This window comes from Pelobates fuscus, chromosome 3 (assembly GCF_036172605.1).
Source record: "Pelobates fuscus isolate aPelFus1 chromosome 3, aPelFus1.pri, whole genome shotgun sequence".
Lineage (NCBI taxonomy): Eukaryota > Metazoa > Chordata > Amphibia > Anura > Pelobatidae > Pelobates > Pelobates fuscus.
Window position 1 is genome coordinate 149626486 of NC_086319.1, and position 144179 is coordinate 149770664.

General features: G+C 43.9%; 1 protein-coding gene across 2 annotated transcripts; it reads right to left on the minus strand.

Moving 5' to 3' along the window:
• Positions 1 to 8340: 8340 nt before the first annotated feature.
• Positions 8341 to 60288, minus strand: CYSTM1 (cysteine rich transmembrane module containing 1). Of its 2 annotated transcripts, none has more exons than XM_063445288.1 (3): positions 60135 to 60288; positions 11345 to 11600; positions 8341 to 9076 (listed from the first exon to the last, which is right to left on the minus strand). In XM_063445288.1, the coding sequence occupies exons 2-3, from the start codon at positions 11583 to 11585 to the stop codon at positions 8970 to 8972; spliced, it is 348 nt and encodes a 115-aa protein (XP_063301358.1). In that variant the 5' UTR covers positions 11586 to 11600; positions 60135 to 60288; the 3' UTR covers positions 8341 to 8969. The 2 variants fall into 2 exon arrangements, with proteins under 2 accessions (XP_063301358.1, XP_063301357.1); XM_063445287.1 differs by having other exon boundaries at positions 11345 to 11603; positions 60135 to 60286.
• Between the last annotated feature and the right edge of the window lie 83891 nt (positions 60289 to 144179).

Consider the following 144179-nt stretch of genomic DNA (forward strand, 5'->3'; position numbering starts at 1 on the left):
AACTCTTCCTCTTCCTCTTCACGCTCATCTATGGCCTGATCCAGCACTCTTCGCAGGGCACGCTCCAGGAAGAAAACAAATGGTATGATGTCGCTGATGGTGCCTTCGGTGCGACTGACTAGGTTTGTCACCTCCTCAAAAGGACGCATGAGCCTACAGGCATTGCGCATGAGCGTCCAGTAACGTGGCAAAAACATTCCCAGCTCTGCAGAGGCTGTCCTAGCACCCCGGTCATACAAATAGTCCTTAACGGCTTTTTCTTGTTGGAGTATGCGGTCGAACATTAGAAGTGTTGAATCTCAATGTGTCGGTCTGTCGCTGTCAGGGACAAGGAACCAGACAGAGACGGAACTAGATGCAAACACACCTTTATTGATAAATAACAAATAAATAACAAAAGCAAAGTCCAGGAATCAAGCAGGGGTCAGTCACCAGAGCGGGTAGTCAGACAAGCCAGGGATCAGGAGCACGGAGAGCAGTGGAGTCAGGAACAAGGCCGGAGTCAGGAACCAGGAACAAACAGGAAACACAGGAACAAGGAGACTTCTGGGAAACAGGAAACCACGCAAGGGCAAGGAGGTTCTGGGCTTAGCTGCTTAAATAGGCAGAACTGATTAGCAGCAGGGTTGATTACTACTCACAGGTGAGTAACCGTGGCAACAAGCAGAAGGAGCTCATAGTAATTGCAGCTGAAAACTCAATCACTGAAAAAGAAACCCTGACAGTCGCAAATCAAGCGCCTCAATGGCATGTTTCGCCGCTGGATATCTGAAAAGTGCGCCATGGCCGTGTAGGAACGCCTGAAATGGCCACACACCTTCCTGTCCTGCTTCAGGACGTCCTATAAGACTGGATACTTATGCACAAAGCATTGTACGATCAGATTACACACATGTGCCATGCACGGCACATGTGTCAACTTGCCCAAATTCAATGCCGCCAACAAATTTCTTCCGTTGTCACAAACCACTTTGCCGATCTCCAGTTGGTGCGGAGTCAGCCACTGATCCACCTGTGCGTTCAGGGGGGACAGGTCTGGTGTGACTCTCTGCTTTCAGGCAAGTCAACCCCAAGACGGCGTGACACTGCCGTATTCGGGATGTGGAATAGTACCTGGGGAGCTGGTTGGGTGCCGTTTATGTGGACTCAGCTGAGGAGGTTATGGAAGAGGATGGAGTAGGAGGAGTAGAGGAGGTGGCAGCAGGCCTGCATGCAAGTCGTGGCGGTGTCACCAACTCCTCTGCAGAGCCACTCATTCCATGCTTGGCAGCCATCAGCAGGTTTACCCAATGCACAGTGTAGGTGATATACCTGCCCTGACCATGCTTTGCAGACCAGGTATCAGTGGTCAGATGGACCCTTGCCCCAACACTTGTGCCAGACATGCCATTACTTCCTTTTGCACAATCGAATACAGGTTAGGGATTGCCTTTTGTGCAAAGAAATTTCGTCCGGGTACCTTCCACTGCGGTGTCCCAATAGCTACAAATTTTTTGAACGCCTCAGACTCCACCAGCTTGTATGGTAAAAGCTGGCAGGCTAAGAGTTCAGACAAGCCAGCTGTCAGATGCCGGGCAAGGGGGTGACTTTGTGACATTGGCTTCTTACACTCAAACATGTCCTTGACAGACACCTGACTGTGGGCAGATGAGCAGGAACTGCTCAAGGCGAGAGACGGAGTGGCGAATGGTTGAGAGGGGGCAAGGAGGACAGCAGTGGTTGATGTGGCTGAAGATGCTGGACCAGGAGGAGGATGGCGGCTTTGAGTTTGTGTGCTGCTTGTACTCATGTGTTGATCCCATAGGTGTTTGTGATGTGCGATCATGTGCCTTCGCAAAGCAGTTGTACCTAGGTGGGTGTTGGACTTCCCACGACTCAGTTTCTTTTGGCACAGGTTGCAAATGGCATCGCTGTTGTCAGAGGCAGACACACAAAAAAATGCCACACTGCTGAGCTCTGCAATGATGGCATTCTGGCGTTGAATGGCCTGCTGTCTGGTTGACCCTGGGTGCCGATGCATGCTGTCTGACTGTGCCACTAGCTCCTTGCGACGACTTCCCCCTGCTTCCAACTCGTCTCCTCCTCCTCTTCTCTGTCTCCCCATCTGAACTTTCCCCCTGTTCTTTTTCTCTTCTAGCGGGCAACCACGTGAAATCCACGGACGCATCGTCATCATCAACCGCTTCACTTGTATCTGACAACTCAGCAAAGGAAGCAGCAGCGGGTACAACATCATCATCATCACACCGTACGTGTGTAATGCTGCCTGACTGAGACATATCCCTGTTATCTACATCCTCTGGCAATAATGGTTGCGCATCACTCATTTATTCCAACTGATGTGTAAATAACTCCTCTGACAGATCAAGTGAAGCGGCTGTGGTGCTAGTGTTGGTGGTGGCGGCAGGCGGGCGAGTGGTAACTTGAGAGGTGCCCGAAGCTAAGCTGGAGGAGGATGGTGCGTCAAGGTTCCAAGCGGAAGCTGTAGAAGATTGGGTGTCCTGTGTTAGCCAGTCAACTATGTCCTCAGAACTTTTCGAGTTCAGGGTACGTGGCCTCTGAACACTGGGCATTATTCTCGGGCCAAAGGGAATCACATCACCACGACCACGACGGCCCCTGCGGGGTGGCCTGCCTCTGCCTGTCATTTTTTTTCCGATTAGTGGTACTATGCGTGCAAGCTACTGTGACAACAGATATGAGTGGCACTGTGCACTGGCAGAAGTTGGCAGAGTAGACGCTGTAGGCCTGACACACACGCTTGCAGACAACTAACTGCTATTCAATCTATTACAGTCAAAATTGTATATTTTTTTTTAAATGTACACTACTGTTACACCAGATATGAGTTGCACTGGTGCCCTGGCAGGCCCTGAAACGCACACGCGTGAAGGAAACTGACTGCTATTATATTACAGTCAAAAAAAAAAGTTTCTTTTAAATGCAAGCTATTGTGACACCAGATATGAGTGGTGGCACTGGGCAAGTGGAAACAGTATACGCTGTGAGCCTGACACACGCTGGCAGGCAGGCAACTGCAATTAGATTACACAGGAAAAAAAAAAAAAGCAGACTGATGTTCTAGCCCTAAAAAGGTTCTTACAGCAGAGATCAGATGAGTCCTTCAGGACTGTAGTGGACACTGAATACACTAGCTTAGCTATCGATTTCCCTACTAAATCAGCAGCAGCTACACTGTCCCTCCTCTCACTAAGAATGCAGCTTCCGGTGGGGGCGGGGCCTGGCCAGCATGGCGGACGGACGTGCATGAAGTGAGCTCCCTGCATACAGCCTGCAAAGTGAGACCCACAGAGGGAATAATACCTTTGGAGGTTGCATACTGAACACTTACCTGTTCCTGAACACCAGGGAGTTTACCCGATCAAGTTTGTAGCAGCCTATGACTACGCACTGTCCTGCGGCCTATCTGCTCTGGGGGTTCTGTGGCAGGGAGAAGCAGACTATCTCCCGGCCTGGAGCTCTCATCGTGTCTGCACCTCATATCTACAGCCCCGTTTCCCCCCCTCTGGACTGGTGGGGGTTATCCCGGTCCCCACCAGGGAAAGGCTAAAGTAACCCACAAGGCTATATGGCCACTACTCATCCTGACAAAATGAGCCATCGTGTCACAGCTAAGATGGCCGCCAATCCGACAGAGCAATCAAGCCCACACTGGGAAGCTAAGTTCCATGCAGCCTTTGATGCTCTCTGTGCAGCCTTCTGGAATCGGATTGAATCACAGCAGAGGGCTTTGCTACTCACCTCACCTAGGATGGAAGAGATCTCCAGAGGTGCCCCAGCATTGTGCTCTCCTTCGGAACAGAGAGCCAGGGGGGATGGCACGCCAACCAGCCGCCCACGACTGAACAGGACCGATCCCAGAACCTCACAGGTTACTTATACTGAAGCTGGAGGGCTGGGGGGCGACCAGGCATCTTCTTCCACAGTGGACTGGGCTCGGGGAGCAAGGGTGCTGATGCGCCTCCCTGCTGACCCTCGTGGTCTGAGCGATCCGCTGGTGCACCTGGCAGGCGGTGGAAGCACTACTAAGCGGCACATGGATGCGAGTAGAGACGACCACTCTCTGAAGCATGTCAGAGGAATTGGCTAAAACATCTCTGCTGCTGAGAATCTAAAATGCCCTTGTTATGAGGTGTAGTCAGTTGTCTAGCATTTAACAGCACTCACTAAGAGGTTATTTAGTCTACTTATTTCTAGTTTTGATATTCTGATTCACACATGTTGATCTATAACTGGTGCTGTTAATCCCCTTACCCCTCTTCAGTTCAAGCATGTGTATTCAAACTTACGAACACTCTCAACATGTCTGACAATTTCACTATGCCATGCTTTTCACTTATATCAAGACAAGTTTACCTAGCATGATTGTTTTATATTTTTAAAATGTGCAGTTCCTCTTGACATTTTGTTTCATAACTCTAAGTCTGTATTCCAACGTTTTGCATTGCACTATATGTCATTGTCCCCACGTGTATGTTCACTGAACTTCAAAAATAATAAAAAAAAAAAAAAAAAAATGCAGCTTCCGAATGAATCTAAAATGGATGCTGTCCAGGAGGTGGGAGGGTCTGCTGCTGATTGGCTGGAATGTGTCTGCTGACTGTGAGGTACAGGGTCAAAGTTTACTCAATGATGACGAATAGGGGGCGGACCGAACATCGCATATGTTCGCCCGCCGTGGCGAACGCGAACAAGCTATGCTCGCCAGCGAACTATTCGGGACATCTCTAATCACGTAGTCTCATTAGAGCGAGGTGCCCAAAAGGTAGACCCTGATGTTTTAAAACTAAAGCTTCTATGATGCCTTTTCATGCTAAAGTTGTAGTTCAACATCTGGGCATCTACCTTTTTGGCACCCCTGTATTAGAGATTCTGCATTTTAGCTCAAAGTAGCAAAGTGCATTGTTAGTTTAATGTTGAGGCTGATCAGTGTATATGCTGTTGATAACCATATATATTGGCTTGGGCTGTGTGGCATACAGGTTTTAATCTAGTTTAAAAGAACATACTAAAGTTAAAAACAAACATTTGTAAACTTAATAAGGTTCCTAACCGTACTTATATTACTGCCTGATCCCTTTATTTAAAATAAATGTCACCAACTTACCTTATTTGCAGCAGCCACTCCACTTAGGATGATGTCATCAGTACTGTTTACTTTTGTCTAAGCCAGGGGTAGTCAACCTTTTTCTACCTACCGCCCACTAATGCATCTTTCTTGATGGAAAAATGTCCTTACCGCCCAGTTTTCGCGCAAGTGCGGAATATTTTTTAGAAAGGAGGGTGTTTTTAAAAATAAAATAAATGTACGGACATTTATCTTTTTATTTCTACTTTATCCAGGTTTATAATGTTTTTAACTTCATAAAGTTTAATGAGAAAACAATAAAGTAAATTGAAATTTCCTTTACTAGTGATTAATGAGGTCCCTGAGGTTGATGCTGCGAGACTAAATATTATCTGGTTTGATTTTCCTAAGGTGGATGGGGGGACTGTGAGGTGGGTAGGTGTTCTGTAAGCTGGGTAGAGGGGCTGTATGGTGGGTAGGGGGACTGTGAGTTGGTATGGGGGCTGTGAGGTGAGTAGAAGGGCCGTAAGGTTGGGGCTGTATAGTAGGTAGGGGGACTGTGAGGTGAATAGGGGGACTGTGAGGTGGGTAGGGGGGCTGTATAGTGGGTAGGGGGACTGTGAGGTGGGTAGGAGGGCTCTATAGTGGGTAGGGGGACTGTGAGGTGCGTAGGAGGGCAGTATAGTGGGTAGGGGGGCTGTATAGTGGTTAGGGAGACTGAGGTGAATAGGGGTTAGGGGGCTGTGAGGTGGGTAGGGCGGCTGTATAGTGGTTAGGGGGCAGTGAGGTGGGTTTGGCAGCTGTATAGTGGTTAGGGGGGCTGTATAGTGGTTAGGGGGCAGTGAGGTGGGTAGGGGGGCTGTATAGTGGTTAGGGGGCTGTATAGTGGGTAGGGAGACTGAAGTGAATAGGGGGGGCTGTATAGTGGGGTCTGTGAGGTGGGTAAGGGGCAGTATAGTGGGTAGGGGAGCTGTGAGGTGGGTAAGGAGGCTGTATAGTGGGTAGGGGGGCTGGGAGGTGAATAGAGGGGGCTGTATAGTGGGTAGGGGGCTGTGAGGTGAATATGGGGGCTGTATAGTGGTTAAGGGAGCTGTGAGGTGGGTAGGGGAGCTGTATAGTGGGTAGGGGGCTGTATAGTGGTTAAGGGAGCTGTGAGGTGGGTAGGGGGCTGTATAGTGAGTAGGGGCAGTGAGGTTGGTAGGGGGCTCTGAGGTGGGTAGGGGGACTGTGAGGTGGATAGGGGGCAGTATAGTAGGTAGAGGGACTGTCTGAGGTGGGGGGCGTTTGAATGGTGGGTAGGGGGGCTGTAAAAAGGTAAATTCATTTCAGTGTCCTCTTGGTCCGGTGGCAGCTCTCCAGAAACGTGTGTGGGGGTGGAGTTTGTTTGCGGGAGGCGGAGCTTCTGTTAGGAGGCAGGGCATGCGGCCAAAATTATTTTAGACTGTGCATGGAGACTGACAGGTCTCCCTGCAGCTGCTGGCACCCACGCTAGCTTCCAGCTCCTCCCTCCTCCCGGACAGACAGGCTGGTACAGTCAGAGGGGAGGATGAATCAGAATGATCATTAGGGCTGTCAGCCCAGCCACACTAGCCCAGCTACCCACTCTCTCAAACAAAGGATTTAGCAGCCGAAATCCCTACCGCCCACCTGGAATCCTGAAACACCCACTAGTGGGCGGTAGGGACCAGGTTGACGACCCATGGTCTAAGCCAATGATTTGAATATATGAGCAACAATCTCGCAGGGCAGTCTGCTAAACAGACCTTCGAAAATCTAAGTTTGTCATTGAGGAAGCGCCTCTAGTCGCCGTCAGTCTAGCAGCTACAAGAAGAGTGGTAGCAGTTTGTAGCAGATACAAAAGAGGTAGAATCTATGCACCAAAATCACTTCATGAAGATTAAGTGCTTTGGTGCTTAGAATATCCCTTCAAGGAAATATGCTTGGATGCTAGTAGTTTAATTTTAGCTAGCATATTGATGGTTTGTGTCAACATTTACATTTTTTTTTCTCCAAGTTTTCTTAAAAGACAATGAAAGACTTTTTTTTTTATTTTGAAAGCAGTTTAGAGAATCTTTCTCCACTTTATTTAGCGCTCACAGCAAAGCATCCGCAAATGCAGATTTCCTCAATGTAAAAACACTTCACATGCACACATAATACAAATATTTGTATGACCATATGAGGGGCATGGAATTATGACTGATCTTTCTGGACATATAAAGAAAGCAATTTAAAAAGAAGATGGTGCAGGATAAGGTACTTACATCATAACACTACAATAGTCTATTGTGGTTGTAGTTCCTGGATAGTCTCTTAATTGTTGCACAAAGTGTGCACACAACTTCTGCAACAAGCATAGTATAGCTAGAATATTAGGTGATGCCATTACTTCCTTTATCTTTATTTCTTGGGTTGTTCCCATGTACACCTTTCATTATTTTCAACAGTTCCACACTGTTTAACACGTATCATATAGTTATACCTGTACCAAATCCTTACAAACTTCTAATGCATTCAGCAAATGTTAAAGGAACACTATAGGGTCAGGAACACAAACATGTATTCCTGACCCTATAGTGTTTAACCCACCGTATTTACAGCGCCACGCGGGTCTGCCGGTGCTGGCTCTGCCCTCTTTGTGACATCAAAATGGACGATGTTTAGCCAATCCAATACTCGGCACTGAGGTAGGGCCAAATGCCTTTTTGGCCAATCAGGACCTCTTCATAGAGAGGCATTAAATCAATGCATCTCTATGAGGAAAATTCAGCGTCTCCATGCAGAGCAAGGGGACGCTGAACGTCAGTGCTGCTTTTTTGGCAGCACTGACCCAGGAAGCACCTCCAGTGGCCATCTAAGGAGTGGCCACTTGGAGATGTCCCAAGAGGCAATGTAAACAGTCTTTTCTCTGAAAAGGCAGTGTTTGCATGAAAAAAGCCTGAAGGGAACTATAATACTCACCAGAACAACTACATTAAGCGGTAGTTGTTCTGGTGCCTATAGTGTCCCTTTAAATTTACATTTGTAACTTTGCCTAAAATCAGTAATTATCTGCAAATTCTTTACTAAAATTAAAAATGTTTAGCGTTACTTTTTTTTCTCTTCTACTAATAATCAAAATTGACAATGTTATTCAAAGTGTCACTCCACATATGCTCCTTGCACAAGTTATGGTAAAGGAGCTCCCCTGGAGTCTACATTCTGTTCTAGCTACAAAGATCTACAATGCATTAAAATGAGGAACTTTTGGCCTTTAGTATTCCATTAACATACACTTATTTGAAAACAAAGCTTCCTTTTATTTAATTAAGGTTATAAAGTTATACAATGTTTAGACTAAAAAGACTTTTACATAGCAACCTGAATAAGAAGTCTGGGAAGGTCAGCCAATGATTCTTGGTTCTAACAGGTTGTGTCACTCTATCAACCTCCTAAATACTTGAAGTCTCTTGAACTCGTTCACTCCCAGTTTAAAAACAAAAGGAGTATGTATGGATGTTTAAGAATTCCACAAATATGCAAGGTGTGTCTAACTTGCAGTTATACATACACTAAGGTATTGTGTGCAACAACTCACTGATTTCACAGGCTATACATTTTTAGACATGGTTTATTTGCATCTGAGGAAATAAAATGCATAATGCAGATCCTTTTTAAGTTCTGATTAAAAATAATTTTGCATGCCTGATTTTTAGAAAGCGAAAGAGGAAGAAATACTTTTTATTTGAAATGCAATAATTTAAATAACACATTTTAATAGATGACATAACAGTTAATTTAAACATATAAGCAATTTAGGGAAAAAATAATCATTTGTAGATAAAAAGTAACAAGATGTGAAAAAGACAATGTATTCCCCATTTTTGGCATCCAGAAGTATTTAGGTCAACATGTCCCAAAGGCAGCAGCAACAAAGAGCAGTCCAGCAAGCTGTCAGACATGCACTTTCTCCAGAGTCATCCCTTCTTCGTTCTTCAACAACATACACTAAAAACAAACCAAAAACTGTGTCACTTCACAAGTCAAATATTACATAATATCCATTTTGTTGAACAATTATTAGGTTGAGCACATTTACCCTACAGAATAATTACGTTCCGTACGGTAAATATGCTATGCATCCAACGAGCCCATAATAAAGCTGTAAGCAGCAAAAATGGAAATGCTGCAAAAGGAATATATCTATACAGAAAGGAGGAATTATAATCAATAAACTTTGCCAGAGGATACAGGAATGCAGTAACATGTGTGACTAGGTTTAGACAACAACAGAATATGTTTTCAGTCATTATCAAGCATTGCAAAAGAAAGCCAATAGAAGTAAGACAGCACAAGTCAACACTGATGGTTAATCACATGCTCAGGTGCTTCATTGGCTCCCACACACATTTAACAGTTATCATCATCAGTTTGTTTTAAGTAGGTGCAAAGTTCAGCAATGCCCCAGATCATCATAGCAACACAGAAATTGGACCTGGAGCCAATAATGCAGCTTTCGGATTGTCAGCAATACAATGTTCTCCCACTGCCAAGAAACACAGTTTCAGAGCTAATAGTACACAGAGGCAGGTTGTCACTTTTACAGGGTCAGATACTCACACAGCATTTTTTTTTTTATATATATACATCAAGAGGTTTCTTCTAAGCTGCCATGTGCTGCTCAGACTCTGTTAAGACCAATACCTGGGTTTTTTGTTTCTGTCCCTTGGCCTGCATCTAACTAAAAAAAATGTTCCCTACCCGTCTTGTAGAAAGGAGGAGAAAGTCATGATGCGGAAACAAGGTGCAATAGATGCAGTGGTTAGAAACCCCACCACTGTGTTTTTATGTGGCTACAGCCTTCCCTAATCCTTAAGAAGACATACTACAGACAATCTTCATAGCTGCAGCTATTCAGACTCTATTAGACTCACAGGAAGTGTAGTCCCTTAAAACCCACAGTACCAAAGTTTAGCAATCACTTTAGTTTTTTTTTTACTTATTTTATTTTCTTTCAAGCTCCATTAGCCACTGACAGTCTGCTAAAGGACGACTAAAGGCACCCAGACCATTTCATCTTAATGCAATGGTCTGGAAGCAGTGACCCTGTGGTTTTAACCTTGCAATCTAAAATATTGCAACTTTGTAGATACTGCAATGTTAACACACTTCTAGTACATATGATCAAATGACTCTCCAAAACAGCATTAGATTTGGCACAGTGTGGCATTTTGCTGTGCATGCGCACTAGCCTCCCAAAATTTCCCTATGAAAAACCTTTCAAACTCTCATTGGGGGGCAGGGAATGACACCCAAATGGATACATTAAGACTAATGCTATATTGTTCCTTTAATAATTTTTTTTAACAATTTTTGATCAGTTGTTGACTTCATTTTCATATTACAATCAGCTACTCATTAAGCGGCTTGGTAATTGCAGAAAATATAATCCAGCTACTACCAAATGTTATATAAGTAATGGCTCTTTTTTTTTTTTGGTTGAGCTATAATATTCAGCTAGTCATTAGGCTGCCAGAGCATCATGTGAGGCTCAGTCCATTTCAAAGGACTTAAATCAACTATGTAAATCTAGATTAATTAAGGCTGTGGCAGACAGCTATTACTATGCCATAGAATTATGAGGAAAATCTTGTTTACCATGCCATGGGCAAGCCTACAGGAATTGGTTATGATATATACATACATACATACACCACACCTCCACCAAATAGTGTCAGCTGTAGGATTATACGCTTAACTGAAATATACAGTTTATCTAGGAGCACTTTCCAGATTGTACCATCTAAACAGCAATTATTAATAGTGCAGATTGTATTTCCTTAATAATATACTATATGATTAGTTATTTGTAGATTTTCAGCTCTATCCCAATGGTGTGTGTTATATACTGAAAGAATCTGTTACGAACTTGATTTTCCATGATACATCCATCCATCAGGCTGGTAGGTTGAGCATCATCGGAAAAACTCTAGAACAGCTGGGGTCAGTGAGAGTGTGAATGAACCAGGGCTAATTTGCCCAGCAATTTAACACAAGTTGGACATGATAAGGTAGAAATTACTGAGTAAAGTGAAAGTATGCCTGGCACACAAGGGATTATGGGAGATGGAATCATCATATTTTGTCCTTACCCCTTCAATGGACATCTCACCCTGTCAAACATTTATGGGGGGGGGGGGGGGGGGGGAGGGAATGTACAGTGACCAGGTGAAATTTTCTCTTTAAAGCTCTGGTAATTACTTCAATAAAACGTACCTGTATTTTTAGGACCATCAGCATACACTGGTGCAGGTGGGGGACCACCTTGCCAGCCATATTGAGGGTATCCTTGAGGGTATCCCTGATAGCCTGGTTGTCCTGGCTGGTATCCTACAGGTGGTGGTGGTGGATAACCAGGATACTGATTTGGAGCTGGTCCTCCTGGCTGTTGGCCATATGGTGGGTAAGGAGCAGGTGGGTTTGTATTTGCATATGGTGGAGGGTTTTCGTAATTCATGTTAAGTTAAGTATTCTACTGCAAAAAAAGAAATACACAATATAGTTATTAAACACAAAAATAGGTGCACCTATAGAAATGTATACTAAACATGTTTTTAGAACATTAGCAGTAAAATTGTAGAACCTGTGATTGTGCATGCTTGATCCCAACCGTAGAGTAACACATACATGTAACCACCATGAGTTTAAAGTGCACAGAGTGCCATATGGAGCACAAAATGTGTAAAAAAAAAAAAAAAACTCAGTAAAAATTTGCAATACTTCCCCATTAAATTCTAAGACTTTTCAATATTGTTAAAGGGTGATATTAATCACAACTACTGTAGAATAAACAAAAAGAAAAACAAACATTAATAGTGTAACCTATGTGCCTAGGCATATTAGAATCACTCACATCTGTACAGGCTCTATAATATGTGTACATGGGTGCCCCCTTCTCGAGTGGATAGCGAAGTAATGATAGATAAGGATCCTCAGCAGTGAGATTCATCAAGTAACCAATATCATTTAAGAAATATTTATATTACAAACACTATACAATAATAAAGGGCTATAACATTTAAGTGCCAAGTAAACAATGGGTTATGTGGGATTATTTTGACAGCAGGACTGTAAAGTAAATTAGTTTAGCACCTGGAAATTGAACTTTCTTAAAGGGATACTATAGTCACCAGAACAACTACAGCTTATTGTATTTGTTCTGGTGAGTATAATCATTCCCTTCAGGCTTTTTGCTGTAAACACTCTTTTCAGAGAAAATGCAGTGTTTACATTACAGCCTAGTGATAACTTCACTGGCCACTCCTCAGATGGCTACTAGTGGTGCTTCCTGGGGCAGTGGTGCACACTGTGCAGTACTGCCATTTAGAGTCTGCACCCTCTGCATGGAGACACTGAACTTTGCTCACAGAGATGCATTGATTCAATGCATCTCTATGAGAAGATGCTGTGTTTGACTTGTGCCGACTCTGCCCCTGATCTGCCTCATTGACAGTCTCAGCCAATCCTATGGGGGAGCATTGTGATTGGCTCAGACCACCACTTTTGATGTCAGCCAAGCAGGCAGATCAGGGGCAGAGGCAGCAGCTGCAGACTTGAATACAAGTAAGATTTTTCTTACTAAATTTAGATATAGATAGTGGTTTTAACACTATACACGCTTGTGTTCTTGACCCTATAGTGTTCCTTTAAGCATTGACAAAAGATTAAACGGAAACTCCAGTGCCAGGACAGTTTTCTGTGCTTTGATCCAGGAAGTGCCCTCTAGTGGCTGTCCAGTAGACAGCCACTAGAGGTGGAGTTAACCCTGCAAGGTAATTATTGCAGTTTCACTGACAATCGCTGTGATAAGTTTTACTGTTTTAAAACACTAATATTTGTGTTCAGCAAAGTCTCCAGGGTAAAACATTACACCCCCCCCCCACCTAACTATATATATTTCATATTTTTATTCATGTATATATATATATATATATATATATATATATATATATATATATATACACACACACACACACACACACACACACACAGTATATACTAGAGTATAAGCCGACCCGAATATAAGCCGAGGCCCCTAATTTTACCCCAAAAAACTGGGAAAACGTATTGACTCGAGTATAAGACTAGGGTGGGAAATGCAGCAGCTACTGGTAAATTTCTAAAATTAGATCCTAAAAAAATTATATTAATTGAATATTTATTTACAGTGTGTGTATGTGTATGAGTGCAGTGTGTGTGTATGTGTATGTGTATGTGTATGAGTGCAGTGTGCGTATGTGTATGTGTATGTGTATGAGTGCAGTGTGCGTATGTGTATGTGTATGAGTGCAGTGTGCGTATGTGTATGTGTATGAGTGCAGTGTGCGTATGTGTATGTGTATGAGTGCAGTGTGCGTATGTGTATGTGTATGAGTGCAGTGTGCGTGTATGTGTATGAGTGCAGTGTGCGTGTATGTGTATGAGTGCAGTGTGCGTGTATGTGTATGTGTGCAGTGTGCGTGTATGTGTATGAGTGCAGTGTGCGTGTATGTGTATGTGTGCAGTGTGCGTGTATGTGTATGAGTGCAGTGTGCGTGTATGTGTATGAGTGCAGTGTGCGTGTATGTGTATGAGTGCAGCGTGTATGTGTATGAGTGCAGTGTGCGTGTATGTGTATGAGTGCAGCGTGTATGTGTATGAGTGCAGCGTGTATGTGTATGAGTGCAGCGTGTGTGTGTGTATGTGTATGAGTGCAGTGTGTGTGTATGTGTGCAGCGTGTATGTGTATGAGTGCAGCGTGTATGTGTATGAGTGCAGTGTGTGTGTGTATGAGTGCAGTGTGCGTGTGTATGTGTATGTGTGCAGTGTGCGTGTATGTGTGCAGTGTGCGTGTATGTGTGCAGTGTGCGTGTATGTGTGCAGTGTGCGTGAAGGGGTGTGCGTGTATGTGTATGAGTGCAGTGTGCGTGTATGTGTATGAGTGCAGTGTGCGTGTATGTGTATGAGTGCAGTGTGCGCGTATGTGTATGAGTGCAGTGTGCGCGTATGTGTATGAGTGCAGTGTGCGCGTATGTGTATGAGTGCAGTGTGCGCGTATGTGTATGAGTGCAGTGTGCGCGTATGTGTATGAGTGCAGTGTGCGCGTATGTGTATGAGTGCAGTGTGCGCGTATGTGTATGAGTGCAGTGTGCGCGTATGTGTATGAGTGCAGTGTGCGCGTATGTGTATGAGTGCAGTGTGCGCGTATGTGTATGAGTGCAGTGTGCGCGTATGTGTATGAGTGCAGTGTGCGCGTATGTGTATGAGTGCAGTGTGCGCGTATGTGTATGAGTGCAGTGTGCGCGTATGTGTGAGTGCAGTGTGCGCGTATGTGTGAGTGCAGTGTGCGCGTATGTGTGAGTGCAGTGTGCGCGTATGTGTGAGTGCAGTGTGCGCGTATGTGTGAGTGCAGTGTGCGTGTATGTGTGAGTGCAGTGTGCGTGTATGTGTGAGTGCAGTGTGTGTGTGTGTATGTGTATGAGTGCAGTGTGTGTGTATGTGTATGAGTGCAGTGTGTGTGTATGTGTATGAGTGCAGTGTGTGTATGTGTATGAGTGCAGTGTGTGTGTATGTGTATGAGTGCAGTGTGTGTATGTGTATGAGTGCAGTGTGTGTATGTGTATGAGTGCAGTGTGTGTATGTGTATGAGTGCAGTGTGTGTATGTGTATGAGTGCAGTGTGTGTATGTGTATGAGTGCAGTGTGTGTATGTGTATGAGTGCAGTGTGTGTATGTGTATGAGTGCAGTGTGTGTATGTGTATGAGTGCAGTGTGTGTATGTGTATGAGTGCAGAGTGTGTATGTGTATGAGTGCAGTGTGTGTGTGTGTGTGTATGAGTGCAGTGTGTGTATGAGATGGAGAGCATTGGTGGGGGGTGGGCATTTTTTAATTATTATTTTAATATTTTTTTTCTTATATTTTTTTTTATATTATTATTAATATATTTTTTTTCGTCCCCCTCCCTGCTTGTTAGCTGGCCAGGGAGGGGGGCGCTCACTCCCTGGTGGTCCAGTGGATGGGCTGTAGGAGGGGGGCTGGCAGGAAGCTGTTACTTACCTTTACAGCAGCTCCTGTCAGCTCCCTTCTCTCTCCTCCGGTCCGTGCAGCTCCCAGATCAGCTCCCTCTGCAAGTCTCGCGGCCGCGCGGAGGTTACCATGGCAACGCTCTGACCCCGCGGCTTTCGCGAGACTTGCAGAGGGAGCTGATCTGGGAGCTGCACGGACCGGAGGAGAGAGAAGGGAGCTGACAGAAGCTGCTGTGAAGGTAAGTAACAGCTTCCTGCCAGCCCCCGGTCCTTGTCTGTATTATGGCAATGTAAATTGCCATAATACAGACAATTGACTCGAGTATAAGACGAGTGGGTTTTTTTCAGCACAAAAATGTGCTGAAAAACTCGTCTTATACTCTAGTATATACACATATATATATATATATATATATATATATATATATATATATATATATATATATATATATATATATATATATATATATAAGTGTAACGCGCGTCGGGCATTTTCTTTTTCAAGCGGATGATTTTAGCATAGGTCTATTGTGGTTTTCGTTTACTATTCTCATACTAGGGACTCCTTTCCCCAAATCTCCTATAGCATTGTAGTGCATTTGATAGATCTGGGCTGCTGCTTTATCTCTAATGTCACATATCCATTTTGCGATTAACCTATTTGGTGCACTTACTTATCTAATTATAGATTAGATTTACTTTGTACCTAAAGGGTTTACATCTTGCATAGTGACTTCTATTATTATTTTTGATTCAAGTATCTAGGGATCACTATTATTACATCTTCACCTTAGATAACCAGCTGCTCAATATCAGTTTGTTACATTTTCTAACCTTATACTTTTGATCATAGATCATTACTGTTTACAATTATATTTGGCAATTTTGTCGCAAAATACCCACCATAATCTTCCTGATCATTTATTTTGGATGAGTCAATATCCATATGGCCCTATTTTACTTATGTTTGTGTAGTAATTGTATCTTTCAACCATCACAACTTTGGTGGATGGATTTGTTCCATTTCTAGCCAGTGCTGTTCTTTTTAGTATTTTAATATAAACATATATATGAATATCAAAATGCAGTTAGAATAAAATTACATATATCTAATTTTTACAATTTTTTAATTTTTATTTACTTATTTATATTGTATTATATATATATATATATATATATATATATATATATATATATATATATATATATATATATATGTGTGTGTGTGATTGAATTACAAGTGTTAATATGTATATATTAATATAAAAATATACTTAGTATGATAGAGATATATACATATACACACACACAAAATATATAATTTTTTTTTTTTTTTTTTATAAACAATTTTTATTTTATAGATGCAGGGAGAATACCTGCCAGTTCAGGCAGTCCCCCTGCAGGCAGATTCACGGACGCCTATTGCAGGCATGTGACTGCTCTGTTCAAGCAATCGCATGGCCGCAGGGGCCTAATTCGCAGAAGGGGGACTGCCTGGGCTGTCAAGCAGTCCCCCCCAGACCGGGAGCAACGCCTCTCGCTGGCAGGGAACGGCGGCGAATAGGCAAGTAAATATTACCATTAAGAACGTTCAGGACCGTCATCGGTCCTTAAGGGGGTTAACATTGTTGAGAATCCTTTACAGGCAAGGACTGCTTAAAGTCTGAAATGCATGGACATCATTAAATGCTGTGTTTTCTCCGTTGTGATGCTTTGCCAGGCCTTTATTGCATAGGTCTTTGGTTGTTGTTTGTTCGTGGGTCCTACTGCCTTAAGTTTTGTCTTCAGAAAGTGAAATGCATGCTTGATTGGATTGAGATTAGGTGATTGCAGAATACTCCACTTCTTTGCCTTAAAGAAATCCTGGGTTGCTTTCGCAGTATGCCTTGGGTCATTGTCCATCTGTAAAGTGAAGCGCTGTCCAATCAACTTCACTGAACTTGGCTGAATCTAGTCACACATTAAAGTTCATCCAGCTGGTTGTCTTCTGTTACATCAGTAAACACTAGTGACCCAGGGCCATTGGAACCTGTGAAGGAGTTCCCATACTCCAACCGAGTACCTCTGCCAGGTTCGCTTCCTCGCTGCTGCAGGGGACACAAACACTTCAACCACAGCTGCCGAAGCTTGACTGGGGTTTCTCCTGAACTCTTCACCCGGCCAGCTGCAGCTCCCTTCTTCCAGGCAGATATCGTCCCTTCTCCATTGCATTGAGAATTTCTTTGACCACATGTTGTGGGTTCACAGCAACAGCTTCAAAATATGAATGCCACACCTGGAATCAACTCCAGATATTTTACCTGCTTAATTGATGAAGAAATAACAGAGGAATAGCCCACACCTGGGAAACAGCGTTGGAGTCAATTGTCCAATTACTTTGCTCCCTTGATTAAGAGAAGGCTACACATTAAAGAGCTGTAATTCCTAAACTCTTCCTACAATTGGGATGTAAATATCCTTAAATTAAAACGGAGAGACTGCACTTTAAGTTAATATTCATTATTTAACGGCAACTTGCATTTATTGTGCTAAACAGTCAAAATAACAAAACTTGTGTCAATGTCCAAATATTTCCAGTCCTAATTGTATAATAACCCCCATATTATGCAGGAGTCAAAACGGAGATTGTCACTAATTTGACCCTATCAATTCTCAGAAACCTGTTATGTAAAGGGGTTATTGATTAACATGAGAAAAGAAAAATGTTGGATTTCCAGTGATAGGACACAGAAGGTTATGAAATTCACCACAAAAAATGCTATATGTATGCGAAACAATTTTTAAATAAAATGTACTGCTGACTTTGGCATATTTTGGCAATGAATTGGCAGTGAAAAGACTCAAAATGCCAATCCAGGTTGTCTACTGTAGCAGATTGTATGCAATAATGGGTTAACGTTCCTTTGAGGTTGCCCCAAAGTTGACGTGGGATTCAGTAAATTAGTTTGTCAAGTTTTCAACCCTGAATTCTGAAACAGGCAGATCTGTAGCTTGACAGTACAACTTCCTCAAAAATGTGGTGAACTACAATTGGCAATATTGATATTAAGAGGAAGTGGCTGAACGCAGAAGGTTTTTGTTTATTGACATTGGCTTACATAAGATCACAATATTCACAGTGATGGCATGCACGTGTGTAAAAAACAAAACAAAAATAATTCCCAGGGATAAATACCCTACTTGTTTCTATAAACAGAGCCGGTGCAAGGATTTTTGCCGCCCTAAGCAAAAGAAAAATTAGCAGCCCCCCCATGTGACATCACAATGCCTCACCCATATGAACTAACGCCAGTGCTGCACACAGTGTGTGTTTACATTAAAAATCCTACAGACACAGGCTATAGACACCAGAACCACTACATTAAGCTGCAGTGGTTCTGGGGACTATAGTGTCCCTTTAATGTGAGGTAAATTAGAGATTAGTGCCACGAATAATATACAAGATGGCCTACTTACAATCAGATGAGGACAATGATGGGCTCTGGCTGCAGCCTGGCTCCACTGGTCTGGTGTAGAACAGGCTCTCTGGCGACTGTTTGTAAATGTGGTCACAAAAGTCAATGCTCTGGGGGAACGTAAATTATAAAAAGGTGGACAATAACCACCAGCATATAGAATTTTTTATTCTATATGCTGGTGGTTATTGTCCACCTTTTTATAATACATTTTTGATACCTTTTCCTAATTTTCATCGTTTTGAGTCCCTGTTTTACATTCTATTCATCGGAGTGGAAGTGGGAAAATTAAGCCACCCATCTACATCAGGGGAGGCACCTGTGAGCGCATTATACGCCTCTATCTTGTGAGTGTACATCATTCTGGCGCACCATTACCTGCATATTACTGTATTACACTATATATGTTTTTATGTTCCTTGTTTTAGATTCTGTTCAGCCGTATCCCACATTTTTTCTGTTCTTTAAATATACATTCTAACAATAGATTTGCCTACTTATAATAGGTAGGGCACCAAGGCATTCCTGGCACCATAACCTATAGGGATAGACAGGTTATCAATTTAGCCAATTATTAGAGCTGTTATTCTGCATATCTCTGATAATCGTTATCGACCTTGTAATTTACAGATGATATTACATATAAAATACTCGCCTCTGCCAGTCACTGCACTCTTCCTTCTACATTTGGAAACTCCAACCGTCAGTCAATCCTCCCTTTGAGCCCCCTCAGCTGAAGGCAGAGAGGTGAGAACATATATAATCTACTGTTATGTACTGGGCTGATTGCCTGACAGCAATCACACTCCTATCAGTAACATCCCAGCATGTACTGGCTGCCTGAGAGTGATAGGAGTAGCATTGCTATCAACAAGTACAGTTAATGCCAGATTTCTGTAGAATTGGTGTTGCCATTTCTAAATTTTAGATGTATACAATACCGGCACTGGAAAAGTGATATTGGTCGATCTCCAATGACCACTTCAGTCCACTGTAGTAGCTACGATGCTTTAAGTTAAAAAGTAGTTTCCTATTTGTACTATTCGACCAATAAACTTATTATAAATAACCAATAAGGTTTAGTTATATAACAACTATAAACTGGGTTTCTAAGCCCATGAAACAAAAAGGGGTCTTCTAAAAATGTTCCCTGCATTCAGGAGATTGATATACCGAACACCAACCACCCCCAGGCTCATTTAACTTCAAAGAAAACCACAAACTTAAGTGCTCTCTCTGTGTGGCCATCTTGTCTCCTGAAAGCAGGCAGCGGTACTTGGTCATCGAGTTTCTGGAACTCTAAGTCGGTCACTCGACCCCGTGAACACCAGTAACTTTCCATGAATGCCTGCTTCTATTCTCGACAAGCCAGGAGAGCGTTATTCGGTGGGATTGTTGGCACGAAAAAGGCGAACAAATCGCTACCTATGAGCCAGGGGAACCGTTTGACATTTTGTTCATTTTGGAACTCCCCAAAGTGACCGACCGCTAACACTTTTTCTCTGGAACTTTTTGGGTAGACACCACGTATGCGGTCGGTCAAAACTTTACCCCGGTGGCGATTTGCCTGTGTAGCGCTCAGATCCAGGCTATCCGGGGATATAATACTTGTGGGGGTTCCTATGTGTGTTGTGTATTTTGGGGTTTTATTTTATGTACCTCTAGTGCCTGGGCGATAATTAGTTTAAGCAAAGTAATTTTAAGTAATTAATACAATGGGAGCAAGATATTACTTTGCTGCAGAGGGATTTAGATAGACTGGGCACTCAAATGGCAGATGAAATTTAATGTTGAAAAATGCAAAGTTATGCACTTCGGCATAAAGAATGCACAATCAACGTATACCCTTAATTAGGGATTTACAACCCATGAAAAGGACTTGGGAATTGTTATAGACAACAAACTATGCAACAATGTGCAATGTCAATCAGTAGTGGCTAAAGCCAGTAAGGTATTGTCATGCATGAAAAAGGGCATTCATTCTCGGGATGTGTATCATTTTGCCTCTTTATAAATCACTGGTAAGACCACATATTGAATATGCTGTGCAATTTTGGACACCTGTTCTAAAGAAGGATATTATGGCACAAGAAAAAGTGCAGAGGCGGGCTACAAAATTAATAAAAGGAATGGAACATATCAGCTATGAAGAATGGTTAACACATTTAAACACAAATACAAAAAAGATAAGTCCTGCGCTCACTCCCATCACTACAGTACACATCAGCCACAATATATAGTAAAAACCAAAGAAAAGAAAATGTTACCTGCGCTCTCTCCTTAATCCCTATGTATATTTAGACAAATGGAGGTCATACATAGGGATTAAGGAGAGAGCGCAGGTAACATATTCTGTTCTTTGGTTTTTACTATATATTGGGGTTGATGTGTACTGTAGTCATTGCTGCCGGCCCAGAAGTGATGGGAGTGAGTGCAGGACTTCTCTTTTTGTATTTACTTTGTATCACACAGCCTAGTTACAATGCTGCCGCCCATCCCATGTGTTCCCTATTAAAGGTTAACAAGTATATAGGGGTGTATATAAAAAATACCCCTTTCTGTCTCATTAGAGATATCTTTGCCAGAAGCTCAAGGAAGCGGGCTGAAGGGTCAGTGTAGGACCCGCTTTAGGGGGGTCTGCCTTGACGTTGGCTGGCGGGCATTCCCTCCAATAGCCATTGGAGCAACTAAATGACCTCCATTTGTCTAAATATACACAACAAATTTAAACCTCTTTAGTTTAGACAAACGTTGCCTGAGAGGGGATATGATAACATAATACAAATATATTAGGGGCCAATACAAACCATTGTGTGGAAATCGATAAAAACCAAACAAACAAACAAAAAAAACAGACTTTATATAGGACACGAGGTCATGTGTTTAGACTGTAGGAAAGAAGATTTTGTCTAAGGCAAAGGAAAGGTTTTTTTTTTTTCTGTAAGAACAATAAGGATGTGGAATTCGCTGTCTGAAGAAGCTACTAGATGCATACTTGCAAAAACAGAATATTCAAGGATATAATCTTTCAATGTAGGGTAATAACTGATTGATCCAAATATAAATCTGACTGCCATTCTGGGGTCAAGAAGGAAGTTTTTTTTCCTAGCTTGTTGCAAAATTGGAAGTGCTTCAATCTGGGTTTTTTGCCTTCTTTTGGATTAACCGCAAAAACCAAATGTGAGGAAGGCTGAACTTAATGGACGCAAGTCTTCAGCTATGTAACAATGTAACTACACTCACTTATCTCCCAGACACAGACTCCTGGGTGTGTTTTACCATACTTTTGCTAGAGACCCCATGCTGGGGCTCTGTGTATAAAAGTGGGCCATCTGGCCATATTAAAGCATTCCTGTTGTACCCTTCATCAAGTCTCGACTGATGTTTGGGTATGCGAACGACGTAGCGCTTGATTTTTACCACGACATGCTTGGATTTCGGGAGAGTACGAACTAGCGTACTATGCGAACGGGCTATAATCACTCAAGTCTCTAGCATTTCTGGAGTATGCAAACGTACGTATCATACGAAATACAAGGGGTTCATTACAACAGGAAAGAGTACAATGTAAGTAATGAGGCGGGGAACCTCAATCAGATAGGATTTGTAATGACGGACATAGATACCTGATGTATGTGAACACAAAATGACATTTGAAGAGCCGTAATACTGAACATGGAGGATAAACACAACTAAAGTGGAGTATACTATTGCTGAAATTCTTTGAGAACCATAATGGAGAAATGCTATAGGAGAATAGTTAAATGCAATTTTCAAAATTATTTAGGATTGCCTTAAAGGCCTTTTACTTAATTGAGTTATACACCTGAATGATTCAACTAAAGGCCAGTGTAATAAGCACTGAATAGCATTGTATGTGTAGAACTGAACCTACAAGTGAAAAGGATAGAATAAAGAACAGAAATCCACAAACAAATTCAACAGTAACTCACAAATGAATTCACAAGTAAACCCCACGAATGCATTGACAAATTAACAAACCGTAATCTCCACAAAATAAATTGACAAAGTGCTGAACAGTGAAACCCATGAATTAAAAGAGAAACGAGCAGTTAACCCACGAATGGATTGTCAAACTAACGAACAGTAAAACCCACAAATGAATGGACAATAATAACGAACAGTAAACCCATGAATGAATTGGCATAGTGACTGTAATGGTATCTATTAATTAATGACTTTACATCATAAAGAAAGCATATTTAGTGTAATGCTTTGGAGGCACCACTAGGGGCAGTGTGTAGGAAGACATGTGCTTCTGGCAGTGACATCACAGGCCAGCCTACTTACACGGAATAAAAATCAGATGTAGGAGAAACTCTGTCTCTTTGCCTCTACCTGACTGAACCTAAGATGTAGTACCAACTCTGACTTAACCCCAGCCAAAGGGCTGGGGCCTTGTAAGTAATATGAATCCATTGTAACAATTAGCAATTGTAATAGCCTTTTGTATAACATTTAGCAACCTTTTGTAAGTAATATGTTGTAGTTTTGTATTGTATAATTATTGTGTTAAATTGACATTCTGCTAGCATCTGTTTATTTATTATGGTTATATTAAATATACATTTAATATTACAAGGTTTTGTGTATTTTCTATCCACATATTCGACCATAATACCATGAACTATAAAAATATTAATGTTGTTCCGTATTGCTTAATTATTATGTATTAAGAGATTAATATTCATATTTAAGTCACGACCACAACAGTGACGAATGGAAAAAACACACAAATGCATTGATAGATTAACGAACAGCAAACCCATAAAATGTCCAACATGTTTGAGATATAGAATGCAAAGCGCAAGAATACATGTTTTGAGTGAATGGACGCAATAAATATGAGAACAGTCAAGAGCCGAACAGCCACAAACAATTAAACAAAAGTATAGTATATGCATGTAAATAAGCTAAAAAACAAATGTTTGGCTTATAATTAAATTTAATTAACTAATAAATGTGAAAGAAAGGAATCCCCGCATTTTGTAGGCTCGAACGGTTATTCCTACGAGTACTTGCATCTAATGGCCATTGAAGTTACTAAATAATCTCCATTTATTTAAAATATGCATAGGGATTTGTGCTAGTGCTCAGTAAACTTTTTTATTTGCTTGTTCTTTATGTATTTGTGTGTACGTGTGCTATGGTTGTTGCTGCCGCCAAGGAGTAGTGAGAACTTTCACAATTGCCTGCATCCTTAGGGGCAAAACACAAGCTCAATATTGTATATGAGAAACTTAGACAACCAGGACCTGTTATACAAAATCAAAGCATTCCTTTCTTTCTTCCAGCAATACTTAACTGCAACACAAGTAATAACTAGTTTTAATAAAGCACATCTAAAAGGGCACTCTAAGCACAAACACTACAGCTTATCTGTACACCCAGAGCTAGTCGAAACAAAAAAAACAGTGCATTCAGAAAACATATATTATATATATATTTTTAAAATTAGCTGCATTGAAGCTGCCCATGAGCACAGTGCAGGGATGTGAAATTCATATTGCCTGATGGCTAGGATATGTAGATCCAGATGCTGGGCACACAGTTGGGCAGGGAACACAAAGCTAGGACATAGCAAAATGCAGCATAGGTGGTGAATTAATGCAGATAGCGCATGCCTATTAGGTATAATTGTGGGCTGCAGGTATATATGGCTAAAGGAAGTTCAATATTTTGATTGTGAAACAACAGAGTGTATACCTCAACCTCTGTAAACAAAGTGGAGAAGTTTGTAAGAACACCTTCCACAAAACTGTAAAAGTGTGCAGCACACAAAACAAAAAGGTTGACTCAAAAATGCCTTCATGACGGAAGCATCTGCACTGAGCTAAGAACAACCATGCAGGGCTTCGCTGTCATGGCTTTGCCCTGTCTGGCCAAAGCCATAGGACATGTATTCAAGTTATGCTTTCTGGTGTCCTTTCTGATGTGAAATGCTTCACTAGGGCAGCTTTTCTGAAATGCAGTGTGTTATGTTATTTTAGCTTAATGAAACACACACTTTAGCATCACAATTTTACACTATCAAATAGCATTTCTTCAGGGTATAAGATGACACAACTTTCTGTTCAGTGCCATGTTGTGGTCTTACCTACTAGAGAAAGCATTTAAGATTATTAACTTGTTTTTTCTAATTTCTCACTCTTTGTTTTTAGATTATGTTAACTTGCATTCTCTTGACCTTGGTAGGTTTTTCCAATTCTGTGCACGAATGTGTCCCTTGAATTTGACTTGTCTCAGTTCACTCTCACCATCAGTTTGCAGGCTGTCTCCTGCCTTTATACCTCATGTCTGGCCACTCTAAAGACCAGTAATTTGTATCCATTTGTAATGTTTAAATGTTTTACTAATTACCTCAGGGACATAACAGAAGCATTTTAAAAAGAGATTTAATCTGAAGCTGTCATTTAGCATTGGTGTCAAATTACACCTAGTGGAACCCCCCCCCCCCCCCCCCAAAATACCAGTGTACTGCAGTATGCATGATACCTTTTTTATTGGACTTACATAATATGTCAAAGACAAGCTTTCAAGAGTTCCTCTCTTCCTAGGGTCTGAATCAATATTGCTTTATTTAAAAAAATTTAAAAAAGTGGGATCGCCGGCGACCGGGTAAGTTACAAAAAACCGGAGGGCGTACCATTACGTCCTGCGGCGTTTAGAGCCGCTTTTAAAAGGACGTAATAATACGCCCTCCGGTCTTAAGGGGTTAAAATAATAATTTAAAAAATAATAAAAATGCCCACCCCCCACCAAGGCTCTGCATCACACACACACACACACTGCATCACACACACACACACACACACACACACACTGTAAATAAATATTCAATATCATTTTTTTAGGATCTAATTTTATTTAGAAATTTACCAGTAGCTGCTGCATTTCCCACCCTAGTCTTATACTCGATTCAATAAGTTTTCCCAGTTTTTTGGGGTAAAATTAGGGGCCTCGGCTTATATTCGGGTCGGCTTATACTCTAGTATATACACGGTATTTGAAATGTTAATTGTAAATATTTTTAACAACTACGAGTGCTCAGAGGAAGTAAACCGAAGCTAAAAAGGTATTCTTAATTATTCTCAAGTCAGCCTGTGCTAGTATTCTCACTTGCTCATTGTCACTTAGCAACAAAATACATTTCCAACAACAAATAATTGGTAAACAAAATTTTACACTAACAATATTAATTGAAATAAATATAAAATATTAAGAAGCATGTATGCACATTTAAGAACCTATAAACACTTTATTTACAGACTTCTACAGTACATCAAAGGAACACTCTAAGTAACATAACTAACACAGCGTGCTACAGTGGTTACGGTGCCAGGAGTGACCCGACACCCCCTAAATGTAATTAGTAAAACCAATTCAGAAAGGATAGACTTCTTGCATAGGGTCAGATCTCTGAATAAAACATTGCAGTGCAGTGCTTAACTCATTGGTTTGGAGTGATCAGCTGACTCTCTCAGCCATCAGAGAATAAGCAAATTACACCTAGTGCAGCTTAATTGTAACAAAGTTTAAAAAAGGTACAATGCAGAAAGGAGGGTGTTTGCATTGCAAGAAATTCTTGCTGCAAATATTCATTATCTCCAACAGAGTCTACATAGACAGGGAAATGACCGAGACCAGGCCAAAGCTATTCATCCAATATTTTAGCGGGAGCAGCTCCCAACACTCCCCATTTGTTTAAGGTATATGCACATCAGCCAAAGAATATTTCTAAAGAGATTTTCATACAGCAGCCCACACTCAAGCACTGTACACTAAAACATGAATTATAAGCCCTTATGCCATTTACTTAGATAATTAGATTATATCTGTGCCAGAGAAGAAACTAGTAGTGTGTTTTCTCACCGAAAGACAATCCATGGAAAAATGTACTTCCCAGAAAGAGAGTGAAGGCATTACAATCATTAAAGGAACCAGAACGGTGTGGGATAAAAAAGTAAAAAAAAAAAAAAAAAAAAAAAATATTTTATGGTTTTAAGGTGGGTGTTAGATCTAAATAGTTAAGAAATAACAAATATTTTTTTTTTTTTTGTTTTAATTCTTTATTTTTGTTAGTGCATGAAATAACAATTTGGCCTTCTGAACCACAACAGTTGCAGGAAACCATTGGATAACAGTATATAACATGTTATAAAGATAGCAGTGCACAGTTTTTAAAAAGATTGAACTATAAATGAATATAAACGAAATTGTCAGACATTTAAATGGCGAGTAATGACAATGCATAGGATAAAATGAATGTTGGCTAGATATATATATATATATCTTATAAAGTATTGACGTCATTGTAAGCCAGAATCTTTCTAAACGTTATACACATTGAAAAACATTTTCAGCTAGTATTTCTGAATATACGTCTAATTATGTTGTCACAGGTTAGGTTATATAATATGTACTCTTAATAACATCAAGTATGTAAAAAGCAATAGTATTAAGGTCGGTCATGTTAGCCTAATCATGGCTTGTAGGCAGGGGCGGGCTGGGAAGGGGGGCAGGGGGGCAAATGCCCCCCAGGCCGCCCTAAACCCAGGGGCCAGGGCTGCCCACATCCAGCAAAAAAAGGAAAATCTGAATCCCCTGCCTCTGGCTGAAGACTCAGATTTTTCAACTTACCTCACTCTTCCTGTAGCCTGCAGTCAGTGGAGTCGGTCGGCCGGCCTCTCCTGATGATGTCAGTAGGAGGGGGCGTGATTTCACTGCTCTTCTCCCAGGACCGCTGGGGAGTCTGGGAGAAGAGCAGAGGAAGCCACGCCCCCTCCTCCTGACATCATCAGGAGAGGTCGGCCGACTTAACTGGCTGCAGGCTCCAGACTTCACTGGCTGCTGCTGTATGCTGGCTGCTGCCCAAACCTCCCTGGCTTAAGGTAAGACTCAGGGAGGGGGAAATACACTTAAAGCGAACTTACCTTAGGCTTAGAACACACTGATTGGTTGGTTTAAGCCAATCAGAGTGCTCTGTGTCATTTTACACAGCGTGGGAAAATTCAAAAGAACTTTCCCACGCTGTGTAAAATGACAGATCACTGTGATTGGATGGTTTTCAAGCCATCCAATCACAGTGCTCTGTGTCATTTTACAAGCGTGGGAAAATTCCAAAGAACTTTCCCACGCTTGTAAAATGACACAGAGCACTGTGATTGGATGGCTTGAAATCCATCCTATCACAGTGCTCTGTGTCATTTTACAAGCGTGGGAAAATTCCAAAGAACTTTCCCAAGCTTGTAAAATTACACAGAGCACTGTGATTGGATGGCTTGAAAACCATCCTATCACAGTGCTCTGTGTCATTTTACAAGCGTTGGAAAGTTCTTTGGAATTTTCCCACGCTTGTAAAATGACACAGAGCACTCTGATTGGCTTAAACCAACCAATCAGTGTGTTCTAAGCCTAATTGCAGGGCGGGGCAAGGCTATATAAGCCTTGACCCGCCCTGCGGAGCTCAGTACGCGGCGTGCCCTCCATGGGTGAACATGGAGTAATTTTTTTTTTGCGCTCGTTTTTTTTTTTTTTTTTTTTTTAAAGTGCGACGGGTATGATGGATTTTTATTTGGCCTTTTTGGGGGCTGAAGAAAGAAGAATTTAGAAAAAAGAAGACGTCAAATGGTAAGTTTAATTATTTTTTTTTACAGGTTAGTTATTTTATTCCCCCCTCACTATTTTTAGGGTGAGGGGGGTAGGTAGGGGTTAGAATGTTGGGGGGGGGGGGTGACTAGGGGCTTGGGACCCCTAGTCACCTTGATGGGGGGGGGGTTCATTTAGGGCCCCCACCCACCGCGCAGGGGTGGGGGCCAGGGGGGAGGACAGTAGGTCCCCCCCCTATCTTTATTTAGGGCCCCCACCCACCGCTCAGGGGTGGGGGCCAGGGGGGAGGACAGTAGGTTCCCCCCCCCCTTATTATTTTATTAGGGCCCCCACCCACCGCGCAGGGGTGGGGGCCAGGGGGAGGACAGTAGGTCCCCCCCCATATCTTTATTTAGGGCCCCCACCCACCGCTCAGGGGTGGGGGCCAGGGGGGGGGAGGACAGTAGGTCCCCCCCCCTTATTATTTTATTAGGGCCCCCACCCACCGCGCAGGGGTGGGGGCCGGGGGGGGAGGACAGTAGGTCCCCCCCCTTATTATTTTATTAGGGCCCCCACCCACCGCGCAGGGGTGGGGGCCGGGGGGGGAGGACAGTAGGTCCCCCCCCTTATTGTTTTATTAGGGCCCCCACCCACCGCGCAGGAGTGGGGGCCGGGGGGAGGTCAGTAGGTCCCCCCCCCTTATTGTTTTATTAGGGCCCCCACCCACCGCGCAGGGGTGGGGGCCGGGGGGGAGGACAGTAGGTCCCCCCTCCTTATTATTTTATTAGTGCCCCCACCCACCGCGCAGGGGTGGGGGCCAGGGGGGAGGACAGTAGGTCCCCCCCCCCTTATTACCATTTATGTTTTTACAGTGAGCAGCCACAGGCTGCTCACTGTTTAGTGGACATGCCCCTACTCGCGGTATAGCGAGTAGGGGCATTGGGGAGATTTTAATCTCCCTTGTGCTATTATGGGGGTCATATTGACCCCCATAGAGTGAGGGGGGGACCTGGGGGGCTTATGAAGTGGTGGGGAGCACAGCTCCCCACCGCTTCTGTCTTTACATATTACAAGGAGGGAGCTGCACGTCGGTAGCTCCCTCCTTGTAATAAACTGATCGAACAAACGAACACTGATACTCAGTGTTAGTTTGTTCGTCTGATTTTTTCTATTCATTCATTCGTCTGTCTGATGAATGAATGAATAGGTGAAATTCCCGTTCGCATGTCCAGGTGTTTCACTGGGCATGTGCGGGAATCTCACAGTCTGTCTAGTGTGGGTAGAGGACGTGTCCCACAGGGACTTCACCTACCCACACAAAGATGGCGGCGCCCTGAATAAAGAAAGATCGGGGCAGAAGATACAGATTTAAAAATAGGTAATCTGGGGGGCTTAGGGGCATTTGGGGGTGACTAGGGGGGCAATTGGATGTAGTGGAGGCGGGAGGGGGGTTAAAAAAAAAACGGGATTCGGCATGACAGTGCCGCTTTAAGGTTTTTATTCCCCTCCTCAGCCCTGCCCCCCTTCCCCCCTCCTCAGCCCTACCTCCCCCCTCCTCAGCGCCTGTCCCCTCCTCAGCCCTGCCCTCTCTCTTCCCCCCTCCTCAGCCCTGCTCCCCCCTCCCCCTCCACAGCCCTACCTCCCCCCTCCTCAGCCCTGCCCCCTCTCTTCCCCCCTCCTCAGCCCCTGCCCCCCTCCTCAGCCCCTGCCCCCCTCCTCAGCCCCTGTCCCCCTCCTCAGCCCCTGTCCCCCTCCTCAGCCCCTGTCCCCCTCCTCAGCCCCTGTCCCCCTCCTCAGCCCCTGTCCCCCTCCTCAGCCCCTGTCCCCCTCCTCAGCCCCTGTCCCCCTCCTCAGCCCCTGTCCCCCTCCTCAGCCATCCCCTGTCCCTTAGTCAGGCTCTGGTCCCTTAGTAAGGCTCTGCCCCACCCTTTCCCTGCTCCTTTTTTTCCCCCTCTCAGCTCCTGCCCCCTTTCTCAGCCCCTTGCCTCCCACTACAGCCCCATAACATCCCTACTACAGCTCATCTTCCCCCAATTGCAACCCATATAACCCACACCACAACCCCTTTCCCAAATTGTAGCCATCAACCTACTTAAGCCCCTATATCCCCCCCTACATTTCCTAAACCCCCCAATTACAGTTTATACCCTCCAGTACAGCCCCTGTCCCCCCACTACAGCCCTGTCCCTTTACTCAGCCACTGTCTACTGGTTTTAAAAGTGTAAAGTTTGGGTGTATGTGTGTGTCAGTATGTCTGTGTGTGTGCACCAGTATGTCTGTGTGTGCGTGCAAGTATGTCTCTGTGTGTGCCAGTTTGTGTGTGTGTGTATGTCAGCCAGTATGCCTGTGTGTGTGTGTGTGTGTCAGTATGTCTGTCTGTCTGTCTGTCTGTCTGAGTCAGTATGCCTGTAACAGTGTGTCTTTCTGTGTGTGTCTATGTGCCTGTCAGTGAGTGTGTGCGTGTGCCTGTCAGTGAGTTTGTGTTTTTTAGTGTGCGCCAAATCAGCAAGTGTGTGTGTGCTTGTCATTGAGTGTCTGTTTGAGTGTCATTGAGTGACTGCTCCCCCCGCCCCCCCTTTGAATCACATGGGAAAGGTGTTTTTGCCTCTTGGTGCAATGGGCCACTTGACTAGATTTGCCCCCCAGGCCAAAGGCTGCCAGCCCTCCCCTGCTTGTAGGTGGGTGCAGTAGGATGCCTACAGCTATCTAATATGAGCTATAGGCCTGCTTCCACCTGGGGGATACATACATCTCTTGTGGCCATTGGTACGTTGCCTTCTTAAATTATATTGCAGATTAAGCCTATTTACAGCAAAGCAAACATAGTGTGGCGTCTAGGAGAAGCTGTCTCGTGTAGTGGTTCCTATATTTAGCAGGCCGGCTGCAGTGAGATTGTAAGGACTGCTCTGCGTGCCTATAGTTACGGGTTCAAAAATAAAATAAAAGAAAAAATTTTTTGTGTTAAGCGTTACCCTGTAGGGCACGTTATCCCACCGGTTTGGGGCTTGCCCCCGCTTTGTGGAAGGTGTAGGCAGGGATAGTGCTGATATGTCAATCCATATGCGGGGCCTAGATTGCTGCTGGGAGAGGTCTGCCACTTTCGTTCCGGTTTCTGCGAGGCTGCTGTCTCTCTCCGCCCCTCTGGTCTCTACCGCTCCCAGGCGGGTCACGATGCCGCCAATTTCACCTCGCACTCCGTCCAGGTCCTTTTTCCAGACTCCGCGGAGCTCGAGCAGGAGTCTTTTAATGTCTCCCTTGGTAGAGGGTGATGTATCTGAGTCGGAGTCTTCCCTTCGGTATACTCCGCTTGAGGTTTGTGTCATTACATGTCCCTCTTCGTCCGGGGACATGTCCGACTCACTGGAGCCTTGTGGTCTTCCAGACGCCATCTTAGGCTGCATAGTCTGTTGCGGCCTATCAAATGACTGTCTGATATCGGGCTGCCCGGCGGCCTCCGAGGGCTGTATTCTGCGATGTTTGCGCCCCATCTTTCTTTTGGGGGGTTCAGGGTCGCTAGTCTCTTGGTTGTAGTCTTGGGTTATTGGTTTTTCGTGGCTTTTTAGGGTTATTTTCGCTGTGTTTCACAGGAGCTCCCTGCACACACGTCTGCTCAGTTGCACGGCTGGCCACGCCCCCATAACAAATATTAATATGTTAAATACAGGTTTGCATTTCTAGTGTTAGAGTTTCCCTTTAAGGCGCAACTGCACATGCAAGTAAAATAAAAACCAGCAAGCAACTTCAGATATATACTACCTTATGAGGAGAAATTGTATTTCTTATTATTAAAGGCTTAGAATATCTCTTACTTCATGATAACAGCTTACACATAGATTGACACTGACAGCTAGTTTTAAATCTAGCTTGTCACACATACATGTGTTTTTTTTCCTGAGAGTGGGCAGGCACAGAGATGCAAAGTTGCAGGAGACAGACATGACTACATTCTCCTTAAAGAACTAAATAGCCTTGTGAATTCTAACAAGAAATTCTGAAAAATTTTATAACTAACTATCAGCAAATACCCGGAAGCTGCTATATTTACATTTCAAGCCAATATGTTTTGGGCAAAATAAGAAGCTGTAACAGTAACAGATAAAGGCAAGAAGTGTTATTATTTTTGACCTTGGACTTTCCTTGAGACAAATGGATAGATCAGCTAACAGTGTTATATACATTAAAAGGTATATGCACACCAGCATATACATAATTACATAAATAAGTTCATAAATATACACGTAGACTTCAAATATATAAATATAAATAAATTCGACGTGCATATTTAATAATATTTTTACATAATTAAGTAATTTTATGGATTGCAATTTGAGGGACCTAGAAAGTGATTCTGTGTTTTTAGGCGCTTATAAACATATAGAATGAGCAAATTTTAAAATAAAGCTGCTGCCACACTTTAGTAGGGACTCTCCACCCTACTTCAATCAATTGTAAACAGTACACTATTTCACAGACAAGTGTTAGACCGGGAAGCAGAGCTGACCCTGGTGTAGAAATCCTTAGTAAAGTAAATCAATACCGCTCTTAAATGGTTTAACCCCTTAAAGGAAAGAGAGCGCCCAGGGGCCTCCTGACATCATAGCATTTTCATTAAGATGAAGTTGTTATGGTGACCAGAATGTTCCTTTAATTTGCTTAAAGGAACACTATGGTGTCAGGAATACAAACATGTTGTGAAAACACTATTTACGTACCCTGCCTTATTTCCAGAATCAAGCCGATCTGTCTGTCTGTCTCCTTCTCTAATGGGTGTTTTTTTTGTTTGTTTTTTTAAATCTGGTCACCCTGGTCAGAGCCAGGGGGGGTGTGGCATGGGCTGCATAAACAGAAACAACGTGATTGCACTCCTAAATGGCAGAAAATTGAGCAGGGAAACCTGAAAGGCATGAGCTATACACTAAAACTGCTTCATTAAGCTAAAGCTTTTTAGGGGACTACTGTTCCTTTAAGGCTGAAGTAGCCAAACTGGAAGCATAGCTAGCTTAGAGAATTTGTCCAGTTTGACTATTCTGACGTCCTACGAACAGGTTCCGTTCGTCTCTCGAACAGGGATCACCCCAAGCTCCCATTTAGAATGTTTAGTTAGAACATTCACACCTCGTTAATAAGGTGTGGAAATCGCAAGAGAAGCCTCAGTGCATGCCAACCCTTGGTGCCGGCCCAGTCATTAGACGAATGCTGTCCAGGGGGAGCATTTTGCTGATTACTTCTCGTCTCGTTCAGTTCCCGAACAAGAATCTCCCCAGTGCCCTTTGGAGTGTTTGCACTAATCAATTAGAACATTGGCAACTTACAACATAAGTGTGAAACCGCAAGGAAGGTAATTAATGAATGATTCCCCTGGATGGCCGCTGTTTGCATGGATGAACGCCGATCAGGGGGAGCTTTCGTATCCCGAAAGGAGACGCTTCCCTTGCCTGGTTTCACACAGGGACTTCACGAACTGAGGAGGTTCGCACTGGACAGCGTTGTGGTGGTCCCCGAGATTGGTGGGGACATTCCTTGGGAAGTCACAGAGGCGGGAAGCTTTCCCGCACTGGGACTCCCAGGTACAGAGGCTCATGGGATAAAGACCCCTGGTCACCAAAAGGTGAGAAACCCTGAGGACGTGAGGTGGGAACAGGGGACAAAGGGACTAAGGTTCTGGTTACCCTCAGGAGGGGGAGGACCCTGTGAGGGGACATTACCCATGCAAGGGGTGGAACACACACAATGGCAAAGTATAAAGCAGAGTGTGGCCAATAAAGTGTTGTTGTACCCCTGTGTGTCGTGCAGTTACTGGGGGAAAATGGGTCTCTTAATTTATTCATAGCAGAGGTAACCAGTCGGGTTACCCACGGTCCGCAACAGTCATGCAGCCTCTAGCAGTAGTTCACTTTGAAATGCTGCACACATGGAGATTAACCCCCCTGCTACCAGAGATATAACGCATCCTCCAACATCACTGGGTGTCGTCAGCCACCCGGGAACTAGAGTCTTATCCTTGCACAAAATTGCAGAGAAGCTAATCACCCAGCTGGTAAGGAGACATGGGGAAAGGTGCAAACCGTCACTAAACAGTTTGGTCCATTACATGAAACTGGGCTAGGGTACGTCTGGCATCATAACCACTACATCAGGCTGCAATGGTTATGATGCTTGGAATAATCCTTTCATTAAAACCTAAACCCACCGGACAAATTTCTCCAAATAAGACCTCAAACTAAAAATAAAATAAAAAAATGATTTTTTTTTTTTTTTTTTTTAATTTACCTCATCCGAACTCCCTGCCAATCTTCTACAAATAATATCTCAAAGTAAGAAATACAAAACTAACATAATATAAAAATGTATATCTCAATCTAATTCTAACACTTATTCTCATCTTGATTTGAAGTGTAAACACTAATCTTAACCCAGTACTTTAAAGCAGTGTGATCACTGGGAGAGCCAATCACCATGATCTTATGCCTAATGTGTCAGGTTAGCATACACAGCAACATCAACAACAACAAAAAAAAAGGGAGGGGGGAGAAGAGAGGAGGGGGTTAGTGATGCAAATTGTGTCACCACCTAGAATCCAGGCCACCTGGCGTAGATGCATGTCAGGCTTTCAGCTAATAACAGGTTGGCCCACTGAGGCCCGACAATGCAGGAAGCACCATTTCAAAACTGTCTGCATGGTGCTACTCAGAGCCAGTGCTACCATTACAAAACCAGGCATTTGACTGGGGCATCGACCTCTTGGGGTCGACCGCCGAGGATTCCTGGTGGGCTGCTCTGCTGCAGTCTAGGGCTGGTGTGCAGCTCCTTAGCCACCCCCCAGCGCAGTCATTCATCTGCTGGGCTCCTGTCTGCCGATTATCTGCTCGGAAAGCGGGGTTTACTATAACCCCTGCACCCGAGCAGAACACACTGGTTGCTTCAAGCAGGACATGGCCTGGCATCCCAGCTGCACCTTGCTGTGAACACCAGAAACTCCGCAAATGAAGCAGCCTGTGCACTGCTCTCCTGCTCCCCCAGCAGAAACAAAGGACAACTTCCTGCAGGCTGAGCCCTTTCTTCTCCAGTCACTATACCCAGTTATGGTATATCTGGAGGCTAAAGGGAACGGATTATTGTGTGCATGGTTGTAAATTGGGGTGCATAAAGTGTGGCTATACTATAAGTTAGTGAGCGTGTGAGTGAAACTGTGTATGACTAATTGTGTGTGTGTGTGTGTGTGTGTGTGTTAGCGACAGTGTGAAAGTGACACTGTCAGAGAGAATAAGTGATTCTGTGCATGTCAGAGAGTAAGTCATTCTGTGTAGGTCAGTGAGGGTGTGTAAGTGAGCATGCTAATTTGTGTGGGACCATGTAAAGAGATCCTTGTATGTTAAAAATTTCTAATATATATTAATATAATTCTATATTAAACTGAAAAGATTATTTTACTTAAAGTTCACTGTAAAGTAAATCCCACCATTATTATAATTGAAATCCCACCAAATGAATGTATGCATTAGGCAGTACGAGTGAATGGACACACACACACACTGCTCAAAAAAATAAAGGGAACACTTAAACAACACAATATAACTCCAAGTCAAATCACACTTCTGTGAAATGAAACTGTCCACTTAGGAAGCAACACTGAGTGACAATCAATTTCACATGTTGTTGTGCAAATGGGATAGACAACAGGTGGAAATTATAGGCAATTAGCAAGACACCCCCAATAAAGGAGTGGTTCTGCAGGTGGTGACCACAGACCACTTCTCAGTTCGTCTGCTTCCTGGCTGATGTTCTGGTCACTTTTGAATGCTGGCGGTGCCTTCACTCTAGTGGTAGCATGAGACGGAGTCTACAACCCACACAAGTGGCTCAGGTAGTGCAGCTCATCCAGGATGGCACATCAATGCGAGCTGTGGCAAGAAGGCACTGTGTCTGTCAGCGTAGTGTCCAGAGCATGGAGGCGCTACCAGGAGACAGGCCAGTACATCAGGAGACGTAGAGGAGGCTGAGGGAGGGCAACAACCCAGAAGCAGGACCGCTACCTCCGCCTTTGTGCAAGGAGGAACAGGAGGAGCACTGCCAGAGCCCTGCAAAATGACCTCCAGCAGGCCACAAATGTGTATGTGTCTGCTCAAACGGTCAGAAACAGACTCCATGACAGTGGTATGAGGGCCCAACGTCCACAGGTGGGGGTTGTGCTTACAGCCCAACACCGTGCAGGACGTTTGGCAAATTCGCCACTGGCGTCCTGTGCTCTTCACAGATGAAAGCAGGTTCACACTGAGCACATGTGACAGTCTGGAGACGCAGTGGAGAACGTTCTGCTGCCTGCAACATCCTCCAGCATGACTGGTTTGGCAGTGGGTCAGTAATTGTGTGGGGTGGCATTTCTTTGGGGGGTCCGCACAGCCCTCCATGTGAGATGAGATCCTCAGACCCCTTGTGAGACCATATGCTGGTGCGGTTGGCCCTGGGTTCCTCCTAATGCTAGACCTCATGTGGGTGGAGTGTGTCAGCAGTTCCTGCAAGACGAAGGCATTGATGCTATGGACTGACCCGCCCGTTCCCCAGACCTGAATCCAATTGAGCACATCTGGGACATCATGTCTCGCTCCATCCACCAACGTCACGTTGCACCACAGACTGTCCGAGAGTTGGTAGATGCTTTAGTCCAGGTCTGGGAGAAGATCCCTCAGGAGACTATCCGCCACCTCATCAGGAGCATGCACAGGCGTTGTAGGGAGGTCATACAGGCACGGGGAGGCCACACACACTACTGGGCCTCATTTTTACTTGTTTTAAGGACATTACATCAAAGTTGGATCAGCCTGCAGTGTGTTTTTCCACTTTCATTTTGAGTGTGACTCCAAATCCAGACCTCCATGGGTTGAAAAATTTGATTTCCATTTTTTTTTATTTTTGTGTGATTTTGTTGTCAGCACATTTCAACCATGTGAAGAACAAAGTATTTAAGAAGAATATTTAATTCATTCAGATCTAGGATGTGTTATTTTTGTGTTCCCTTTTTTTGAGCAGTGTGTATATATATTTTGTATTTTATTTTATTATTTTAGGCAGTAAATGTGTATGGGTGTGGATTTATGTATTGGGCTGCATGCGTTTGGTTAAATTGTATGTTACAGGCAGTATGTATTGTGAACAAAAGCAAGGAATTGTGCTGGAGGGAATCTATATACCTCCCCAGATTTTGCAAGGTTCCTACTTTGTGTAATTAGCCCCAGGGAAATGTGATGTTAAAATTAATATTGCACTTTAAATATGTGTATATTTGGGCCCTGGAGTGGAGAACTTGGAGAGTAGGGTGGGCCAGTGCTCCACTCCACATTGTGGAAGTTGCTTGGAACCTACAGGTGAGAAGTCCAGTTCCAGAGTTTCAATCCTAATTTAACTCACCTGAAAAGGATTGTAAATTACAGGTGCTATTAAGTACTCCTCTGCCAAAGTAGGAGGGAGATTGTGTTTGATTTCTGTGAGCGGAAACAGAGAGCAGAAAAATCCTGAAACAGTAAGGTTGTTGTTTATGTTGGGAAATGGACAAGCCATCCAACCCAGTTAGCCAATTATTTTTTTTAGTTAATGCTCAGAAGAGCAAGGATTTTGTTTTATATATTTTGTTATAACCTTTTATACCTTACTGTGCATTTATTTTGGAACCACAATAAAAGAGCAAGTCCTTTTACCTCATCCAGCGTGTGAAGTGTCTCTAAAGCCTGAAAAGACTGTGTGTAACACCCCAATCCCAGGACAAGGTACCAAGGGAAAGGAGTACTTCTGTCACAGTATGCATAGATGAAGGTATTAGACAGCATCTGTATATAGATGCATATACTGGATGAGAGAGTGTTTATATTTGCCAGTTTGTTTCTTTCTTTAAAGGTCTGCTCACTAGGTCTCTCTCCTTAAAGCAAGAGGATATTCAGTGCTTCTCCAGTACTGGTACAGTCCAAAGGGCAGCTAGGTCACGAAATCCGGGGTCTCTCTTGTCCCGTAGAGAAGCAGATAAAAACAGAGGAAGGTGCAGTGCCTGGAATGTCTTTAGAGTGTGTATATACAACCATAAAATGGAGGAGAAATAGGAAACTTATAGTGAAGTACGCATTAAAAAAAAAAAAGTGAGGGTAAATAAAATTATATGCACTCACACTTTATATAAGCTTAGGTGCAGCTTAAGCGGAATAATTCCCGCCTGAGGATATGGAGTACAGACTGTATAGGTGGTTCTTGTGGATGCAGCTTCTCTAGGAGATATGTAGGAGAAATCAGAGATATACAGTCAATATGCCAGACTCTATATTATATAGCTATAAAAGATGCGCACTCATGTGTACTGGAGTCTATAGAGAGGCTCCACAGTTATGGAATCCAGCAGCAAACAGGCCCCACTAAAAAAGTACCGTATATACTCGGGTATAAGTCGACCCAAATATAAGTCGAGACCCCTAATTTTACCCCAAAAAACTGGGAAAACTTATTGACTATGGTGGGAAATGCAGCAGCTACTGGTAAATTTCTAAATAAAATTAGATCCCCCAAAATATTATATTAATTGAATATTTATTTACAGTGTGTGTATATAATGCAGTGTGTGTGTATGAATGCTGTGTGTGTGAGATGCAGAGCCTTGGTGGGGGTGGGCATTTTTATTATTTTTTTTATATTATTATTATATTTTTTGTTTTATATTATTTTATTTTTTTATATTATTATAATATTTTATTTTTTGATATTATTTAAATTTTTTATTTATATTTATTTTTGTCCCCCCTCCCTTCTTGTTAGCTGGCCAGGGAGGGGGGCTCTCATTCCCTGGTGGTCCAGTGGCATTGGCAGTTCAGTGGAGGGGGCTGGCAGAGAGCGTTTACTTACCTTTCCTGCAGCTCCTGTCAGCTCCCTTCTTTCTCCTCCGGTCCGTGCAGCTCCCTCTGCAAGTCTCGCGGTCTGAGTGCCATGCTGAGCGTGACCCCGCGGCTCTCGCGAGACTTGCAAAGGGGAGTTGACTGGCACGGAGGAGAGAGAAGGGAGCTGACAGGAGCTGCAGGAAAGGTAAGTAACAGCTCGCTGCCAGCCCCCAGCAGGACCGCTGGGCTTGTAATGAGCCCGGCGGTCCTTGTCTGTATTATGGCAATGTAAGTTGCCATAATCCAGACAGTGACTCGAGTATATGTCGAGTGGGGGGTTTTCAGCACAAAAAATGTGCTGAAAAACTTGTCTTATACTCGAGTATATGGTAGTTTTATTGATACAAAAAATAGGGTAAAAGAACTACATAAAACAATATTTAAATACACTTAACGCGTTTTGCCATACAATGGCTTTCTCCAAAGTGTTTACAGAAGGAAGGACCAGAGCTGCTTATTTAAAGCAGCTCTATTTATCCCCCACTTTATGGTTATATATATATATATATATATATATATATATATATATATATATATATATATATACACACACACTCTAAGGACATTCCAGGCGATGCACCTCCCTCTCTGTTTTCTCTCTCCTAAGATGTCTCTGTTTCCTAAACATCTCAACAGTCTCTATCCTTTCCTTAAATCTTTCCCCAGGCTGTTTCCATTCTCTAAATTTTTCACCAGTGCATCTCCTTCACTAAATATCTCTTCACTGTAATTCAGAGTTTAGTGAATAAGCCTCAGAGAATGTAATTGCATTCACGAGGGGGCTGCAACATGGATCGTTGCCTAGGGCAGCAACAATTCTTGCACCGGTTACAATTCTACTACCCTTAGCATAGTGAGTGATGTCAAATGATGCATTTGCGCTATCCTTTTTGGGGACAGGATCCCAACGTCTGGGCTGTCCCACTGAAATCAGAACAAATGGGTGGCCTAAATTTAGACATCAATATACAATATGTAGATAAGATGGCACAAAAATACAATAAATAAAATGTAATCTGATATGCAGCACCCGCTATAAACCTTGGTAGTAGGATACGAATAATAATATCTCCACTTTGTATAGAACCTAAGAGCGCTTTATGTTACATAAGAACAATTGAGGTGTTTTTCTCTAAAGCTTTGTGCACCAGCACTTTTGTTATACTAAATTTAGACATGCAGGGTCTGTGGCTGACACCCTGAGCGACCATAGTAAATGGAAGCCAATCAGCCTGTAACAGAGACTGGATATGCCTAGGGAAGCCTCAGACAGGGGATTGTTGGATTGCCATACACCACAGGCATCTAGAAACAGCCCAGTACATGCTACAATTTTCATGTACAAGTACTTCCAGAGGCCGCCAAGGCTGTCCTATGGGAAATTCCACAGATATGGTATGTTGCCATAGTGATTAGTAGCCATTTCTGGAAGTATCATCCACACTAAAGTAGCCATGTCTTGCTGATAACAGAGACTCTGTTATACTTTCAGCTGTCCAAAGGGATTTTGGTAGCAGCTATATACACTGCCTGCTATCTGTCACTAAGGGGTTAAGTGGCAATTAAAAGACAACTTATGAGGGGCTGTATGATAGGTGGATAAACTTTGTGTGCATCAATGAAGGTCTAAAATTATGTGACTATGCATAAACATATCATATTTACATTTATAGACACATGCATCTTATATTTGTTTAAACAGAAAACAGACAGCTGGTCAGGGAACAATACAATCCAATGGCTATCTTGTGATCGTGCTTCAATGAAACAGTAGGATTATTCAGGATTTGCTGCCTGACAGAGGTAATATACAAACAGCAGGAGACAGAGAAAGGCCATAGGTAAGGGGTGAAAGCAGTGTTTGAAGGGAGAAGTCTTTAAAGGTATATTGTAAAAAGAAGCAAGGCCATAATAGAAAAGGACTGGAATTACTGTTGACAATAGGCAACAATGTTGGATTAGTTTATACAAAAGGTTTTCCAGAGAGCATTTGAAACCATGACATACAAAATACAAGGTAAATGAATATAAGTATGGGAAATTATGCACTTAATTATTTTATTAAAGCAATTCAGCACAAATGTCAGGAAAAGACCACTGAAATATACTTTCGGGAGGAGAGCAACCTAGCGAGCAAACAATGTTCAATACTTAAGCAACCAAAACAGTTAACTTTTAACACATTTCATCATTACCAAGTTTATAAGAACACAAATGTGTATTCCTGATCCTACATTGTTAAAAAATAAATATATACATGTTAGCCCCTTTAAAAAACTCTTACCTAATTCCATGTCTAAGTTACTCCATTTGTCTGATTTCCATGTTGGAAGACAGGTGACCATATACGGCCCTGTAAATTCCAAAATCTTTCAAACCTTTATATAAGGGGTATTGTTATACTCTGACATAACTTAACATAAATATGGCTGTTTTATTGCAGTAGTACTCTACAAGCAGAGTTTACAAGCCAATCAAAGCACTCTAGTAAGAATTAAAAGCATGGGAAAAATATTTACAAATATTTGTATTTGTATTTGTTTTTACTTTGAAGCATCATTCTGTGCTGAACCCTTGTGGGGCAAAGTTGGACTTTAATTTTTCCGTTTACTTTTTCGTAAATCATGTGTTTCCCCTTCCACCAAGAAAATATATATATTTTTTAGGGTGAAAATTAGTGTGATAAGTGCACTCTTATTGTTTTAAGATTTGTAACTTAGGTTTATGAGAATAACCATAGGGGTCTTGAGTATTAACATAATTTTATAATTTCTTAAAGGGATAGGGCCTCAAATTAGTATACAAATGCTGCTGTCAAGAGTGGTCAGTTGCTCCAGCGATCACATGTAGCAGCTATGGGGGAAAAGGAATTCTCGTTTATTTCTATTAAAGGCTCACAAGATCTCACATGATCCTCCATATACACTGCTCAAAACAATAAAGGGAACACAAAAATAACATCCTAGATCTGCATGAATTAAATATTATTCTGAAATACTTTGTTCTTTACATAGTTGAATGTGCTGACAACAAAATCACACAAAAATAAAAAAAATGGAAATCAAATTTTTCAACCCATGGAGGTCTGGATTTGGAGTCACACTCAAAATGAAAGTGGAAAAACACACTGCAGGCTGATCCAACTTTGATGTAATGTCCTTAAAACAAGTAAAAATGAGGCCCAGTAGTGTGTGTGGCCTCCCCGTGCCTGTATGACCTCCCTACAACGCCTGTGCATGCTCCTGATGAGGTGGCGGATAGTCTCCTGAGGGATCTCCTCCCAGACCTGGACTAAAGCATCTACCAACTCCTGGACAGTCTGTGGTGCAACATGACGTTGGTGGAGTGAGCGAGACATGATGTCCCAGATGTGATCAATTGGATTCAGGTCTGGGGAACGGGCGGGCAGGTCCATAGCATCAATGCCTTCGTCTTGCAGGAACTGCTGACACACTCCAGCCACATGAGGTCTAGCATTGTCTTGCATTAGGAGGAACCTAGGGCCAACCGCACCAGCATATGGTATCACAAGGATTCTGAGGATCTCATCTCGGTACCTAATTGCAGTCAGGCTACCTCTGGCGAGCACATGGAGGGCTGTGCGGCCACCCAAAGAAATGCTACCCCACACCATTACTGACCTACTGCCAAATCGGTCATGCTGGAGGATGTTGCAGTCAGCAGAACGTTCTCCACCGCGTCTCCCGACTGTCACATGTGCTCAGTATGAACCTGCTTTCATCTGTTTAGAGCACAGGGCGCCAGTCGCGAATTTGCCAATCTTGGTGTTCTCTGGCAAATGCCAAACGTCCTGCACGGTGTTGGGCTGTAAGCACAAACCCCACCTGTGGACGTCGGGCCCTCATACCACTCTCATGGAGTCGGTTTCTGACACATGCACATTTCTGGCCTGCTGGAGGTCATTTTGCAGGGATCTGGCAGTGCTCCTCCTGTTCCTCCTTGCACAAAGGTGGAGGTAGCGGTCCTGCTGCTGGGTTGTTGCCCTCCTACGGCCTCCTCCCTGTCTCCTGGTAGCGCCTTCATGCTCTGGACACTACGCTGACAGACACAGTGCCTTCTTGCCACAGCTCGCATTGATGTGCCATCCTGGATGAGCTGCACTACCTGAGCCACTTGTGTGGGTTGTAGACTCCGTCTCATGCTACCACTAGAGTGAAAGCACCGCCAACATTCAAAAGTGACCAAAACATCAGCCAGGAAGCATAGGAACTGAGAAGTGGTCTATGGTTACCACCTGCAGAACTACTCCTTTATTGGGGGTGTCTTGCTAATTGCCTATAATTTCCACCGGTTGTCTAGCCCATTTGCACAACAACATGTGAAATTGATTGTCACTCAGTGTTGCTTCCTAAGTGGACATTTTGATTTCACAGAAGTGTGAATGACTTGGAGTTACATTGTGTTGTTTAAGTGGTCCCTTTATTTTTTTGAGCAGTGTATATCAGAGTACTGTACTGACAAGGACTTGTGGCGTCTCATCCACCAGGAGCTGAAAAATATAGGATGGCGGCACCTGCAGGGTATAGCATCAGGTAAATATATGTCCCCTGCACTGCACCCCATGGTCACAACACACCAAGCGGCAATGTCACCATTGTGGTCTTTGCAAAATATTTCTTCAGTGCAAAGATGAAACCCTGGACGGTCAGGTTTTATAGCTACATTACATAACATGTCTGTCACAATGCTGTATAATCTACAGCAGGTGTGGGGAACCTTTTATCTGCCAAGGGCCATTTGGATATTTAAAACATCATTCGCGGACCATACAAAATGATCAACGTAAAAATTTGCCTGCTGTATTTGGTCAAACATTTATTTAACTCACTTCTAATGTGATGGCTGGAACTGCTTCTCTTTGGTGTGAGGTTAGCTGGTATTGATGATATTGCTGCTCGCAGTTTGTATGTGTGTGAGGGGTGCAGTATGTGTGCGTGTTGTGAGGGGTGCTCCACCCATGCTCTTTCCCCGCCAACATCAGCCGGCAGGGGAGACCTAATGCGTATGCGCAGAAATGGCCGCGCTCACATTAGGATTTTCCTATACCGTAGGAAATAATTGAATAATGCTTTCCTATGGGGAAAATCTGACACTGGAGGTCCTCATGCATAGCTTGAAGACCTCCATCGTCAGATAACGGACCAGAGGTCTGTTTCAATTCCGGAAGTCCCTCTAGTTATTGTCTCATAGACAGCCACTAGAGGAGGAGTTAACCCTGCAAGGTAATTATTGCAGTTTCTCAGTGTGGCATGTACTAACCTCCCTCCATGCAGCCCTCCTCCTGCAGCGCGGTCCAGTCGATCCACGCGGCAGGACTTCCTAATATGGTGTGTAGGCGTGATGTCACGCTTGTTCTTAAAGTGACCACGTCATCATTGCGATCCTAATCTATTTTGATATACAGGTAAGCCTATTTAAAGGCTTGCTTTAACCCATATTCTTTGCACTATCATGGTTTCTGTTTAGATCCTTGTTTAGTGCTCCTTGTGATTTCCTGTGTTTGACTTTAGCTTTGTATTTGACTCGTGATTTCTGGTATCCTAACCCCAGCTTTGTCTTGACTGAGTATTTCTGTTATTCCTGTCCTTGATTTATCTTGACCCTGTTTCTTGTTGTATTAATTAAGCCCGTCGATTCTAAGGCTCGATAATAAGTCTTTCAAATCCACCTTTTGTCGGTTTCCCCTTTCCTGCGTGTTGGGGGAACGGCTCCTGTGACACTCAGAAACTGCAATAATTACCACTGTAGGGTTAAGGGACATGGGACATTACACCCAGACCACTTCAATTAGCTGAAGTGGTCTGGGTGCCTAAAGTGTCCCTTAACCCCTTAAGGACCAAACTTCTGGAATAAAATGGAATCATGACGTGTCACACACGTCATGTGTCCTTAAGGGGTTAAAAGGGCCTATTTTACAAAGTAAAACAGGATAGGTTTCTGACACAGGCTACATTACATTTGCTCATATAAAGCAAGTCCCATTTTTCTCAGAATGACAATGTCTATAATAGTATGATATTGAAGGGTAATGGTTTTTATTTATTTTTTTGTTCTCACCGAACCGAGTATAGATACGTTTTTAGTGAAGTGATCTAGTCAGTCACTTTCAAAGAATGAATACAGTCTAATTCTGGAATGAGACAGTATTCATAGTATGATAATATGGAAGTTTCAAATTTCACTTTATTAAATTAACTCTGACTGGAAAGACATTGGACACCCGAAACAGCAAGTAAGTGATATACCACATGTAAAGTGTTTGACAGATTACCAACAGATGGCACCTGGAGACTTCTGGCACCATAACCACTAGAGTGTACTGTAGTGGTTATGGTTCCCAGAGTGACCCTTCAGGTATCCGCTCTCTGAATTTGCACTTCACTACTCCAAAAAAGCAGAGAACTTTGCAGGGGAATGATCCAAAAACTCCAAAAACTGCTTTATTAGGCTAATTTGTTTTGCATAGAGTATCCCTTTAAAGGAATACAAAATTGCATTCCTAACACAACGGTGTCCCTATGGCACACTCCCCCATTGTAGGATTTAAAAAAAAAAAAAAAAAAATTTCACTTACCTTAACCCCTTAAGGACACATGACGTGTGTGACACGTCATGATTCCATTTTATTCCAGAAGTTTGGTCCTTAAGGGGTTAAAGGAACACTATAGTCACCTAAATTACTTTAGCTAAATAAAGCAGTTTTAGTGTATAGATCATTCCACTGCAATTTCACTGCTCAATTCACTGTCATTTAGGAGTTAAATCACTTTGTTTCTGTTTATGCAGCCCTAGCCACACCTCCCCTGGCTATGATTGACAGAGTCTGCATGAAAAAAACAAACTGGTTTCACTTTCAAACAGATGTAATTTACTTTAAGTAATTGTATCTCAATCTCTAAATTGAACTTTAATCACATACAGGAGGCTCTTGCTGGGTCTAGCAAGCTATTAACATAGCAGGGAATAAGAACATCTTAATTAAACAGAACTTGCAATAAAGAAAGCCTAAATAGGGCTCTCTTTACAGGAACTGTTTATGGAAGGCTGTGCAAGTCACATGCAGGGAGGTGTGACTAGGGTTCATAAACAAAGGGATTTAACTCCTAAATGGCAGAGGATTGAGCATTGAGGCTGCAGGGGCATGTTCTATACACAAAAACTGCTTCATTAAGCTAAAGTTGTTCAGGTGACTATAGTGTCCCTTTAATTCCATCGTTGAAGTCTATTGGAGCTAGCTCCATCTCGTCCAGCGACATCATACTGAAGGCGGACTTAAATCGCATGCGAGACATGCATAGCGCGCACATTGCTTTTACTGCAATAAAATACACATTTGTATTCAGCAAAGTCTCACATGTAAAACAGTACCCCCTATGTACAGGTTTTATGATGTTTTGGGAAGTTACAGGGTCAAATATAGCATGTTACATTTGAAATTGAAATTCACCAGATTACGTTGCCTTTGGGACTGTATAGTAGCCCAGGAATAAAATTTACACCCATAATGGCATACCATTTGCAATAGTAGACAACCCAAGGTATTGCAAATGGAGTATGTCCAGTCTTTTTTAGTAGCCATTTGGTCACAAACACTGGCCAAAGTTAGCGTTAGTATTTGTTTGTGTGTGAAAAATGCATTAAACTTCACTTTTACTGGCGATATCATTGTTGTAATACATTTTACGGTTTTGAAACACTAATATTTGTGTTCAGCGAAGTCTCCAGAGTAGAACAGTACCCCCCATGTACAGGTTTTATTGTGTCTTGGAAAGTTATAGGGTTAAATATAGTGCTAGCAAATCAAATTCCCTTTACTTTCGGCATGGGTTGTCAGGCAGGTCCCGCTAATTGTAATTAATTAAGATACCTAATTAAGTAAAAATATTAGATAAATATATATAAACTTTTTTTTAAATATTTTTATTTATATATAGGTATATATACACATGTATATAGATTTTATATATATATATATATATATATATATATATATATATATATATATATATATATATATATATTTCGTTCTAAGTGTATTTTGAGAGAGATATATATATTAAAGGACCACTCTAGGCACCCAGACCACTTCAGCTTAATGAAGTGGTCTGGGTGCCAGGTCCAGCTAGGGTTAACCCATTTTTTCATAAACATAGCAGTTTCAGAGAAACTGCTATGTTTGTGAATGGGTTAAGCCTTCCCCTATTTCCTCTAGTGGCTGTCTCACTGACAGCCGCTAGAGGCGCTTGCATGATTCTCACTGTGAAAGCATTATGAATGCTTTCCTATGTGACCGGCTGAATGCGCGCGCAGCTCTTGACGCGCGTCCGCATTCAGCCGACGGGGAGGAGAAGAGGAGGATCGGAGGAGGAGAGCTCTCCGCCCACCGCTGGAAAAAGGTAAGTTTTAAACACTTTCCCCTTTCCAGAGCCGGGCGGGAGGGGGTCCCTGAGGGTGGGGGCACCCTCAGGGCACTCTAGTGCCAGGAAAACAAGTATGTTTTCCTGGCACTAGAGTGGTCCTTTAATATCACAATACAGTTAGAACAAAATAACACATCTATATATTTTTTAATTATTTATTTTTTATTTTATTTAACGTATTTACATATTACGTGTAATTATATATATATATATATTAATAGTAAAATACACCTAGACAGTGTATGTGTGTGTGTATATATATATATATATAATCTAAGTATATACTTTTTTTTTTTTTTTTTACACTGATTTAAATGTTATTTTATTTTATTTCCAGCCAGCAGGGGGACTAACTGTCATTACAGGCAGTCCCCCTGCTGGCAATGCCTGAGCCAGCTAACCTGGCCATGTGATTGTGAGGTCCTCGCAAGGCCCCCAGGATGTCGGATGTGCCGCGGGGGGCTCCCTGGGTAAGTTAAAAAAAAAAACGGAGGGCGTACTATTACGCCCAGCGGCGTTTAGAGCCACTTAAAATAGGGCATAATAGTACGCCCCCCCTGTCTTAAAGGGTTAACCGTGCAATGTAAACATTGCAGTTTCTCTAAAATGTCAATGTTTTGCATTTAAGGGTTGAGTGACAGGAACACTGCACCCAGACCAGTTCAATGAGATGAAGTGGTCTGGGTGCCTATAGTGTCCCTTTCACAATTTGCACACCAAACTACTGCAACAATGGGTGTGCAGGAACCCTTACCATTATTACAATAATACACACACACACAAAAAAGTAGAAACAATTAATAAAATTCAAAAAAAGCTTGTTTCTTACTTACCTTAATTTACTATAGATCTAAAGACTTCAGGAAATATTGAAGAAATAACTGAGCTATTTGACACTACTACTGTTTTCAAGGGGGATGCTGAAAGGGATATGGATTTCCGTGGCATTTCCATGGCATTGGACATTTTAAATCATGGATAGTCAACCTGGTCCCTACTGCCCACTAGTGGGCGCTTTGGGATTTCAGGTGGGCGGTGGTGGGTTCTGCAGAAAACGTCCAGTGGGCCTCGATGGCCGTGGACCAAGGCCGGCAGTGGAGATCATTTAATGTCCCCTGCCAGCCCATGCAGAGCCAGCCTTGGTGAGAAAATCAAACAGTGCTGTGCTCGCAGGAGGACAGGAGAGTCAGCCTGCAGACAGAGGAGCTGCACGCTAAAGTGAACAAGTCACCACTGGACCACCAGGGCTTGCAGCATTATGTCCCCCCCTCCCTGGTAAAAGGTAAGAAGAAGGGAGGTGAAGACATTAAGATAGATTTTCACATCTCACCCACCTGCACACAGCATAGACCCTAAGCACACACACACACACACACTACACCCTTCACACACAATGCACACCTCGCGCGCGCACACACACACACGGCACCTCACACACACCGCACCTCACACACACAGAAAAAAGTGGAAGAAAAAAAAATTAGATGCATTGGAGTACTTTTTTTTTTCAAAAAAAATATTTAAAAATAAATCAAATCGCACTTGTGCTACAAAGTTAGTTACTGTGGCACTGGTGGGCGGTAAGGAAATTTTACCTTCAACACAGATACAAAAGTGGGCAGTATGTATTAAAAGGTTAACTACCCCTGGTTTAAATCTTTAAGACATGAATGACCTAACTAAATCTAAATAATACGAGCTTAAGGTTTACTTTGTTTTGTTTTTTCCTCCATGGATAAATCTCTTCACAGCCACACAGATATGTAGCTGCTGCCCAAACTCCCCCATGGGAGTAAACAATGACTTGTACAGAGAACCTATACAAGTTATATAAAAGACTACTGTAACGGATCACCTGGCACCCCGACTGGGTACCTCCGTTGACTGATGCTTCCTAGCTGATGCCGAGGACCATAAGCACCGCACACCACAACAACCGCTGTAGCTTAAGTTGAATCTCACCGTCTTCCTTCTACCCTGGACCAACCTCTGACATCCAGACTTCTCCTCCAAGAGAGCATAACAGGAACAGCTCTTAAAAGAGCCAAGTGATTAGAGGGCAGTATACAAAGTATAGCAATCCCCAGTGTGATTATAGCAGTTCCCCTCCAATCACGAGACAAGACTACGTGTTGAAGGTCAAACAGGATCAGCTTATCTGAGGGTTTATTGAACAGCTTGGTCTTTTATACATTTTTGCCCACAAGGTTACCACCCAGGTGCACCTTGTGGTGCACAGGAACAACAAGCCAGTAAAAACATAGTTTTACATTCAGTCACTTCCATACAGTGTACACAATCCCTCCCCTCTGCCTGTTATATAATTAACAAAGACCAACTCAATTAACTAAGCAGAAAAAGAAAAAAAAAAAAAAAACATTTTTACAAACCCCAAAATACAACATATCCCCACAGTCATATCCCCTGATAGCCCCGATCTGGGTGAACAAATCCAAAAATCACCCAGATCAGTTCAGGAATTTCCTGGAAGTCTTATTTTGGCCCCACCGTGCACATGGTCCCATGCCCAAAACAGTTTCATACACTCGATGACAAAATATTGCTGGACAATTTAAGATGGCCGCCGCCACATGTTTGAATCTGTTCCAGTTAAAAGTCCAAGGGGCAGAAACAGTATCACAGGGCCCATAGTCCCAGGGTAGGAGGCTGGCAAACAGGCCCCTCCAAAAACCAGTGGCGAAGTTGCTTTAGTCACAACTACTATATGATTTCTAATAAAATAGACATTTTTAAAAATGTATTTAAAACAGACCTTCCCACCCATTACAAGGTGATCAGATAGTCATGTTGTCTTGGTAAAGTGTGGTTCTTGTGCCATCCTAGTGACAGACTTGGGAACTCATAAAAAAAAAGAAAAAAGAAATTATATATATATATTTTTTTATTTTTTTTTCTCCTTTTTACAGATTGTAATATCAGTATGTAGTGGTACATACGAACTTTAGAAAAAAATCTTTCTGAACAGGAATACACTGGATTAAGCATCACAAATAATTGATTTATGATGTACTGCTATCAGATGGAAATATGTTCTTTTGTAAAACTAGTTACACAATCTAACCGAAACCATCTGGTCTCTGTTCTGCCATTAATTGTACAGATTTAAATAGAATATACAGAAGGTTATGGGTCATATACAGGGCTCCTACTAAAAACATCAGGAGACAGGATATTTTAGCCACTCCCTGACCACGGCAATAGAAGCACATACTGAAAAATAAATCAAAAAATTGAAACTCAACAGGTGATTATCTTTTCTTGAATGTATGTAATGAATATGTAGTATGGTATCCCTCTACATCACAAGATTTTTTTTTTTTTTTAAACAAATTAATTAAATAATAAGCATTAAAGCAATTTTGTGAATAGTTTCTACCTGGAGAAAACTAAACATGGAAAATTTACAATTTTTCATTATGTGTTTGATCATTCTTTGCAGAAGTAGAGAGATTGCAGGTAGGGATGTACCAAAATGAAAATTCTGGGCCGAAACCGAAAATTCAGGATGCCCTTGGCCGAAAACCGAAAATGACTTTTTTCCCCCCCAAATTATTTTAATATATAGTTTTTTTCTATACTGTTATTAATATTAGACTTTTTAATGAATCTAACATGAAAAACTACAAGCCAATAAAACACAAAACAGAACCCTTCAGGGATTTGTTTCATTCCGATAATTTAAGATAATTCCTAATTATCCTGATACAACATAATCATGATTACAAAGAAGAGGACTGTCATTCAGACAGCTGATCAGGTAAATGCAAATCAGTTGCTCTGACAGACTGAGGGGAATCAGGGTCACTCCAGCAGCTTAAAGCGGCACTGTCATGCCGAATCCCGTTTTTTTTTTAACCCCCCTCCCGCCTCCACTACATCCAATTGCCCCCCTAGTCACCCCCAAATGCCCCTAAGCCCCCCAGATTACCTATTTTTAAATCTGTATCTTCTGCCCCGATCTTTATTCAGGGCGCCGCCATCTTTGTGTGGGTAGGTGAAGTCCCTGTGGGACACGTCATCTACCCACACTAGACAGACTGTGAGATTCCCGCACATGCCCAGTGAAACACCTGGACATGTGAACGGGAATTTCATCTATTCATTCATTCATCAGACAGACGAATGAATGAATAGAAAAAATCAGACGAACAAACTAACACTGAGTATCAGTGTTCGTTTGTTCGATCAGTTTATTACAAGGAGGGAGCTACCGACGTGCAGCTCCCTCCTTGTAATATGTAAAGACAGAAGCGGTGGGGAGCTGTGCTCCCCACCACTTCATAAGCCCCCCAGGTCCCCCCCTCACTCTATGGGGGTCAATATGACCCCCATAATAGCACAAGGGAGATTAAAATCTCCCCAATGCCCCTACTCGCTATACCGCGAGTAGGGGCATGTCCACTAAACAGTGAGCAGCCTGTGGCTGCTCACTGTAAAAACATAAATGGTAATAAGGGGGGGGGACCTACTGTCCTGGCCCCCACCCCTGCGCGGTGGGTGGGGGCCCTAATAAAACAATAAGGGGGGGGGACCTACTGTCCTCCCCCCGGCCCCCACTCCTGCGTGGTGGGTGGGGGCCCTAATAAAACAATAAGGGGGGGGGACCTACTGTCCTCCCCCCCGGCCCCCACCCCTGCGTGGTGGGTGGGGGCCCTAATAAAACAATAAGGGGGGGGGACCTACTGTCCTCCCCCCGGCCCCCACCCCTGCCCGGTGGGTGGGGGCCCTAATAAAACAATAAGGGGGGGGGACCTACTGTCCTCCCCCCCTGGCCCCCACCCCTGCGCGGTGGGTGGGGGCCCTAAATAAAGATATGGGGGGGGGGACCTACTGTCCTCCCCCCTGGCCCCCACCCCTGCGCGGTGGGTGGGGGCCCTAATAAAATAATAAGGGGGGGGACCTACTGTCCTCCCCCCTGGCCCCCACCCCTGAGCGGTGGGTGGGGGCCCTAAATGAACCCCCCCATCAAGGTGACTAGGGGTCCCAAGCCCCTAGTCACCCCCCCCCCCCCACCCCAAAACATTCTAACCCCTACCTACCCCCCTCACCCTAAAAATAGTGAGGGGGGAATAAAATAACTAACCTGTAAAAAAAATAATTAAACTTACCATTTGACGTCTTCTTTTTTTCTAAATTCTTCTTTCTTCAGCCCCCAAAAAGGCCAAATAAAAATCCATCATACCCGTCGCACTTTAAAAAAAAAAAAAAAAAACGAGCGCAAAAAAAAAATTAATCCATGTTCACCCATGGAGGGCACGCCGCGTACTGAGCTCCGCAGGGCGGGTCAAGGCTTATATAGCCTTGCCCCGCCCTGCAATTAGGCTTAGAACACACTGATTGGTTGGTTTAAGCCAATCAGAGTGCTCTGTGTCATTTTACAAGCGTGGGAAAATTCCAAAGAACTTTCCCACGCTTGTAAAATGACACAGAGCACTGTGATAGGATGGCTTGAAAACCATCCAATCACAGTGATCTGTCATTGTACAAGCGTAGGAAAGTTCTTTGGAATTTTCCCACGCTTGTAAAATGACACAGAGCACTGTGATTGGATGGCTTGAAAACCATCCAATCACAGTGATCTGTCATTTTACAAGCGTGGGAAAGTTCTTTTGAATTTTCCCACGCTGTGTAAAATGACACAGAGCACTCTGATTGGCTTAAACCAACCAATCAGTGTGTTCTAAGCCTAATTGCAGGGCGGGGCAAGGCTATATAAGCCTTGATCCGCCCTGCGGAGCTCAGTACGCGGCGTGCCCTCCATGGGTGAACATGGATTAATTTTTTTTTTGCGCTCGTTTTTTTTTTTTTTTTTTTAAAGTGCGACGGGTATGATGGATTTTTATTTGGCTTTTTTGGGGGCTGAAGAAAGAAGAATTTAGAAAAAAGAAGACGTCAAATGGTAAGTTTAATTTTTTTTTTTTTACAGGTTAGTTATTTTATTCCCCCCTCACTATTTTTACGGTGAGGGGGGTAGGTAGGGGATAGAATGTTTTGGGTGGGGGGGGGTGACTAGGGGCTTGGGACCCCTAGTCACCTTGATGGGGGGGGGTTAATTTAGGGCCCCCACCCACCGCTCAGGGGTGGGGGCCAGGGGGGGGAGGACAGTAGGTCCCCCCCCTTATTATTTTATTAGGGCCCCCACCCACAGCGCAGGGGTGGGGGCCAGGGGGGGAGGACAGTAGGTCCCCCCCCTTATTATTTTATTAGGGCCCCCACCCACCGCGCAGGGGAGGGGGCCAGGGGGGGAGGACAGTAGGTCCCCCCCCTTATTATTTTACTAGGGCCCCCACCCACAGCGCAGGGGTGGGGGCCAGGGGGGGAGGACAGTAGGTCCCCCCCCCCTATTATTTTACTAGGGCCCCCACCCACCGCGCAGGGGTGGGGGCCAGGGGGGGAGGACAGTAGGTCCCCCCCCTTATTATTTTACTAGGGCCCCCACCCACCGCGCAGGGGTGGGGGCCAGGGGGGGGGGACAGTAGGTCCCCCCCCTTATTATTTTACTAGGGCCCCCACCCACCGCGCAGGGGTGGGGGCCAGGGGGAGAGGACAGTAGGTCCCCCCCCCTTATTATTTTATTAGGGCCCCCACCCACAGCGCAGGGGTGGGGGCCAGGTGGGGAGGACAGTAGGTCCCCCCCCTTATTATTTTATTAGGGCCCCCACCCACAGCGCAGGGGTGGGGGCCAGGGGGGGAGGACAGTAGGTCCCCCCCCCCTTATTATTTTATTAGGGCCCCCACCCACAGCGCAGGGGTGGGGGCCAGGGGGGAGGACAGTAGGTCCCCCCCATCTTTAACCCCCGCGCAGGGGGGGGGGGGGTTATTAGGTGTTTTTTTGGTTTTTTTTTTACAGTGAGCAGCCACAGGCTGCTCACTGCTTACTAGACATGCCCCTACTCGCGGTATAGCGAGTAGGGGCATATTATTTACTAATACTAAGTAATCTTTACTTAGTATTAGTACATTTGGCTTCAAGACCAATTCAGGTCTTTCAGCCTTTTAGTAGATAGCTCCCTAATACCGTGGGAATTAGGGAGTTATCTACTAAGCGGCTGCAAGATGCAGCCACAGCAATGAATAGGATCGGAGTTTCATTCATTAGAATGAAATTCCGATACGAACAAAGTACCGAATTGCATCCTAACACCAATGGAGAAACTCTTCTCATTCTGTTAGGATGCAATTCGGCAGTTTTGCCGGCGTTCTGTCTAAGTGACAGGACTTTCGGCAATACTGACAGGAAGCATTGTGGGAACTGGGAGGAAAGCTAGGGATCATGGGAAAATTGCTCTGACCAGCGGAAATGAAGCACACTTTGCTCCTCCGCTGGTCAGAGCTGGTCAAGCGGAGGAATCCTCCATAAGACAGAGTCCCTACTTTGTCTTATGATTTTAAAGAAAACTAAAGAAGACAGGAAGAAAAGAATAACAGATCCCGAGAGAGGGGGAGGAGAGGAAGAGATTGAGGAAAGGTAAGTTCGGCATGACAGTGCCGCTTTAACTGCTTAATGTCAATGCCAGAAACCATAAACTTAGTACAAATGGGGCCAAGTACAGAGATTGGAACATGATCATATAAACTAAGTCTCATGGCAAATCCAAACATTTGGGACTGGACTATACAGCTGGACTTAGTGCTTTGATTAAAGTAGTCAGTAACTGGTGCTCAAACATTGTAAGTTTTCATTGTAAGTAGAACAGCAGCAGCCTCAATACCTCACCCAGAATTCGTCCTTGAGAATACACATTTAGCAACCCCATCTTTTTCTATGTAAAAAGATAAAGCTTTATTTATTTATTTTTTTAAGGTGGATTGCTGTGAGTCCGGTATGATCTTGCAGGGGCAAAAGACTAAACTAAAGGTGGGCACAGAAGAAGACCAACCTTACTGGCCATAGACTGGAGATGCCCACAAGGCACTCAGTGTCTCCTCAGGCTGTCCCTATTCTGAAATCCCCAGTGATGCAAATGGCAGGCCCTAGGTCAAAACTAAACAGTGTCTCTCTCCCAATGCTTTCCCTGGTCTGCTGCTGCGGTGCAGTGATGTGAGCCTAATGTGAAGTTTCCTGCAGCCCAGCCAGTTACAGCCACTGATCCCCCTGTCCCCATACACTGCACACATACCTTGGCAGCCATGCTGTGCGGAACTCACACACACTTCCCATAGAACGTTGCCCTGGAACATCCCAGCGCTTTGTTCAGATCAGGTGCATGCCGGCTTCCGATTGGCTGCCGCAAGGCCGACCTTCACGTGCCTGTAACGTGACCACCGCCTCCTTCTGCCCTGTAAAGGAGACAGTAGAAGGCTGCTCTCCGTGGGAGGCAAGACCCGGGCTGCGCTCAGCCATGCTACAAGAAGTAACCGGCTGCAGGGGAGCGCAGTGCCTGACATTGTGCCCCTGGGCCTCCTTATGGTAGTGCCGTCCCTGGAAGGGAAGGGTGTAATTTTCGGCTGAAATTTTGGTGCATCCCTAATTGCAGGCTATTAAGTTAACCAAATAGTGACAGATTAAAGAATTGTAAAGATACAGTAAATGTGACAATGTAAATTAAAGGATCACTACACTTCCCACATGGGGAGGGGGGGAATAAATCACTGTTTAGTAGATATACCCCCAATGAATACAAGCATGTATCTTCATGCATGTATTCATTGGGGGTATATCTTAATAGAGCATGCAAAGGCTGCAGTTCTTATGAACTGCAGCCTTAGCAAGCCTTCCCCTTCTTTCCCAGAAGGGACTTGCAGTCTCTTCCCAGGAAACAAACCAATAAGCCTCGGAATTTGTGCACACAACTACATGAGCCGGCGCGTGCATGCACACACACATATACGTGTGCGCGCGCACACGTCTAGTCTGAGGTCTGGCACTAAGGAGTTGGTGAGTGGGGAGGCAGGCACACGCAAGTAGAGGGTGCCTGCCACTTCCGTTATCTCAGAATCTGCAGTGCCCCTCTCCCTCCCACCCCATGTTGCTAAAGGGGTTAAAATAGGAAAGCATTATTCAATGCTTTCCTATGGGGATTCCAGCGATGCTGGAGTTGTTCATGCATAGCGTGAGGACGTCCAGCGTCGTTTAAAACACTTTTCGTGTTCTAAGAACACGGAAGTCCCTCTGGTGGCTGTCTGATAGACAGCCACTAGAGGAGGACTTAACCCTGCAAGGTAATTATTGTAGTTTATAAAAACTGCAATAATTACACTTGCAGGGTTAAGGGTGGTGGGAGTTGGCACCCAGACCACTCCAATGGGCAGAAGTGGTCTGGGTGCCTGGAGTGTCCCTTTAACGCAGGGGTTCTCAACCCAGTCCTCAAGGACCCCCTACCAGTCCAGGATTTGGGGATTACCTGGGTGTGTCTAAGGCGTTTAGAAAAAGGGAAAACAAAACACCTTAGACTCTAAGGTGTTTTTTTTATTTTTCTAAACACCTTAGGCACACCCAGGTAATACCTAAACACTGGACTGGTAGGGGGTCCTTGAGGACAAGGTTGAGAACCCCTGCTTTAACGGAAGGAGTCTGCAAACCTCCCTGGCTGTTTGACTGACAGCCAGGTGGGTGTTCGCTAGCAAATTTATAACAGTGCTGATTTCTCATAGAAAATCACTTTTATAAACTGGGGTTAAACTAGGCTACTCCTCACCCATAAAGCACTTCAGCAAGCTGAAGTGCTTTTGCGGTGTGGAGTGGTCCTTTAACCCCTTAAGGACCAAGCTTCTGGAATAAAAGGGAATCATGACGTGTCACACACGTCATGTGTCCTTAAGGGGTTAAGACAAAATTGCTGACACAATGGGATTGCATATTCCCAAAATGCCAGCAAAACTCAACTACTACAAGTGCGTGTGGACATGATATCCACTTATGTTGAGCACTGCTCACCTCTCCACCTCCTGCAACATAAAAAAAATGCAATGTTTTACACCCCAGGATTAAAAGGACTTAAAGGGACACTCCAGGCACCCAGACCACTTCTGCTCATTGGAGTGGTCTAGGTGCCAACTCCCACTACTCCTAACCCTGCAAGTGTTATTATTGCAGTTTTTTATAAACTGCAATAATTACCTTGCAGGGTTAACTCCACCTCTAGTGGCTGTCTATTAGAGGGAACTTCCTGCTCTATAGCACAGGAAACCTGTGCTAGAGCGTCGCTGGACGTCCTCACACTGTGTGAGGACCTCCAGCGTCGCTCAAATCCCCATAGGAAAGCATTGAAATTCGTGAGGCAACTTCTATCCTAAGTGACTCGGTCCAACTTAGGCGTTCTCTGGTCTCTGTTGCCGGCTGAATTCAGGGAAGAACAATGGAGCAAATAATGACACGTGCACACAGTTTGCTTTCCAAGGATCTTCAAATGTATTATGGAATACTTGTCATATTTATACAGTATTGATTATGAACTTTGACATACAAAATATGCAATAAATGGTTACACAGGATACAGGTTTATGCTAAAAGCAGAAATAACTGATCTTGCACAAGAACTACATATGCCTCGTGGTCAATCATGCTTTATCTTGCGTGATTCTTTCCTAGCAATCAGCAGGTCAAACATAGAATTTGTTAGGTCTAAAGCATAAGTTATAAATCAAAAATAACCTGTGGTTAGTCTGGTTTTTAGCTCTTGTGTAAGTCATAAGAAAGAGATTATTTTATCTGAATTTGATAGATGAGATTATAGATGAGGTTCATTAACTCTTTCTATCCCTTTATTTCCTATGGGGAGACGTAATGCGCATGCGCGGCATTGCCGCGCATTAGGTCTCCTCGGCCGGTGGGCGGGATCAGTCTCACCCACCGGCCGACGGAAGAACAGGGAGGAGCGTCGAGGAGGAGGAGACAGCGGCGAGGGACATCGCCGCTGCCTCAGGTAAGTGACTGAAGGGGTTTTCACCTCTTCAGTACCTGGGGATTGGTGGGTGGGAGGGAGAGGGACCCTCCAGTGCCTGGAAAACGGATCGTTTTCCTGGCACTGGAGTTTCCCTTTAAATTAGACTAACTGATCTGGGTGACTATAGTGTATTTTTAAAGTCCCAATGTATGAGAGTCTTGGATAAGTACCGTAATGTGTTTCCAAAAAAATGTAATAAAACTCAAGTGGGCCTTTTTTCCCCCCAGTGTAAGGGACATCATAGAAAAGAATACCCCACACTTACTAAAAGTTCAATAGATCAGTGGTTCATTCCTGATTTATAATTTAAATTACACCGAGTGGAACTGGCTCACACAACTACATACAGTGAACTATTTACTGTATTAGTTCAGCCAAACTCATTACAATGGGACCCACTCCAACATTGGAAGAGTGATAGTAAGGGGGAATGATAGAGTGAGTCTCCACTGCAAAAAAATAAAAAAAAATTTAAGAACTACTCGAACATGAAAATTCAACTAGTTTTAGATCAGGATACAATTTGTTTTTAAAATCATAGTTTGGGTTAGGGGAAATCAGTCACTCAATACTAATACAGTCCATATTCCTCACCCCTCCACTTAAGGCTGTGCCAGTCCTCTGATAAAGGTGAAGTCACATGTCTTACCAACTGATACAGGTGTTAGCACAGCTAACATGTGATAAGAATGTCCCTATTTAAATTTCCATCACAACCATTACAAAGCATACAGCTGAACAATTACCAAAGGATCTTGGAGCCAGGGTGTGGCATAAATATGCAGCAGTGAATAAGCACAATGCTGATAAAATAAGAACATTGGTTAATTATTATAGGAAGTGCATATATTACACAAATGACTAGGTTATTCTAGGAATGTAAGTATTCTTAAAAAGCAAAAAATAAATTTTAAAAAAAAATTATATATATATATATATATATATATATATATATATATATATATATATATATATTATGAAAAATAATAAAAAAAAAATTTAAATAAAAAAACCACACACACGCACTAATACTAAGGAAAACAATACTGAACACCAATATTTCATTTTCTGGTGTAAAATGAAAAGGACATTTAAAAAAAAAAAAAAAAAAAAAACCTCAATTCACCTGCATCATTTCTTCAAGTATCAATGTCAAGCTCTACATATCATCATTTTAAGGACACAACACTCCAGAGTTCCATTACTTCCCTGATGCCAATAACTTGAAGTCTGATTGCAAGTTATATGTTGACATGAATTCTTTTTTTAAGCGATATGGCGTCATATCTGTTTTCTTAACGTAGGTACCACAAGCTATCTGCTCAGGTATCACAAAAACCCCATTCACACAGCAGGTGTATGACACAGCACCATCACTATCTCACGCAACTTCACAGGGCTCTGCCAACAGCAGCTATTAGGGTAATTAACTGCTAAGAAAAGCTCTAGCAGTGACGTCCTTACCAGCCGCGGGTCACTTACTGCCGCCCCTCCCTCCTCCAATCCCTAACCGTGCTATGACGGCACGGACTAACCTCGTACAACACCCGCTGAACGGGGAAATCACGGGGCTCCTTACTGGCACAGCGCGGCTGCTTTATACAAGTATATATTGCCCTATGTGTAACCGTGCGGCAGGTGTAGCATTTTTATATTAAGAAAATAAAGAGCGATATTTACCAAGAATAGCGGTATGTGCTGTCACGGTCCGTTCGTCATCCACGGAAACACGAAACTCAGCACTGAATGGGTTCAGCTAGTCAGCCGCCGCCGACGTCACATTCTCTCGAGATATCAGTCACCTGATACCGCAGCCTGTCCTGCCTCGCACACTGCGGGCAGGCAGGTTCTGCCTCAGACTGGGAGTAGGGGGAGGGGGTCAAATAATTATTTATATTTTTTGGTTGGTAAAAAAAATAAAATTTAAATTGTTCTGTTTATACTTCAGTTGCTGTTCCTTACTATCTCATTTTTTATAACCAGGAAAGGGATAGTGTTATTATAGTGAGAAAATGAGTATAATGTGACAGAGCATTTTACAGGTATTTTTGTGATTCCTGACTCATTGGAATATTTGTTGTATAACTTCCAAAAATTAAAGGAAATCCTAGACGTACCGGGTGTAAAAATCAAGACTAACCTATTTTGTGTTATTATTTTTTGTTGCAGTTGTATAGAAATTATTAAATGTAAAAGTGAGAAAAAAAATGTATTAGAAAAATGTTATTCCATTTTTTTTTAACAATTCATATTTCAGAGGTAACTCCAACCCTACAGCAAAACTGGGGGAGGCCTGCAGCAGCCAAAGCCAACTGGAGCACCAGGGAATCCATCAGATCTCCAGGGGATGTATTATTGCCCTCCTTCCTGCCCAGGAGTTAAGAAAGTGGGGGGTGAGGCAAATGCTCTGTTTAAAAAAAAAAGGCATCACTGGTCTGTTTGGGGAAGCTGTGTTTAACACAGCCTCCACATAAATTTGTGACCCCCTCACTCACCACCCTTCACTCTATCACAATCACTCCCTCTAACTATATCACATTCTCCCTCAACCTTGTCACACTAACCACCCTGCCACAATCACCCCCTCACCCTGCCACACTCACCCAACTCCCGCACTCACCCATTAACCGTGTCACATTCACCTACTTCACCCTTCACCTTATCACAGTCACCCCATAAAGATAGTCATGGTCGTAAACACAGTCCCTCCCACACATAAACACAACACACAAAGACCACAGGCATCCCTTCTTACACACAAAACAATCGCTGTACAATGTGCTGGCTGCCAGTAAAGCCGATGGATGGGAGCATGATGGGATTTCGTTGATCCCAGTGTGCACCGGCTGCCTGCCCTTGATAGGAGAAAAGAGGGGCACCCAACTGAGTCTTTGCCCCGGTGAAAGAATGTCTAGCTTTACCACTGCTCCAAACCTTTTTGCCAGTTGTATTTTTTAATTAATAATGCCCTATTGGGCATTATTTTTAGGTCCTCCCCATAAAAGTTAAAATAATGCTTTAAAAAAGCTAAAAATATACCTGCAATCGCACTCTGAGTCGGTGAGAGGAGGAAGAGAGTGGGGATGGAGGGATCTTCAAAAAAAAAAAATATAACAGAAGGTAGTGGAAAAGCTTATCTTTTAGGAGGGAGGGCAGACAAACGCTTCCCATTGCAGGCTCTGCCTGTAAGGGACAAGCTAATTAAGTCCAATCCTAGCATGGAAAGCAGTGTCATCGAATTAACATTTGGTTAATTTGGTTCTGGGCTGCCAAAGTCACGTGTGCTGAGAGAGTAACTAGCCTCCAGCATGAAAGTGCTAATATCGCAGTATATTCAAGGTACAAGCAGAAACACCACACTTACAGACTCCTACCACCATGACCACTTCTAAAAGCAGAAGTGGTCATGGTGGTTGTGTGGTGGAATCTCGGTAAAAATAAATTTAGTAGGCAGAGATTGTCACGTGGTATGTGCACGTGCATATACTGATGTATCGGTCGGTTGGTTGCATGTGGCAACGATACAATCAGTAGTGTACGGAGCATGTGCAGGAATACAGGATATAGAGTATTTCCCCTCCTCCATTGTGCTGGGCAAAGCCATGTGGTCAAACAGGAAGTTAGTCTTTGTTCTGTTGATTGGGTAAGAGTACGTGTGGGTGGAGCTAATTATGGGAGGAGCTATATACCTATATAAGGGACCTGCACTGTATGATCAGGACTCAGACTTTGCTGTTTTTTGGTGACATTAGTCCCTCTGAGTCCCGGTCGGTGAATCGAATAAAGATCTCTTCCTTCCTGAAGAAACCTGTGTCCATCTCTGGGTGCTCGGCTTCCGTCAGTTTCTCCGGTATCAGTTGGAGTAACCTTTTCAAAGAACAATATAGCTTTAGGAATACAAACATGTATTCCTAATGCCAACATGTTGCCATGTCTGTTTTAATGATTTGCTCCCACCTAAGACTAGAAAAAAATGTACACACCTTTACTCCCCTGGCAGGCCAGTCTTGCAGTGGCCGCCCCACTTTGTCACTTTTATAAAATAACCTTGTTACACTCCCTGACTGTCATTCAAACAATCGGTCCTGTTTAATTCCTCGTGCTAGCTTAGTGGAGCTAATTTCAAGTGCACAGCACCCAGGCGCTCTGTGAGTAGAGGTGCATTGCGGTGGTAGACTCCTCTCGCTAAGCCCCACCCTTTGTTTTAAGCTCCGCCTCCTGTCTGAAGGCCCTCAGAGCTCCTGGAAAGCTGGCTGGGCTGGAAGGTAAAGCTGGAAGGTGAGCACATACAGCAAAGGTGGGGGGGGGCTACATAAGGGGGCTACATAAGGGCACAGGAGGGGAAGGGGCTAAAGATGGCACAGAAGAATGGTTACATAAGGGCACAGGTGCGGTAGGGGCTAAATATGTCACAGGAGAGGGGTTACATTAGGGCATAGGAGGGTAGAGGGGGCTAATAGGTCACAAGAAGGGGAGGGGCCAATAAAAGGGGGTGCTACATAAGCGGATGGGGGGAGAGGGGCTAAAGAGGGCACAGGAGGGAAGGTGGCTAAAGAGGGCACGGTGAGAGGGAAAAGAGGGCACAGGAGGGAAGTGGGGCTACATAAGGGCACAGTAAGCTATGGGGCTAAGGAGTGCACAGGAAGGGAGGGGCTACATAAGGGGACAGGTGGGGCTAAAGAGGGCACAGAAGGAGAGGGGGGCTAAAGAGTGCACAGGAGGGAAGGAGGGCTACATAAAGGGACAGGAGGGGAAAGCGGCTAAAAAGGGCACAGAAGGGGAGGGGGCATAAGAGGGCACAGAAGGGGGGCAACATAAGCAGACAGGAGGGGAGAGGGGCTAAAGAAAACACAAGAGGAAAGGGGGGCTAAAGAGTGTACAGGAGGGGAGGTGGCTAAAGAGACACAAAGAGGGGCTGAGGGGAGATATAGAGACACACACAGAGGGGCTGGGGGGCACATAGAAACACACACAAAGGGGCTGGGGGGACCAAGAGCACTTGGGGAGCAAAGAGACACAGAGGGGCTGGGGAAGGGGGGAAACAGGACACACAACGGAGTTGGGGGACAAACAGATGCACAGATTGGCTGGGGAAGAAAGAGACACACAAAGGGTCTGGAAGAGATGAACAGACACAAAGAAAGGCTGGGGGTGAGACACACAGAAGGGAGGGGGTAAAAGAGACACACAAAGGGACTGGTGGTAGAAATAGATGCCAGCCACAGCAGCCTGCCAGGTGGCCACAGCAGCCAACTGGCCAAAGCAGCCTGCCAGTCACAGCAGCCATCCAGCAACAGTAGTTAAGGTGAGAAGAAACAGCTTGAGCTGGGTATCACAGAGCTTTGTTATATCACTATAATGTGAATGGGGGCCAGCATTTTAGAGAAAACCCTCTCCAGGGCCCATTAGACTCCATGAGGTCTTGAGGGGACTATTTTTAACATACTGTTTACATATTTGTGGAATGAATATTCCTGGAAACATTAAAAAAAATAGTGGGTGTTTTTTACATTTTAAAAATGTAAAACACACTGCATCCCGTGCACACACACACACACACCGAGACACACACCACATCCCCTGCACACAGACAAACCCTGCTTTCCTTGTACACACAGAGAGACACACTGCATCTCCTTCACACAGATACACCCTGCATTCATTGCACACAAAGAGGCACACTGCATTCCCTGCACAGACTCAAACACACTGTCTGCATCCCCAGCACACACTCAGACACTATTCACTACACACACTGCATAGCATAATGGATGTGGTCGTGTTTTGGTGTGCATGCTTTTGGTGAAGGGGGGGGGGGGCTTTTTATTTATTTTTTATTTTTTTATTTTTTTTACAGTGCAGCTGAGGTGGATTATTGGGCAAGCTTAATGTCAACTATAGGAGGTGTTATCAAATGTATTTTTTGGGCTGAAGTCCCTAGTCCACAGAGCAACGCCCTCGGGATGGGATAGAGCCAAAAGTGGAAGAGAATGGTGAGATAAGTTACACAGGGACATTCAAAAAAAATAAACAAACATACCGCTGAAAACAACAATGCATGCACACACAGTAACGTCCAGTGAAGGACACTCATACATACAAACATACACACACACACACACACGTCTTACAAATAGATTCTTGCATTTACAAATACATTCCATACAAATATTCAATAACTGCATCTGCACAAATTAATATTATACACAAATATTCATTTGAATTCATTTCTGTATTATAAATACATTGACTCTCTGCAAAATACACACAGTTTACACACAGTTCATACAAAAACACCACCAGCTGACAAGATTCCATTTTTAAGTTGTTTTGAAAAAGAAATGTCACTGATTAGTAATTTTGAGACAACAATGACACTGGTCAGCAATTTGGGCACAAAAATGGCTATATGGACACAAAAGTGGCACTGATAAGATTAGGACAAAAATATTTTTAAAACTAAGATGGCACTGATTAGCTATATCGGAACAGAGAGATTGTACGGATTAGCTATTTTGAGACAAAGAGGGCACTGGGAAGCTGTATGTGGACAGAGGCGACACTGGGAAGCTGGGCACAAATAGGGCACTAATAAGCGTTTTGAGGGCATAGCAGGCACTGTAGGGAGTGGGTGACATGTGACCTGGGTTTAGGGTGTGTGGTTTCCATAGAAGTTGGGTGTGGTTAGAAGTGATATGTTTGTAAAGAAGAGGAGTTAGCAATATAGCCACACCCACCAGGGGGCACCAAAAATATTCTTGCACCCAGGCATCAGTGACCCCAGGATCGGCCCTGTTCAAGTGACAGACAATGGCTCAGAATACCTGCCATGCATAGACTTCTAATTGAGCTGCATTGCAAAGTTTATGATTGGAAAGCCACAGAAAGTCTGGGCTGGGTTAGAAGGGGAGGGCTTGCAGAGGCTTCAGGCAAGAGAGGGACATGTTATCGCCAATGTCTAGCACGCCACCCCAATGTGAACACATTAGTTAGATGTTCCTCCAGAGCATCCCATGTACAGAGCACTGCTGAAGAGCTGCTGCATGTTATTGAATTGTATTGTTGTTATTGACTTTTAGAGATATGAAAAATTCATAGTTTAGCGTTGTATTAGTGAATCAGAGAATCAATGTCCTTTTGAGATGTGGCATGTTTGTGACAAAGACCTTCTTGGCACATTGTCTTGTGTTCATTCAACCTTCACCCTTTCTATTTAAAAAAAATACTGTAGCATTAGGAATACAAATATGTTTTCCTAATGCTGTAGTGTCCTAGTCATTATTTAGATGACCACAAATAGTTCCCCAAAAAGTTAAAGACGTCGTTAATGTACCTTTTTCCCAGGTTGCGCTGCCTCTTTGGATCATCAATCTCGATTGGCATTGAGAAGCTAGTGCACATCCATGGCAAAACGGTGCACCAATCAGATGGTCTTTAGGAATTGTTGTCCCAGTCCAGCCCTGGGGGGGGCCATGATCACAGTCTCACTCATTCACCATGGAGCAGGGCATGAACACCATTTCAATGCAGATAATAGCCCCTCAGGCCAAAGGTTAGAGGGGGTAAAAAGCATTATACAAGTATTATGTGCACTCAGCAACACACAACTGAGTCAGCTACCTACACACAGCAACATACATCACTCACAATTACCTAAACATCACCACACATATCACTCAATGAGCTGCATTGGGAAATCTGTGATTGAACAGCCGCAGAAAGTCAGGGCTGGTGAAGAAGGGGAGGGCTTGCAAAGACTTTAGACAAGAGATCTGAAGCTTTTGCAATATGTTTTAGGATATAACTCCAGTGCAAAAAAATGCATATTTAAATGTGTGCATGTTTTCATTGGTTTATCTACTAAACAGTGATTTTGTTGCAGGAATAGCAGGAATAAGCCGCAGAAGCCACACACAGAGAAATGGAAGCAGGTTCGTTCAGGAAGAAAAAGGTCTTTATTGTTACCGATCGGGTCTCAGATGAACTCCTGTTCTAAAAATGTGTGAGCCCAGAGCATAGTTTGCACAGGCTATTTATTAACAATAACTCCTCCTATTCCTAGCTTCACCCACACATACCCTTAGACTAATCAATGAACAGGATATTCAGGATCACCTCATATGTGCAGACCATATGACTACTTTTAAGGACAAAGGAATGTGAGTACAGTTGATGCACATGTTCAGTACATTGATGACAGTATCTTAGCTACATGTAACTAACTAACAGATACAACAAACACCTGTACTTGTATATGCCACATGGAGATTTCAGGCCTACTAAATTTTGAACCATGTTGAAATCCCATCACATTCCCCCATTTGATGCTTCTGATACAAAGTTATTCCAGATGCATCACTAATCATAATTTGCCAACACCTTTCAAGTAACCATGAGCCGGGACAGACCATGTGAGCATTCTAACTTACTTAGCTACCTCTCAACATTCATCAACCTGAGTATCAATCTCTCTCTGGGCTAGCGGTTCATATTTCCAGATGGCCATTACATGAGCAGCTGTCTTCCTTTCTATAGTGCTCTCAATAACACTACGTATAGACCTAACTACTAATGGAATCAGACAAGGCAGGAAGAGGCTTAAGAAAATAATAAATACCACTCCTCCTACCAATGCCTTAATCACACCAAGCTGCTCATACCAACTCCCAAACCAACTATTTGGATTATACCCTATAATAAGTGGGGGGATGTGATTAACAGCCAAACTGTATGCCAATGAAGTGTTATTGTGTTCTAATACAGGGATTCAAGCCCACATTCTACCCTTAGGCAATAATGGAGTCCTCTGTGAAGCACATGGCCTTTCACCAGGCAAAATCATTTGGGTTGTTGATAAACTCCTCCTCCATTCCCTTCCAATGCAATTCCCCCTTCCCCCAGGGATCCTAAGGGATTGACTAAGGGAGGTGTGTCCAGCAGAAGGAGGGGCTAACCTGTTTAAAGCCCTGTGAATAGCACATTTTTGGTATTTTTGAATTACCTCTCTTCACCGTCTCTCTCTCTCTCCCCTCTCCCCACTATACACACTCTCTCTCTCTTACTCTCAGCTGACAATCAATGGAGTGGTAACTGTGTCACGTGTCTATGCCTGTTCTACTATGTTAATTTAGTCTACTTTCCATTCAGTCAATGACTAGTTTTAGTAGCAACATGTACTAGCCTATTTCAAAAGTATATGTATTGTTTATTTGTTTAATTAGCCTCTATTAATAAATATTATTGAATTGCCGAAAGCAAGGAGTGTTGACTCTGACTTTACACTCGGTTTTTAAATTATTATTTTTAGTTATTAATGTTATTATTAATTCCAAGTTTATTCCAACTTGCGAGTTAAACGTTTATTACATACCCGTTCCAAGTCTGAGTGGGTACGTGCGCCAGTTTAACAATGTGGTTCGTAATATCAACCATTGCCTGCCCCTCATCATTTATATTCAGACAACAATTGCTGAGGTTAAACTTTCCACACACACCTCCTTCTACTGCTAGCAAATAATCAAGAGCCAGCCTATTTTGGTAAATGGTGATCTCACGTGGGTATTTTGCTTCGCCAAAAGGTTAAGGGCCTTAGCTGTCTCATTGGTTATGATCTCAACCACCGCCTGTAATCTTATAATGCAGTTGAGCATATATATGGGGGTCAGGTAACCATAAGTACCATCTTCAGCCCAGGAAGCAGGTCCATAATAATTAATAATACGTTGGGGAGACCACTCATCATCTTCCCAGTTACCTACATTCAATGATGCTCGCTTCTTTTTATGATTTACATCATAAACCTTAACTCCCAAGGTCTCTCCCGTTTCAATTGGTAACAAGAAGAAGGATGGTTTGAGCATACCTAGCACACATGCTCCCTCCCAATCTTGTGGCAACTCCGAGTATGCTTTCTTACCACAGATCCGGTATAAATTCACTGGGGCTTTCCAATTTGATGTAGCAGATCAAACCATACCTTTTTCAAATTGGTGTAATTGGCAAAAGGATTAGTAGGTTCTGAGACATTTGAAGCTGACCACCAAGTAGTATTTTTAGTATTTGCATTATAGGCCTTCTGGCCTAAACATGTTAACACGCCAGCAGGTGTATTATACAGTGGCCCTCTTCTAGCTAAACATACATGGCCTATGATAGATGTTTTTAAACGCCATTCTGTTTTTTCTCTTACACTTACTTGATGGCCAGTTTGGGAAGGCATCTGTTGTTCATTTGTCTCAGAACCAGTATACCATACTTCTCTTGCCTCCCATAACCATTGATCTACCATATTTGTGCCTCCGCATACAAAGCAGTTAGTTATATTAAGACTACCTGCAATACTCTCAGCTAAATCAATAAACACATTCTTAACATTATGGGGAACTTCTATCTTCAACACTCATCTCCTCATAAAAGGAATTAAAACCTGATGAGTCTGAGCAGCTGTTATCTCGGTTTCAGTACCTGCATATGATATGGCTCCCAGATCTGTTCCTGTACCATGTATATGAAACCCAAAAAGACTCCCAAACTTATCAATAAATTGCTGCAGATTGGAAATGTACGGGATTACACTCCATAGTCTTACAATAAGGAGTAGTGGGCAACCTTTTGATAATCATATCTTGATCTACTGTCTTTCCCCAGGTCGCCCAACCTACACATGACCAATATGGGCAGGAATTGAAGTCTCTATTTGGGCAATCAGGATTAATAGATCTAGTCCTATTTATCAATGTTCCCTGAGAGTTACTATTTCGAATTACCAACCAAATTGTACCGGGTTGGAATTGGGGATCGAAACACTTAGGCTCACCTGATATCGGTTGACACACACTATAATCAGTATCTAAGTACCTACACCTAGACACAAATCCTCTACATTCATATTGTGAGTGACAAATTAGGGTCTGAGATATCTGGTTACCTGTTTTTGTAGTCTTAATACAACTAACACAGCTTGGAACATCCTCACCTTTACCTTCCTGAAAAATTATGAAAATATTACAACACATACTAAACACATCATTCTTGTGGTCCTCATCCTACTCTTTGAGCGTGCGACGGTGAGGGCTGCAAGGATTGTTGTCCTTCTGATCCTCACAAGCTTCCCGCTTGTGAGGGCTGCAAGGATTGTTGTCCTTCTGAACCTCACTTACTTTCACAGAGGTCCCTTTGAGACACTCTGGCTTTATTATGGCCGTCAAAACACCTACTTGATGATCTCTGAAGACTTTTAATCCCGATATCCCGATATCACTTCATACTTTCCTCATGTCACGTTCAATCTGACTGGGTTATTCGCTTCAACCGGATTTTGCAAGGATTCTCAGGATCTGGAGTAGCTTGCCAGGAATCTGCTGCTGGTTTAACCCTAGAGTGATGAATCCAAGGAGTCACCTCTGCCACCTTTACAGCTGTTGGGGTAGATAAAAGAACAACATAAGGACCTCTCCACTTTGGACCCATTCCATTCTTTTATCCATACTTGGTCACCCGGATGGTATGAGTGATATGTTCACAGGTAACCTATCTTGCACCCATTTCTGTACCACGTCCATAGTTTTACCCAACTCCACAACCTGCTGCCGAGTAATTCCGTCACCTAACTGACATAAGTCCCCCCTTAGCTTACTGAGTATGGGAGGTGGACTCCAATACATCATTTCAAAGGGAGACAGACCCATTCTTCTAGTAGAAATACTACGTATTCGAAACAGAGCTATTGGCAAAAGGACATTCCACTTGAGCTGAGTTTCTTGACACATTTTAGCCAATTGAGTCTTTGGCTCGTTCTGTTCATCCTTTCTACCTTTCCAGAACTCTAAAGCCTATAAGCAGTATGGAGTTTCCACTTGATGCCAAGTACATGAGTCAGTTATTGTAAACATTGATGGACAAAAGCTGGACCATTATCAGATCCTATAGAACACGGAAGTCCATATCTGGGTATAACTTCCCGTAACAGAAACCGTACATATTCTCCTGCTTTTTCTGTACGAGTAGGACAGGCCTCTACCCAACCAGAGTAGGTACACACCGCTACCAGCAGGTAACGATACCCTCTGGATTTAGGCATCACCGTGTAATCCATTTATAAATCTGACATGGGAAGTCCTCCCATATACTGAACTCCAGGTGGTTTGACAGTGCCTTGTCTTACGTTGTTGCGAGCGCACTGAAAACATCTTCGGACAATATTTTGGGAAAGGTTGGATAGTCTTGGAATGTCAAAATGTTTGCTGAGAGATTCTTCCATACTATCTCTTCCTGAATGGGTACCACTATGGAAGTTCTGAACAATCTCTATGGCCAGAGATGCCGGAATCACTATTCTTCCATCTTTTAGCTGATACCACTTATTCTCCAAGTATTTTCCAGATTCAGTTTCCAACCACTTCTTCTCTTGGGTTGTATACACTCGAGTCCATTGAGACAAGGGTGCAGGTACAAGAGCAGTAACATAGCTCACGTGATCTTCTTGTCTTGATTCAGCAGCACATTTTGCAGCATTGTCTGCCATGCGATTTCCTCTCACCAAATCACTATCGCTTTTCAGATGTGCTCTGCCATGTATGATACCGACTTCCTTCAGTTCCCATACTGCCTCCAATAACTGAAGTAAGGTGGCTGCTCTTCTCTTTTCCTCTCGCCCCACCACTTGCCCGCTCGATCCTGTCCCATCTCACCTTATTAGATCTCTCTCACTTGTCTCGTGCCTTCCTTAACGCACATCTTCAACTGCTCTCTCTCTTCTGGCATTGTCCCTGCTGACCTTAAACATGCCACTGTAGTACCTATACTAAAAAAAAACATCCCTCGACCCGTCCACCCTCGATATCGTCCCATATCTCTGCTCCCTTTTTCCTCAAAGCTTCTGGAAAGACTTGTCTTTACCCGTCTGTCATTTCCTCAATTCCAACTCTCTCCTTGACTTCCGCCCTCTCCACTCTACTGAGACTGCACTTATCAAAGTTACTAACGACCTAATCACAGCTAAATCCAAAGGCCACTACTCCATACTAAATCTTCTTGACCTCTCAGCGGCCTTTGACACCGTTGATCATGCTCTCCTTCAAACTCTTCAATCGCTTGTTCTCTGTGACTCTGTCCTCTCGTGGTTTTCCTCTTATCTCTCCCAACGCTCATTCAGTGTCTCTTTTTCTAATGATACCTCCTCCCCTCGTCCTGTCTCAGTTGGAGTCCCCCAAGGCTTTGTCCTTGGTCCCCTTCTATTTTCTCTTTATACTGCCTCTCTTGGCAAACTTATTACCTCTTTTGGATTCCACTACCACCTGTACGCTGATGACACCCAGTTATATATCTCCTCCCCAGACCTATCCCCTGCCGTCCTGCAACGTGTTACTGATTGCCTTTCTTCCATCTCTGACTGGATGTCCTCCCGCTTTCTGAAACTAAATCTCTCTAAAACTGAGCTCCTTGTCTTTCTTCCTCCTAATACTGATCCTCCTCTTTCGCTCTCCCTTCAAGTTTGTGGTACCAACATCAGTCCATCCTTGCAAGCGTGCTGTCTTGGCGTCATACTTGGTTCTGGCCTCACCTTTGAGCCTCACATCCAGTATGTTGCCAAATCCTGTAGATTCCATCTTAAAAACATAGCCCGCGTCCACCCCTTTCTTGCACCAGATACTACCAAGGAGCTTGTCCATGCTCTAGTAATTTCCCGCATGGATTATTGTAACCCTCTCCTGATTGGTCTTCCCAAAAGCCGTACTGCACCGCTACAGTCCATAATGAACGCTGCTGTCAGACTGATTTTCCTCTCTAGTCATTTCTCTGACACCTCACCCCTCTGCCAGTCCTTACATTGGCTTCCTGTATGCTATAGGAGTCAATTCAAGGTCCTAATTCACACCTATAAAGCACTGAACAACTCTAGCCCCTCTTATATCTCCTCACAGATCCATAGGTATGTCCCTTCTCGGTCTCTCCGCTCTGCCCGTGACCACCTCTTGTCCGTTGTCTGCACCCACACGGCCAACTCACGCTTGCAGGACTTCTCGCGGGCGGCTCCCTTCCTATGGAATAGCCTGCCTACCGCCATCAGACTCTCCCCTAGTCTTGCATCTTTTAAGAAGTGCCTTAAAACCCATCTCTTTAGGAAAGCTTATGGCCTCCCAGGTTGTAATAAATGTTTAACTTCCCCACTTATTACACAGGTCCCATTGTTCTTTGACCTTCAGAGATATGGAATCATAAATACTTGACAGTTGGCTGACACAATTGCGCCTTCTTCCTTGATATCTTGTAACCTGCCCTTCCAAGAATATGGAGTAGATCATGGGTTGCTTGTTGGCACATCTCTTTAGTAACTGCGGCTATCAAGAGATCATCCACATACTGAAGCAATGCACATTCCACTGGGATGGATTTAAAGTCTTGTAAATCTTGACTCAGTGCAGATCCAAATAGGGTAGGTGAATTCTTGAATCCTTGAGGTAACCTGGTCCAAGTCACCTGACGCTTTGATCCCGTAACAGCATCTTCCCATTGAAAAGCAAAGATGCACTGACTTTCAGCAGCAAGTCGAAGGCAAAAGAAGGCATCTTTAAGATCTAGAACTGTAAAATAAGTTGCCCCACCCGGAATTAGGGCAAGCAGATTATAGGGGTTGGGTACCACCGGGTGTATATTAACTACTGCATCATTAACTGCTCTTAAATCTTGTACAGGACGATACTTATCTGATCCTGGTTTCTGAACAGGTAATAATGGAGTGTTCCAAGGGGAGGTACAGAATTTTAGGATGCCTTACTTCACAAACTTATCCAAGTAGATCTGTATGTTCTTCTTGGCCTTCTGAGGTATGTGATACTGGCGTAGGCTCACAGGGTAAGCCCCAAGCTTTAGTTCAATATGTATCGGTGGGATATTACGAGCAAGTCCAGGAGGATTATTCTCTGCCCATACTCCTGGAATGTCAAATAAAGATCCATCACTCTTAGGGTTTGCATTTGTTATTACAGAGTAGAAGCGCCATTCTTCTTCTTTTAGTACCAATACTGCTATCATGCCTGGTGATTTATTAAACTTCAGAGACGTTGATCCATTAGGTAGAAAAGTTATCTGATATTGAAGCTTTGATAATAGATCTCGTCCTAGAAGTTGAATTGGACACTCTGGCATATATAGGAACTGGTGCTTCACAAAATGTCCTCCTAAAATGCAAGTGTGACTCCTGAGAACCGGTCTAGCAGCGCTTCTCCCAGTAGCTCCTATTAAAGTTACAGTCTTTCCAGAAGGAGGAGCTACCAACTTAGTCACCACAGAATGTTCAGCACCTGTATCAATCATGAAAGGACTTCTCTTTCCCCCTATTGTTACATCGACCATAGGCTCCGCTCGGCCAAGGGGGATGGAACCCTGTCGGTATCAATAGTCTTCCATGACAGTGTCAGCCAGACCGACAAAATCTCTATCTTCCCTATCCCTAAGTCTCTGAGTAGGGGGATAATATCTTCCTTCCTGAACACCCCCTCTGCCATTTCCATTAAATTCTCCAAAACTTCCTCTTCCTTGTCCTCTAAAGCTACCACCGTAACCACCTCGCCCCCTTCTCTCATCTTGTCTACCACCTACAATATATCCCCTCTGTGGGCAGTCACTCTTCCAATGTCCTTCCTCTTTACAATAAGCACATCGCTCAACAATATCACAACGTCTCACACATGAAATTAAATCAAAAACCCACCAAAGACTATACACTTATCACTATTATTCAAACCATACAATTATCCACACTATTAATCCACATAAACTAACCGATCACATAGCATTTCAAGAATTTTGTCTCTACAGTCAGTGGTTATGGTACGGTTAGTAATAATTGTACAGTTAGATAATTATGGTGTTAGAGTTGCAATATCAATTAGTAATAGTTAAGGTGTTAAACATACAATGTCAAACAGTAGAAAAAAAGAAGAAAAAAAAACAAAAAGGGATGTCTTATATAAAGACCGCCCAGAGGGTAAATACCCAGTCCAATCTCAACAGTAGTGTAGTTTTTAAAAATAAAAAGCCTTTATTGAAATCTATTAAAAATCTGGGTTATCAGTGATGGACAGATGTCAAACAGTAATTTTAGTGTCATTAATGTAATGTCAGTGGTTATGGTATTTTGAAGTAGTTATGGTATTATGAAGTAGTTATGGTATTTTGAAGTGGTTATGGTGTCGTGCACAATTTTACACTATACACATTTTTTACAAGTCCGCTAAACGGCAGAGCTCAAGCTTTCTAGCAGGACATACATTTCACCAATTACAACGTATTTTACAACTTTTACAGCAAAACCAACTATTCTAACTGGCCAGCACCTTGAAAGCTACCTGTTACAAAATGCCTTTTGTAACTGTTCCTTTAAATGGCAAATTGCCCTGCTTCCCTGGATTATGGAGGAGCCTATTTGTCAGCCTCCTCCCCCATGACTATGGACCGGGTGTGTATGGCCCTTTAAGAACAGTCTGTGAGCATATTGGACTTTTTATGGGACTGGTGCTGGCCCTTTAAGCACATTTTTGGGACATAGAGAAAATTGGGACAATGCCCTTTTAAGACTGTGTCCCCAGACTTGTTTGGTACACTGCCCCTTTAAGCCTGTGTCCCCAGACCTGGTTAAACCCTTTGTTCCTGGCTATTTCCCACTTGGTTCAGTAAATGGGGCTTACTGAACCAAGTAACACACAGGCGGACCACCCAGAAGTGGAAGTGTGCAGGCAATTTACCTCCCAGGCTGGGAGCCTGCTGTAGGTAAATTGACGAACGCTGGGTGGCCGCCATCTTTATTCATTTAAATGCGGTCAGCGGTGTGTGCAGCCAAATTCATGGAACTAAAATCGGCTGCACATTTCCGCAAACACCGCTGACCTGTACCTTCTCCCATACTGAACTTTCAGTCCCTGTAACAGACCGTTTCAGCATAAAAGGGGAAAAATCCGTTTAGGCGATAATCCCCTTTTTGAGAGACAGGCACAGCTACTGCAGAACACCAAACTCCCGAACTGGATACAAGATAACACTCCGAACTGGAACAGCTGAACAAGAAAAGCATACAATCCGCTTACACTCCTGGCAGTCAGCTTACAATCCAATTCCCCCCAAGAACGAGACGACACTTCATTTTGAGGGTTAAACAGGAACTCTGGACTGGCTCATCCAGCCTGGCTTTTATTTCCAACTCACACATACAGGCCACACCCAGGGGGAGGCATAAAATAACCAATGACATAGATGTTACCTCCCACACATCCCCTCCCCTTAGTGTGACACATAATCCCATTATGCATACAGTGTAAAATATACTTTTACACAACTTTCATAACTTTAAAACCATACATCACATTCACATAAAAATACACATCCACAATCAATCCATTCAGGGGAACAACATATTAAAAAATGGCATGAATCCGACCAGGGGTTCAAAAGTTACTAAAAGTATATTTTGTTCCTTTCTGGCTGGCAGAAAAACATCCCCACAATGCACCCTGGTTTCCTCCCTTCTGCCCTGGAGTTAATTGGAGAAGTAATCCAATTATCCAGGACTAGAGGCAGACTCCATTAACCACATGGTTGCAAAACGACATAAAACACTTTAAAATACATAAAGTCACATTTACACATAACACACAGACGTTTCACCTATCCCCAGATAGCTGGGATCTGCACGCACAAAACTACCGAATAGCGCGCAGATCCTACTCACACAGTACAATTGCCATGGAACTAAAGTCTTTCATTATATGAATAGGCTCCATGGTATAGCTATCTGGGGTATCACATTCCCATAAAGTCTGGTCCATAGTCCAAAGGCAAGAGGCAGGCAAGCAGCCCCCTCCAAGGACACGTGGCGAGGTCGGTTTCGCCACAGTCCCATTCGGTCATTTTTTCAGCCTGAAATAGACCGACCGCACAGCCCAAATCTATGGAACTGTTTTGGGCAGGAAAATGTGCTTGCTGTCGGTCATAAAGGACTTCTGGCTAACTTTTTATCTACTGGATGGATTTGTCTGATTTTTGAGTGTTTATATTTAAAGTGCGCTGATTCTGAATATGTAATTATGAAGATTGGACGTACATTTTCAAAGTTATAGTACATGTATAAAAACTGTATTTTTTCTGCCTGTGATAATTATGGTAAGCATTGTGTACCATAATTATATCACAGGCAGAGGGGAGGATTTTGTGTGTAATTGCTGGGAGTTTTTTCTGTAATGTACGTGTGTTATTGGTTGTTCTGTAAAACACTGTGGGTGGGCCTATGTGAGAGTTCACTCACCACTAGGACCACCAGGCATAAGGTAAGAAGGGAGGGGGGATATAATCACTCACTTACTCACACACACACTGCACCCCTAACACTCACAGCACCCTCACTCACACTGCACCCCTGACACTCACAGCACAAACACACACACTGCACCCCTAACACTCACACACACACACACTGCACCCCTGACACTCACAGCACACACACACACACTGCACCCCTGACACTCACAGCACACACACACACACTGCACCCCTGACACTCACAGCACCCTCACTCACACACACACGGCACCCCTAACACTCACAGCACACACACACACACACACACACACACACACACTGCATCCCTGACACTCACAGCACCCTCACTCACACACACACTGCACCCCTCAAACTCACAGCACCCTCACACACACACACACACTGCACCCCTGACAATCACAGCACCCTCACTAGCACACACATTCACACACACACTGCACCTTTGACACTCACAGCATCCTTACATGCACACACTGCACCCTCACACACAGCTTCCTCACACGCACATAGCACCCTCACGCAAACACAGCACACACACACTACAACCCTCACACACTGCACCCCTCTCGCACACACACTGCACCCCTCCCACACACACACTACACCCCTTACACACACACAGCACCCTCACACACTGCACAATATGCTTTCCTAGCATTTTTGTCTCCTGGTATCCCAACTATGGAGATACCAGAGACAAATTTCAAGCAAACACAGTGCAAGCATGTTATTGAATTTGCTTGTGCTGTGCAGAACAAATACAGGGTCTTTTTCTCATGCTACAGCTCTTCAGCAGAGCTCTGCGCATGGTCTACCGTGCAAGAGCATTGAACCAACATGCTCACTTTGTGATGGGGCGTGCTTGTCATTGGTGCTTGTGGACTACTGCAGGGCCGGCGCTCGGATAGTGCCGCCTCTGCAAAGACCGGCATGGGATATCCTGTGATCTCCCTGCCGGCCTCGGCCCATGGCCACCGCGGCCCACCGGGCATTTGCCTGGTGTGCCCGATGGCCAGTCCGGGCCTGGGCACATGCACACAAAAACCACACACATAATCATGAGCACATGGTCACAGTCAATGTTGGGCCGTGCTTTTCATTAAATCTGGCCCCGCCCCCTTTCTAGTGGGCCACTGTAATTAAAAAATGTACGGGTCGAATTTTCTTCCCAGTCCGGCCCTGCGTGTGCCTGTAACTGTATATGATTGTGTATGTCTGTAACTATGTATATTACTGTGTGCCACTGATTGTGTGTGGTGTGAGTGATCTCTGACTCTGAGTCTAGATGTGAAAGGGGGCTTAAGATATACAAAAGAAGTAATGTGGGTTAAAAGACACAGGAAAGTGAAAGGTTTTAAGAGTCACACAAGATTGAAATGGGGGGCTAGGAGAAACATTCAAGAAGGGTCAGGAGATACACACAAAGGAATGAGTGGGTGTGAAAGCGACAGACCAAAGTTTATAATTCAGGGTGAGGTATGCCAACATAAACTTCAGTTCCGCCCCAGGTGACCAGTCATCTAGCTACACCTCTGGCATGGCCTCCCTTTCATGCTGCCCAGAAAAGGGGAATGATGTCACCAAAGGAGGATTGAGCCACAGGAAGAACTTTGCCTTAGCACTGAATCGCATCTTTCTTTTCTTTCCTCTAGCACATATTAGTCAATCCCAAAATACTGTTTATTAAAATACTGTTTTTCAATCAAAATTGACTGAAACAGCGGCATATTAAAAGGGACCCTATAGTCACCAGAACAACTACAGCTTATTGAATTTGTTCTGGTGAGTAGAATCATTACCTTCAGGCTTTTTGCTGTAAATAATGTATTTTGAGAGAAAATGCAGTGTTTACATTACAGCCTAGTGATAACTTCACTGGCCACTCCTCAGATGGCTGTTAGAGATCCTTTCTGGGTCATGGCTGCCTAAAATGCATCCAAACATTCAGTATCTCCTCCTTCTGCATGCAGTCACTGAACTTTCCTCATAGAGATTCATTGAGATGCCGATTGTCGAGGCGTGTGTTTGAATTGTGCTGGCTCTGCCCCTGATCTGCCTCTTTGTCAGTCTCCGCCAATCTTATGTGGAAGTATTGTGATTGGATCAGGCTACCACCTGCAGTGGGCAGGTCAAAAGGAAACAAGGACAAAGTAAGCAGCTGCAGACTTGAATACAAGTAAGATTTGACTATATTTAGGGAGGCATGAGGGAACCAGGGTGGCTAGATGGTGGTTTTAATCCTATAGGGTCAGGAATACATATTTTTGTGAGTTTGCCTGTATATGTGTGTGACTTTAACATATAATGATGGAAACTCCTTAATCCTCATGCAGAATAAAACATTGCATTTCTTTCATCTTCACTGACAACACATGGGGAGGTTAATAGGGAAGTGGCCGACAAAATAATCAATGCAGCAATTTTGTTGGTCTCCTGCTAATTTCACCATGTGTTGTTTGTAAATTAAATACATATAGAGTATAGATAAAGTCCCTTGGCCAGATGATATTTATCCAACGTCAGAGATTGTTTTATTAATAGGTAGTGATGTCGCGAACATAACATTTTCCGTTCGCAAACGGCGAACGCGAACTTCCGCAAATGTTCGCGAACGGGCGAACCGCCATAGGCTTCAATAGGCAGGCAAATTTTAAAACCCACAGGGACTCTTTCTGTCCACAATAGTGATGGAAAAGTTGTTTCAAGGGGACTAACACCTGGACTGTGGCATGCCGGAGGGGGATCCATGGCAAAACTCCCATGGAAAATTACATAGCTGATGCAGAGTCTGATTTTAATCCATAAAGGGCATAAATCACCTAACATTCCTAAATTGTTTGGAATAACGTGCTTTAAAACATCAGGTATGATGTTGTATCAATCAGGTAGTGTAAGGGTTACACCCGCTTCACAGTGACAGACCAAACTCCCCGTTTAACACACCGCAAACAACCGCAAACAGTCCATTTGCACAACCGCAAACTCCCCATTTGCACAAGGTTGGATACCAAGCTAGCCATGTCCTGTTCCTTGTCCTCACTGATGTCATTGAAGGTCTCTTCCTCCACCCAGCCACGTACAACACCAAGGGTCCCCGAAAGGTGACAACAAGCCCCCTGTATTTTGAGTTGCACTGGTGTGACACTGTGCCCTGGCAGGCCCTAACACGCACACGTGAGAAGGAAACTGACTTTCACAGTCAAAAAAGTTTTTTTTTTTTCTGTCATATGGTGGCAGTACCTGTGGGTTTTGCTCCTTCCTGTGGACAAGCATCTAACAAGCTTAATTAAATCAACAAAACCCCTCCCCCTTGCCCTATAAAAAGGGCTATCCGGCAAAACCAACCTCAGTTTCCTTTCTTGTCCTGAGAGGGAAGGACACAGCATCTGGAGGGTGAGACACACAGGCTGCTGGTCTGGGGGATTCCGGTCCGAGAGCTGCCCGGGCGGTTAGCTGAGAGACCATGCTACCTCCGTTATGGTTACGGAGCAAATGTATACATTGCTTTTTATGCCGAGAAGGTTCCGGCGAATACTTTCTGGAGGCGGTCTTGATGACCTGCGCACAGCGGTGGAACGCACGCCCGGGAGGTGATGCGTTCCACCAAAAGTTTCCGGTGGTGCGCGTGCGCATGCCGAAACTTTATTAAAAAAAAATAAAAAAAAAATAAAATAAAAGCCAAGTTTGAGCTCGGCTTAGACGAAGCTGTGCAGTACCCACTGACAGCATGGATGCTTGCCAGAAGTGGTACGCCGTGTCACCAACCCCGCCCAGACGGTTCAGAGGCATTTTGAGGTAAGGTAAATTAATCTTTCCTTCAAAATGTAAAATGTAAAAGTTTAGACACTTCATTTGCAAAGTGTGAAGCCACGAGGTAAGAAGAGGACGAAGATGACGATTTGCTGTGAACAGTATATGTTCCCACGATATGCTCTAGGAGGAGTTACTGTGAGCAGTATATGTACCCACTTTATGCACTATGATGAATTGCTGTGAGCAGTATAGGTACTCTCTATATGCTCTATGACGAATTGCTGTGAGCAGTATATGTACTCACTATATGCACTATGACGAATTGCTGTGAGCAGTATATGTACTCACTATATGCACTATGACGAATTGCTGTGTGCAGAAGATGTATGCAGTATATGCACTATGACGAGTTGCTGTGAACAGTATTTGTAACCACTATCTGTTCTAGGACGAGTTACTATGAGCAGTATATGTACTCGCTATATGCACTATGACGAATTGATGTGAGCAGTATATGTACTCACTATATGCACTATGACGAATTGCTGTGTGCAGAAGATGTATGCAATATATGCACTACGGCGTGTTGCTGTGAACAGTATATGTAATCACTATATGTTCTATGACGAGTTACTATGAGCAGTATATATACTCACTATATGCACTGACGAGTTGCTGTGAACAGTATATGTAACCACTATATGTTCTATGACGAGTTACTATGAACAGTATATATTCTCACTATATGCACTACGGCGAGTTGATGTGAGCAATTTATGTACTCACTATATGCTATATGACGTGTTGCTGTGAGAGTAATTGTACTCACGATATGCTCGGACGCAGGGGAGGGCTGGCAGCCTTAGGCCTGGGGGGCAAAACCAGTCAAGTGGCCCATTGCGCCACCAAATCAGTTCACCATCCATGCCCACCTTTTTCTGGTTTTATAACGGATATTGATGTTATGCTAATCAGTAGCTCTTTGCCATACCCGCTCCTTCACGGCTCTGACTTTCAATGTTGTCAGAGCACAGGCTGAGAATCTCTGAGCCTGTGCTCTGACTCACTAACTGAGCGCCGGAACCACGAGGGAGAGGATTTGATCTGACTGCACCTACTGCTGGTGCGCACCAGTGGACCACCAGCGAATCGTTTAAATTAAATATGCTGGTGTACCCAACTTGTGAGCTGTGTTGGCCGCCGGGCGCCTCTGTTGTCATGGCACCCTGCGTGACCGCACAGCTTGCCCACCCTAACGGCTGGCCCTGCTGACACACACTGATGTTACTTCTTAGACATCCCTCAATATTAATACAAAGATGAGAGTAAACACCAATAAACTGTGGAAACAGAGCTGATCCCCCCAAATTTATAAAGGTTTGCTTAGAGGATTTATTCAAGATTAAATCATGCCTCCTCCTCTCTCCCCCATGCGCTGCTCTGTAGGCTGGGAGGAAGTGAAGAGTAATCACAGTCTCCCAGCACAACGCCACCTGTGGCTGCATGGGGAACAGCTGTTTAATGTAATGCTTGCAGGACGGCCAGCTGCCGCAGAACCTCTTTGTTTCCGTCTCTGCAAAGGGCTCTAGGCACTGCTTGTTGTGAGTGTGAGCCACTGTAAATTAGGGGCAGAGGGCACTTGCACTGTGGTCAAGACGGGTCTGGGCAGGAGGAGAGTGCAGTGCAATCAGTGCACTCCCCTCCTGTGGGTCACCAGTAGACTGGTGCACCTGCCCAGGATCAGAGCCGGTGCAAGGATTTTTGCCGCCCTAGACAAAATATAAATTTGCCGCTCCCCCCCCATGTGACATCACAATTCCCCACCCATATGATCTGCCATATGAACTAACGCCAGTGCTGCACACAGTGTGTGTTTACATTAAAAAGCCTGCAGGGACCAGCTATAGACACCAGAACCACTTCATTAAGCTATAGTGTCCCTTTAATGTCAGGTAAATTATAGATTAGTGTCACTAATAATATACTAGATTGCCTACTTACAATTAGATGAGGATGATGATGGGCTGCAGTTTGGCTCCACTGGTCTGGTGTAGAACAGGACCTCTGGAGGCTGTTTGCAACTGTGGTCACAAAATTCAACGTTCTGGGAGAATTGGAAGCAGCTCCATTTTTGGGGGGCCTCTTACACAGCTCAAGGTCTGGGCCCCAGTGCCTGACGGTGAGTATGCCCATAAGGCCCACTCATAAGTCCACTTATATGTTCCACCCACCCATGAGCTCGCTCACAGGGAGTGGAGTGTGTAGGGGATGTGGTATGTGTTCTCATATGTGTGCTTATGATATGTAGTGTATAGGGATACCAGTTTGTGCAGGTGATGCAGTGTGTTTGTGTGTAGTGGAAGCAGTGTGTATTTGTGTATAAGGGATGTATTATGTGTTTCTGGTTGTGTGTGAGGGATGCATTGTGTGAATCTGTGTTTGTATGCATAAGGGATGCAAGGTGTGTGTCTGTATGTGTGTGCATTGAGTGTAAGAGATGCATTGTGTTTCTGTGTGTAAGAAAAACATTGTGTGTGTTTGCATGTGTGTCTAAGGGTTTGCATTGTATGTTTCTGTGTATGTGTGCAAATGATGCATTGTCTTTGTGTGTAAGGGTTGCATTGTGTGTGTGTGTGTGTAATGGATGCATTGTGTGTTTCTCTGTGTGTAAGTGAAGCATGTTCTGTTTCTGTGTATGTATAGGGATGCATTGTGTGTTTCTGTGTATGTATAGGGGTGCATTGTGTGTTTCTGTGTATGTATAGGGATGCATTGTGTGTGTGTGTGTGTGCGCGTAGTGTTATAGAGCTCCCTGTCTTGCCCCCTGTCCTATAGAGCTATCCCTTCTGTCCCTTAGAGCTCTCCCCTGCCCCTTAGTGGTCTCTCCTCTCCCCCACCCTCCCCTAGCGGTCTCTTCTCACACTCACCCACCCTCCCTGTGCTCTTCTCATCCCCCCTCCACCCTCCCTGTGTTCTTCTCACTCCTCCCTCTGTGTGTTCTCACCCCCCCTGTGTTCTTCTCACTCCTCCCTCTGTGTTCTTCTCACTCCTCCCTCTGTGTGTTCTCACCCCCCCTGTGTTCTTCTTACCCCCCCTCCTCCCTGTGTTCTTCTTACCCCCCTCCTCCCTGTGTTCTTCTTACTCCCCCTCCTCCCTGTGTTCTTCTTACTCCCCCCTTGTTCTTCTTACCCCCTTCTTCGTATTACTGCCCCCTTCTTTTTAACCCTCCTACTTCTTCTTACCCCCTCTTCTTCTTCTTACCCCCTCTTCTTCTTCTTACCCCCCTCTTCTTCTTCTTACCCCCTTCTTCTTACCCCCCTCTTCTTCTTACTCCCCCTCTTCTTCTTACTCCCCCCTCTTCTTCTTACTCCCCCTTCTTCTTCTTACTCCCCCTTCTTCTTCTTACCCCCCTCTTCTAATTACTCCCCACTCTTGTTCTTACTCCCCCCCTTCTTCTTCTTGCCCCCCTCTTTTTCTTATCTCCCCTCCTTACTTCCCCCTTCTTCTTACTCTCCCCCTCCCCTCTTCTTACTCTCCCCCCGCCCCTCTTCTTACTCTCCCCCCTCCCCTCTTCTTACTCTCCCCCCTCCCCTCTTCTTACTCTCCCCCCCTCCCCTCTTCTTACTCTCCCCCCCCTTTTTACTCCCCTCCCCTCTTCTTACTCTCCCCCCTCCCCTCTTCTTACTCTCCCCCCTCCCCTCTTCTTACTCTCCCCCCCTCTTTTTACTCCCCTCCCCTCCCCTCTTCTTACTCTCCCCCCTCTTCTTACTCTCCCCCCTCTTCTTACTCTCCCCCTCCCCTCTTTTTACTCTCCCCCCCTCTTTTTACTCTCCCCCCTCTTTTTACTCTCCCCCTCCCCTCTTCTTACTCTCCCCCTCCCCTCTTCTTACTCTCCCCCCCTCTTCTTACTCTCCCCCTCCTCCCCTCTTCTTACTCTCCCCCCCTCTTCTTACTCTCCCCCCTCTTCTTACTCTCCCCCTCCCCTCTTTTTACTCTCCCCCCTCTTTTTACTCTCCCCCCTCTTTTTACTCTCCCCCTCCCCTCTTCTTACTCTCCCCCCTCCCCTCTTCTTACTCTCCCCCCTCCCCTCTTCTTACTCTCCCCCCCTCCCCTCTTCTTACTCTCCCCCCCTCCCCTCTTCTTACTCTCCCCCCCCCTTTTTACTCCCCTCCCCTCTTCTTACTCTCCCCCCTCCCCTCTTCTTACTCTCCCCCCTCCCCTCTTCTTACTCTCCCCCCCTCTTTTTACTCCCCTACCCTCTTCTTACTCTCCCCCCTCTTCTTACTCTCCCCCTCCCCTCTTTTTACTCTCCCCCCCTCTTTTTACTCTCCCCCTCCCCTCTTCTTACTCCCCCCCTCCCCTCTTCTTACTCTCCCCCCCCTCTTCTTACTCTCCCCCCCCTCCCCTCTTCTTACTCTCCCCCCCTCTTTTTACTCCCCTCCCCTCTTCTTACTCTCCCCCCTCTTCTTACTCTCCCCCCTCTTCTTACTCTCCCCCCCTCTTCTTACTCTCCCCCCCTCTTCTTACTCTCCCCCCCTCTTTTTACTCTCCCCCTCCCCTCTTCTTACTCCCCCCCTCCCCTCTTCTTACTCTCCCCCCCTTCTTACTCTCCCCCCTCCCCTCTTCTTACTCTCCCCCCCTCCCCTCTTCTTACTCTCCCCCCCTCCCCTCTTCTTACTCTCCCCCCCCCCCTCTTCTTACTCTCCCCCCCCTCCCCTCTTCTTACTCTCCCCCCCTCCCCTCTTCTTACTCTCCCCCCCTCCCCTCTTCTTACTCTCCCCCCCTCCCCTCTTCTTACTCTCCCCCCCCCTCCCCTCCCCTCTTCTTACTCTCCCCCCCCCTCCCCTCCCCTCTTCTTACTCTCCCCCCCCTCCCCTCCCCTCTTCTTACTCTCCCCCCCCTCCCCTCTTTTTACTCTCCCCCCCTCCCCTCTTTTTACTCTCCCCCCCCTCCCCTCTTTTTACTCTCCCCCCCCCTCCCCTCTTTTTACTCTCCCCCCCCTCCCCTCTTTTTACTCTCCTCTCTCCCCCCTTCTTCTTACCCCCTCCCCTCTAGGTGGCCGAGCTGCACTCCGGTCCGCGGTCCCGGCCGGAGTGATAGGAAGGTGCTCAGTGTGCACCTTCCTGTCAGTCCGGCCGGGTACAGGAAACAGAAACTCCTGTTCCGCGCGGAACAGGAGTTTCTGTTTCCTGTACCCGGCCGGACTGACAGGAAGGTGCACACTCAGTGTGCACCTTCCCATCACTCCGGCCGGGACCGCGGACCGGAGTGCAGCTCGGCCACCTACAGGGGAGGGGAGGGGAGGGGAGGGGAGGGGAGGGGAGGGAGGCAAAAGCAGCTGCAGCCGCCGAGCGCTCTTTACAGAGCGCTCGGCGGCTGCATCATTTAAAGGGCCGGCCCGCCGCGGCCGGTCCTAAAATAATTTCGGGCGGCCTGGGGGGCAATTGCCTCCCTGCCCCCCGGCCCAGCCCGCCCCTGCTCGGACGAGTTCTGTGAGCAGTGTATGCACTCACTATAGGCACTATGACGAGTTGCTGTGTACAGTATATGTACCCACTATATGCTCTGTGTGTGAGTGTCTAAGATGACTCAGCCTCAGTAGGGGTACACACTATAAAGTCCTTGTATAGGGACAAGAACCTCTTTAGATGTATCCACTAGATGCTCTATGTCGTATTGTTTTGTTATCCACTCGACCTTAGTAGATGCACCCACTATATGCTCTATGCCGAGTTTGAAGTGTGGACTCCGCTTCATTAGTTGTATGCACTGTATTCGTTAGGAATGAGAACTCAACCTCCGTGCATGCTCTGTTTAGGAGTTACTTGAGGACTCAGCCTTAGTATATGCATCTACTATATACTCTGTCGAGTTGATGTGAGGTCTCAACTTCAGTAACCACTATAGGCGATTTTAGGAGGGTTCATTTCCTTTTATATACTCTAAAAAAAAAAAAAAAAACAGCCTCTATATGCCTTATGTATGAGGTACTGGGAAGTCAGGGCCTCAGTATATGTCTTCACTAGTTTCTCTAGGGATGAGTTACCAGAAGATGTATGCTCATTAGACAGTATAGTGATGGCATCTTCACAGAAGCTCATAAATCTATATCTATATCTATATCATCTCCACAGTTGCGTAACCCTGGTATAGGGCATAGGTTGTGTAGGTATGCCTTCTGTTCATACAATATTCAGTATAGGTTACTGATATCTCTGGCAATTTGGACGGTTGACGAACACACACAATGTAGGTGTTTTCAAGGTGCTGCCTGATCCAGAGATGTTTTTGTTATTAGTTTTTTCTTTTCTTTTTTTTGCTCAACACACTGCAGAACGGGATTAACCTCTGCCCCAATCGTTTCAGAAATTGCAGTTGTCTATTAAAATTCCGTTACTTGTATCAGGTGATTAGCGTGTAACCTCGGTACTGTCTAAAGAAGTACAGTTGTGTATATTAAGGCGATTATTTTAATTTTTTTGGAGATCAGACGGAGCGTAGAGAGGGAAAAATTTCTGAAACCGACGTTTCCCCAGCAATCCATATATTCTATTACAACCAACAGAACAAACACCAATCCCTCACACAGTGGTGAAATGGTGCTCAGAGGTGGAGCGCTTAAATCATTCACTTACCCCTCGGGGTTGAGGGGAGGTGTGCAATAATGATGAATGAGTCCTAAATGGTATACAAAAAGTGCAAATATAGGGTAATATTGTATAGCAAATATACTTTATAAGTCTCTAATAGGAGCGCACTCACATGGTTCAGAGCCTATGGGTGATCGGCTCTGATCTTGAAGGCAGACGTGTACTTTGAGGCGACACACACCTATCTTGCGTGGATAATAACCTCAGAAACGAAAAGAATAAGGAAAACAGGGAAGCAGAATCGACCCTGGTGTAGGGACCTTCAATAAATTCGGCAAATGCAATAAAAATACAGATAATTGCTCACCTTCTGATGAGCCTATGACTTGGCTCTCAGTATACACGTAGATATATCGATTCAGGGTGATATTAGCCCTTCTTGTCAGCAGTAAACAGAATTCCTCCGAACCAGCTTGTAGTAAAATTAAAACATTTATTTCAATAAAATATACATACATACAAATGATGCTGGTATAGGGAAATCCACCAAAACGCGTTTCGCTGATTCAATTCAGCTTTCTCAATTGGTAATTTGCTTCCTGCTGTGTGTAGTTTAAATATGTCCCGCATTCCCACTATTGGTGGGTCAAGCCGATTACTGGTCCAATCACACGCCAACACACAATATGGGGAAAACGGACTTTGCCAGAAACTAAGATGGCCACAATATGGGGAAAACGGACTTTGCCAGAAACTAAGATGGCCACTATTCACAAGAGGGCATAGGACTCTCCGCTACAATATTGAAGATCAGCCGATGAGGAGACGTCACTCGTGAGCGCCGGAAGTTTTTCTAGTTCCGGATTCGGAAGAACACAGGATTGAGGTCCCAGAAGTGCTGTCATCCACACGACGCATGGTGCGCGATGACATCACAAGGGGGACAGATTACGCACCGTCGATACCACCTGACAGGCGGGGTAACAGCGGCGTGTGATTGGACCAGTAATCGGCTTGACCCACCAATAGTGTACTTTTTGCCACCTCTGCTCGGGGGCTTGAATAGTTTTTTTTTTGTAGCTTGAAGGAGCTTTGTAATATCTCTCTTCCTAGGACTGAAGAGCTCAGTTATTCTGGTCCTCTGTTTGTTATCCTCCCATAAAAGGTGTAAGGATACAGTGATTCCTGCAACTCTTTTGTTTCATTTGACTCAGGCGAGTATGTTGGTTGGCCATTTTCTCCCGGTGGTCTTCAAGTTCCGGCTTCTCTCAGGACGCTTGGAGTATTGGCTGCCTCTGGGTCAGTAAGAACACTTGTTTTTTTTTCTAGTGGCCATCTGTTAGGCACCATCTAGGGCTTCCATTCCACATTTTCATAATGCTCTACAGGTTAGAGATTTTCTCATCCTCTGAAACTGCTTTTTAGGCGTATAAGTTGCGACCTACGGTGACATTGGACCCGCCCGAGTTAAGGATCTTGCTATATCCCACAGGTACTGCCACCATATGACAGAAAAAACAGAAATTTTTACTTACCGTAAATTCTTTTTTTCTTAATATGGTGGCAGTACAGCTTCCCTCCCTCTATATTACATTTTCTTGATTACAGTATGAGTTCTATTTGGGATTTTTCTTGCTACTTACTGAGGTTGGTTTTGCCGGATAGCCCTTTTTATAGGGCAAGGGGGAGGGGTTTTGTTGATTTAATTAAGCTTGTTAGATGCTTGTCCACAGGAAGGAGCAAAACCCACAGGTACTGCCACCATATTAAGAAAAAAAGAATTTACGGTAAGTAAAAATTTCTGTTTTTTAAATGCAAGCTATTGTGACACTAGATATGAGTGGTGGCACTGGGCAAGTGGGCACAGTATACACTGTGAGCCTGACACACACGCTGACAGGCAGGCAACTGCAATTAGATTACACAGAAAAAAAAAAAAAAAAGCAGACTGATGTTCTAGCCCTAAAAAGGGCTTTTTGGGCTGCTGTCCTTACAGCAGAGATCAGATGAGTCCTTCAGGACTGTAGTGGACACTGAATACACTAGCCTAGCTATCAATTTCCTATTAAATCAGCAGCAGCTACACTGTCCCTCCTCTCACTAAGAATGCAGCTTCTGGGGGGCGGGGTCTAGCTGTCATGGAGGAAAGAAGCGCTTTGTGTGAGCTCCCGCAATATCTCACTTTAAGCAGCTATCAACAAGCGAATTTCACCCCAGAAGGGGATGACCCAGCAATGTTGCTCCTACCTGACCGACCCGACATGCTTAATAGCGGTCAGCAACTCGACAGAGTCTTACTTACCTCCGCGTGGCAAGTGTGGCCTGGTGCTCACCGGGCGGGAGAGGCGGATGATCTCCCGATCCTGGGATGCCCAGGAGCAGCTACTTCCCGGCAGGAGCTCCGTTACCCCCTCCCCCCCCCTCGGACCGGTGGGGGTTATCCCGGTCCACCCCTGAGAGTCTGTCTGGAGCTAATGGACGCACAGAGCATAGCTACAAACCTCTAAAACGAACCAAACTACTCATCCATCCGCTATACCACTTTATCCCACCTAGAACTAGTGCCCAGTTAAAATACTTGACTCTTACTTACCCACACTCAGTCATGCCACACACATTTCACCACTACTCTCACTGAATCCCATGCTGCCTAGGTCCAACGATAAATGACTACGGGGGATAATGTATAATAAACACAGGTTACTGGCTATGGGGGGGATAATGTATAATAAACACAGGTTACTGGCTATGGGAGGGATAATGTATAATAAACACAGGTTACTGGCTATGGGAGGGATAATGTATAATAAACACAGGTTACTGGCTATGGGAGGGATAATGTATAATAAACACAGGTTACCGGCTATGGGAGGGATAATGTATAATAAATACAGGTTACTGGCTATGGGGGGATAATGTATAATAAAAACAGGTTACTGGCTATGGGGGGATAATGTATAATAAACACAGGTTACTGGCTATGGGAGGGATAATGTATAATAAACACAGGTTACTGGCTATGAGAGGGATAATGTATAATAAACACAGGTTACTGGCTATGGGGGGATAATGTATAATAAACACAGGTTACTGGCTAGGGGAGGGATAATGTATAATATACACAGGTTACTGGCTATGGGGGGGATGATGTATAATAAACACAGGTTACTGGCTATGGGGGGATGATGTATAATAAACACAGGTTACTGGCTATGGGGGGATAATGTATAATAAAAACAGGTTACTGGCTATGGGGGGGATAATGTATAATAAACACAGGTTACTGGCTATGGGGGGGATAATGTATAATAAACACAGGTTACTGGCTATGGGAGGGATAATGTATAATATACACAGGTTACTGGCTATGGGGGGGATGATGTATAATAAACACAGGTTACTGGCTATGGGGGGGATGATGTATAATAAACACAGGTTACTGGCTATGGGGGGATAATGTATAATAAACACAGGTTACTGGCTATGGAGGATAATGTATAATAAACACAAAGACAAAAAAAAAGAATAAAAAAAAAAAAAAAGAATGCAGCTTCAGAATTAATCTAAATTGTATGCTAGTATGTCTAGGAGGTGGAAGGGTCTGGGAGGGAGGGTTTGCTGCTGATTGGCTGGAATGTGTCTGCTGACTGTGAGGTACAGGGTCAAAGTTTACTCAATGATGACGAATAGGGGGCGGACCGAACATCGCATATGTTCGCCATCCGTGGCGAACGCGAACAAGCTATGTTTGCCAGGAACTATTCGCCAGCGAAGCGTTCGGGACATCACAATTAATAGGCAAACCATACTTTTGGATTTTTCAGAAAATGTAATAAAGGATTGATGAAAAACAGATGTGGTGTCACTCTAAGCTCAATAACCATAACAATCTGTTTTGTCAAACCGCTGAAAAATGGTGCCAACAGAGTCATGATTGCAACACCATGATTGCTAACAATGGACTGTAGTATTTATGGTGCATAGACTGCCTATTAAAAAGGGATCAACATCTCAAACCCAGACTTGTGAGCTTAACATCTATGGTTGTGAAATTATATGAAGGATAATTTAAGAATTTATTGCGAGGAACAATGTCATTGGTTTATAATTAACTTGGTTTTATGAAGTTTAAGTAACATCATATGTAAGTTATAGGGCTGCAATTGGATAAATGCATGAGGGGGTAAAGTCATATAGTCAACTGTAGGTTTATGACATTTCAATGAGTCAAAGAATCAGGGCGTACAGTCAAGTTCTGCCTCACCATCTAACTACTGCTTATATTTACATTGAACATTAACTTAAAGATAGAGTACTGAAAATTATTGTTAAATGAACACTCCAAGCAACATTACTATCACAGGGTGCTGAAGTGGTTATAGAGCCAGGAGTGACCAGGTGTCCCCCCCACCCCAAGTAGGCAAACCATTTTAGAAACACTAACTGCATACAATATAATCTTCAAAGAGTCAGGAGCTCTCTGTCCGAGCTAAGCCCAGCAATGTATGTTTTATCTCATTGACTGAAAGAGATCAGCTAATGCTCTCAGGCAATAAAGCTAGAGGGCTTAGTTCAGTAATGAAAGCTTCTAATCAGGGATGGGGAACGGTGTCCTGTGGAAACCCAGTATAAAATTAAGTGTTAAAAACAGCTTGAGTACAAACATTGGAGGGGCATCAGGGCACAGAAGTATTGCGGCTGCTTGCCTGGATCTCACACATCAAAGGAGGAATTTTTATTTCACCGTTTACTGTATAATTAATGTCCAATTTGAGCTCTTACAGTGCACATGCAGAACATACATCTGGGTAGGGCCGGTGCAAGGTTTTTTGCTGCCGTAGGCAAACAATATTTTGCCACCCCATACCCTTCACCAGGGCTGCCATCAGAAATTTTGGGGCCCCTGACAAAGTTCAAGGTCTGGGCCCCTAGAGCCCACTCACGAGTCTGCCCACAGGGCCGTCCTTGAATCTGCCCACAAGGATGCCGTATGTGTGTAGAGTGAATGCAGAGTCTCTGTGTGTGTGTGTGTAGTCAATGCACAGTGTGTGTTTAGTGGATGCAGTGTGTGTAAAGTGGCCAAATGTAGTTCTGAATCTGTTGTAAGTCCCAGAATGCTTTGCTAGCTGGGGATCTACAATTTGCAGGGCTGTATTTAGCACTCAGCAGTGTATGTGTGTTTGAATATAAACATGGTATTGAATGGAGCATGTGTGTATTTGAATGTTGGTGTTTGAATGCAAGCGTGCATTTGTCTGTAGTGTATACACACACACACACACAGATAGATACACACCCTGACATACATGCAAATACACAGGCACACAGTTACACATATTGGCACATAGTTACACACACATATATACTCAGGTTCACACTGACATAGATACATAGACATACAAACATATACGTCGACACATTCAGGTGCAAACTGACACACAGACACATACACACACTGATATACATACGAGATACAGGCACATGCATTGACATACATGGAAATATATAGACACGGTTACACACACACACACACACACACATACATTCACGTGCACACTGACACCCAGATACAGACACACAGAAACACGCACACAGAGATACACACTCAGGTGCAATCTGGCACCCATATATACACAGATACACACATGCACACACTAACACTCTGATACATACACACACACACACTGACATACATGTAAATATACAGACACACTGAAAGATACACACACACACACACACACTCAGGTGCACATTGACACAGATACATACAGACACACATAAACAGATACACGTACAAAACTAAATATAAATAAAATATTTGTGTAAAAATGTAGAAAAACAACAATAAAGTAATCAATTCTATGGGCAGAATAACACCAAATAAACACAGCTTTAGTTGAGAATCTCAGAAAACAAAGAAAGCGTGAGCGCTCCAGCAAAATATTATATATATATATATATAAATAAATTATGTATTGCACTAATTAACACACTTTAAAAAATAAAACGACCGAAAATGGGCCATGCACATAATAAAATATAAGACAGGCTATGCAAGATAAAAACGTACACAACATGGACAGGCAGCACCAAATAGAAAAGATATGCATTACAACAAAGTTACCAAAACGAACTAACAATCTGTTTAAACATTTAAATAGAGCCACAACTAAAACTAAAATAAATGGGGAATATCAACTAAGTAGTGAAAATGATTGTGGACAAAGAGTGTACATAAAAATCAAAAGCACAGACACTAGAAAACCATGAACATAAAAGCTGCAGCACTGCTATAAAAAAAAATCAAAGAATAAAACAATAACAAAAACATACACTCAGGTGCACACTACCAACCAGATACAAACAAACACATAGATACACACACTGATAGATACATAGATACAAACAGACACCCACACTCTCAGGTACACATAGATACAGACAGACACACACACACTCTCAGGTACACATAGATACAGACAGACACACAAACACTCAGGTACACATAGATACAGACAGACACACAAACACTCAGGTACACATAGATACAGACAGACACACAAACACTCAGGTACACATAGATACAGACAGACACACAAACACTCAGGTACACATAGATACAGACAGACACACAAACACTCAGGTACACATAGATACAGACAGACACACAAACACTCAGGTACACATAGATACAGACACACTGACACTTTTTTTTTAACCACCCTCCTGTTTCTTACCTTTAGGCTGCAGGAGGGTGGACTCTGCTGGCTGGGGCTGATGTGAGTGTGGGTCTGACTCTGTCCTCCTCTCCTCCCACCCTCATGTTTTTACCTTTAGGCTGCAGGAGGGTGGACTCTGCTGGCTGGGGCTGATGTGAGTGTGGGTCTGACTGTCCTCCTCTTCACACTTCCCAATGCTTCCTCCCACCCTCCAGTTTCTTACCTTTAGGCTGCAGGAGGGTGGACTCTGCTGGCTGGGGGCCTGGGGCTGATGTGGGTGTGGGTCTGACTGTCCTCCTCTCCTCTTCACACTCCCCGGTGCTTCCTCCCGCGCGGGTGTTAGCTGGGAGGAAGTGAGCTCACTTCCTCCCAGCACTGCCAGTGCCAGGATCCTTAAAGGGGCCCGGACTAGCTCTTAAAAATCTACGGCACTGATCGGGCCCCTTCAGAGATATGCCCATCGGGTGGCCCTAAGTGCATGGGCCACCCAATGGGCCCCCTCAGGTAGTTCTGCCACTGCCAAAACACATGTATATAGCGATAACTGCTATATATATGTATGCACATTGGGAATGGGGGGCCTGGGTGCCTGGGCCCCCCAGGACCGCCGGGCCCATGACAACAGTCATGGTTGTCACCCCCTGATGGCGGCCCTGCCCTTCACTAATGGTGTAACATCACACGAACCATGCTCACCATATACAAGTTCACACAGACAAGCTCACCACAGACAAGCTCACACTAACACACAGACAAGCTCCCATACACAAGCTCACACTGACGCACACATTCAAGGTCACCATACACAAGCTCACACTGACGCACACATTCAAGGTCACCATACACAAGCTCACACTGACGCACACATTCAAGGTCACCATACACAAGCTCACACTGACACACAGACAAGCTCACTATACACTGGCACACACACTCAAGCTCACTATGCACAAGCTCCCACTGACAGACAAGCTCACACTGACATGCATACATTCACTGACACTCACTGCAAGCTGTTTCAAGAATAATCCCCAGTTTAGAATTGACAAGATATTTGTGAGAGAATGGAGACTCCACCTGATGTTCAAAGTGCTCCAGTGAAGGGCCTATTTGAAGAGACCCTCTAGGTTCCCAGTCTGCCCCCAACCCCACTTCCTCCCTTGGTCCCTCCCTCTCATATCTCCTTACTTACAGGGCAGGGGGCAGAGCGCACTGATACTGGGCCCGTGCACTGCCTGGTGGAACTGAAATCAGATGCAGAAACATTCAGTGTGATTGCTCCAGGCGCTAGCGGCCAAACGATAGAGTTCAGCACTGTGTAAGTAATGTCAGTGCGGCGACCGCTGGTGCCCGGCTCCGATACTGAAGATTTTTTTTTTCTGGACATTTGGTAAATTTTGCGTTTCTGGGTCTACCTGGGTGCCCCAACTGCCCAGACACCATTGCAGTTGCATGGTGGCCTAGGGCGCCCCCAGGGAACTGGCGCCCTAGGCCACCGAAAAGTGGCCTGATGAAAGCACCGGCCCTGTATCTAAGACATCTACCACTGAGAGAGGTAAAGTCAAAAAGCCAAGGTTGTGCATATGCGCAGATGATAAACTGCAGAATATGTTGGCGCTATATAAAGGACAATAATAATTATAATAACTCCAGTAGCTCCATTAACAACAATTTCATATCATGGCTTCAAATGTATTTTCTCCACTAGAAAATTCACTCTAGGTGAGTGGAAATTCAACCCTGGTTAGTGTGCCATGCACTCTCTAGGCTTACAGTGATGAGTTGTCAGGATATTTATATCGGCAGACATTTTGTGCTAAAATAGAAATTAAAAGTGTATATTGCCAGAGTCATTCAGAACAGAGCGGACTCCATTTTGGATTTCAGGCTAACAAAGATACATAAAATTTTCTTGCTTTCTGTAACATTAGCCACTAGCCTGGGCTAAGGAATGCATTATATAAACAAGCCAAGTGATAAGCAATGCAGCAGGGGGATGGAATTCTCTGTTTAAATGTTAATAGAATAGAAATAATTTTAAACATAGACACTAGTGACAGAGAAGGCTAAGTAATTAATTTTACTTTCTAAATTTTACAAGGTCCCATTGTAAGTAAGGGGTGAAATTGAGTTTAGAACTGTCAATTTTAGAAATTACGATCAAAGTCGTTGCCACAAAGACTGAGGCAAACGCTTTGAACTGACAGCAAATTTAAGTTTTGGTAGTCATTTTAGATAAGCCAAATGACGTCAAAATCGTCATCAGGAAAAGTTAACTCTTTCCTGGATAGGAAGGTTTAGTGAGGAGAGACTGCCCTCTATGGACCAAATACCTAAATTGCGATATGCAGTTTCCTATTGGCCTTATCAACTAATGACGTACAGAGAGTCTGGCCCTTTAAAAGTTAGGCACAAAGGGAAGAGTGGTTTTTGGGCTTTTAGATTCGGATATTCAGAGAGATCCAGGACAGATATTCACTCTGGGACGAACACTCAAGAAACACTCAGAATTTTATACTTTCTAACCAACACGATTTCCTTCTATTACTTACACACCTCCATACAACCAATCATACTTGCATTCAAGTTCCTGGGAACACCTACTCATCTGATGAGAATATCTACTTAACTGGTAATTATGCTGGTTTTATTTAATTAATCATCTAATAGCATGATATATGACTGGATAAATCACGGTCAGATTTCAATATTTAGAAGTCGTAGTTAACTAAAGAATATATAGTTATAAACATTCCATTCTGCAGGTGGAATTAAGAATAATTATATATTAATTTGATATTATCACGTGTTAGCATACCGTTGTTTTTATCCAGGTGTATTGATTTGCTCTAAATAAGATAAGATATCTTTTTAGGCAAATTAAAATTCGGCTTATAGAATCTAGTAGATTATTCTTGTTGGAAGTGATTAGTGAGCTGGTTTGAATGTTATTTTAATTGAAAATTACATGAGAATAGGATATTATATGCCTAGGAGGATCTAGCCAGCATTGAAAGGGTTACTCAGTTGATCTAACTGTTAGCCAAGGTTATATGGCTTTTCGCTGGAAGTTTAGCTTTCTGTCTGTGAAGTACCCTCATAAATATTGACTTGACAGTCAATGCTGTAGCTTTGTAATGTGTTATCCATTGGATTTTTTAACATAGCCATTGTTTTGCATACTTATGTTATACTAAATATTCACTGATTATTATCATCATGCATGCTGCCTAATATTATTTTATTTGTCACAATAAATAATAAAAGTATCTCCAAAAGCCTTGCTGTTCATCAGTCCATGGTAAGACAAATTGTCTATAAATGGAGAAAGTTCAGCACTGCTGCTACTCTCCCTAGGAGTGGCCGTCCTGTAAAGATGCTGCAAGAGCACAGCGCAGACTGCTCAATGAGGTGAAGAAGAATCCTAGAGTGTCATCTAAAGACTTACAAAAGTCACTGGCAAATGCTAACATCCCTGTTAGTGAATCTACAATACGTAAAACACTAAACAAGAATGGATTTCATGGGAGGATACCACAGAGGAAGCCACTGCTGTCCAAAAAAAACATTGCTGCACGTTTACAGTTTGCACAAGAGCACCTGGATGTTCCACAGCAGTAATGGCAAAATATTCTGTGGACAGATGAAACCAAAGTTGAGTTGTTTGGAAGAAACACACAACACTATGTGTGGCGAAAAAGAGGCACAGCACACCAACATCAAAACCTCATCCCAACTGTGAAGTATGGTGCTGGGGGCATCATGGTTTGGGACTGCTTTGCTGCGTCAGGGCCTGGACGGATTGCTATCATCGAAGGAAAAATGAATTCCCAAGTTTATCAAGACATTTTGCAGGAGAACTTAAGGCCATCTGTCTACCAGCTGAAGCTCAACAGAAGATGGGTGTTGCAACAGGACAATGACCCAAAGCATAGAAGTAAATCAACAACAGAATGGCTTAAACAGAAGAAAATACGCCTTCTGAAGTGGCCCAGTCCTGACCTCAACCGGATTGAGATGCTGTGGCATGTTCTCAAGAAAGTGATTCACACCAGACATCCCAAGAATATTGCTGAACTGAAACAGTTCTGTAAAGAGGAATGGTCAAAAATTACTCCTGACCGTTGTGCACGTCTGATCTGCAACTACAGGAAACATTTGGTTGAAGTTATTGCTGCCAAAGGAGGTTTAACCAGTTATTAAATCCAAGGATACACATACTTTTTCCACCTGCACTGTGAATGTTTACGTGGTGTGTTCAATAAAAACATGGCAACATTTCATTCTTTGTGTGTTATTAGTTTAAGCAGACTGTGATTGTCTCTTGTTGTGACCAATTTGTGCAGAAATCCATATCATTCCAAAGGGTTCACATACTTTTTCTTGCAACTGTATGTGTTTGGAGACTGCCTATGTTATTGGATGTATATAGAAGGGGCCGATTGCTCTGATTGATGTTCTGAAAGGAGGTACATATCTTTTCAATTAATTATTATGAACAATCAGTGGAGCTACTGATTGTTCTAGAGAATCAGCTGACCGCTCTAAGGTTACCGGGGGGGGGGGGGGGGGGGGGGGGGAAACAAGGAGAGGGGGAAAACAGAGTGTTGGAACACAGACTTTGGGTTTAAACTGTTGCCTAACGGTAAATAGGTAAGTTGGTGTCATGGTCCTCCTGGCATCAAAACATGATTTTGTATAATGATGTATGATATATATTACAACTTAATTTATTTAAAGTAGGCAATAATTCAGTTAGCAACCAAACAAAAATACAAGCTAGGTGCAATAATTCAGTTAGTAACCAAACAAAAATACAAGCTAGGTTTAGAGAAAATATATATATACATATAATTTACCACTAGTTGTGATTGTGGAGCGTTTGAATGATTTTTGGTCACTTACCCCTAAGGGTTAATATATTATTCAGAGCTCAAAAGGTGCAGTATAATTTAAACAACTGAAAAGATAGAAAACCAATATAGTGTAATAAATAAGTGAGAAATTGTGAGATGAGTAATCTCAATGTTCACACTCACATGGAAAAGAGCCAGTGGCGTCTCCAGTATTCATATTTAGGGGGGCACATGGGGGGCCAGTGACAAAAGTAGGGGGGCAATTATAAAGTGTGTGTATGTATATATATATATATATATATATATATATTGTAACAAACCACCTCTTTTACAGGTAGGATTTTGTCACTGATCTTGCAGTAACCACAGCCTTCTAGGGTATACAAAGTCCAGGACTCATTCAGCTCGGTTTTCCTTTTTTTATTTGATAAGATAAACCGGTGCTTTAAATAATAATAAACAAACAAAAATTCCTTGCTCTTACTTGAGCTCTTACTAGACAGAAATCACTATCTGTAATTGGGTGGCTTTCCCACTTACCAATTTTCCAACAAAAACAAAATGGATTTGCAATAAACACAATTGTTGTGTCTCCTTACGCTCTCCTAGCTGGCTTTTTCTCCCTCACCCTGCAGCAGGCTAATCTCTTCTTTTAAAGGTCTGTCTGCCAATTGAGGAGCTACAGGTGAGTGCCAATTAGTTAATTCTGAAGCTAATCAAAGTTCTGGTCAGTACACAGCAACTAGTGCTGTTGGAGCATTGGCCCACCCTGCTCTCCAAATGACCCAGGGACCCATACCGTATTTTGTAGAGCATCAGCAATGTATATTGCAAACTTTAACCTCTCTTCCCTGGGGCATTTAACAAAAAATTATCTGGCTGCTATTTAACAAATAAGGCCTGATATATCTTCCATCAAGCACTATTCCACTTTTCCGCTCACAATATATATATATATATATATATATATATATATATATATATATATATATATATATATATATATATATATATATATATATTTATTTGCGTTGACACGTATATGAACTTTTTAATATTATATGCAAACTTTTTCACATGGAATAAAAGATTTTTGGTAAAAAATGTATTTCTTGTTTTCATTCCCTTTTTCAGCACCCACATTATTGCATAAATTGGACTTCTCTTGCACCCATACTGCTCAGACAGGACTTGCACCTGCACACTGCACCATTATTATTTCTGAAAAGGGAAATTGCATTTTAACCCCTTAGTGACCTCGGACGTATCTCGTGCGTCCGACAAAAAATGGGTCCGTAAGGGCCACGGACGTACCTGATACGTGCACGGGGAATTAGAGCGCTGAAAGTGATCATGATCACTTCCAGCAGCTATAATGGTATTGCAGAAATGCCTCGATGTTGAGGCATTGCTGCAATAACCCCCTCACTGCCGGGCCGCCTCAGAACACCGGGTTAACGCTCCCCCCGGAGCGATAACTTCCGGGTTGCTCCACGTGGAGCCCGGCAGTGAGGCAGACCATTTTTCAAAAAATTTAACCCCTACCCTCCCTCCCCATGTACTTACCGATCACTGCGGTTCCCCCGCCAGCAATCGGTCCTTTTCTCAGGGGTGACTGTCTGTGCTGTCCCCCCTCTCCAATTTAGGACCCCCAGGGGCCATGTGACCGCTCTAAAAGAGCAGTCACAAGGCCACAATAGGTGTCCACAGTGGTGCCAGCAGGGGCACTGCCTGAACTGACAGGCAGTCCTCCTGCTGGTGAAAAAAAGTAAAAAAAATAAAAATAAAAGCTAATAAATATAAAATATATATATATATATATATATATATATATATTGTGTATATATATATATATATATATATATATATTATATTTAACATCATACTGTGGTGGAATCTCAATAAAAATAAAATTTAGTAGGCCGAGATTACCACGTGGCATGTGTACGTGCATATACTGGTGTATCGGTCGGTTGGTTGCACGTGGCAAAGATACAATCAGTAGTGTACGGAGCATGTGCGAGAATACCGGATGTAGTATTCCCCTCCTCCATTGTGCTGGGCAAGCCATGCGGTAAAACCGGAAGTTAGTTCTTATTCGATTGATTGGGTAAGAGAATGTGTGGGTGGAGCCATAGGCGTGCGCACGGGGTGTGCCGGGTGTGCCTGGGCACACCCTAATCCCCGCGGCACGCCGATGTATTGAGACCGGCAGGGGAGATCTCAGGATCCCCCCTGTCGGTCCATGCAGAGCCGGCGCTATCCGAGCGCCGGCTCTGCTCTCAGCCTCCCCTCACCTGCTCACAGGCAGTGAGGGAGGCAGGAGAGGACCGGCGGAGCTATTGCCAGCAGCTCCGCCGGGTTCCTCTCGCGAGATCTGAGCGTTGCCGCGGCAACGCTCAGATCTCGCGTGAGTGAACTCTAGCCCATCGGGGCTAGAGTTCACTCTCCACTGGACCACTGGACCACTGGACCACCAGGGATGGATGGCGGCAGCAGGATACCCCCTCCCAGGCATAAGGTAAGAAGGGAGGGGGGATAACTGATCTGCCCCCACCTCCACTGGACCACCAGGGAAAGCAGCAAGGAAATATCCCCCCTCCCTACATAAAGTAAGAAGGGAGGGGGGATATTGAGTAATGTACCTCCACCCCCCACAATCACCCACACACACATATACACAGCACCAACACACATACAGCACCCACACACAGCACCCACAGACATACACAGCACCCACAGACATACACAGCACCCACAGACATACACAGCACCCACACACATACACAGCACCCACAGACATACACAGCACCCACACACATACACAGCACCCACACACATACACAGCACCCACACACATACAGCACCCACACACACATACAGCACCCACACACACAGCACCCTCACAAACACACCGCACTCTCACACACATTACACAAACAGCACTCTCACACTCACACAGCACACTAACAGTACCCTCACAAACACAAACAGGACCCTAACAAACACACACAGCACACTACCAGTACCCTCACACACAAACATCACCCTCACACACAGTACATTTACAGCACCCTCACAAGTGCACACACACACACAAACAGCACCCTGACACACAGTACATTCACAGCACCCTCACAAGCACGCACACACAAACACCCTCACCCACATAGTACACTACCAGCACCCTCACACACACATCACACTAACAGCACCCTCACACAGCACACACACAGCTTTGTGTCTGTGTGTGTATATATGTGTATATATATATATACGCCGCGTGTGCTTGTGCTTTAGGGTGCACACCCTAATGCAATAGGCTGCGCACGCCTATGGGTGGAGCTACTTATGGGTGGAGTTACATGCTTATATAAGGAGCCTACACTATTGTCCGGGGCTCAGAACTTGTTGTATTTTGGTGACATTAGTCCCTCTGAGTCCCGATCGGTGAACCGAATAAAGAATCTCTTCCTTCCTGAAGAAACCTGTGTCCATCTCTCTGTGCTTGGCTTCCGTCAGTTTCTCCGGTATCATTTGGTGCATTGGCCGGGAAGCTCATCGTTCAACGGTAGCTGAGAAGCAGAGGCGTGAGACGGTCTATCTTTGCCCACGTTCTCTACGGCTGCACCCCTGAACTTCTGCGTGGACCTCCCTTCGTCTAGGCGCCACTGGTTTGTTGTCCAGGAGATCATCGGCTTCTACGTAGTAAGTGCTGGGGTGTCCCCGTCGATGAGTGTGAACTCAGGTTCAGGAACGAGGAGGTAAGATGACTGCTGTTTTAGACGGCGGACCCACTAGGGGTATTGGATACCGATTGTGCGGTAGGCCCATAAGGGGTTATTTGGAATCTGCCCCCTCCAGTGGAGGGAAGGAGCGAAGGCGCACCGCTCAATTAAACGCCCTGTAGTCAGCCCGTTTAATTTTGGTTTGGAGTCAGGCGGGGTTCTGGTGTAAATAGCCCTAGCCGGACACCGGTGTCTTGTCTAGACTAGCGTTCTAGGGTGTATATTTCGTTCGCTAGGTCGGAGGGACCGGGAGACTAAGCGGCGCCTGTGTAAATTCGGTTCGCTAGATCTCAACCTATCTTGGCTAAGTGGGAAGGCGTGTAAATTTGGAACCCACTAGACTATTGATAGAGTAGATAGACTAACAGGGTACTGTTGTAAATTCCGCCCTCTAGTTCGCTATATGTGGTGCTTGGGCAGTGTGGCTAACCAAAACGTATGTAGATAGTTTTAGGTAGTCCATCAAGGTACTGGCCAATAGATTAGTTGGGAATTGTATATGTGTTAAAGATTGTTGTAGTAGCGTGTATATCTTGCTAGATAGCGTGAGCTCTGCCGTCTAGCGAGAGTGTGAATAGTGTGTAATTGTATTATAGCGCACGGTACCATAACCATGTATAATCACTGACACTGTAAATAAGTACTAATAATTGTCGTCTATGTTGCATGTTTAACACCATAACCACTACTAATTGTACTGTGCCTTTAAATTGTACTTTAACCTATGCTAACCGTACTGTAACTACTGTTTGTAAAGACGATATTACTGGGGTATGTTATAGACGGGTAATTCAAATGTAGGGAATTATAGCGTGGGTGACCGTATAGTTTCGCCAAAGGGCACAGTATTAGTTACTTAGTGACTGGTGTAACAGCTGTGTGTGTACGGGTGTTCCGAGTGTTTTGTTGTGTGCGTTTCACCTAGTAACTGTACCACGTGGTGCTGTTGCCGAGGGAACGGGTGTGACCGTTGGTAGAGTGTTTGTATAGTTTCTGTTGGAAACGACGCTCCATTGTTAAGTATGGGCGCGTCAGATTTGACGATTTTGGATCCCTTAGGATGTATGATAAAGAATTTTAAAAAGGGATATACAGTATGTGATTTTGGGGTAAAGATGTCTCCAGCACGCTTGATTACATTGTGTAGTAGGGAATGGCCTACTTTGGTTGCCGCATGGCCACCACGTGGCAGTTTGGATCCTAATCTGGTACAGCGTGTACACGTGGCTGTATCAGGTAGGCCTGAACTTTACGGCCAGTTTCCCTATATTGATTGTTGGAGGCAGGCCGTAAAAGACTCGCCAAAATGGATCCGAGTATGCCACGAGGAACAATGTCGCCTCATGGTGGCCAGGACTCGCTTGTCCACTAAGGCCGTAATTACGCCCATTTTGGACACGCCCCTGAGTCTGAGATCCCTATGCCGCCCCCTTACTCCTCCTCCACCGGAAGAGGAGGTGCTGCTGGAAACGCTCCTCCCCTTGCCCCGTTGTCCCCACCTACTTCCTCCTCTAGCTCAGAGCCCAGCCCTCTTGTTTCAAACCCTCCCCTTCCGATACCTGCTTCCGTTAACTCCACATACCCAGATTTGGCGCCATATCTAGCTTCCGGTCAGGCTCCCCCTAGCCCGGCCCGGAATATTTTACTCACCAACCTTCCCCATAGTAAAGTTTCCCCATCCCCTTGTCTTACTACCCCTCGACCGGAACCCCTAACTGACGCATCTCTACGTAGCCCCATATTAACCCGACAACTGACCGGTACTCTCCAACCCCGACATTATCATTGACTCCTGGCCCGACACACATTAACGATGACGGCTAGATACAATACGCTGATCCAGTCTTCGTTTATGTCCCTTTTACGACCACCGATCTCTTTAATTGGAAGACCCATAACGCCTCTTACACCGAAAAGCCTCAAGCCATGACGGATCTGTTTACTTCAATAGTCCAGACACATAATCCCACTTGGGCTGATTGCCAGCAATTATTAATGACATTGTTTAATAACGAGGAAAGGACTAGGATAAATCAAGCGGCAATTAAAGCGCTGGAAGAAGAGGTCCGTACACAAAATCAGGCCAACCCAGCAGCATGGGCCACAGCCCATTATCCAAACACCGATCCAAATTGGAATGTCAATGGCGCAGACATGGTTCATTTAAAAGCTTATAGGAACGCTATTATTGCTGGCATGAAAGCTGGAGGAAAGAAGGCGATTAACATGTCTAAGACGGCTGAGGTATTGCAGAAATGTGATGAATCGCCCAGTGTCTTTTATGACTGATTATTACAGGCATACCGCTTGTATACCCCCTTTAATCCGGAGGCCCCTGAGAATTCCCGGATGGTTAACTCTGCCTTTGTCAGCCAAGCCTACGGAGATATAAAGCGCAAGCTACAAAAGTTAGAAGGGTTCGTAGGGATGTCCATAACCCAACTAATGGAGGTAGCGAATAAAGTGTATATGAACAGGGAAACAGAGACGAAGAAAGAGGAAGAGCGCAAGATGCGTAGAAAGGCAGATATGCTAGCGGTAGCGATCGCAGGCGTAGATAGAAGGGAAAAAGAGGTGTATAGGGGAACAGATAGTAAGTGGAATAGGGAACCCCTGAGTAGGAATCAGTGCGCGTACTGTAGGGAAGAAGGGCATTGGAGAAGTGAGTGTCCACAAAGGGAACAGTATGAGAGAGACAGACCTAGGGCAGGATATGGTAATTATAGAGGCAGAGCGAGAGGTAGAGGAGGTCCTAGAGGGAATAATGGTAGCAATAGAGGAAGTGTTAGAGAAGACAGGTATTATCCAGCAGCGCAGAGATCCCGCGATAGAGAAGATAGGGACTTTGTAGGATTGGCTGACACGGTCATGGAGGACTATTGATACCAACCGGGCTCTATCCCCCTTGGCCGAGCGGAGCCTATGGTCGATGTATCAATAGGGGGAAAAAGGAGTGCTGAACATTCGGTGGTGACTGACCTAGTTGCTCCTCCATCTGGAAGAACCATCACCGTAATAGGAGCAACTGGAAGGAGTGCTGCTAAACCGGTTCTTAAAAGTCGACTCTGTACATTGGGAGGCCACGTAGTAAAACATCAATTCCTTTATATGCCTGAATGTCTAGTCCAACTGCTAGGACGTGATTTGTTGTCAAAACTACAAGCGCAGATAACGTTTCTACCAAATGGAACAACATCTTTAAAGTTCAATGGACCTTCAGGTATAATGACAATATCTGTACCAAAGGAAGAAGAGTGGCGACTTTATACAGCGTTGACTAGCCAAAACCCTAAGAGTGATGAATCCTTGTTTAATATACCAGGAGTGTGGGCAGAGAACAACCCACCAGGACTTGCTCGCAATATCCCACCAATTCGAATCGAACTGAAACTTGGGGTCTATCCAGTGAGCTTAAGGCAATATCATATCCCACAAAAGGCCAAGAAGAATATACAATCATATTTGGATAAGTTCATAAGGTATGGTATCCTAAAATTCTGTACTTCCCCCTGGAACACCCCATTGCTGCCTGTTCAAAAGCCCGGTACAGATGAGTATCGCCCTGTGCAGGACTTGAGAGCAGTCAGTGATGCGGTCGTAAGTATACACCCAGTTGTGCCCAATCCATATAACCTGCTTGCTTTAATTCCGGGCGGGGCTACCTATTTCACTGTCTTAGATCTCAAAGATGCCTTCTTTTGCCTTCGAATTGCTGCGGAAAGCCAGTGTATCTTTGCATTCCAATGGGAAAATGCTGTAACGGGCTCGAAACGCCAGATGACTTGGACAAGACTGCCCCAAGGGTTTAAAAATTCACCTACCCTATTTGGATCAGCTTTAAGTCAAGACTTACTGGATTTCAAGTCCATCCCAGGAGAGTGTGTACTATTGCAATATGTAGATGATTTGTTGATAGCGGCAGTTACTAGAGAAATATGTCAGCAAGCAACACATGATCTACTACACATTCTCTGGAAGGCAGGATACAAGGTGTCCAGGAAGAAAGCTCAGTTGTGTCAGCCAACTGTCAAGTATCTGGGATTTCATATCTCTGAAGGTCAAAGAATAATGGGGCCAGAGAGAAAAGAAGCTGTATGCCAAATACCAATACCCAAGAATAGAAGACAAGTGCGGGAATTCTTGGGGGCAGCAGGCTTCTGTAGGATATGGATTCCCAGTTATGCGATATTGGCGAAACCTCTTTATGCAGCTATAAAAGGTACAGAACACGATCCCTTCCTGTGGACACCTGAACAGCAAAAGGCATTTGAAGATGTGAAGAAGGCTTTGATGAGTGCCCCAGCATTAGGTCTACCTGATCATACACGTCCATTCTACTTATATGTACACGAGCAAAGAAGAATGGCTGTGGGAGTATTGACACAGTACTTGGGATCATGGCAAAGACCTGTTGCATATATGTCAAAACAACTGGATGCAGTGGCCAGTGGTCTTCCACCTTGTCTAAGAGCCGTAGCTGCCGCCGCCCTGCTGGTAGCTGAAGCCGATAAACTCACTCTGGGTCAAGAACTCTATGTGCGAGTCCCGCATGCAGTACAGACGTTGCTAGACTATAAAGGCAATCATTGGTTTAGTAACAGCCACATGACTAAGTATCAAGCTATGTTGTGTGAAAACCCAAGAGTGCATTTAGAGACTGTTAACACCTTAAATCCAGCTACCCTTTTGCCACAACCTACTGAAAGTCAACATGATTGCCTGGAGGTGATGGATGAAGTATTTTCAAGTAGGCCAGATCTTCGTGACTTTCCCATCCAGAACCCTGATGTCCAGTACTATACGGACGGCAGTAGTTATGTGAAAGAAGGGATTCGCTATGCAGGATATGCAGTAACAACCATAGACAAGGTGATAGAAGCTCGGCCATTGTCAAAAGGAACATCGGCACAGAAGGCAGAACTAATTGCACTAACACGAGCGTTACAATTGGCTGAAGGTTTAAGAGTGAACATCTAAACGGACTCCAAGTATGCGTTTTTAACCACTCATGCCCATGGAGCTTTGTATAAAGAAAGAGGACTATTGAATTCAGAGGGTAAAGAAATCAAGTACGCAGCTGAAATATTACAACTACTGGAAGCCGTGTGGGAACCGAAAGAAGTTGGTATTATACATTGTCGGGCGCATCTGAAAGGAGATGGTGATGTAACCAAAGGAAATCGGATGGCAGATAATGCAGCTAAGCGTGCCGCTGAATCAGGAAGACAGGAATATGTGGAACATATAGCTGTACTTATACCGACTCCACTGTCTCAATGGACTCCAGTTTATACAGCTCAAGAAGAAGAGTGGTTAAAGACTGAAGCTGTGAAGTACCTGCAGAATAAATGGTATCAGTTAGAAGATGGAAGAATAGTTATTCCAGCATCACTAGCTGTAGAAATTGTCCAGAACTATCACAACGGGACACATTCTGGAAGAGATAGTATGGAAGAATCTCTCAGAAAACATTTCTACATACCAAGATTGTCCAACTTGACTCAAGCCATTGTACGAAGATGTGTAATATGTGCTAAGAACAACGCAAGGCAAGGACCAGTGAAACCACCGGGAGTCCAGTATATGGGGGGACTTGTGGTATATTACCAAACTCTATAAATTATTATGTACGCATACACATATAAACTCTGGTCCGTCTACTTTAACAAATATTTATTCAGAGACAAAACAACAACAACATACAAATAATGACACACAATCTAACTAACTATACCAACAACAACAACAACAACAACAACAACAGCAACAACAGCAACAACAACCTAACTAACAATAACAACTAAATCTTATAAAATCACCAGATCCCACTCACAGTTCACCATGATAAAAATTACCCCATGTCTGCTTAAGGGTCTGCTTAGTAGCACAGCCAAGAAGGAACAGGAAGGAATGGGGATAGGGGGGAGTGGTTATCTCTTTCCTGACCTGTAAAGGTTTTGAATTACCATATCAAAGGTAAAGCTTATCCCACTGTGAGAAAGGCATACATGAGCTTGGTCACATGACCCCTGGTCACCATATTAGTTTGATGACAGAATGTCACCACATTCCCTCACTTTTTTTTCTCTTATGTTGAGCACATTTAAAAGTGAGAGAAAGAATATAGTCAAACAGGGGTTGCATCACCCCACATTCCCCCAATTTCTATTGTTTTCAGTTGTTCCGTTTTTTAAATTAACTACTGCCCTAGTGGGTTGGTAAGAACCCTGGTAGTTGTTCATTAATATTATATGGTAATGTGTTCATGTGAAGTAAAGTAAAATCCAGACACAATCAACCCCATACAGTAATAATCACTAGTTTATGACACAAAATTATGTTTAGTTTAGCCTGGGACTGGAATCTGAAGACTGTGACTGATCTGTGTGCTTGATAGCTGTGATTTTAGAATGAATTCTCCTTGAATATTGTCTTAACCAATCCATTACGAAGCTTGAGGTTTGTTTGTTTAATGGCACATGCAAGTTCATGAGTGTAGGGGAAACTCATTCTGTGACCACCTTGAAATGACACAAATTCCTGCTTCTTGCTGTTACTTTATCCTCATTCTGGGCTGTGTTAATAGTTTGACTTGGTAATCTCAGCACTTCATCTGTATAGTATCCATTTTCAGGATAATAGTTTGACGTGTAATCCCAGCACCTCTTCATCTGAATAGTAATCATTTTCATGATAATAGTTTGTCTTGGTAATCCCAGCACTTCTTCATCTGTATAGTAAACTGTGACAGGACATGTCAGTTACCTTCACCTCTCTGGGCCTTCCAATTAAAATGTTCTTTGAATCAAACACAGACAATGAAAAATGTACAACAGTAATCAGCGTATTGTCTTGTGTCAAAGGCTTAACTAGTTTTGTCTAATAAAATCTATTTGGTTGTGGTGTCTTAAGGCTATGTTTACATTTTAGATGTAGGTAAAAGACCCACAAATGTCTCCTGAAATTTTGATTAATTTAGACATTTACTCCACACCTGATGGAGAGTTGAACACAAAACCATATTAGTTATTTTATAATTTACTGGTGAATACATGCAATAATCACAAAATGTACATAGTTTTAACCGAAAATTATTATACATGAATGTGAGTGGGAAAGATGTAAGGGTGAAAAATGTATTCGCAATTGAACGTAGGTGCAAATTCTCATACCCACAACCAGGGGCGGACTGAGAACCCTCAGGGCCCCCGGGCAAAATAAATCAAGGGCCCCTTACAGGCCCCACCCATACTCCGCAGCAAGCGCCACCCATGTCCCGCCTCCATGCACCGCCTCCAGCCACACCCTACACAATCTTTAGACACAAGGAACAAAAGTGCAATAATCCCTTCAAGGCCCCAGTAGAGACTACAATGGGCCATGGAGGGGGGTCTTTCTAGCAGAAGCTATCTCAGTGTCCTTTAGAGAGTGTGTTAGAAAGAATCCCCTCCAGGCCCTATTAGAGACTACAATGGAGTCTAATAGGCTTGGAAGGGGGTCTTTCTAACAGAGGCCATCTCAGTGTCCCTGCTGGAAACAGTCGCCTCCAGGCCCCAGTAGAGACTACAATTGAGGGCTAATGGGCCATGGAGGGGGGGAGCATTCTAGCAGAGGTTATCTCAGTGTCCTTTAGAGAGTGTGTTAGAAAGAATTTCCTCCAGGTCCCATTAGAGACTACAATGGAGTCTAATGGGGCCTGGAGGGGGGTCTCTCCAACACTCTGGTTCCTATTCACAATATAGCAACACAACATAGCTGATACCTAGGCCAAGTTGGCTCCTCTTACCTTAATTACTGTTGCTGGCTGGCAGTCTGTGGGCTTGCTGGAAGGCTGTGGGCTTACTGGCTGCGGCTGGCAGGCTGTGGGCTTGCTGGCAGGCTGTGGGCTTGCTGGCTACTGCCGGCAGGCTGTGGGCTTGCTGGCTGCGGCTGGCAGGCTGTGGGCTTGCTGGAAGGCTGTGGGCTTACTGGCTGCGGCTGACAGGCTGTGGGCTTGCTGGCAGGCTGTGGGCTTGCTGGCTACTGCCGGCAGGCTGTGGGCTTGCTGGCTGCGGCTGGCAGGCTGTGGCTTGCTGGCTGGCAGGCTGTGGCTTGCTGGCTGCGGTTGGCAGGCTGTGGGTTTGCTGGCTTTAAGCCTAACTGGTGGCCAGGCTGGCTGGCTGGCTGTGTACTGGCCAGCCTGTGGGCTGGCTGGACTGTGGGTTGGCTGGCTTGCTGGCTACTGGGGCACTCGTAGATTATTTAAAGAAATAATCCATGCACAATAACCACTACTACTCTGTGTAGTCGTTATGGTGCCAGGAGGGCCGTGCCCCCCTCCCAGAGTAAGTAGTCAAACCGTTTAAGAACAGTTTGACAACTTACCTGGGGTCTGCTGGGATATGAGGCTGTAGTAGGGTATAGGAGCAGTGGTGCAATGTGTAAGGGGTGCAGTGTGTGTGAAAGGTTCAGTGTGTGTGAGAGGGTGTAGTGTGTGAATGTGTAGGGTGTGTGGGGCAATGTGTGTACGAGGGGGCTGTGTATGTGTGTGGCAATGTTAGTATGGGGGGCTGTGTGTGTATGGGTGGGCAGTGTATGTGTGTGTGTGTGAGGCAATGTGTGTAAATGTGTATGGTGTGTATGGGGGGCAGTGTGTGAATGTGTTTGGTGTGTGGGGGCAGTGTGTTTATGGGGCTAAAGTTCACTCTCACCACTGCGACCACCAGGAATACCTGGTGGTCGCAGTGTTGAGAGTGAACTCTAGCCCGTAGCTCCAGGGCTAGCGTTTACTCTCGCAAGAGCCGTAACGTTGCCGTGGTAACCGCGGCAACGATCTGTGCTCACGCAAGAAGGACCCAGAGGAGCTGCAGGCTGAGCTCCCGGGTCCTCTCTTCCTCCCTCCCCTGCCGGCTGCCCTCACGGTGCCTGCGGACAGGGGAGGGGGCAATTGCCCTCCTGTTACTCCCCCCTCCCCCTCTTCTTACCCCCCTCCCCCTCTTCTTACCCCCTTCTTACTCCCACTCTCTTCTTACCACCCTTCTTACTCTCCCCCTCTTCTTACTCCCCCCTCCCCCTCTCCTTACTCCCCCTTCTTACTCCCCCCTCCCCCTCTTCTTACTCCCACCTCTTCTTACTCCTCCCTCTTCTTACCCCCTCCCCCCTCTTCTTACCCCCTCCCCGCTCTTCTTACTCCCTCCCCGCTCTTCTTACCCCCCTCCCCCTCTTCTTACTCCCCCTCCCTCTTTTTACTCCCCCCTCCCCTTTTCTTACCCCCTCCCCGCTCTTCTTATCCCCCTCCCCCTCTTCTTACTCCCCCTTCCTCTTTTTACTCCCCCTTCCCCTCTTCTTACCCCCTCCCCGCTCTTCTTACACCCCTCCCCCCTCTTCTTACTCCCCCTTCCTCTTTTTACTCCCCCTCCCCTCTTCTTACCCCCTTTACTCCCCCCTCTCTTCTTACTCTCCCCTCTTCTTACCCCCTCCCCCCTCTTCTTACTCTCCCCTCCCCCTCTTCTTACTCCCCCCTTCCTCTTTTACTCCCCCCTCCCCCTCTTCTTACTCCCCCCTCCCTTCTTACCCCCCCTCCCTCTTCTTACCCCCCTCCCTTCTTACCCCCCTCCCTCCTCTTACTCCCCTCCCTCTCTCTTCTTACCCCCTCTCTTTTTACCCCCCTCCCTCTCTTTTTACCCCCCTCCCTCTCTCTTTTTACCCCCCTCCCTCTCTCTTTTAACCCCCCCTCTCTCTTTTAACCTCCCCTCCCTCTCTCTTTTAACAACCCCCCTCTCTCTTTTAACCCCCTCTCTCTTTTAACCCCCCTCTCTTTTAACCCTCCCTCTCTCTTTTAACCCCCCCTCCCTCTCTCTTTTAACCCCCCCTCCCTCTCTCTTTTAACCCCCCCTCCCCCTCTTTTTACCCCCCCTCCCTCCCTTCTCTTTTTACCCCCCCTCCCTCCCTCTCTCTTTTTACCCCCCCTCCCTCCTTTTACCCCCTCCCCGTAGCGTGGCCGAGCTGCTCTGCGTCCGCGGTGCCGGCCGGATCGATAGGAAGGTGCACAGACACTGAGTGTGCACCTTCCTGTCAGTCCGGCCGGGTACAGGAAACAGAAACTCCTGTTCCGCGCGGAACAGGAGTTTCTGTTTCCTGTACCCGGCCGGACTGACAGGAAGGTGCACACTCAGTGTCTGTGCACCTTCCTATCGATCCGGCCGGCACCGCGGACGCAGAGCCGCTCGGCCACGCTACGGGGAGGGGAGGTGAGAAGCTGCAGCCGCCTGAGCGCTCTTAAGAGAGCGCTCAGGCGGCTGCAGCATTTAAAGGGGCGGCCGGGCCCCCTGATGGCGGGCCCCCCTCCCGGCCGGGCCCTCGGACCATGTCCGAAGTGCCCGACCGGTCAGTCCGCCCCTGCCCACAACTATTTAATCCCCTGCGTATAGCCAAATAGAACAAATAGCATACATTGTCACTTTATTCTTTATGTTATCTTCACTCAAGGCAATCTAATTTCCCTATATTCTTAATGACAAAAAGCAAAAAAAAAAAAAAACCCAAAGCATCAAAGATGGCGAGAGAGAAGAAAAAAAAAAATAGACTGAATGCTACCATGACACAGTTTGGCAGCGTGCAATCTATAGATCAATCAAAAATCAACTTGAGGCTATATTTGTTGGGAACCAAATTAAAAAAAAATGCTTTTAATGTTTTTACTGTTGTAAACCAACAGAAAGTTACACTATCACATCTCTCCAGTGTGATCAAATATAAGCCTCACGTTGGCCACAATTCACTTAAACTATGATTTTTTTAATTATTAATCCAGCATAAAAAAAAAAAAACATAGCTGGCAGTGCAGGCGTGCTAAACTAATAAAAACAAAAAATATTTGGAATTTGGCCCACCTGACTGTAATTAATGAATTTAGAGGCTTATCCTTAATATGAAAAATATATATATATAACAATACATACTAAGGTCCTCAAACATACATACATACAGATGTAGAGGACAACAAACATTATGGGAGTTATTAATTACTGGGGACCCCCAATTGATCAGTATTTCCCTCCCTCATCTGTTCCCTAAGCGCTTTCACGTCTGCCTCCAATCTCTCAGTCTGTCTCTTTAGGTCCCAGTAGTCTCTATTCCCTTCTTTATTCCTCCAATTATCCCAATTCCGTCTATTAGTCTGATGCTCATCCCATCTATGGTTCTTTCTCCAATTATTCTCCCAATAACTGTTCCTGTTGTTTCTCTGTTTTTCCTGCCAACTGTGATTTTTGCAGTTATTCTCTCTCCTTTTTAGCCTCTCCCATGTATTATTATTATTCCAATTATTATTAATTACCTTAGGCCCCTCCCATCTATTTTTCCAATTATCTCCCATTACATTGCTCCTTTTAGCACTGTCCCTATTCCTATGGTCCCTCTGTGGATCTCTCCATCTTTTGTCAAAGTCCTGTTTTGGTCTCCAGTTCTCATTATCCCTCTTGTTCTGGGGTACATCCCACCTCTGGCTTCTCCATTTACCATCTAAATCTCTACCAGAGTCAACCTTGAATGTTCTTATGGCTGAAACGGAGAAGGCCTGTTCTGAGGAAGGATGCTTAATCCACCAATTGTCAGCTCTAGTTAGTACAATCTCTAAGTCTGCTGGTGTTGGATCAAAAAGCCTGACAAATTCTTGACACTCCCAGGGAAGGGCTTCCATTACTTTAGCAATGTGTTCTGGTGAGCCCAAGACCAGAGGCTGTTGAGGTTGGCGTAGCGTATACCAGAACAATATCCTTTGAGCTACCTCTCTAGGACCATCTGCTGGTCTCATCATAATATTAGCTATTTCTTTCTCTATGCTGACTAGATAGAAATTTGTTGCAGCAATTCTTCCTGCCTGATCAGACACACTGTTATTAAATCCAAATAGTCTGCTAGCCAAAGGACCCATAGCATATTCTAACAGTTCTGTCCATTCTTCGAAGTTAAGACCTCCTTTTTTTGCTCTATTTGCTCCCCTCATGAACCAATGTGTAAAGGTGTTAAAGTCGTCAGTTGGCATACTTCCCCACCATTTCTGGAAATTATCTTTGTCTGTGATTGACATAGTCCTTGTCTGTCTAGAGAAGCTAGTAGGCCTTTCTCTTACATTAAAATGTTCAGTTATTATTATAGGGACTTGTGGGACACAATTTACAATTGGCACATTTCCATTGTGTTTTGTTCCCAGCACTGGTTCTTTACTTTCAGATATAAAATACAACTGGTCTGGGCATACTCTAGGAATCTCCTTATCCCATTTATTTGTGTTTTCTTTAATTTTCATTTTATATTCCATGACTAGGTCTTGGAGTTCAGTGATCTTAGCACTATATGCATCTCTCTGTTGTTCTATTTCCTTTAATTCCTTCTCCAACCCCTCGATCATTTTGTTTGTTCTTAGGGCAGCTATTTTAAAACAATCTCTTTCATCAAGAGCATCTTCCATTTTATTAGTGGTTACTAAATTAGCTTGCTGCAATTCGACTACCATGCTTGCCAAACCCCTTATTGCAGCAACAATCGCTTGTGCCACCAAGCTTTTCCTTTTCTTAATATTGCACTTTTTATTAGTAACAATCTGTGTCAAAACATCCATGAAACCTTCATATTTTCCACAATTGGGGCCTGCTGGTTCTGGAAGCTCATATGGTCCATCATGTTTGTCAATGTCATTCTTGAAGTACTCTAGTACTTCTACAGAAAAATACTTAGTACCTAGAAATGACATTTTAAAACTGAGCTCTCCCTGAGTCTTTAATCGAAATAGACTAGCAGACTAAGTAAAAAAACAACAAGCTTTTAACAATGGGATTAATTTAAAAAAAACAACTGAAACTGGCTCCAAAGAGATTGAACCATTTGAGAAACTTAATTACATTAACCTATTCAAACAAACTCTTGTCTTTTAAGAAAAAAACTTCACAGTCTCAATACAACAAATGCCCACAGATAGCAAAACACAAAACCACCCTTCTGCCTTTGTTTAAGGGGAGGGGGTGGGGGTTTACAAATAAACAGAATGATTTAAAGGAAGATATGGGAACTGGAAAATACCTGACTGTAACTTCACAATGATAATTCCCAACCATATAACAATCTAACATAGGCACCTTTACTTCATAATATTTACCTCAAATACAAACTGTTCATTTTCTATTAAACACACTCCAGTGTAAAAATGGAAATGGTAACCTGGCTAAACAATAGCCACCACACTGTATTAGCCCCAATACCTTTATCATGTAAACACAATGCTCCTACCCAGAATCCAATGGTTCAAACAGACAAAAGAGAACCAAAAAAAACAGTTTGCTATTTAAACTTAGAATGCAGTGAAGCCACAAAATGTACAAAATGTAACATCTAAAAACAATTACAATATATTCAGTTTAGTTCTAGTTAGTTGCAACAGGAAGAGACAATACAGCACATGGGCTATTAAAAATGGCCGAAACATCCATAATACCAATGCAGTGCAACTATTCAATCTTCCCCTTTAATCACCAATAATTTAAAACTGTGCAGAAACAAAATTAAAAATGCTACAATTTGCAACAAAATACGTTCTGTCAGTCATAATGCACAAACATTATGCTCCTATCCTGAATTCAATTATTCAAACAGACAAAAGATAACAACAAAAAACGTTTGCTATTTAAACTTAGAATGCAGGGAAGCCTCAAAATGTAACATCTAAGAAAACAATTAAAATAGATTAAGTTTCATTCTAGTTAGTTGCAACAAGAGAGAGACAATACAGCACATGGGCTATTAAAAATGGCCAAAACATCAAAGGTTCCAATGCAGTGAAACTATTACATTTTCCCTTTCTATCACCAATACTTTAAAACTGTACAGAAACAAAGTTAAACCTATAAATGCTACAATTTGCAACAAAATATGTTCTGTCAGTCACAATACACAAATTTAAAACAGTCAACAAAACACATATGTATATTTGTTTCAACAACGAATCCTATGCTATAAAGTCTCTTGCTCTTAGATTATGTATCAATATGGTAGTTATTGCGCCTCACAAACATTTGTTGTAGAAGTCTAAAATTCATGGTCGCCACATGTGGTATATTACCAAACTCTATAAATTATTATGTACGCATACACATATAAACTCTGGTCCGTCTACTTTAACAAATATTTATTCAGAGACAAAACAACAACAACATACAAATAATGACACACAATCTAACTAACTATACCAACAACAACAACAACAACAACAACAGCAACAACAACCTAACTAACAATAACAACTAAATCTTATAAAATCACCAGATCCCACTCACAGTTCACCATGATAAAAATTACCCCATGTCTGCTTAAGGGTCTGCTTAGTAGCACAGCCAAGAAGGAACAGGAAGGAATGGGGATAGGGGGGAGTGGTTATCTCTTTCCTGACCTGTAAAGGTTTTGAATTACCATATCAAAGGTAAAGCTTATCCCACTGTGAGAAAGGCATACATGAGCTTGGTCACATGACCCCTGGTCACCATATTAGTTTGATGACAGAATGTCACCACAGGACTCCCTATGTCCGATCTTCAAATAGACTATACAGTAATGCCTCAATCCGGTGGACATCGCTACCTACTAGTAGTTGTGTGTACCTATTCAGGCTGGGTAGAAGCATGTCCTACTCGTACAGAGAAAGCAGGAGAAGTTGTACGATTCCTGTTACGAGAAACAATACCCCGATATGGACTACCATGCTCTATAGGATCGGATAATGGTCCAGCCTTTGTTCATCAGTGCCTACAACAACTGACTCATATGCTTGGTATTAAGTGGAAGCTTCATACGGCATATAGACCTCAGAGCTCTGCAATAAAGGTGGCTGAAGTGACTCCGTGGATTCATCACTCCAGGGTTAAACCAGCAGCAGTAGATTCTTGGCAAGCTACACCAGATCCAGAGAATCCCTGCAAGATCCGGTTAAAGCGCATGACTCAGTCGGAGTGACGAGGAGATATTGGGATTACAAGTGTGTTTAAAGAGATCAGTAAGTGAGTGTTTTGATGGCCATAATAAAGCCTGACCACTTACCCACGTGTCATAGCCAGGGTGTCTCGAAGGGACCTCTACACCTGGAAGCTGAGGTGCCATCGCACGGACGAAGACTGAGGATGAAGACGTCGAAAAAAGTGTTTTTGATAATGTGTATTTTTGTGTTTTTAAATATTCAGGAAGGTAGAGGTACCGACACACCTAGCTGTGAGGTTTGCATTAAGACTACTAAGACAGGTAATCATATTTCCCAGACCCTAATTTGGCATTCACAATATGAGTGTAAAGGATATGTGTCTAGGTGTAGATACTTAGGTATAGAATATAGTGTATGCCATTTAGGAGTAGGAGAACCTAAGTGCTTCAATCCAGAGTATCAACCCCGTACAATTTGGTTGACCCTCCGGAATGGAGATCCACAGGGGACCCTAATAAATAAAACAGTATTAGAAACCGTACATTCTTCGGGTGTTCTGCTATTTGATGCATGTAAGGCGAGATCAAGTTGTAGAAAGCCGTGGAATGTATATGGGGATCTTAAATGGGAGAGAACGTATGGGTCTAACGATAAGTATATTTGTCCCAGTAGTAAAAATAAGTACGTAAGTCCAAAATGCCCAGATAGGGATTATAATTATTGCCCATATTGGTCTTGTGTGGGGTGGGCAACTTGGGGACAGACAGTAGATAAGGATATGATTGTTACTAAGTTGCCTACCAAACCGTATTGTAAGTCTATGGAGTGTAACCCAGTCCATATACTTATTAATAATCCTGAACAATTTTTAGATAGGTTTGGTAACTTATTTGGGTTCCAGATATATGGGACGGGTTTAGATCCTGGGACAATATTATTTATAGGGATAGAGACCAATACCGTAGCATCCCAAACTCATCAGGTTTTCCATTCTTTTTATGAAGAGATGAGTGTAGAAAATAAGATCCCCCATAATGCTAAAAACCTGTTTAAAGATTTAGCTGAAAGTATTGCTGGTAGTCTTAATGTGACCAACTGCTATGTATGTGGAGGTACTAACATGGGAGACCAATGGCCCTGGGAAGCAAAGGAGGTAATGTCCGGATCTGAGACAATTGAACAAATAATATCTTCTCAAGCCGATTATCAAATGAGTGTTAGAGGTAAATCTGAGTGTGTATTAAAGACCTCCATCATAGGTTATGTTTGCATAGCAAGAAAAGGAATAATGTTTAACACATCTGTAGGAGAACTAACTTGTCTAGGGCAAAAAGCTTATGATGATAATACAAAGAATACAACCTGGTGGTTGGCTTCAAATGTCTCAGAACCACCTAACCCGTTTGCAAGTTATGCCAATTTAAAGGATGTGTGGTTTGATCTATCACATCTAGTTGGAAAGCCTCAGCAAATTTGTACTGGATCTGTGGTAAAAAGGCCTATTCGGAGTTACCACAGGACTGGGAAGGGGCATGTGTGTTAGGTATGCTCAAACCATCCTTCTTCTTGTTGCCTATTGAAACAGGAGAGACTTTGGGAGTTAAAGTATATGATGTGAATCATAGGAAGAAAAAGGGACCCCTAGAGATAGGTACCTGGGAAGATAATGAATGGCCTCCCCAGCGTATCATAGATTATTATGGGAGGTACTAACATGGGAGACCAATGGCCCTGGGAAGCAAAGGAGGTAATGTCCGGTTCTGAGACAATTGAACAAATAATATCTTCTCAAGCCGATTATCAAATGAGTGTTAGAGGTAAATCTGAGTGGCGATTAAAGACCTCCATCATAGGTTATGTTTGCATAGCAAGAAAAGGAATAATGTTTAACACATCTGTAGGAGAACTAACTTGTCTAGGGCAAAAAGCTTATGATGATAATACAAAGAATACAACCTGGTGGTCGGCTTCAAATGTCTCAGAACCACCTAACCCGTTTGCAAGTTATGCCAATTTAAAGGATGTGTGGTTTGATCTATCACATCTAGTTGGAAAGCCCCAGCAAATTTGTACTGGATCTGTGGTAAAAAGGCCTATTCGGCCGTGGTTGAGATAATTACCAATGAGACATCACAAGCGCTCAATCTCCTAGCGAAGCATAATACTAGGATGAGGACAGCCGTTTACCAAAATAGATTAGCTTTGGATTATCTATTGGCAGTAGAGGGAGGTGTATGTGGGAAGTTTAACCTAAGCAATTGCTGTCTTCAAATAGATGATGAAGGGAAAGCAATAGCTGAGCTTACTAGCCATATGGTTCAACTAGCGCATGTGCCTACTCAGGTATGGAAAGGGTATAATCCAAGTAGTTGGTTTGGTAATTGGTATGAGCAGTTTGGAGGACTTAAGGCATTGGTAGGTGGAGTCATGCTAATCTTAATGCTGTGTCTTCTCCTACCATGTCTTGTTCCTTTGGTAGTTAGGTCTGTGCAGGGCATTATAGAAAATATAGCAGAAAGAAAGGCTGCTGCACAGATAATGGTCATATATAGATATGAGGCTCTAAATCAGGGAGAACTAGTGCAGGAAGAGGAATGTTGAGGGATTCATGTCATTGGTCGCAAAGTCTGGTCTGGTTCATGGCAACCTGAGGTATATACAAACTAAGGTTAAGTGATGCCTCCGTAACTGTGAAAATATCAGAGGCATCAAAGGGGGGAATGTGGTGGAATCTCGATAAAAATAAATTTAGTAGGCCGAGATTACCACGTGGCATGTGTACGTGCATATACTGGTGTATCAGTCGGTTGGTTGCACGTGGCAAAGATACAATCAGTAGTGTACGGAGCATGTGCGAGAATACCGGATGTAGTATTCCCCTCCTCCATTGTGCTGGGCAAGCCATGCAGTAAAACCGGAAGTTAGTTCTTATTCGATTGATTGGGTAAGAGAATGTGTGGGTGGAGCTACTTATGGGTGGAGTTACATGCTTATATAAGGAGCCTACACTATTGTCCGGGGCTCAGAACTTGTTGTATTTTGGTGACATTAGTCCCTCTGAGTCCCGATCGGTGAACCGAATAAAGAATCTCTTCCTTCCTGAAGAAACCTGTGTCCATCTCTCTGTGCTTGGCTTCCGTCAGTTTCTCCGGTATCAATACTAAGTGTATTGTTTATTAATATAATAATTGTTTATTAATATATACATATAATAATATAAAAATACACGAAGAGTAAAATTACACACGTATATTTATAATATATATAACTATATATATTGTGTAAATAAATATATTATAAAATAAATAAAAAACTGTAAAAAAAAGTTTTAATTATATTTATTTTTTTATTTATTTATAATTATATAATTATATTTATTTTTTTAATTATATATACTTGTCCATCTGGGGACAAATGATTTGGCTTGTAATGAGGTTTCTGAGGTAAAGGAAGAGTTTTGTGTTCTTGCCAATGATATATGGCAGGTTGCTTCCACACTGTCATTCTCTGAAGTTCTGTCTGTGCATAACAGAATGACAGGTGGATGCGTATTAGGGACTTTAACTTGTGGCTTGGTGAATGGTGTCGGGAGCAAGGATTTGGCTTTGTTTCTTATGGTAGCTCTATTTGGAATAGAAATGAACTGTACAAAAACAATTGTTTTCATCTTTCTCAAAAGGGAACAAAAGTTCTCAGCGAGCAGTTCAGAGGTTTTGCTAGGATGTTTTTAAACTAGGAGGGGGGGGGGACAAAAGGGTGATAAAACATCGATCCAATTGCCCCCCAAAACAAGGACAGAAGGTGCCTTTAGCAAGTGTGTTAAAAAATGACAAGCTTAGTGTCATGTCTACAAATGCTCGCAGCTTAGGGAACAAGATCCATGAACTTGTGGCAATAATGGCAACTGAGAATGTAGATTTAGTGGCTGTTACTGAGACATGGTATAATGAGAAAAATGACTGGGATATAGCAATACCAGGGTACTCTTTATAGAAAAGACAGAGAAGGCAAGAAAGGGGAGGGGTGGTCCTGTATGTGAAGGATAGCATAAAATCTAGCCTAGTAAAAGTTAGTGAGGCGAACATAGAGTCCATTTGGGTTACGTTAGAATTTGGTAATCACACAGTAACTCGTGTAGGTGTGATTTATAGGCCCCCTGGACAAATAGAAGAGTTAGATAATATACTAGTTGAGGAAATAGCTAAAATGACAATGAAGGGGGAAGTTATCATCATGGGTGACTTTAAATCTTCCTGATGTTAACTGGAAATCCAAAATAGCTGCTTGTGCCAGGAGCACACATATTCTAAACTCCCTACTGGGATTGTATCTAAAACAACTTTTAGGCCATACTAGATTTAGTGTTTACAAACAGGGATTTGATATCAGATATTACTGTAGGTGAAGTCAGTGTGGTTTAATATAGGAACAGTGACTGAGTCGCACCTCACAAAAACAAAAGTTTTAGACTTTAGAAAAACAGATTTTTCTAAAATTTTCTAAAATTAGAATATGCGTAAAGGAGTCCTTGTCAGACTGGAGTAGTTTAAATGGAGTACAGGAGAAATGGGATTATTTAAAAGTTGCGCTGCTGAAAGGCAACAGAAAATTGCATTAGGCTTGTCAGTAAAAGCAAAAAATGTGGCCAAAATAGTAAAAAACAAAAAGTTAGCATTTAGAATGCTTGGTTGTATAGGGAGAGGTATTAGCAGTAGAAAGAGAGAAGTGCTCATGCCATTGTACAGAACACTGGTGAGACCTCACTTGGAGTATTGTACGCAGTACTGGAGACCGTATCTTCAGAAGGATATGGATACTCTAGAGAGAGTTCAGAGAAGGGCTACTAAACTGGTTCATGGATTGCAGGATGAAACTTGCCAGGAAAGGTTAAAGGAACTTAACATGTATAGTTTGGAGGAAAGACGAGATGGGGGGCAGGGCCGGATTAAAAAAGGGGCTGATGGAGCTACAGCTCCAGGCCCATTGAATATGCCCATTTAAAATTTTTTTTTTTTTTTACACACTACTCTAGGTTTGTCACCTGACTGGTATTATAATGGCACAGCTGGTATTTGAGGCTGCCTGGCCGTGCCAGTATTGCAGTAATACTGGCAATACAAAGGCAGGTATTTTTTTCACAATAAACGGAGACTACTCTGCAATACCAGCACCGGCCAGTAGAGGTCACTGTCTGTGGAGAGAGGCAGGCATAGGAAGTTACAGCATATCCCTGCCCCTCTCTACTACTCACTGATCTGTGGGGGAGCAGCAACACAGCACAGAGAGTCCATACAGCAGCTCTACAGCTCAGGTAAGTGAGGGATAGGGGGAAAGGCAGCAGGGACACTAGGGGACACTGAGACACTAGGGGACACATGGGGACACTGAGACACTAGGGGACACATGGGGACACAGACACTAGGGGACACTGGGGACACTGAGACACTTGGGGAAACTGGAAAAAATGGGGATACTGAGACACTAGGGGGCACTGGGAGACATGGGGATGCTGAGACACATGGGGATGCTGTGAGACATAGGGACATTGGGAGACACTGAGACATTGGGGCACGGAGACACTATGTCCCCATGTCTCCCAATGTCCCCATGTCCTCCAGTCAGTCTCCCAGGGTCCCCATGTCTCCCAGTGTCTTCATGTCTCCCAGCCAGTTTCCTCAGTGTCCCCATGTCTCTGTGTGCCTAGTGTCCCCATGTCTCCCAGTGTCCCCAAGTGTCTGTCTCCCAGCCAGTGTCCCTAGTGTCTCTGTGTCCCCATGTCTCCCAATGTCCCCATGTCTCCCAGTGTCCCCTAGTCTCCCAGTGTCCCCTAGTCTCCCAGTGTCCCCTAGTCTCCCAGTGTCCCCTAGTCTCCCAGTGTCCCCTAGTCTCACAGTGTCCCCTAGTCTCACAGTGTCCCCAAGTGTCTGTCTCCCAGCCAGTGTCCCTAGTGTCTCTGTGTCCCCATGTCTCCCAGTGTCCCCTAGTCTCCCAGTGTCCCCTAGTCTCCCAGTGTCCCCTAGTCTCCCAGTGTCCCCTAGTCTCACAGTGTCCCCTAGTCTCACAGTGTCCCCTAGTCTCACAGTGTCCCCTAGTCTCACAGTGTCTGTGTTTCCATGTCTCTGTGTCCCTAGTGTCTTAGTGTCCCCAAATGTTTGTGTCCCCATGTCTCCCAGTGTCTGTGTCCCCATGTCTCTGTGTCCCCATGTCTCTCAGTGTCCCCATGTCTCTCAGTGTCCCCATGTCTCTCAGTGTCCCCATGTCTGTATCCAGAATTGCCACCATGTCTCTCAGTGTCCCCGTGTCTCAATGTGTCCCCTAGTATCCTAGTGACATGGGGGGACACTGAGACATGGGTACACTGGGAGAAATGGGGACACTGAGACACTGGGAGACTAGGGGACTGGGTGACATGGGGACACTGACACTGTGATACATAGGGACAGTAAGACACTGGGTGACTTGCGAGACTGAGACACTGGGAGACACTGGGAGCAATCAATCTATACAGCAGATAAAAAAAACTGTGAGTAGTTTGTTGGTGATTTTACAGAATTTTCTCTTATGTCACTGCTTGTGATTTACATCATGTGATGTCACGCATAACTAATTAATTATACAAATGATTAAGGCTGGTATTTTTTTCCAAGAAAGGTGGCAACCCTAACTACTCTTTACATACTCTTGCTTAAAAGAGCACTATAGGGTCATGAACACAATCATGTATTTCTGACCCTATTATGTTAAAACCACCATCTAGCACGCCTGCCCCCTCTTGGCTCCCTAAATATAGTAAAATATTACTTGTATTCAAGTCTGCAGCTGCTGGCTCTGCTTCTGTACTGACTATTTCTGCTGACATCATCAGAAGTGGTGGTCTGAGGAAATTACAACACTTCCCCATAGGTTTGGCTGAGACTGTCAACTAGGCAGATCAGGGGCAGAGCCAGCCAGTGTTTACTGCAAAAGCCTGAATGGAATGATTCTACTTACCAGAACAAATACAATAAGCTGTAGTTGTTCTGGTGACTATAGTGTCCCTTTAAGTTTGGAAGCTTAAGAGGGATGCATGGGAACAAAACCTGTGTGGACTGACTGACAATAAAATGATTTGACGTAATGCAGACGTTGGTCTCTAACACTGTGGCATGTCCCCTTTCTTCTATTTCACTACATACACCTTTTCTTTGTCCCCGAATATATACCAGCAGTTTCTGCCTGCTATTAGGAAGGTAATGAGACAAGTGGACATGTGAGTGCTAGGGGACAGTCCTTAGAACTGGAGCGAGCGCATCATTAGACGCATTTATGCCAAGCTCAGGGTGCTCCCTGCATAGTATGCCCTTAGTTGGACAGCCTGCATGATTGGCAGGCAGCCTGACTTGCATTCATGTCAGACTGTCCTTCAAATTCTTTGGACAGACATGCCCCTTTTTGGGCATGTTCACCTTTTTGGCAGTTCTGGTCATGTGATTCGCACCAGTGTCCCACCCTTTTACCTCGCCCATTGACTTCCTGCTTCACTGGACTCTGCTGTTAGGGGTTATAGATTTACTTGAAAGATGAAAGCATAAATTAAAGGGAGATTAGCACAGGGTATGTGTTTTCTTTTAGCTGCATCCTGGTTTCCCTCCAGCACCATCTCCATCACATACATGACGCTTGAGAGGTATGTTTTAGTGTTTCTGGTCGATAAGATTCCGTAATTAGGCCCATCATAATTGTCAGAACCAGGCCCACTGGGCTCTTAATCTGGCCCTGACGGGGGATGATAGAAACATTTAAATAAATAAAGGGAATCAACACAGTAAAGGAGGAGATTATATTTAAAAGAAGGAGAACTACCACAACAAGAGGACATAGTCTTAAATTAGGGGGGCAAAGGTTTAAAAATAATATCCGGAAGTATTACTTTACTGAGAGGTTAGTGGATGCATGGAATAGCCTTCCAGCTGAAGTTAACACTGTGAAGGAGTTTAAGCATGCGTGGGATAGGCATAAGGCTATTCTAGACTTAAGATAAGGCCAGGGACTAATTAAAAGTATTTTGAAATATTGGGCAGACGAGATGGGCCGAATGGTTCTTATCTGCCGTCACATTCTATGTTTCTATGTAATTTTATTCTAACTGTATTTTGCTATTAATATGAATTATATATATATCTGTGTATATCCCCTTAACGACCGTGGACGTACTATGTACGTCTGTCAAAAAAACGGTAGTTAAGGACCGTGGACATACCTAGTACGACCGTGGCAATAGGAGCCCTGGACTTACCTTGACCAGTGATCCACGGCGTTCACGGTCGGGGGGACTGCTGGAGACCCGAGCAGTCCCCCTGCAGCAGCTTCGGCCACCCCAGCACTCCAGGGCCATGTGATCACCATGATCACATCGCCACAATAGGAGTCTAGGAGCTGCCAGCAGGCTCCCAGGCTGCTAAAAAGTAAAAAATAAATAAATAAATAAATAAATATAGTATTATAAAGTAATTAAAGCATTTTATACATATAATGCATATATATGATTTCATTATAAGTTTACTTTGAGATATATACATATACATCTCAAAATACACTTATAATAAAATCATATATATGCATTATTTATGTACAATATATAAAAAATGCTTTAATTATAATATATTATTACATACACACCTGTACATGGGGGGTATTGTTATACTCGGGAGTAGTGTTGTCGCGAACCCGAAATTTTCGGTTCGCGAACGGCGAACGCGAACTTCCGCAAATGTTCGCGAACCGGCGAACCGCGCGAACCGCGCGAACCGCCATTGACTTCAATGGGCAGGCGAATTTTAAAAACAACAGGGACTCTTTCTGGCCACAATAGTGATGGAAAAGTTGTTTCAAGGGGACTAACACCTGGACTGTGGCATGCCAGAGGGGGATCCATGGCAAAACTCCCATGGAAAATTGCACAGTTGATGCAGAGTCTGCTTTTAATCCATAAAGGGCAGAAATCACCTAACATTGACACCTGTCCTCAAAGCCCAGCCCTGATACACACTGACACAGAGCAGAATAGAGACTGTTCCCCCTACATAGGGTCACTTGGCAGATATGGATTGACACCTGTCCTCAAAACCCCTGATACACACTGACACAGAGCAGAATAGGGACAGTTCCCCCTACATAGGGTCACTTGGCAGATATGGATTGACACCTGTCCTCAAAACCCCTGATACACACTGACACAGAGCAGAATAGGGACTGTTCCCCCTACATAGGGTCACTTGGCAGATATGGATTGACACCTGTCCTCAAAACCCCTGATACACACTGACACATAGCAGAATAGAGACTGTTCCCTGTCCACAGAGACCATGATGCACACTGACACAGAGCAGAATAGAGACTGTTCACCGTCCACAGAGACCATGATACACACTGACACAGAGCAGAATAGAGACTGTCCCCCCTACATAGGGTCACTTGGCAGGTATGGATTGACACCTGTCCTCAAAGCCCCTGATACACACTGACACAGAGCAGAATAGGGACTGTTCCTCCTACATAGGGTCACTTGGCAGATATGGATTGACACCTGTCCTCAAAACCCCTGATACACACTGACACAGAGCAGAATAGGGACTGTTCCCTGTCCACAGAGTCCATGATACACACTGACACAGAGCAGAATAGAGACTGTTCACCGTCCACAGAGACCATGATACACACTGACACAGAGCAGAATAGAGACTGTTCCCCCTACATAGGGTCACTTGGCAGATATGGATTGACACCTGTCCTCAAAACCCCTGATACACACTGACACAGAGCAGAATAGGGACTGTTCCCCCTACATAGGGTCACTTGGCAGATATGGATTGACACCTGTCCTCAAAACCCCTGATACACACTGACACAGAGCAGAATAGGGACTGTTCTCCCTACATAGGGTCACTTGGCAGATATGGATTGACACCTGTCCTCAAAACCCCTGATACACACTGACACAGAGCAGAATAGAGACTGTTCCCTGTCCACAGAGACCATGATACACACTGACACAGAGCAGAATAGAGACTGTTACCCCTACATAGGGTCACTTGGCAGATATGGCGGGGTTGTGGGAGGGGGAGGATGACTTTCACCTCTTCCCCTGTTAGATTCCCGTTGTGCTGTGACATCACCCTTATACGCTGTGTAAAGCATACTATTTAATTTGATCAGCATGGCCACTTGAGTTTTTATAGTTTTCACGCTGCTTGTAGTTTATATATGGTTCACAAAAATCAAACAAACGATAAAGTAAACGTGTAAGGATTCAGAATATTCTTTCAAACCCTTACACATTGTGTGTACGTATTTTTTGTCTTAAGTTTGTTGCTTTAAAGAGGTTTACGTTGTTTCTATGATGTGCATAACATGTTCTTGTAAATGTTTGTTAAATTTTTCCTGGAATTGTAATTTTTCAATCTGAATAAAGATAGTCAAATCCCTGATACACACTGACACCGAGCAGAATAGGGACTGTTCCCCCTACATAGGGTCACTTGGCAGATATGGATTGACACCTATCCTAATGATCCCTGATACACACTGACACAGAGCAGAATAGAGACTGTTCCCCCTACATAGGGTCACTTGGCAGATATGGATTGACACCTGTCCTCAAAACCCCTGATACACACTGACACAGAGCAGAATAGGGACTGTTCCCCCTACATAGGGTCACTTGGCAGATATGGATTGACACCTGTCCTCAAAACCCCTGATACACACTGACACAGAGCAGAATATAGACTGTTCCCTGTCCACAGAGACCATGATACACACTGACACAGAGCAGAATAGAGACTGTTCACCGTCCACAGAGACCATGATACACACTGACACAGAGCAGAATAGGGACTGTTCCCCCTACATAGGGTCACTTGGCAGATATGGATTGACACCTGTCCTCAAAACCCCTGATACACACTGACACAGAGCAGAATAGGGACTGTTCCCCCTACATAGGGTCACTTGGCAGATATGGATTGACACCTGTCCTCAAAACCCCTGATACACACTGACACAGAGCAGAATAGAGACTGTTCCCTGTCCACAGAGACCATGATACACACTGACACAGAGTGTCCGCGTGAAATAGGGCCGTGAGTAATGACGTCACGGGTAGCCTGCCCATAGTATCGCATAGGGTGGAAGAGCTGATAGGACATCTGAAACGTATTGCGATGGAGATGCTTAATTGTTCTCCAAAATGCTTGACACCACCCCATAATGAATCTCTGCAAACTTTAATACCATCAGAGGAGGAAGAATGTGGCAGCCCACTGGGATTATTCAAAAAATTTCAAATTGATGATTTTCCAGACCCTGTGGTTGACATTAGTCCTGATTTACATGACCCAAGTGACCCATGAGGATGTTCCAGGCACTACTTGTGAAATAAAGACAGATAATAAAGTGAATTATCCTTCTCCTTGGGACTTGCACCCTGTCGTTGAAGGTGGAGTAGGCAATGGCAAGAGCATGCTGTGGGTAGTCAGTGCAAACACTCTCTTCCCGGTGAATAATGAGGAGACTAACTATGATGACGTTATTTGCGTTGAAAGTAATGATGCCAGAGATCTTTTGAAACCATATGGAAGGAACGAATTGGTTAAAAGAAAGGCAAGAGACCACCTGCATATAGACAAGAATACGCATAAGAGAAAGAAGAGAACAGGTGAAAAAGAGAAGCTGCAGACTGCCTATCTGCAAATAGTTGAGTTATGTCCTGCGTGGAGTGCGTGGAGTTGCAGAGAACGTAGAACAAGAAATATTTAAACTTTTCCTGTGTACTGACAGCAGATATAAGAATAAATACCGGATCCTCCTTTTCAATTTGAAGGACCCTAAAAATCAGATCCTGTTCCGTCGTGTGGTCCTTGGTGAAATCACCCCACAGTGTTTGGTTCTAATGAGTGCAACGTAAATGGCTGCACAGGAGCTGGCCAACTGGAGAATTCAAAAGAGAAAACATGCACTGGAACTAATCGAGAAAGAGGAAAGACAGCCATACCAGATTCAGATGACAAAGCTGACACACAAGGGGTTAATTGAAATTGATACCGTGCCCGATCAGAACTTGACCCTAGAGGATCTGTCTGATTCTGTGTGGCAGCCTCAGGATTCTCAGCAGGATTGCATCTCAGAGAAAAGGGACACAACATCCCAACACAAGAGCCACCTTTTAGATCAGGACTGCCTTATATGCAAAGGGCTGATAAACCCCCCAGGTGATGCTGACTTAAGCCAATGGGTAATTACCAAGAAACCAGAGAAAATATGGAAACACCATATAACTAATGGCAATCAACATTCTTCATGCATTGAAAAGAAGAACAAGAAATTGTATGATCCAGATACTAGACTCACAGATCCAGCAGACTCAAGTGTGTGGAAGGGATTCCTTCACATGTTCTCTATAAAGCAGTTTAAAGTTACAGCCACGCCAGAGTCTGGTTATAGCAGTCATCTTTGCCAGGATTTACCAAAAGTGTTAACATCCGAAGGATGCATTTTGCAAGAGTCTGTTTGGGAATATGTGGATCGTATCTGGCCAGAGTGCACCAAGGACATGTGTGTGATCCGACTGAATCAAAGAACGTCAAGTGATGCAGTTTCATATGCTCGGCTGTATTCTTATCTTAATCGGAAGCTGAGATATGCAATCATCAGAAGTCATGGCAACCCATCCCTCAAAGATTGCGTCCTTTGGGAGGTCCAGGTTTGGAAGACAACCATCCTATTCTGCTTCTGTTCTTGCTTCTTCCAAGCCATCCTTCCTGGACAGCTTATCCCAAAAAATCTTCCAAGAAACATAAAGAAGGTTTGGATATCCCAGATGATATTTTCTCTGACATATTAGCAGATGTTGAACGAGAGGAGAGACAAATGGCCGAGCAAGGGCTCCCTCCTCCAGGTTTCCCAAATTTTGAGCAGTGGAATCAGAATTCTGAGGATACAGGAGAGGAAGTTGGCATGCCTGAGATCATGAATATGCTCCAAAATTTGAGCAATGGCCTTCAGTTCCCAGGAGAATTCTCTGTAATTATAGGAGAGAGTCAGGGTGCTAATATTATGCCACCTCTCCATGTGCCAAATACTGTTCCAGCAGGTCTCCCATATCCATCTTTTCCATTGTATCCAGAAGCAGCCTACCCTGGCTGGCATGGTATGTTGCCCCCTACTCATGCAGTAAATCCATTGTCCATTGACCCAGCCAATCTCTTCTCTTACCCGCTTTCACAAATAATACCACCTAACTTCTTATCTGATCAACCTTTTACTGCAGGACCTCAACCTTTTGCATAAATGTTGTAGTTTTGTTATATTTACGTTTTTTGTTTTTTTTTAACTGTTATGTTTTAGCGAAATATTGAAAAAAATACATGTAATGTGCTGAACATCAAAGCTGAAATTTTAATTTGTCTCAGTAAGTTGAAAGCCATACTTTCTATGGGAGTTTCAAATGTTCAATAATTGTTTTCTGAAGAAAGCATAACTGTCTGTTTTTAGCAAGCAACAACCCCATATTAAGCTGTTTATTCACTGAACATCTATTTGTACTGAATTGAAAACTGAATGACAAAATGTAGGCAGAAAACGAATGATTTGAATATATTCTTCAAATACCAGAATTTTTTAATTTGTTTTTTAGTTCACTACTATTCTGTGTTTAGTAATGTATAAGTGTGCCAGATGTGACAAGTTTACATAGGTTAATTATAGCCACTGTTATATCTGGGCTACAAATATATGCATTTTGGCAAACACCTCAAAGCCCATGTAAGCAGTGGCGTACATACCAGGGTCGCAGGGGTCGCGGCTGCGACCGGGCCCGGCCCACCAGGGGGCCCGGCCCCCCTGCGACCCAGGTATGTACCCACAGGGCCAGCCTCTTCTGCTGGGGGGCCCAGGAGCCAGCCACCTCCGGGCCCCCCGAGGCTGGCCCTGCTGTCACCCCCCGGCTGGCGGGCGCGCAAGGGAGCACTGTCCCCTGGGTGCTCCCTCTTCAGCTCCCTCGCGCACCGCACTGAAACCGGAGCCGGAAGATGACGTCATCTTCCGGCACCGGCATCAGTACGCGGCGCGCGAGGGAGCTGAAGAGGGAAGCACTCAGGGGACAGTGCTCCCTCGCGCGCCCGCCAGCCGGGGGGTGACAGCAGGGCCAGCAACACCACTGGACCCCAGGGAATCCCCCCAGCTCTCCCACAGGTAAGGAGGCTGGGGGGATTAAATAAAAAAAAAAAACGTTTGAGTGTGTTAGTGTTAGTGAGTGTGTGTGTGTTAGTGTTAGAGTGTGTGTTAGTGTTAGAGTGTGTGTTAGTGTTAGAGTGTGTGTTAGTGAGTGTGTGTGTTAGTGAGTGTGTGTGTTAGTGTTAGAGTGTGTGTGTTAGTGACTGTGTGTGTTAGTGTTAGAGTGTGTGTTAGTGAGTGTGTGTGTTAGTGAGTGTGTGTGTTAGTGAGAGTGTGTGTTAGTGAGAGTGTGTGTTAGTGACTGTGTGTGTTAGTGTTAGAGTGTGTGTTAGTGTTAGAGTGTGTGTTAGTGTTAGAGTGTGTGTTAGTGAGTGTGTGTGTTAGTGAGAGTGTGTGTTAGTGTTAGAGTGTGTGTTAGTGTTAGAGTGTGTGTTAGTGTTAGAGTGTGTGTTAGTGAGTGTGTGTGTTAGTGAGTGTGTGTGTTAGTGTTAGAGTGTGTGTTAGTGAGTGTGTGTGTTAGTGAGTGTGTGTGTTAGTGAGAGTGTGTGTTAGTGTTAGAGTGTGTGTTAGTGTGTGTTAGTGTTAGAGTGTGTGTGTTAGTGAGTGTGTGTGTTAGTGAGTGTGTGTGTTAGTGTTAGTGTGTGTTAGTGTTAGTGTGTGTTAGTGTTAGAGTGTGTGTTAGTGAGTGTGTGTGTTAGTGTTAGAGTGTGTGTGTTAGTGAGTATGTGTGTTAGTGTTAGAGTGTGTGTTAGTGTTAGAGTGTGTTAGTGAGTGTGTGTGTTAGTGAGTGTGTGTGTTAGTGAGTGTGTGTGTGTTACCGCCCATAGGAAAGCCTCAATGCTTTCCTATGGACGTTCAGCGTCTTCTCACTGTGATTTTCACAGTGAGAATCGCAGAAAATTCTCTAGGCTGGATTAACCCTCAGTGAAACATAGCAGTTTCTCTGAAACTGCTATGTTTTCAGCTGCAGGGTTAAAACTAGAGACCTGGCACCCAGACCACTTCATTGAGCTGATATGATCTGGGTGTCTGTAGTGGTCCTTTAAGTGTATGTGTTTATGCATGCACTGGCATACATACCGCGGTCGCACGGGTCGCAGCCCTGCGACCAGGTGCCCGCCGCCATGTGTTGCGGCCCCAGCCTGCGCAGAGGGAGGGGGGGGGGGGCCCGGATCAGTTTTCGCACCGGGGCCCCATGGGTTGTGTGTACGCCACTGCATGTAAGCTTTGTGTTGTTGAATTTCAGTGATTTCTTTTATGTTGCATGTGTACAGTTGTACTGTAAAATGGGTAAAGCATGGGATATGTTTTTACATTTGTATACTAAAAATTTTAATATACGTTGAAAAAAAAAAAAAAAAAGGACGCATGAGCCTACAGGCATTGTGCATGAGCGTCCAGTAACGTGGCAAAAAAATTCCCAGCTCCCCAGAGGCTGTCCTAACACCCCGGTCATACAAATATTCATTAACAGCTTTTTCTTGTTGGAGCAGGCGGTCGAACATTAGGAGTGTTGAATTCCAACGTGTAGGGCTGTCGCAAATCAAGCGCCTCACTGGCATGTTGTTTCGCCGCTGGATATCGGCAAAGTGAGCCATGGCCGTGTAGGAACGCCTGAAATGGCCACACACCTACCTGGCCTGCTTCAGGACGTGTGTACTTATGCACAAAGCGGTGTACGATCAGATTACACACATGTGCCATGCACGGCACATGTGTCAACTTGCCCAACTTCAATGCCGCTATCAAATTTTTTCCGTTGTCACACACCACTTTGCCGATATCCAGTTGCTGCGGAGTCAGCCACTTTTCCACCTGTGCGTTCAGGGCGGACAGGAGTGCTTGTCCGGTGTGACTCTCTGCTTTCAAGCAAGTCAAACCCAAGACGGCGTGACACTGCCGTATCCGGGATGTGGAATAGTACCTGGGGAGCTGGGGGGGTGCCGTTGATGTGGAGCAAGAAGCAGCGGCACAAGAGGACTCAGCCGAGGAGGTTATGGAAGAGGATGGAGTAGGAGGAGTAGAGGAGGTGGCAGCAGGACTGCCTGCAATTCGTGGCGGTGTCACCAACTCCTCTGCAATGCCACGCATTCCTTGCTTGTCAGCCGTCAGCAGGTTTACCCAATGCGCAGGGTAGGTGATATACCTGCCCTGACCATGCTTTGCAGACCAGGTATCAGTGGTCAGATGGACCCTTGCCCCAACACTGTGTGCCAGACATGCCATGACTTCCTTTTGCACAATCGAGTACAAGTTGGGGATTGCCTTTTGTGAAAAGAAATTCCGGCCGGGTACCTTCCACTGCGGTGTCCCAATAGCTACAAATTTTTGAACGCCTCAGACTCAACCAGATTGTATGGTAAAAGCTGGCGGGCTAATAGTTTGGACAAGCCAGCTGTCAGACGCTGGGCAAGGGGGTGACTTGGTGACATTGGCTTCTTACGCTCAAACATGTCCTTGACAGACACATGACTGTGGGCAGATGAGCGGGAACTGCTCAAGGCGGGAGACGGAGTGGCGGATGGTTGAGAGGGGGCAAGAAGGACAGCAGTGGTTGACGTGGCTGAAGATGCTGGACCAGGAGGAGGATGGCGGCTTAGAGTAGGCGTGCTGCTTGTACTCATGTGTTGATCCCATAGGCGTTTGTGATGTAAGATCATGTGCCTACGCAAAGCAGTTGTACCTAGGTGAGTGTTGGACCTCCCACGACTCAGTTTCCTTTGGCACAGGTTGCAAATGGCATCGCTGTTGTCAGAGGCAGACACACAAAAAAATGCCACACTGCTGAGCTCTGCAATGACGGCATTCTGGTGGTGGACACAGCATGCGTTGATTGGCGTGCTGTCGGGCTGACCCCGGGTGCCGATGCATGCTGTCTGACTGTGCCACTAGCTCCTTGCGACGACCCCCCCCCCTGCTTCAGACTCGTCTCCTCCTCCTCTCTGTCTCCCCATCTGAACTTTCGCCCTGTTCTTCTTCTTGCCGAGCGGGCACCCACGTGACATCCATGGACACATCATCATCATCAACCGCTTCGCTTGTATCTGACAACTCAGAAAAGGAAGCAGCAGCGGGTACAACATCATCATCATCACACCGTACCTCCATGTGTTTAATGCTGCCTGCCTGAGACATATCCTTGTTATCTACATCCTCTAGCAATAATGGTTGCGCATCACTCATTTCTTCAAACGGGTGTGTGAATAACTCCTCTGACATACCAAGTAAAGCGGCTGTGGTGCTAGTTTTGGTGGGGGCGGCAGGTGCCTGAAGCTAAGCTGGAGGAGGATGGTGCGTCAAGGTTCCGAGCGGAGGCTGTACAAGATTGGGTGTCCTGTGTTAGCCAGTCAACTAAGTCCTCAGAACTTTTCAAGTTCAGGGTACATGGCTTCTGAAAACTGGGCATTATTCTAGGGCAAAAGGGAATCACAGCACCACGACCACGACGGCCCCTGCGGGGTGGCCTGCCTCTGCCTATCATTTTTTGGGGGATTAGTGGTACTATGCGTGCAAGCTACTGTGAGACCAGATATGATTGGCAATGTGAACTGTAACAGTTCTGCAGAGCACACACTGTAGGCCTGAGACACCCGCTTGAAGACAAGTAACTGCTATTCAATCTATAACAGTGAAAAATAAATTTTGGTTTTAAAAGCACGCTATAGAGACACCAGATATGATTGGCAATGTGCACTGGAACAGTTCTGCAGAGCACACGCTGAAGGAAGGACTGACAGAGCCGCTTGAAGACAAGTAACTGCTATTCAATCTATAACAGTGAAAAAAAATTTTGGTTTTAAAAGCACGCTAAAGAGACACCAGATATGATTGGCAATGTGCACTGGAACAGTTCTGCAGAGCACACACTGTAGGCCTGAGACACCCGCTTGAAGACAAGTAACTGCTATTCAATCTATAACAGTGAAAAACAAATTTTGGTTTTAAAAGCACGCTATAGAGACACCAGATATGATTGGCAATGTGCACTGGAACAGTTCTGCAGAGCACACACTGTAGGCCTGAGACACCCGCTTGAAGACAAGTAACTGCTATTCAATCTATAACAGTGAAAAACCAATTTTGGTTTTCAAAGCACGCTATAGAGACACCAAATATGATTGGCAACTGTCAAAGCACGCTGGAACAGGTCTACAGAGCACACGCTGAAGTAGGCCTGACACCCAGACGCTTGCAGACAACTAACTGATCTTCTATTACAGTGAAAAAAAATGATTTCTTTAAAATCTAAAGCTTAAGCTATTGTTAAAACAGATATGAGTGGTGGCACTGACTGTGCTAATGGGCAAGGCATCCAACCTGACACAGAAGCTGGCAGGCAGGCAACTGCTCTTCTATTACAGTGAAAACAAATTATTTATTTTAAATGTAAAGCTTAACCAATTGTTAAAACAGATATGAGTGGTGGCACTGGGCAAGTAGGCACAGTATCCAATGTGAACCTCACACAGAAGCTGGCAGGCAGGCAACTGCTCTTCTATTACAGTGGAAACAAAATTTTGGTTGTAAAAGCACGCTATAGAGACACCAGATATGAGTGGCAACTGTCAAAGCACGCTAGCACAGGTCTGCAGAGCACACGCTGAAGTAGGCCTGACACCCAGACGCTTGCAGACAACTAACTGCTCTTCTATTACAGTGAAAAAAAAATATTTATTTTAAATGTAAAGCTTAACCAATTGTTAAAACAGATATGAGTGGTGGCACTGGGCAAGTAGGCACAGTATCCAATGTGAACCTCACACAGAAGCTGGCAGGCAGGCAACTGCTCTTCTATTACAGTGAAAAAAAAATATTTATTTTAAATGTAAAGCTTAACCAATTGTTAAAACAGATATGAGTGGTGGCACTGGGCAAGTAGGCACAGTATCCAATGTGAACCTCACACAGAAGCTGGCAGGCAGGCAACTGCTCTTCTATTACAGTGAAAAAAAAATATTTATTTTAAATGTAAAGCTTAACCAATTGTTAAAACAGATATGAGTGGTGGCACTGGGCAAGTAGGCACAGTATCCAATGTGAACCTCACACAGAAGCTGGCAGGCAGGCAACTGCTCTTCTATTACAGTGAAAAAAATATATTTATTTTAAATGTAAAGCTTAACCAATTGTTAAAACAGATATGAGTGGTGGCACTGGGCAAGTAGGCACAGTATCCAATGTGAACCTCACACAGAAGCTGGCAGGCAGGCAACTGCTCTTCTATTACAGTGGAAACAAAATTTTGGTTGTAAAAGTACGCTATAGAGACACCAGATATGAGTGGCAACTGTCAAAGCACGCTGGCACAGGTCTGCAGAGCACACGCTGAAGTAGGCCTGACACCCAGACGCTTGCAGACAACTAACTGCTCTTCTATTACAGTGAAAAAAAAATATTTATTTTAAATGTAAAGCTTAACCAATTGTTAAAACAGATATGAGTGGTGGCACTGGGCAAGTAGGCACAGTATCCAATGTGAACCTCACACAGAAGCTGGCAGGCAGGCAACTGCTCTTCTATTACAGTGAAAAAAAATATTTATTTTAAATGTAAAGCTTAACCAATTGTTAAAACAGATATGAGTGGTGGCACTGGGCAAGTAGGCACAGTATCCAATGTGAACCTCACACAGAAGCTGGCAGGCAGGCAACTGCTCTTCTATTACAGTGAAAAAAATATTTATTTTAAATGTAAAGCTTAACCAATTGTTAAAACAGATATGAGTGGTGGCACTGGGCAAGTAGGCACAGTATCCAATGTGAACCTCACACAGAAGCTGGCAGGCAGGCAACTGCTCTTCTATTACAGTGAAAAAAATATATTTATTTTAAATGTAAAGCTTAACCAATTGTTAAAACAGATATGAGTGGTGGCACTGGGCAAGTAGGCACAGTATCCAATGTGAACCTCACACAGAAGCTGGCAGGCAGGCAACTGCTCTTCTATTACAGTGGAAACAAAATTTTGGTTGTAAAAGTATGCTATAGAGACACCAGATATGAGTGCCAACTGTCAAAGCACGCTGGCACAGGTCTGCAGAGCACACGCTGAAGTAGGCCTGACACCCAGACGCTTGCAGACAACTAACTGCTCTTCTATTACAGTGAAAAAAAAATATTTATTTTAAATGTAAAGCTTAACCAATTGTTAAAACAGATATGAGTGGTGGCACTGGGCAAGTAGGCACAGTATCCAATGTGAACCTCACACAGAAGCTGGCAGGCAGGCAACTGCTCTTCTATTACAGTGAAAAAAAATATTTATTTTAAATCTAAAGCTTAACCATTTGTTAAAACAGATATGAGTGGTGGCACTGGGCAAGTAGGCACAGTATCCAATGTGAACCTCACACAGAAGCTGGCAGGCAGGCAACTGCTCTTCTATTACAGTGAAAAAAAATATTTATTTTAAATGTAAAGCTTAACCAATTGTTAAAACAGATATGAGTGGTGGCACTGGGCAAGTAGGCACAGTATCCAATGTGAACCTCACACAGAAGCTGGCAGGCAGGCAACTGCTCTTCTATTACAGTGAAAAAAAAATATTTATTTTAAATGTAAAGCTTAACCAATTGTTAAAACAGATATGAGTGGTGGCACTGGGCAAGTAGGCACAGTATCCAATGTGAACCTCACACAGAAGCTGGCAGGCAGGCAACTGCTCTTCTATTACAGTGAAAAAAAATATTTATTTTAAATGTAAAGCTTAACCAATTGTTAAAACAGATATGAGTGGTGGCACTGGGCAAGTAGGCACAGTATCCAATGTGAACCTCACACAGAAGCTGGCAGGCAGGCAACTGCTCTTCTATTACAGTGGAAACAAAATTTTGGTTGTAAAAGCACGCTATAGAGACACCAGATATGAGTGGCAACTGTCAAAGTACGCTGGCAGGGTTGTGCAGGGCACACGCTGAAGGAAGGCCTGACAGAGCCGCTTGAAGGACACTGACTGTCTGCTATTAGCTTACACTGGAAACCTTTTTTCTTTGTAAAAGCACGCTAAAGAGACACCAGATATGATTGGCAACTGTCAAAGCACGCTGGCACAGGTCTGCAGAGCACACGCTGAAGTAGGCCTGACACCCAGACGCTTGCAGACAACTAACTGATCTTCTATTACAGTGAAAAAAAATGATTTCTTTAAAATCTAAAGCTTAAGCTATTGTTAAAACAGATATGAGTAGTGGCACTGACTGTGCAAATGGGCAAGGTATCCAACCTGGCACCGAAGCTGGCAGGCAGGCAACTGCTCTTCTATTACAGTGAAAAAAAATTATTTATTTTAAATCTAAAGCTTAACCAATTGTTAAAACAGATATGAGTGGTGGCACTGGGCAAGTGGGCACAGTATCCAATGTGAACCTCACACAGAAGCTGGCAGGCAGACAACTGCTCTTCTATTACAGTGAAAAAATGATTTATTTAAAATCTAAAGCTTAACCAATTGTTAAAACAGATCTGAGTGGTGGCACTGACTGTGCAAATGGGCAAGGCATCCAACCTGACACAGAAGCTGGCAGGCAGGCAACTGCTCTTCTATTACAGTGAAAAAAAAAGTATTTATTTTAAATCTAAAGCTTAACCAATTGTTAAAACAGATATGAGTGGTGGCACTGGGCAAGTGGGCACAGTATCCAATGTGAACCTCACACAGAAGCTGGCAGGCAGGCAACTGCTCTTCTATTACAGTGAAAAAAAATATTTATTTAAAATCTAAAGCTTAACCAATTGTTAAAACAGATATGAGTGGTGGCACTGACTGTGCAAATGGGCAAGGCATCCAACCTGACACAGAAGCTGGCAGGCAGGCAACTGCTCTTCTATTACAGTGACAAAAAATTATTTATTTTAAATCTAAAGCTTAACCAATTGTTAAAACAGATATGAGTGGTGGCACTGGGCAAGTGGGCACAGTATCCAATGTGAACCTCACACAGAAGCTGGCAGGCAGGCAACTGCTCTTCTATTACAGTGAAAAAAAAATATTTATTTTAAATGTAAAGCTTAACCTATTGTTAAAACAGATATGAGTGGTGGCACTGGGCAAGTAGGCACAGTATCCAATGTGAACCTCACACAGAAGCTGGCAGGCAGGCACCTGCAATTACATTACACAGGAAAAAAAAAAAAAAGCAGCCTGATGTTATAGCCCTAAAAAGGGCTTTTTGGGGTGCTGTCCTTACAGCAGAGATCAGATGAGTCCTTCAGGATTGTAGTGGACACTGAATACCCTAGCCTAGCTATCAATTTCCCTATCTAATCAGCAGCAGCTAAACTTTCCCTCCTCTCACTAAGCATGCATCTTCCGAATGAATCGAAAATGGATGCTGGGAGGGAGGTTGGAGGGTGTGGAAGGGAGGGAGTGCTGCTGATTGGCTGGAATGTGTCTGCTGACCGAGAGGCACAGGGTCAAAGTTTGCCCAATGATGACGAATAGGGGGCGGATCGAACTGCGCATGTGTCCGCCCGCCGCGGCGAACGCAAACACGCTAATTTCGCCGGGAACTGTTCGCCGGCGGACAGTTCGGTACATCACTACTCGGGAGACTTTCTGGAACACAAATATAAGTGTTTTAAACAGTAAAACTTATCACGACTATGAAATCACCAGTAAAAGTGCAGTTTTTGTTTTAAAAAAAATGCAAAAACAAATATGAATGCTAACTTTGGCAAGCGTTTGTGGCTAAGTGGCTACTACAAAAGACTGGACCTACCCCATTTTGAATACCATGGGTTGTCTACTTTTACAAATGGTATGCCAAGATGGGGTTAATTTTCATTCCTGGGCACCTATACGGTCTCAAAGGCAACATAGGCACAGCAAACCAATCTGGCAAATTTCAATGTGCAAACATGGAAAAGGGGAAAGCCCTACATTTGACCCCTGTAAGTTTGCAAAAGCCCATAAAACCTATAATTTGGGGGCACTTTTGTACTCGGGAGATGTTGCTGAACACATATTGGGGTGTTCTTTGTCAGTAACACATAACAGGAACAGAGAATCCATGCCTACAGTACAATGTGAGAGAAAAATAACAAAAAAATTACTACCCAAAAGTTTGACAAAGACTGGTGATAGAAGTAGTGCATGGAAAGTGTTAAAATACCACCATTTGAAATACCCTAGGTTGTCTACTTTTTAAAAATATATGGTTTGATGGCGGTAAATTATATTGGCCGGCTTCAAAAATGTCCCAAATAGGACATGGGTGCATGAATACCAGCTGAGAAAATTCCAAGTTTGAAAACTGGAATGTGCACACTCCAAATAAGGTCTTTTAGCTCCCAGAGAACCCAACACACCTATACATGGGGGGTATCACTATACTCAGGAGATGTTGCTGAACACATATTGGGGTGTTCTTTGGCAGTTACCCTTAAAGTTCTCCATACATGTATTCTTAAATTGCTATGTGTGTCGAGAAAATCACCAATGATTTATTTTATTTTTTTAATTTGGCATAGATGGTGGTAAAATGGTTGCATGAAAAGAGTCAAAATACCCTAGTTTAATACCTTAGGTTGTCTCCTTTTAAAAAGATATATGCATGTGAAGGGTTATTCAGGAATTTCTGACAGATAGTGTTACAATGTAACTTGCGTTAATTAAAAAAAAAAAAAATGGTTTCGAAATAGCAAAGTGCTACTTGCACTTATAGCCCTATAACTTTCTAAAACATTCTAAGAACATGTTAACATTTGGCATTTCTAAACTCAGGCTAAAATTTAGAAACTATTTAGCACGGGTGTTTTTTTGGCAGTTGTAGATGCGTAACAGATTTTGGGGGTCAAATTTTTTTTTCATTTATAGCAAAATATATGATATGATGAAAATAATGGTATCTTTAGAAAGTCCATTTAATGAAAAACGGTATATAATATGTGTGGGTACAGTAAATGAGCAAGAGAGAAATCACAGCTAAACACAAACACAGCAGAAATGTACAAACAGCCTTGGTCCTTAAAGGGACACTATAGTCACCAAAACAACTTTAGCTTAATGGAGCAATGTTGCTGTATATATCATGCACCTGTAGTCTCACTACTTAATTATGTGCCATTTAGGAGTTAAATCACTTTGTTCATGCAGCCCTAGTCACACCTCCCTGCATGTAACTTGCACAGCATTCCTAAACACTTCCTGTAAAGAGAGATCTAATGTTTATACTTCCTTAATTGCACTTTCTGATTATTTTAGAATTTCTTATCTCCTGCACTGTTAATAGCTTGCTAGACCCTGAAGGAGCCTCCTGTGTGTGGTTAATGATCGATTTACAGAGCAGGACATAAAACTTCTAATGTGATTTAACATCTTATTGAAAATGATTTCATTTTGTTTTCATGCAAGCGGTCAGTTGCAGCCAGGGGAGTTGTGGCTAGGACTGCATACACAGAAACAAAGCTGGTTTAACTACTAAATGAAAGAGAAATAAGCAGTGAGACTTCAGCGGTATGATCTATACACAAGAACTTTTTCATTAAGCTAAAGTTGTTTGGTGACTATAGTGTCCCTTTAACTGTAAGAAAATTGAAAAACGGTCTGGTCAGTAAGGGGTTAAACACAATTGGAAAATACACTGTTTATATTCTGGACACATATAAAAAGGACATAGGGCTTTATATTTGCTCCTCATCCATAACCTGCCTGCTGTTTGGGGACAGAGAAGGCACCGCCACAACGGCAAGCTGTTTGGGGACATAGATAGCACTGGCAAACTGAGGGCAGAGATGACACAGGACTAAAAGTCTCTCAGTCCCATTTGCATTCCCCACATCAGTCAGGGTAGTGTGGTCTGCATGGGGGGAACACAGTAATCTGTCTAAATGACTTGAAGTGTTTAATCACTTAAGGACACATGACATGTGTGACATGTCATGATTCCCTTTTATTCCAGAAGTTTGGTCCTTGAGGGGTTAAAAATGGATGATGATGATGATGGGCATTTTCAAAACATAAATCTCATCTCCCCTGTTTGTTTTTAATAATGCTCATCATCCATTTTTTTTAACTCTCCAAGTCATTCAGTCACACTAGCGTTATTCACCACAACCAATTCAGTCCACACTCACTTCAATGATTGATGTAGGTGTGGGATAATGTTTATGTGACTGAATGACTTGGGGAGTTAAAAATGGATGATGGTCATTATTATACAAACCTGTCATTGACATATTTGCGGTGCAATACTGTGCAATACTATACTTTAATACCTGCCTTACCTTTGTCCTTTAATATATATATATTTCCTATTTCCTATATATTTTTAATTATAATATTTAATACATTTGTATCTTTATATTATAACATTATGGAGTTCTTCATAGAAACCCATCCATCTTTGTGAGTTTATTCCACATATGTTTTAAACTATTGATACTTTATTTTATGGAAAGCACTATGTATATCTCATTTGTTTTTCAGATGAAACTACAGTATTTATACTTGTAATAGGTGGTATATTTACATATTGCACCTTTTTTAGTGTGTGTGAATCTGTTCTTATTTTCAAACCTGTCATTGAGCCTGTTGACTTTAACCTGTCATTATTCAATAACCCAGGTTACTGGCGTACATATAGGGGTCGCAGGGGTCGTAGCTGCAACTGTGCCCTTCACTCCAGGGGGCGGTGAATTTGCTTGTATTAGATATTTTAATATTTTCACTATATGTATAGATTTGTCTTGTTATATCTATATTTTTCCATATTTTTTTCTGATTTCCAACCCTCTATTTTTATCTCTTTTCCACTCTATGTCCATTTGATAACATATGAGGGATTTTGCCTAATTAGCCCGCTTTCAAGATGGACAAAAGCTGATTGTGATTGATTATAAATCCGGACATACCAATATAGAATGCAACAGACCACAACAAAGATGGCCGCAAAGCAGGGCCGGTGCAAGGATTTTTGCCGCCCTAAGCAAAAGTAAAGTTTGCCGCCCCCCCCCCCCCCATATGACATCACAATGCCCCATGTTAACTAACGCAAGTGCTGCAGTGCCGCCGTGTTTACATTAAAAGGCCTGCAGGGACAGGCTATAGACACCAGAACCACTACATTAAGCTGCAGTGGTTCTGGGGACTAAAGTGTCCCTTTAATGTGAGGTAAATTAGAGATTAGTGCCACGAATAATAAATATACTAGATTGCCTACTTACAATCAGATGAGGATGGTGATGGGCTCTAGCTGCAGTCTGGCTCCACTCGTCTGGTGTAGAACAGGCTCTCTGGAGGCTGTTTGTGTTCTGGGAGAACGGAAAGCAGCTCCATTTTTTTTAAAGGCCCTTTACACAGCTCATGGTCTGGGCCCCAGGGTCCACCTTCATGTTCCACCAAATAGTTTGTTCACAGGAGTAGGGGATGTCCTGATATGTGTGTAAGGAATGCATTGTGTGAATCTGTGTTTGTATGTGTAAGGGCTGCAATGTGTGTTTCTGTGTATGTACGGGATGCAGTGTGTGCGTCTGTAAGGGGTGCATTGAGTGTGTGTAAGGAATGAATTGTGTGTTTCTGTGTGTGTAAGGGATG

Excerpts from the sequence above, each read along its gene's own strand:
- CYSTM1 (XM_063445288.1), bottom strand. The coding sequence starts at position 11,585 with ATGAATTACGAAAACCCTCCACCATATGCAAATACAAACCCACCTGCT. Across the intron at positions 9,077-11,344 it reads TGATGGTCCTAAAAATACAG|TGTATGTTGTTGAAGAACGA; the intron begins GTACGTTTTATT and ends GTTTGTTTTTAG.